This window comes from Mobula birostris, chromosome 30 (assembly GCF_030028105.1).
Source record: "Mobula birostris isolate sMobBir1 chromosome 30, sMobBir1.hap1, whole genome shotgun sequence".
NCBI lineage: Eukaryota > Metazoa > Chordata > Chondrichthyes > Myliobatiformes > Myliobatidae > Mobula > Mobula birostris.
This window is the reverse complement of record NC_092399.1, coordinates 9,728,952-9,873,130: the sequence shown is the minus strand read 5'-3', so window position 1 is coordinate 9,873,130 and position 144,179 is coordinate 9,728,952. Positions and strand designations below refer to the sequence as shown.

The 144,179-nt window shown below is 40.0% G+C and overlaps 1 protein-coding gene across 2 annotated transcripts; it reads left to right on the top strand.

Moving 5' to 3' along the window:
• The first annotated feature begins 44,122 nt into the window (after positions 1-44,122).
• maco1b (macoilin 1b) lies at positions 44,123-138,541 on the top strand. Of its 2 annotated transcripts, XM_072247054.1 has the most exons (12): positions 44,123-44,197; positions 44,339-44,459; positions 82,485-82,626; positions 94,391-94,517; positions 100,913-101,036; positions 103,407-103,585; positions 110,015-110,519; positions 127,985-128,143; positions 128,606-128,788; positions 129,602-129,722; positions 130,344-130,518; positions 133,841-138,541. In XM_072247054.1, the coding sequence occupies exons 2-12, from the start codon at positions 44,380-44,382 to the stop codon at positions 134,041-134,043; spliced, it is 1,998 nt and encodes a 665-aa protein (XP_072103155.1). In that variant the 5' UTR covers positions 44,123-44,197; positions 44,339-44,379; the 3' UTR covers positions 134,044-138,541. The 2 variants fall into 2 exon arrangements, with proteins under 2 accessions (XP_072103155.1, XP_072103154.1); XM_072247053.1 differs by having other exon boundaries at positions 44,145-44,459.
• The last annotated feature ends 5,638 nt before the right edge of the window (positions 138,542-144,179 follow it).

The following is a 144,179-nucleotide window of genomic DNA, read 5'->3' as shown; positions in this document are numbered from 1 at the left end:
AATTCCCCTTTGGTCGGTCATATTATTTCTGAATAATCGTCCAGTGTGGTAAGACAGGAGAAACACGACTGATGATTAGAATCCAGCTTTTGGCTGAAATCTGGTCACATGGGGCAAACTATTCTTTAGCCTCAAATTTAGAGCTTCGAGCATTCTCTGCTCACATTTGCACTCTACATGCCAAGTAAGTAGTATTACGTGTTTTATATTAATGTAAGCGAACCGCCTGGGAATCAGAAAAGTGATATGCGATACTAATCTATCAGTGATTAACCATTACAGTCCATGTTTCAGAGGACAAAATCCAACACGAACCATCCGGACTGTAGCTTGAATTCTCCTGGGAGATGGAATCAGAATAAGAGTCTGAATATCACTGGCATATGGACTCAGGGCCTCAAGCCGCAGTGTTGCCTGTTTACAGACACAAGGAGAGAGGCGTCAGAGCTGGTGCATCCCACCAGGGGCAGTGTGGCACAGAATCCAGGCTCAAGTCATTGCTGTCCCCAGTGTTCGCTCAGCAGAAGACAAGTTCTATTGTGGTTAACTGCAGACTTCTGTGGCATTGATGGCTTCAGCCTGGACTTTCTTCATTGTGTGGCGGTATCTTACTGATACCTTTATATGCTTGCTACCTTGTATGTGTTATGTGTGTTTTGTGCCGTGTATGACTGTTGGTACTGTGTTTTGTACCTTGGCCCCAGAGTAACACTGCCTCGTTTGGTTGTTTTCAGGGTATTCGTGTATGGTTGAATGACATTTAAACTTGAATTATATTGAAATTTGTTGTTATGTAGCAGCAGTGCTTTGCAATACATGATAATTAAATTACAGTAACTATATATATATTTAAAAAGTTAAATTAAATAAATAGTGCAAAAACAGAAAAGATATAGTGAGTATTGTTCATGAGTTCAATGTCCATTCAGAAATCTGATGGCAGAAGGAAAGAAGCTGCTCCTGAATTGCTGAGTACATGCCTTAAGGCTCCTGTACCCCCTCCCTGATGGCAGCAATGAGCAGAGGCCACTCCCTGGGTGATGGGGATCCTTAATGATGAACGCCTTTTTGAGGGATCGCACCTTGAGGATGACCTGGATGCCACAGAGGCTAGAGACCATGATGGAGCTGAGTGAGCTTACACCTTTCTGCAGCTTACTTCGATCTTGTCCAGTGACCCCACCCCATACCAGATGGTGATGCTGCCAGTTAGAAAGTTCTCCACAGTACATCTGTAGAAATTGCCAAGTGTCTGTGGTTGCATATGAAATCCCCTCAAACTCCTAATGAAATATAGCCACTGTCGTGCCTTCTTTGTCACTGCATTAATGTGTTGGGCTCACGATAGATCTTCAGGGTTATTGACACCCAGAACATGAAATTGCTCATCCTTTCCACTACTGATCCCTTGATGAGGACTGGTGTGTGTTTCCTCGTCTTCCCCTTCATGAAGTCTGCAATCAATTCCTTGATCTTATAGACGTTGAGTGTAAGGTTGTTGCTGCGGTACCATTCAACTAGCTGATCTATCTCGCTCATGAATGCCTGACAGTCGTAGAATATATATGATATTCAAATTTAGACTACTTGTTTATATAACTCAGTGCCATGTGAAGTCAGTGCACTGTGTCCTGTACCAAACACAGACTCTTAGGGACAATTATGTTCAGCACCAGGAATCGTTGAAGCTGAATTGATTAAGTGCTTGGATTATTTGTTGGTTTCAGATGTTTCAACAAAGCAGGTGTCCTGTGAATGATGGATCATATGGCTTCCCCATTTCTTGGCATGGGAAATTCTTTAGAAATGCAAAAGAATTGTTTTCAATCAAAATAGACTGCAAATCTTAGAAAATGCCAACACCCCCATTATTGCTAGGTCATTACATCTGGCAATAATTCGAGGTACTGCCATTGCTGAGTTTACCTGGTTATTGGAAATGATGTTAACTAAAGAGCTGCTCTTCTGGGAAAAGAAACCACAGTTCAAGGTTTTGCAAGCAATTCTTTAAACTCTTAGACTTGGAACTACATCTGAGGATTTGACCTCTTTCTATGGTCACTGTGGTTTTTCCTCACAGTCATAAAGTTATACCGTATTGTGCAAAAGTCTTAGGCACAGATATAGCATATAGCTAGTGCGTTCAAGACTTTTGCCCAGTACTGTTGTCGTTTTATGTATTACACAGTCCCGTTAGTAATTTTATGTATTGCACTATACTGCTGCCACACAAAAAAAAATCAAATTCCATGACATATGTGAGTGATGATACACCTGATTCTGATATGACTGTCTTCTGTGGACTGAGAGTGGGGTGGGGCAGGGAGAGGGGAACCATGTTTAGGAAAAGGGGGAGGAGCAGGAAGGGAGAGAGGAGAGGGGAGGGAGTTGGAAGCACCAGAGAGACATTCTGTTATGATTAATAAACCAATTGTTTGGAATCAAATGACCTTGCCTGGTGCCTCAGGGCTGGGTGTGTCTGTTTCTATACCACCCACCCACCCCCCCCCCCATCCCTGGCACTTCTTCCCTGCCACCTGTCCCACACCCCTCCCACGGCGCTCCACCCTTGTCACTCCCAACGTCCTTTACTCCCACCAGATTTACAAACTCGCTTTCCGCTCCACTTCGACAAACACAGTACTGTGCAGAAGTCACATACTGTACATAGGGTACGTGCCCAGGTACTTCTGCACAGTTCAGGCTAAAAGCTGAGATTAATTCTACCATTAGAAAAGCAATAAGATGGACGACGAAGGAACAAGAAGATAAAGCAGTCACGAAGCAACACAGCAAAGAGCTGTGCAAGATCTGAGGCGCTGCTGGGTAATCAGTGACAGACTTGCCAGAAGTAGATAGGGTGGAGGAGCTTCAAAGATGCTTGAATATTGTCTAAACTTTGTTAGTAGCTCATCAGCAAATGAAGCTGCCCATGGCAACATGCTGCACAATCTAAACAATGTTCAGGCATGGGTGAATCAGTGGTAAGTGATCTTCATGCTCTAAACTACTGGGCAGTGAAAATCTCTACCAGGAGAGAGTCTAATCATTGACATACAATGACATTACCATCGCCAGGTCCCCTGCCTTCAATGTCCTAGGCGGTCATCATTGCCAAGAACCACACCAGGTCCAGCAATATAAACACCATGGCCACAAGAGCAGGTCCTGCAAGTAACTCAACTCACCTCCAGTTACCCAAAGGCAAATTCACCGTCTACGTACGTATAATGCTGAAGTCAGGAATATGTTGGAACACTCCCTTGCTGCAAGAACAGAACATCTCCAGACCCTTAATGTCATCTAAGCCAAAGCAAGCTGCTTCCTCAGCAGCCCATCCACCATCCTAAGCATTCCCTCCATTCACTATGAATGAATTCGGGCTGCATTCTTTACCCTCTACAAGGAGCATTGTAGTTTCTTGTCCAGACTACTCTTCTCTGTGGATTGTCACCTTGTTGCGGTGGGGAAGCTTGTGTGGTCCTGTGATCCCGAGAGCAATGCCGCCTGGAGCTATGCTCCTGGTAGGGTCACCCATGGCAGTAAGGTCGAGGGTGAGGTCCCTGACAAAGAACAATCCAACCAAGACTCAACGGTGGAACAGACGGATGAAGTTACTTCGAACTCAACGGCTGTGAAAGCGAATGAAGGCTGCAACAAATCCATCAGCTCCAATCGTCGTGGCTTCCATGTCACTGGAGTCAGTTGGTTGATTTGTGAAGTATCGTGTACTTCTTGGAGTGCAACATCAAGTACACGTTAAACAAATACACGCACAGTCGTCTTCACTCTGTACGGAACGAAGACCATAATCCTCGACCTCGAGGGATAGCCACAACAACGATGACTTTCACAGCCCCTTCCAAGCCTGAAATCTTGACCACCAGGAAGGACAAAGGCACTAGCTGCAGGCAAATACCGCCACCTCCTACTTCCGCTCCAACTCGCACACCACATTGACATGGAAATATACTGCCGGCCTCCATCATTGGTAGGAATAAATCCTGGACCTCCTTAGCCAACAGTACAGTGGGAGTACTGCAGCTGTTTGTGAAGATGGTTCACCACCAACTTCGCAAACACAAGGAATTCTGCAGATACGGGAAATTCAAGCAACACACATCAAAGTTGCTGGTGAACGCAGCAGGCCAGGTAGCATCTCTAGGAAGAGGTACAGTCAACGTTTTGGGCCAAGACCCTTTGTCAGGAGGGTCCTGACGAAGTCCTGACTTGAGTCCTGACGAAGGGTCTTGGCCCAAAACGTCGACTGTACCTCTTCCTAGAGATGCTACCTGGCCTGCTGCGTTCACCAGCAACTTTGATGTGTGTCGCCACCAACTTCTCAAGGATAGGTAGGGATGGGCAGTAAATGCCGGCTTTGCCAATGATATCCATATTCTGAAAGTGAATTTTAAAAGGCACAAGAAGCACTAATGGGGAGAATGTAAAAATAAAAGTACTTTAGTGTTAATAATAAGCTTGTTCTTAGAGACTTTCCTGACTCCCCTAACCAAGTCAACAGGGAACTCCTCAAAACACTTAATAAGTATTTTGCTCTGCACCCGTGAATCCAGAGCATGACTCTTCCCAAAACCTGCACTCAGAGCTGTCTCATTATACTAAGCAGCCACACAAGTTTCAAAGGAATGCATTTCCTGCCCAGCAGTCGCTCTTTAAGATACTGTCTGGATTTAAAATATTTCTAGTCCCAAAGACCTAGCGAAAAGAGAATTAATTCCATAGGGAATTCTAGAAAAGTTTGGCATCTTCAATATTCTGCCTGATATTTTGCCCACTCAGGTAATCTTTTAACATTATTGCTTGTTCCAAGATATATCAGTATAGGCTTCAGTTAAATGAAAATTAAATGTAGGGGGTTTCTTCTTTTATGTTACTGTGTAGGCTAATTAAAATGGCTTCTTTGTTATGTTAAATGCTGAGAAAGTTCTCTCACTAGCAGCTTGTTTGGGTTATATTGTGGCGACCCACTTTCTAGCACACACGAGCCGGCTCACGAAACAACACGTGCAGGCAGAGAGGCCGGCCCCAAAAAGGGCGCCAGGCCACCTTCACCAGCAGGGGGAAAATCCCGCGCGCGGAAAGGGTCTGGGAATATGCATTCCCCACAGCAGTCCTGCCCAGGGAGGGCGGGAACAGGAAGGCTTTAAAGCAGGCCGAGAAGTTTGAATAAACCTCTTTTATCGCAACTCCAACTCAACGACTACGTGTGGTTATTTTAGCGCTGTGTGTAGCACACCGCTACAATATTATTGAAAATAGAGCGTATGAACCAATGGGTGTCCATGTTATTCTTTCTAGTGTGTCTGTAAGCTATTGTGATGCGCGGGTGTTTGGGCGGAAGGCGCAATGGACAGAGAGACAATGGACAAGGTGCTGTGAATCCACTGATGGGGTTGGACCCCGAGCAGGAGTCCGAGGTCCAGGGTTTTCAGCGAGGAGAGGAGACGGAGACAGACTCGTGTGGAGCGTCTGGTCGACCACCGTGGTTGGTCCCAGGCAGCAGGTCGAGGTGGTCAGAGGGGATCGAATGGTGAAGAGAGGATCGTTACTAGAGCTCCAACTGTTTGTGCACGAAGAGATTGAACTTCGATAAGTGTGGTGCCTTTTATTTTCCTTTTATATTTTATCTCTATTAGTTATATAGTTCCAGTAATATCTATAAACTCTAATTCATTTAATCGTATCTGGTGTATTGTCTGTTATTTGGGCGGGGTGGGGTACATCACACAGCATCCACACAAACTAATTACCCAGTTTGCCGGGGCCGAGGGCTGTTTCCCTAGACGACAGCGAGCCGAGCGACCCTGAGATTTGCCGGGGGGGTTACATAAAAAAAACATTATAACTCAGATAAAGAAAGTATTGACATTCCACATAACCTTCTGATAAAGAGCAGTTTTCCCTAACCATGATTAGTCATCCCTTTGATTACTTTCCTCGGGCTGCGGCTCATTGATGCAAATGCTGGAAGGAGCAGAATAAAAATAATCTCATACAGTTCTTGGGCACCCCAGCACACTACTGTTCTGCCAATGTGAACGAGCGTCCTCTTTAAATAGTCGTAGGCTGCAGCAAACACATGCCAGTCACAGTTAACATGACGGCATTAAACGGAAAGCAGAAGGGCTAACGGCTCTCGTTAAGATAACGATCAGGTGCTCAAGAACCCTAGAAGCTGAACGCACTATGGCAAGCCATAGCGGCCACAGGGCTCATGACAAGGAGCTGCAATCACACTGGAGAACTTACCCAGTCGAGGTACAGAAAGCCGTTCATCCATTCATCTACACAGAGTGAAATGGCTGACAGAGGAAAGGCGTGTACGTACTGACTTACTCTTTTATTGAATCCGATTCGGTTAATTGTTTTATGCCGAATTGTCCATTTTTTATAGGAATATGGAACAACATAAATGTTCATCGGAATGGATTTCTAACTGGATGGAAATCTTCACATGTATTTGGGTCTTCAGCTGGAGGAAATGCTGGAGGAACCCAGCAGGCCAGGCAGCATCTATGGAAATGAACAAACCGTCAATGTTTCGGGCCAAGACCCTTCTTCAGGACAGCGCGTTGCAGCAGAGGAACAGACAAAACACAACCTTCAAATGCACTCATTTACACCTTTCAAAAATGTGCTTTAATGCCGTCACTTACAAAAGGCAAACTCTGAAGGTGAACTCCCCTTTAAAGATTTTCACTCTGAAGCAATGTGGTAATGCACATCCATGAGTCAAACTTGCCAAACCGCTGATGTGATAGTGACTTGACTCATTAATGACACCTTGTCAGACAGAACGCTGTCTACAGTGCATTCCTTCAAATTAAAATGCTGCACAGTACAACTCAGTTGATGCATATTGTTTAGTTTCCTTTGCTGCATCCTTGGGGGGGGGGTTACAGTACGCCTAAATTACTTTATAAGTAAATAAATTCTCTGGGATTGTTGCTCATTCTTTTATTGGTGACATTTTCTCTGCTGTTTGTCCAGAGCGGCACAGTAGTGTGATCACTCGAGTCGAGTATGATGTTCTTCCGAGGGGTTGTCTGTTGGTGGGTCTTCAGGTGGCTGTCGAGGCTGGTCTGGTACCCACGTATCTTCCAGACCTCAGAATCCTGCCCCCTTCACCAACTGCTGATTACCACGGGACTTAATCCAGGATGATGAGGTGGATTCAAAGTTGAAAGGAAATTTATTATCAGAGTATGTCACCACATGCAACCCTGACATTCATTTTCTTGCAGGCGGGCGTACTCAATAAAGCCATAGAATAATAATCATAGCAGAATCAATGAGAGACCACCCAACTTGGGCGATCAATCAGAGTGCAGAAGACAACAAACTGTGCAACTACAAAAAGAAATAAATAATAATAATAAATAAATAAGCAATAAATATTGAGTGCATGAAATGAAGAGTACTTGAAAATGAGTCTATATGTTGTGGGAACATTTCAATAACGGGGCAAGTAAAGTTGAGTGAAGTTATCCCCTTTGGTTCAAGAGCCTGATGGTTGAGGGGTAGTAACTGTTCCTGACCTGGTGGTGTGAGTCCTGAGGCTCCTGTACCTTCTTCCTGATGGAAGAAGCAAGAAGAGAGCATGACCTCGGTGGTGGTTCCTGATGATGGATGCTGCTTTCTTGCAATAATGCTTTGTGTAGATGTGCTCAATGGTGGGGAGGGCTTACCCGTGATGGACCTGACCATCTCCACTACTTTTTGTAGATTTCCCGTTCAAGGGCATCGGTGTGTCCATACTAAGCCGTGCTACAGCCAGGCAGTACACCCTCCACCATACATGTTTGTCAGAGTTTTAGATGACATGCCAAATCTCCACTAACTCCTAAGGAAGTTTAGGCGCTGCCGTGCTTTCTTGGTAATTACACTTAAGGGAGAATGGCTTGTTTAATGTGGGGAGGTGGATGCTCATACAGTCACCACACAATCCTTGACAGATTGTGGTCAGGGTCAAGCGGCATAGATTGTGACATGACTGGGGCCTCTTCACTTCCTCCACTTTCACTGCCATTGGGGTGTGTCATCATCTTCTGTCAGCTCCGTCGCTGGGATCTTGGTTGAACCACACTTTGCCTGGAATCTCCTCCGTGGCCTTACTACTATGGGTCACCCTACCAGGATCTGAGGCCGGATGGCTAAACTCCAGGTGACGTCACTCTTGGGATCGCAGGAACTCACGTGCCTCTCCAGCACGACAAAGTGACGATCCTCAGCGGTTAGCAGAACAGTCCCAGTGCCAGTGATCTGGGTTCAAAACCCGCCACTGTCTGTCAGGAGCTCTCTCCCATATACATTCCAAAGACATTTGGCTAGTAAATTGTGGGCATGCTATGTTGGCACCAGAAGCCAACACTTGCAGGCTGCCATCGGCATGTCCTTCGGTCTGTGTTGGTCATTGATAGAAATGATGCATTTCACTGCGTGTTTCAATGTTTTGATGTGCACGTGGCAAATAAAACAAATTTTTAAATCCGAAATCCACTGAATAAAATCTGATTAAATAATCTATGGAATCAATATCTCAACAAACCTGTAAAATATAAGATTATAAACTATAACATTCGGAGTGCACCAGGTTTAAAATGCATGTTTTAATGTTTATTATGAACTGAGAATTTTTAAAATGGAATTTTTAAAGAATATACAGTACTGTGCAAAAGTCTTAGGCACAAAAATGTATATAGCTAGGGTGCCTAAGACTTTTGCACAGTACTGTAGTAATTTTACGTATTGCACTGTACTGCTGTCACAAAAAAAATCATGACATATGTGAGTGGTGATAAGCCTGATTCTGATATGGGTCTCTACTGTGGACTGAGAGTGGGAAGGGGGCAGGGAGAGGGGAATCATGGTTGGGAAAAGGGGAAGGGAGCAGGGAATACCAGAGGGACATTCTGTAATGATCTATAAGTAATTGTTGGAATCAAATAACCTTGTTTGGTGTCTCAGGGCTGGGCGTGTCTGCACCTGCGCCATCAGCCCACCCCTGGAAGCCCTTCTCTGCCACGTGTCCCACACTCCTCCCGCGGCGCTCCATCCTCATCACTCCCAGCACCCTTTGCTCCTGCCAGATGTACAAACTCTCTCACCGCTCCACGTTGACAAATACCGTACTATGCAAAACTTTTAGGCACCCTAGCCATATATCTGTTCCTACTGTATGTCACCTTCAACGTTAGAGAATTGTGAAAGTAGAATAACATAACGCTGCAGCAAGTATTTCACCAGTGGCTTGTGCCCTCTAATAAATGAAAACAAACTTCTTGCTTGTAACACAGCACATGACGAATCCGGGATTTGTCAGTACATGATGGGAAGGCTGATATCTGTTTCGACTCCTCAGTAAAGAGGGAGAGATTACAGGGTGAGCTATTCCCGTCCTTGTGGTGCACCCCCTGATCACATACATGACTCAGTGAGTGTGTGGGTAAACTAACAAGAGTGGGAAGATAATGAGTAATGAAAGTAAAGTGATAGGGGAAATAACACGATAAAGGAAACAACATTTTGCATAGGACTCATAAAAATACGCACCAAGCTAAATTCATGCTAATAATTTAGCCTCAGAAATATTACCTGATTCTCTCACTGTTCCTGCAGTTGTTGATGTAAACACCCTGGTCTTGCCTCCGAAAATTTAAAATTTGAGATTCAAGTCAAGTCGTCACTTTTTATTGTCATTTTGACCATAAGAGTACACAGTAAAAACGAGACAATGTTTTCAGGACCATGGTCCCTTTTCCCCTTTTATTTCCCTTTTATTTGATTTATAGTAATTATACTGACAGGTGCTGAAAACAATTTTGCATTTAATCTTTCATGATTGAGGCAATTTTAAAATACTCCTTTATTCATAAAATTTGCAACTGTGTGTAATTGAATATTCATATATCATCATTTTTAGTATAAGCCTTGTCATTCCATTGATGTCTGTGTTCTATCAATTTTTACTCTTCGAAAATTCATAAAGTCAAAGAACACTAAAGCACAGAAACAGACCCTTCAGCCCATCTAGTCCATGCTGAACGATTGCTCTGCCTAGTCCCATTGACTTGCAACCAGACCATAGAGAGGAGATTACTGCAGAGAAGTTGAACTGAAGTAAGCAATTCGCCGTGGTGTTATTGAATGGTAGAGTAGGTGAAAAAGCCTGAAAGACCTGCTTGTGTTTCTATTTCTCTGCTCGTATTTACAAGCTACATCCAGCAACTTCATATAACTCTACCTAAGTTGTGAGGGGAAAGTTTTAATAGGAAACAGAGGGGTAAATTTTAGTGGTCAGTACAAGGAATAAGCTGCAATAGAAAGTGGTTGAGGCAGGTATATTAACAATATTTAAAAGGGACTTGGACAGATACATAGAGAGAGGAATGTGGGTCAAATGTAGACAGATGAGACTAGCGTAGATGATAATCTGGGTCAGCATGAACCAGCTGGGCTGAAGGGCCTATTTCTGTGACTCTATGGCAGTGATGGAAACATAGATTCAATTGGGCCAGTTGCCCAAGGACACAGTCTTGCTTTCAATCTGACTCTTGAGACCAGTTTGGACTAGTCACAGATACTTAATCAATCTGCAAACCAACAGCAGGTCCAAGAAGAAGACATTGCCCACCTAAGGTGGGGCATTGGTTGGAGCACCTCTGCATCATCCCAGTTATGGTGAGGAAGGACACATTACCCCATGTACCCTTCCTAATGAACTTAGAACATTCTGTAACTGCAACACAAAGACAAACATGAAAGAGAAGTAACTTTGCATAACTCTACATTTAATAGGGAAGAGTTTTGTTTCCTAACCATTAATTTTGACTGTACTATTGACATATACATAGTAATATTTAATATATTGCACTGTACTGCTGCTGCAAAACAACAAATTTCACGACATACGTCAATGATAATAAAACATTTTTTATGAACACAAGGGATTTTGCAGATGCTGGAAATCCAAAGCAACACACACAAAATGCTGGTGGAACTCAGCAGGTCAGGCAGCATCTATGGAAATGAGTAGATAGTCAACTTTTTGGGCTGAGACCCTTCTTCAAACTTATTTTTAAATATGGTTCTTTTTTGTAACTAAGTCATGTTTTATATATTACATTGTACTGCTGTTGCAAAACAACAAATTTCACAATGTATGTCAGTTATGTTAAACCAGATTCTGATTTTGAGCTTTGGCCTCAACTCCATTTCCTGCCTGATACCCATTGCCTTTGGTTCCCCAATAAGCCAACAATCCACCTTCCTTGGACTTAATGACTCAATGTCTGAAGTTCTCTGAATGAAAGAATGCCTAAGATTCACCTTAAGAGTTAAGAGCAGAATTAGGCCATCAGGCAAATTAAGCTTGATTCTCCATTCCATTTTGGCTAATTTAATATTCCTCTCAACCCCATTTTCCTGTCTTTGACCGTAACCTTTGACATCCTGACTAATCAAGAACCGATCAACCTCCGCTTTAAACGTATCCAATGTCTTGACCTCCGCAGGCATCCATGGCAATGAATTCCACAGATTCACCATCCTCTGACTAAAGAAGTTCCTTCCCATCTCTGTTTAAAATGAAATTCCCTCTATTCTAAGGCTGTGCCTCTGGTCCTACACTCTACAACTATAGGAAACATCCTCTCCATATCCACTCTATCTAGGCCTTTTGATATTTGATAGGTTTCAATAAGATCTCCCCTCATTATTCTAAATTCCAGAGAGTGCAGGCCCAGAGCCACCAAACACTTCTCATAGGTTAAACCTTTCATATACACATACATGTGTGAATTCTGTTAAATATTTCCTGGTCCCAACTGTTGTTGAGTGGTAACCTTGCCGTTTCTTTAGCACTTGCCTATTTTTTACGAGGTCAGGTTGCTAGCTCGATGCTCAACCCAGCACGGATGGAAAGTGGGCAAGGAGCCGGCCGGATTCGAACCCAGGACCACTGGCCTCGACGTCCAGTGCGGATGCCACTGTACCACTGGCTGACTAAGCAAACATCAGGTACCCTGTGCAGGTCAGCACTGTAGGGGACTTCATGCTGGGTACAGTGCAGGTCTCATCTTGGTTAACCACCAGCCCCAGAGGCAACTGAGGTCAGTAAAATTACTTGCATGCACAGAATGCTTCCCAGTGGTTCAGCAATGCCAGAAGACTAAACAACTGGGGAGAAAGTAAATGAGCCAACATTCTTGTCACACACAGTGAGGCCTTCTCAGGCAGAGCCAGTCCTAGTTAGTACTTGGACAAAGGAATGTCTGCTTTAGGTTCACTACTTGGCAACTGAAAGACCAACCAACAGATCAATTTATCATCAAATCATTAAGTAACTTAAAAGAAATAAACGATCCAGAACGTTAACGTGCCAAACCCCAAAATAAACCTGGGTGGGAAAGCTCCCACATGTAGCGAAATCTCATTAGATCCGAATCATTTCCAATAAATTTGCATTAACATATTTCACACACATTTTGAAATAATAAACAAATCTGGAATATTTTTAAAAATAGCTTCAGTAACTGTAACCATGAAATTCAATGTTATTGCAAAAGCACATCTAGTTCACCAGAACCAGAATCAGAATTAGGTTTATTATCAGTGGATGCTATGAAATTTGCTGTTTTGCAGCAGCAGAACAGAGTAAAGCATAAAATAATTACTATGTTACAATAAAAATACAAAATAGAAGTGCAAGAGGAGAGCAAAGTATTGAGGTAGTGTTCATGGGTTCCTGGACCATTCAGAAATCTGATGGCAGAGAGGAAGAGGCAGCTCTTAAAAAGTTGAGTGTGCATCTTTAGGCTCTCGTTCCACCTCCCTGATGATGGCAACGAGAAGAGGACAAGTCCTGGATGGCAAGAGCCTTTGATAGATGCCAATTTCTTGAGGCACCGTGATTTGAAGATACCTTCGATGTTGGGGAAGTTAGTGCTCATGGTGGAGCTGTGTGAGACTACAACTTTTCTTGATCCTGTCCACTGGAGCCTTCATACTAGGTGGTTAGGCAACCAGTCAGAATGCTCGCCAATGGTACGTCTGTCGAAATTTGCTGGAGTCTTTGGGGACATACGGGATCTCCTTGATCTCCTGGTGAAGTAGAGCCACTGACATGCCTTCTTTGTAATTACATCAGAGAATAGATCCTCTGAAATGATGCCGCCCAGGAACTTGAAGCTGCTCACCCTTTCCACCACTGACCGCTCGATAAGGACTGATGTCTGTTCCCTCAACTTCCCCTTCCTGAAGTCCACAATCAATTCCCTGGTCTTACTGACGTTCAGTGCAAGGTTATGATTGTGACACCACTTTACCAACTATTTCACTCCTATATTCCTCCTTGTCACCCTTAGTGTCAGAAAATTTAGAGAGACTTGACCCAAAAGCAAGGCGGTGAAGATGATTCTGCGATGAATGCTAACTTCAATAATAGACTGCAAAATAACAAGCCTCAAGGGGTAGAAAACAAGAAAACAAATAGTACGCACAACAGGGAACAAGGTAACTGAAAGCTAGGGGCAACTAGTTGAGGCTGGTTGGTTTGTATGAGTGAGCAAGGACTGTGGTTGAGAGCTGGGTTTAAACAGGCTACAGGTGCTGAGTTGGAAATGAGTGGGTAATCACTATTAGCTGGGTGGAGACTGGGAGAAGCTTGTACCTGAAGGCCTGACAAGCTGAAGGAATTGAGGAATTGGTGCTTTTATTGTTCTAGATTAGGGACCTGTCAAAAAGTGTTCGGGCACCAGAATCTGGGGCTCAGAGGGAGGCGGTTGACTGTTTCTGGGTTGCTGTATCGAAACAGAGAGTTGGAAGAGAGTGGCCAGCAGATGGTCAATGGTTTCCTGCTGCTTCTGGATCGTGTGCTCATGTTGAGAGATGACCTCTTTTAGGTGAGCAAACTCTAATGGGTCAACTGTTGTTTCACTCATCTGGTCAGGAAATATGGAGGAGACTTGACCCAAACGCAAAGAAGTGGAGATGATCAGCAATGAACAAATGACTTTGTACTAATAGACTGCAAAGTAACAAGCCACAAGGGCTACAAAACAGAGACAGCAGATATTAAACTCACAGGTAACAAGGTAATTGAAGGCTAGGAGTGTCTAGTAGAGGCTGGCTAGTTCGTATGAATGAACAAGGATTGAGGACAAGAGCTGGGTTTAGATAGGCTGCAGGTGATGAGTTGGAAACTAGTAGCAATTGACTTCTTTTAGCTGGGTAGAGACTGGGAGGAGCCTGTGTATGCAGACCTGACAATCAGAGATTCTACCAACAACATTTGTGTTATTGGCAAATGTAGACGGTAGATGGTGCTTGACCTGTGCCTAGATACAGAGTGATGAGAGTAGAGAGAGTAGAACAGTGGGCTAAGCACATATCCTTGAGGGGCACTGGTGTTGATCATCTGTGAGGAGGGGATGGATGCTATTTCTGATCTGCACTGACTGTGGTCTCCCGATGAGGAAATCAATGGCTAATGTCCTTCAACGAAGGATGTCTGTCCTATATACAACCCAACCCCAACAACATACACTCAACATAAACAATAAATGCCAACATTACCAAAGCCAATCCACATCCAAGAATGAATAAGAAATTACCATTTTACTCATGTTTATCTAATGGTGGCCTCTCAAAGTCCAACCCTAGGGCCCCATCACGAGTGGGGGAAACGGGTAAGGCCGGCCAACAGGACTCTGGTGGAGCTGTACAGGCCAAACCCCTGTACAGCTGATACAATGGATTGCAGGAACATTGATGAACCCCAACCAGACCAACGTCTTTGGATGATGGAGATGGGAGGTTATCGAAGGCCTATGCTCCACTGGGAGCTAAGCGCCCCAGCAGTGAACTTTCGGTAATTGCGAATAATTATAACGTTATTCCTACAGCCAGTTGAATAATCAGAGCCAGTGCTTTCTGACGCTGGAACCTAAATCCTGAGACATTTGGATTTTCTTCCAGAGTCTAAGTGCGTCAGTAAAATGACTAAGTATAAAGTCCTCACGAATATTTGTCTGCCTACAGTTACCCAATTGCGAACAAAAGCAATCCACATTTGAAAATTCTGACACATCAATTATCATACCATGCACTGTTGCCAAGTTGCATAGGACACATCAGAAAACAAGCACAGCTGACCTCAGCTGCAGAATGTGCTTTCATTTTGTATGGCCCAAACATTCAAGCCTCAGATGCCTCATTTATAATTGCTCTCTATGCGGTGGTGTATAACTATTATGTTTCCAAGCTGGCTTGAGAAGTTGAAACAAATCGAGTCTACTAAATGCCAAAGGGCAACTGCTTTATTTTCCAAAGTGCCAGACACAGGTTCACAACTTGATTTACCCGTCAACCATCCTCAGGTTCTTTTTTGCAAATTTGTTTCCTGGCTCAGAACTACAAGATGAAATAATGGTGGCTACTATCAAAATAATTTATAGTATTCAAAGCACTTGATGAAGTCGCAGCACTAAAATCCACTGTACATAGATGGTTCTTCAGTCCGGCTAACAATGAAAACTGATACACCATTTACAACTGTTTTGGAAATAGCTGTAAATATTCTGAGGTTACTAAATTAACTGTTAGCTCTGAAGGTTATCTTCACCCAATAAAGTACACATGGGCATCAATCTATAAATCAACTATTACTCGGGGTAGTGGGGTGGAGATACGTCACTACTGTAGGAGGTGTGAGGTGCTTCTTCTCTCCGCTAGCCTGCAGGTCACCCTTGGACAAGGTGTAGCACCTGCTCAGCCCCCCACTCAAGGTCATGTGAAGCCATGGGAGCAGGTGGTGGATGGTTGTACGAGCAGCTGGTACACATCACAAGTCCTGGTTACGTGAACACTGACACCAGGCAGACAATCTCTGAGGAGCATTGATAATGGCTAGGGTCAATCGTCTTGTAAAGACACTGCCCAGAAGAAGGCAATGGCAAACCACTTCTGTAGAAAAAATTGCCAAGAACAATTATGGTCATGAGACCATGATCGCCCACGTCATACGACACAACACATAACAAACGAATGAATAATCTACAGGCAACATTTCTACCACTTTGCTCCATGCTATGACAAGTTGCCAAACTCCTAGCAACAGTCACAAAGATCAACAGCATATCAAGACTCGGGACGTATATCCAATGAGAAACCAATTTAAGTACAGTACCTTCAACGTTGTTAGACATCTCATGGAGTCATGGAGTCAAGTTGTGTAAATCTCTACTCAGGTAAGCCAGAGAGTTGTTGTTAGCCTTGGCCAATGTGTTGTGTCACCACAAATAGAGACTGGTCCTGAGACTGTTAAATTACGTGATGAAAATGGAAAAGGTAGAGGAATTTAAAATATTAAGGTTCAGGAATTGGGGGGAGGTGTGATGCTGGTTCTGAGAAAGCCATTTGGAAAGAAATCAGGAAGTACTTAAACCACACAAACGATAGTAGAAATCTCCTCACCTCAACCTGTCACGTCGCGAATTTGGGAACAAGATTTTTGTTAAGTGAGCTCAGCATGGTAAATGGAGTTGGTGAATCTGGAGCTTTGGAGAATGGCTGAAGGTATGAATGGCTTATTCCATTTACAAAAGGAATGGATTTCAGTTCCAAGGTAAGGAGGTAGAAAGAGGCTCTTTTGAAGTTGCATAACCTAGAATTAAGGTTTCCCAAACTTCTGTATTTGGGTCCCACTGGGGCTGAGTCACCTGCTTGGCCTAGAAGACTCACATCTTCTCTCTCTGACTTTCCTGCACAGCTGTGTAAGCACAAAGAACTTAACCCTTCTCAGCAAGGCCAAAAACACCCGAAATTAGAATCACCTCAAATGACTTAGTGCACTTGCCACAAAATACTCAATAACATGCCAGCTTTTGTAACTGGATTTGTTGCCCAACTCTTTCCTGTGCCAGCTACAACCGGACGTGGGAAATACAAAGAAGCGTTAGTGCCTGTTTCTGATGTTTTGTCTTTTAAACTCCCCACCAAACCAAACTCGGCTATTTCTTGGGAATTAAAACTCCTCCCTATTTTACATTCTAACAGAACAATATAAAATACATTCAATCTCTGATTCCCTCTTCTCACTCCTCCCATCAAACAAGGTAAAAAATCGTGAAAGCATGTACCACTAGACTTAAAGACTGCTTCCATCCCTCTGTTATACTGTAAGACTAATGAGCAGGTCTCCTGGACAATAAGGTGAACTCTTAACCTCACAGTCTACCTCATCATTGCCTTGCACCTTATTTTCTGCCTGTACTGCACTTTCCCTACAACTGTAACACTTTATTCTGCACTCTATTACGAGGGGTGATTGATAAGTTCATGGCCTAATGTAGGAAGAGCCAGTTTTAGAAAACCTAGCACATTTATTTTTCAACATAGTCCCCTCCTACATGTACACACTTCTCCAGCAGTCGTGGAGCATACGGATCCCTTCTTTGTAGAAGTGGTCCACAGCATGTAACAAGAGCATCTTGGACCTCCAGATGGGCCACAGCAGGGGTAATTGATAAGTTCGTGGCCTTAGGTAGAAGGAGATGAGTTATACAGCTCTCGTTACGCGCATGTGCAGTTCAACTCTTTGAGTGAAAATGCAGACAGTTTGAAGTTAATAACTCATCTCCTTCTACCTGGAGGTCCAAGACACTGACTTCTACAAAGAAGGGATCTGAATGTTCCACGACCGCTGGACTAAGTGTGTAAATGTAGGAAAAATAAATGCACTAGGTTTTCTAAAATTGACGCTTTCTACCCCAGGCCACGAACTTATCAATCACACCTCGTATTACCTTTCTCTTGTGCTACCTGATGTGGTGATTCCTTAAGATTGTTATAGCTGGGGGTGGTGATCGGGATAAGCTCCCACTATCTAGTAAATGCTCCCAATGGCGTGCATTTCAAACAGCCTCTAACAACCAAGTCCAGCTTCTCGTCTTCACGGGTGGCTTAGCTACTAAGCCTGGTGGGACCGTTTCTACTGAGAGGAGGAGGGGCAAAGGCAGGTTACTGGTGCCTTAAGACTAACCGCTTTGGGCAGATAGGGCTCGTCAGCCGTGGCTGGCAGCTTACTAAGAAGAACTCTGATCTCAAACCTCCGCTGCCTTGCAGCTATACCCACTCATGGGGAAGACTTTGGGAGTAAACCCCGAGGGAAAAATCTGGAGCTGGAGTCCCTAAGGCAGTCCTACATTGAGTTCAATGCTGACTGGCTACTAGTGCCAAACTGTATCGGTCTCTGATGTCCTTTGGATTCATCAGCTGCATGGACAGGGGGAACCTGCTGCTTGGGCAACAGCTTGCTCCCCATATCAAATTTCCCCGGCTTGATATATCACATAGACAGCTAGGATTCAACACCCATGGTCAATCCCAACAGAGGGTCCTAAACCTGATGTGGTGAAATGACCCTGTACAGAAGGCATGAAAACAAAGTTTTTCACTGTACCTTGGTACATTTGAAAATAATCAACCAATTTACCAATTTTTAAGAACAAGTGATGTTACTTCAAAGGCACTTTTCCATTCAGCTAAATGCAATTTTATTGCAAGACTATTTTGAAGGGTCAGAGACCGCAAAAGATTAATTAAGAGTGACATTACAATAGAAAAGACTCATGAGGAAAGGGAAAACTTGGGTGAGGTCAGTGGAGGAGCAAATAGTTTACACTGGTGTTGGTTCAATAGGAATAGGGATATGCCTGTGCTATGCCAGATTAGAGAGAAATGGGTTAATTTCACTATGAACAATAGTGATGACGGCCCCAGTCACTCAATGAATTTCCCTTCATCCCATCTTAAACTTCATCATCATCATCATCATCATCATCATCACCATCATCATTATGTGTCGTGTCGTATGGTGTGTCAATTGTGGTCTTATCCATAACCATGAATTTTCTTGGCAAATTTTTCTAGTGGTTTGCCATTACCTTCTACTAAGCAGCGTCTTTACAAGACAGGTAACCCCAGCTGTTATCAATACTCTTCGGAGATTGTTTGCCTGGTGTTAGTGGTCGCATAACCAGGACTTGTGATGTGCATCAGCTGCTCATAGGACCACCCACCACCTGCTCCCATGGTGACTCTAATCCGGGGGGCTAAGCAGGTGCTACGCCTTGCCCAAGGGTGACCTGCAGGCTAGCGGAGGGAAGGAGCACCTTACATCTCCTTTGGAAGAGACAATCTCCATCTCCCATCCCAACATCTCATATAAGTGAGTAAATTTAGAACAGTGACCATGGGATAAGCTGACCGACCTCAATATTAGGTCCATGCCATAAGTTTCCATTCTTTACTCATAACTTTATTGAGGTCCTTGATATTCAAGGGTACGCCAGTCCCCATTTAAAAGAGAGATGTGACCTGGAGCCCATCTCAAATAATTAATCAACCCCACACAATCACAGCAGCCAGATATCCCACTCTAATTCTCCAGTAATGCAACCATCCCACAGACAATTTCATTGAATCTCATTATTGCTGCCCAAAAGCCCTGGGAAAAGGTTGCAACCGCTGGCGCCATGACCAGGTGCTGATGACAGTGAAGGAAAGTATCTGCTCGGCATTTAACAACAGCAGGCATCTCTATCACCCAAGCAAGCCCATATCCTTTGTCCAAGCTGGAGACCAACCACAGCTTCATCCCAGATCACCAGCAGGCTTGCTCACCAAGGTGTCTGACTGGCAACTGAAAGTCGATCTCGGCAAGCAATTAAAGTCCCTAAATTCATTGCATCATCGTCCCTGAGGCCTGACATGGTCATTCTGTCAGAAACCTCGGAGCAGATGGTTATGGTAGAACAAACAGTGGCTTGGGAAGACCAAATTGAGGAGATGTTTGAATAGATGAAAGCCTAATACCAGGACCTTGGTAGGGCAGTGCTAGAAACAAGGGTGGAGGGCACGATGCGAGCCTATAGAGGTGGTTGTAGATGTTTTGCTGGCTGCCTGCTCTGCAGAACCTACTCTCTCCTTGGCATTACGGGGGTTGCAAAGAGTAAAAGCCATTAGGACGGTTACAGAGGCTGCTGAGCAAACCTCCAGAAGGCTATGGATCAAGAGTTGTGACCAGTGGACCAATGCTGCTGGGACACATGCTGAGGTCTGATCAACCCTGGCTGGGTCGCCTGGGCAAGGATGTCTGATGTTGAAAGTCCTGTCACACTCGATGACCCCAGGTTACGTCACTAATGATGTGTCCCAGCACATCCTAGGTTATACCTCGGCATCATGTTACCTGTTGTTGCCCTATGTTATACTTTAACAATGTTGTACAGGTAAATTGACACCAATTTTCGTACCAATGTCTCCTCCTCTAACTTTCAAAGCACAAAGTTCCATCCAATAAACATCATGAATGCAAAGTGCATTGTGGGTAAATGCCTCCATTCATGATGTCACAGGAACGGGAGCGGGGGGGGGTGGTTTCACATAAAATGTCTGTTTCCAACAATTCTAAAGCGTAAATCAGTTTGCTAGAAGAGATTGTGGAGTTCTGAAAAGTGTACAGGTATTTTGTGAGAATTATAGTTTGCACTATGATATATGTTAGGAAGATAGAGTTTAAATAAAGAAAATAAAAATAGCAAAGGGTTATAGAAGGAAATTTATTTAACACACCAGTGTGTGCGCGCTATAGTAATCCTATGCTATTCACTTAGCTGCAACAGCTGGAGGATTTAGCTCTGTATTAAAATACAAAAATAAACAATTTATTTGAACTCTTAAGCTAGGTAATCATTCTAAATGAAGATCTTTGTACACTTGAGGACTGTGAGCTTACGGTGAAATACAAAGATCCACTTTGAGAGTTGGTTTAAATTCATACTAGTCGCCAGAAGCTTAAGACAAATTTGCCTGGGATATATTATTGTATTTTCATATTCACAGGACAAACATTGTACAATGTAGTGCTTCATTATTGATTTGTCACTTTTAACTCACTACCCTACAGCCTGGGACTCTCCCTATGTTATTAGCAACACATACAAAATGCTGGAGGAACTCAGCTGGTCAGGAAGCATCTATACCCATCATAATTTTATTTACCTCTATCAAATCTCCCCTCATTCTTCTAGGACTTTATTCCCTGGAGCGTAAAAGAATGAGGGGAGATTTGATAGAGGTATATAAAATTATGATGGGTATAGATAGAGTGAATGCAAGCAGGCTTTTTCCACTAAGGCAAGGGGAGAGAAAAACCAGAGGACATGGGTTAAGGGTGAGGGGGGAAAAGTTTAAAGGGAACATTAGGGGGGGCTTCTTCACACAGAGAGTGGTGGGAGTATGGAATGAGCTGCCAGACGAGGTGGTAAATGCGGGTTCTTTTTTAACATTTAAGAATAAATTGGACAGATACATGGATGGGAGGTGTATGGAGGGATATGGTCCGTGTGCAGGTCAGTGGGACTAGGCAGAAAATGGTTCGGCACAGCCAAGAAGGGCCAAAAGACCTGTTTCTGTGCTGTAGTTTTTCTATGGTTTCTATGGAAAAGAGTAAACAGTCAATGTTTTGCCTGTGTGTTGCTTTGGATTTCCAACACCTGCAGATTTTCTCATGTTTGTGATTTGCTGCTCCTATGTTACTATATTGCTCTGAGTATCTAGAGCTTCCCTCTATTCTTATGAGCCAACCATTCCATAGACTCATAGAAGAAACCTGATCCAACTGTTGTTCTTGACATTAGACACTGAATTTCCCCCATGGCAGGCACACTAATGTTCTCTTTGGGGCAGGGGGACATGGGAGGGTACATTTTTAAAGGTGAAAAAATATATAATCTATCAGCCCCCAGCATCTTACTGCAGCTGTGTGGAAGGAAACATCATTCCAGTCTTGCCGAAGGGTCTTGGCCCAAAATGTCAACGGTACTTTTTTCCGTAGACGCTACCTGGCCTGCTGAGTTCCTCCAGCATTTTGTGTGTGCTGCTCGGATTTCCAGAGTCGGCAGATTTTCTCTTGTTTGTTATTGTGTCCGCCTTGGCTTTTGCAGGGTACGAAGGAATCTGGTTTCTGATTTTAGATTTGCCACTGGGGAAACGGAGTGGTGTAATAAGGAAGGGGCCAGTGTGGTGGTGGGGCTCTCAGAGAAGATCAGATGAAGGGCACTAGGATCTAGTGCCTCTGTGGGCCAGGAGGTGCAGGGGTGCCACCTGCATCTGCTCAGACAGGGTCTTGGGGTTTCCCCACTGCTTTCATCAAGAGTTTTGACTTACCTGTTGCAACCTCCAAGTCTCCATCCCCTCTCCTGTTGCAGGGACCACCCCCATAATCCACGAGTGCTCCATGCCCAAGTAATCTATTGAGATAATAGACTGATTCACAGTCTTGCATTCATTACTTTGGGCAAAATATTAAAAATAAATATCTAATAATTTGAAATAGGATCATAGTCATAAGGAAATGCAGCATGGCGACAGGCTTTTAGGCCTAGCACGTCCATGCTGAACATGGTGCTCCTCATCTAGTCCCAATTTTCGCGTTGTACCCGTACAAGCACTTCTAGAGTACGATATTATTGTACCTGCCTCAACTATGTCCTCCGGAAGCTCTAAGCAACTTAAATTCATCCAGAAAGCACCAATTTAATGCAAATAGTTCAAACTACCAAATAATTCCTGTCGATTGGTATTGAATATTTTTAAAGGTGTTCTTGGGGTGTGATTGTCATCAGGCAGCTTCTATTCTCTGTTACCTTTGGGAAAGTGGGGCTGAGCCATCGATTTGGTGCTCTCACATTGTTCTTTGGTCACGAGTTTGCAGTATTCGACCCAACGCCAGTGAAATCTCAGTGATCTCTCATGCTGTGTGACATGAACAGGAGCTTGTGTAAGTTGCTGCTGCTATGCACTTGCTGCTCTTGTTCTTTTTAAGTTGTGGAGGTCACAGGTTTGTGATTTACTATCAAGCAATCCTTGCCAAATTTCTGAGGATGGTAACACTGGAGAACAAATTTTTTTGGAAGTGTTGCCTCCAGAGATTTTTTTTTTTTGTTTATGATAGACCGCTTGAAGTTGAACACAAATATAATTTCAGACTACTTGTATCAGGTAGGAATTTGGCCAAGTAACTTTTATTGGATATAATGTGTTTACCAGCATAATGGTGCTGATTCTTTGCAATAGTTCAACTAAGCTAAAAACGTTTGTACTCAGAGTCTGACACTTCTCGCTTAAGTGTCAACGATAATCAGCCAGCATTGATGGATTCCAGTTGCCCTGATACTGTTTCTCCATGACCACAATGCCCAGGAGAAAACTTTCTCTGTGCTCGTCACTGACAGTGAGCAAGATTTGCAGGGAAGAAGTCTAAATGGGAAAATGCAGAAAATGAATCTTTAGTGACAAGTTGCATTTCATGGTTTTGTATGTTTGAAGCATGTTAACCAGTTGTACATAGTTTGGTGCTCTGTAGTTGCCAAGAAAATTTTCAACAACTTCCTTGAATACATTCCATGTGATTTTCTCCGGTCCCACTAGAAGTTCTTCAAATTGCTTGTCATTGTTGACCTGTTTGATTTGTGGACCAACAAAGATACCTTCCTTAATCTTGGTATCAGTTATTCTGACTTGAATTATGAATTGAAATAATATATGTAGGCAATTTCAAAACAATGGTGTGTGATAGGGAAATTTCATGGTGGTTTTTATAATCAATAGCCCAAAATCCAGAAGATACACCCTAAAGTATTCAGGAAGCAAAATCTTTGTTGTCCAGTGTTCTCATTGTGTTGCCATAGGAAGGTTTGAGTTGTTTTCTGTACCTTTCTTACTTAAGCCCATCACCCCTACTGGGGCATAGGCCACTTACAGCATGTTGCCAGAGTCCTCTGTTCTGTGCCAGTCTTTCCAGTTGTCCCCAGGTGTAGACCATCTTCGAAGATCCTTCCTCTCCCAGAGATAAGGTCTTTGGAGCTCCTACTGGTTTTTGTGTAGCTCTGGGTTTTTATGGGATGGAGTTGCTAGCCCTGTGCCCAATTCTCCTCTTTTTGCAACCAGGCATGGGACCATACAGTTTTCTGGTCCCTTTCCCCATAATTTAGGTGATAAAGACATTGGTTTCCAATGGATTCTTTCCAACTGATCCAGCTGCTCTGTGTTAGGGAACTATCCTCTCTCTGATAAAGTCTTGAGTTTTCCTTTATCATTTTACCAGTAGTTTGGTAAATTGATACAGAAGGGATTGTCATTCCAATTACTGATCAAAAATATTTTCAATGTTTAAAACCAATGCAAAAAAGAGGTACCAGGGGAGCATTAAAATTCTCCTTCAGTGCAGTAAATTAGATCACAAGCGGACCTCTCAATATTGGTGCCATATTGAAGGTTGTGCCGTGATGTGGGATCAGAAAAAGATAGTTGCATGAAATATGTTGGCGATGGGTAAAAATGAACTTAACACAGAGGCACAAAGCAGTAGTAAGTCATGAATCAGTTGAGGGCCTGTCCTTTGGATGAATTAGTATGTGACGTTTATTGAGATAATTACGTCGATGTGCATTGACTGCATACGCAGCACTTCTGTTGGGCTTTGTCATCTTCGTCCACAGGGGAAATGCGTAATCTACATCAGTGCTTTCATACAGCTGAGAGAATGTTAGAGAGTGGGTGTTGGTGGGAAACAACTAAGCAATTGATATTCATTCCCATTGACAAGAAAATAACACATAATCCATTCATTGTTCAAATTGTTTCCTGGCCACAGTTAAGTCAGAGCAGCAGGAAAATAAAAATAGAAAGAATAGTCTGAAATCTTCAGGTAGAGATTTTGTAATCGCGCTATGTATATATCTTTATACACTATCTATATATGAAGAGGCCATGCATCTGTTTTTTATCTGCTTTTTATTCTGTGTTGCCCATTTATTATGCTTATTATGGTAACTAGTCACGTGGGGTGAAAGCGAGGGGAATAAGTTACGTATTCGTGCTCTGTTCTGTGCTGTTTGCAGCTTGGGACCGACATGTCGTATCTTTTCTTGACCGCTCAATTACACTCAATTTTGCTTAGTTATGCCTATTTACGCTTAAGTTTCACTGCTTCAAGATCATATGTTTGCTAATTGCTAATAAGGAGGGAGGAGGGGAGGGGGAGGGAACATCGACTCAGGCCATGAGAGGCCTGAGTCAGGCATTTTCATGCCTTACAAGGCACAGGTTGGAAGTCTGTGTGGGATACCACTCCTCACACAGACTAGAGCAATGTGCGACTAAGTGCCTTGCTCAAGGGCACAAACACGCCGCCACAGCTGAGGCTCAAACTAGTGACCATGAGATCACTAGACAAATGCCTTAACCACTGGGCCACATGCCCAACATAAATAAGGGATCTAATACATACCTTCGACTTTCGGAACAGTCATTATTGGAGCTTAGGATGTGTCATTCAAGTATAACAAATCTGTGGGGGTCACCAGCAACAACAGTTGGTTTGGTTAGAATTGGCCACTGCAGTATATGTATACTATCTACCCTTGCAATACACACATAAGTTTGTCAGAAATTAGGTCTTCGTTTGCAAGAACTCTGGAAAATTAAATAGTACAATGAAGACCTCATTTTGAGATTAAAATTAAGTTCTAAACTTATTTCTATCAGACACAATAAATATGAATTAAGTTCAAAATGCTTATTGGAGAAATTCTAACCTTTTATTGTCCACATACATAAAAATGTTGAAATTCAGGACTTTTAACTTGAATGAGGCTACAGTTCTTTCAATTTCATATTTAAGACCATAAAACCATAAGAGATAGGAGCAAACATAGGCCACTTATTCCCTGCGTTTTGACCACGCCCCCACCTACATGACTGACTTAATAAACACGAAAATAACGCAGATAGAGAACAGATGCATGACTCCCACAACAGGTGCCCTGCATGTAGGTTGCCTATTTAGTGCCCGGTCTTACTAATGTACAGGAGACTATACCCTGCAGACCACAGGGTAACGGAGAGGGTGGTCCCTGCAGATGCCAGAAAGAGGAGGAAGGTGAAAATATAGTGAGTGGTAGGATCTCAATACAAATGGTGGAAATGAGGAATGATGATTTCCTGAATGGGAGGGTCATTGTGGTGAAAGGTACAAGAGGACCTAGATTTGTATTCTGTTTAAACAGAAACTGAGTGAGATCTGAAGTTGGGAAAGTAGAAAAAAAATCCAAAAGAGGGCTCCATCAACTACTGTAGAAGACAAGCACATATCAGGAAAAAGGAAGACATTTCAAATAATCATGAATGGAAGTCCTCAACTCAAAAGCTGATGTGGAGAAATGGAGAGAAAGGGATAGTATCCTCAGAAGAGATGGCATGGGAGGAGGTTTAGTCCAGAGAGCTGTGAGAGCCACTGCGTTTATAGTAAATATCAGTGGATGGTTGTCCCCTGAGGTGGAAGTGGAGAGAACTGTCAAAAATAGTTCAAATGAATTTGAGAGCAGGGTCGATGTTAGAAGTGAAGGTGATAAAATTGCTGAGTTCTGCATAAGTGCAGAGGGCAACATATTTGCAGCCATCAAATAAACCATTTGTACATTGATGTTGAGAATAATTTGTTTAATGTTACTGTATTGTAATAGTAATTGGGCATGTACCTGGAACACTTGATGGCCCCAGGTTACATCACTGATGATGTGTCCCAGTGCATCCTAGGATGTAACTCCACATCGTAGGAGTTTTCAATTGCTCATGACTTGATTTTATTTTAATATCTTAGCGTGTATTCAGTTTTAATCATATAGTGTCAAAGGTACTTGGGCTGTTTTCTCCAGAGTGTCAGATGCTGAGGGGGAGACCCAATGGAGGCTTATAAAATTATAAGAAGCAGAGATGGGGTAGGAAATCATAAACATGAGAAATTCTGCAGATGCTAACATTTTGTTTGCTTTTCCCAGGATAGGAAAGACAAAAATTAGAAGATATTCCTTTAAGTTCAGAGGGGGAAAGTGTGAAGGACACATGCGAACTACATTTTTTGTACAGAGTGGTAGGTATCTAGAACATCCTGCTTGGGGTTGGTTGAGGCAGAAGGAGACATGGAAGTTTAAGAGGAATTAACAAGCTAAGTTCAAGGCACAATTATTATCAAAGTACGTATGTAGTATACAACTCTGAGATTCCCCTTCTCCAGACAGCCACGAAACAAAAGAAAACCATGGCAGCTCTTCAAAGATAAATATCAACCCCCCCGCGCAAAAAAAAACAAATTACGCAAGCAGCAAGACCATCACCCCCCCCATGTCCAAAAAAAAAAACAAATCGTGTGAACAGCAACAAGACTATCAACACCGCCCCAACGCGGAAACAGCAACATGAACATGTAGGAACATGAAGGGATATGGATTGTGAAGGCAGGCGGGCCTAGCTTAATTTGGATTCATGATTGGCACAGACGTTATGAGTGGAAAGGTCTGTTCCTGGGCTGTACTGTTCTATGTTAGGAACAGGAGGGTTGGAGAAACAGTGGATGACAGAAGCTGAAAGAGCTGGTGAGTGAAAACCAGTAGCAGTAGAAGGGTGAGGCAGTATTTGATAACAGCAAAGAAGGCTGGAATATATTCTTGAAAGAGTTTGGTTTGCCATAACTAGGGGAAGCCTTCGTTTGAAGTAGATATGTCCCCATTCCCATGACAATTTGCACAACTGTAGTTTTACTGCGGCTGAGCCAAATAAATAGATTGACTGGAAACAGAGGTATTGGGGAGCCAGCTCCCTGGTTAAAACTGGGGTGCCACGACAGTGCAGTGGTTAGCGCGGCGCTATTACGACTTGAGGCGTTCCAGAGTTCAGAGGTCAATTCCAGCGTCGTCTGTAAGGAGTCTGTACGATCTCCGGGAGAACCACATAGGTTTCCTCAGTGTGCTCCAGTTTCCCTCCTACAGTACAAATACGTACCGGTTAGTGGGTTTGGTCATTGTAAATTGTCGTGTGGTTAGGCTAGAGTAAAATAGGTGAGCTGCTGGGTGGTGCAGCCCGCTGGGCCAAAAGGGCCTACTCTGGGCTGTATCTCTAAATAAAAATAATTTTTAAAAGTACTCCTTAACCTGACCACAATCCCACAACAGATATCATCCATAATTTTCCATTGCCCTTTACATAACTAAGCCCCAACTCGTTTGTCTGAGCCTGTACCCCAAAGGCATCCAGGCAGCTTTCTCAATATATTTCTAAAGCAATTTTACCGGCTGCTGGCAGGACACAGCCTGAGAATTTATTTGTGATGCTGTTATTTTCTGGCAGGACACCTAAGAATCTTGGCCCATGGGATTGCTAGTGGATGCTTGGTCACTTGAAGGTTGGAGTGGTGTCTGCCGCTTTGGGGAAAGGATCAGTTCACCCCAGAGTGGCAATATTAGCGGGAGGAAATAGCAAAGCTTGTCTTGTGGTGTGGGACACAGGAGCCATAAGGTGTGGCAGCCAGGAGAGGGCAGTCATCATTGGACCATAGGCCTGCTCCAGAGCCTTCTATATGTGGACTATTGGACCATAGCACGATCTGACTTGGAAACGTGGAGAAGAAGCATTGAGGTCAGAACTACATCACCAGCAGCCTTGGAGGACATGACAGATATCCATGGCAGGAATGTAAATGCCAGCAAAGTGTTTGTGACAAAAATTAACATACATGCACAACACTTCAAATAAACGATTCAGCACCCTTTGTGAATGTTACAAGATCACTAACCTCCCTCAAGCACTCACAAGGATTTACTAACGAAGCCACAAAGGGAAAACATTAAATATTGTAAGCAACACACACAAAATGCTGGAGGAACTGGGCAGGCTGAGCAGTATCCATGGAAATGAGTAGATAGTCGGCCTTTCGGGCTGAGACCCCTCTTCGAGACTAAGAAGGGTCTCAGCCCGCAACATCGACTTCCAGCACCTGCTTACTTCTAGAAAAATATGTTTAGAAAAAATATTTAATTTCTCTCACTTTGTCGCATGTGATTCCCAATACTTCATTCATGTGGTCAGAGCTCGCTGGAAGTGCCAGCACTTATGATTAATTCTCTCCGTCCGTCCCTTTGAACTAAGAGAGTTGCTCAGCCACTTCAAAGGGTAGAATCAGAAACAGGCTTATTATCGCTGACAATTATGTTGTGCAATTTGTTGTTTGGTGGCAGCTGTACTTCACAAGACTAATAAGTTCAAAGTAAATTTTATTATCAAAGTATATATATGTCACCATATACAACCCTGAGATTCATTTCCCTGCGGGCACATTCAGCAAATCTAACTATAACAAATAGTAACTATAGCAGCATCAGTGAAAGACAACAAAATGTGCAAATGCTATTATAAATAAATAGCAATAAATAATGAGAACATGAGATAAAGAGTCCTTAAAGTGAGATCATTGGTTGTGGGAACATTTCAATGATGGGGTAAATAAGTGTAGTTATCCCCTTTTATTCAAGAGCCTGATGGTTGAGGGTAGTAACTGTTCTTGAACCTAGTAGTGCGAGTCCTGAGGCTCTTGTACCTTCTACCTGATGGCAGCAGTGAGAAGAGAGCACCTGGGCAGTAAGGATCCCTCGTGATGGTTTTTTTTCAGACTATTTTCAAGATTTATTTATTCACCTGAATTTTAAGTTATGGAGTGGATTTGAACTTGTGTCCCTGGATGATTAGCTCTTATCTCTAGATAACAACTCCAGTAACAAAGCCACTATATTTCCCCAATTATAATATTGTATGTTCAGGACCATTATAGTTAGAACAAAATGTAAATATGCACTTCAAAACTAAGAATTTAATTAGTTATTGCTTGTAATGCTGCTGGTGTTTTGGGCAGCAATGAAGGTCCTCCATCTCTGGTGGTGGTGTTCAGGGCTTCCTTCATCATGTCAATAGCTTCCTCTTGGCTTTCACTACAAGTCCTTGTGTGGATGCTCAGGAAAACTGTTGCAGTCAGATATAGGAATAGGTTTCCCCGTGTTTGTGTTATAGGATTCTTCATTGCTGTTTCCACAACAATTTTGATTTGCCAGTCGAAGTTGTTAGTCCTGAGCTGAACCCCCAAACCTGGAGGACAGGTGGACTGCTCTTAGTCTGGCCTCTAACCTTTGACCTGTTTGGCATGGGTGACCCTACCAAGAGCCAATGCATAAAGCCCTGACTCCAGCCAATGTAACTCTTTGGGTCATCAATGCATGCAAACCTCCAAATCATGACAGGGGTTTGGTCCTCTTGGAGGAACACCAAGAATAGACTAAATAAAGAAATTGCTGTAAGCTACTATAATTATTAATACCATAACTATAAAATGTATTAAGTATAGCAATAAGCTTTGATAAATATGATCACAGCGGAAGACAGGTAGATCTGGTTAACCTCACGTGCACAACTACACTATTTGTCATAGCCGGAATGGGGGTGGTAATGGGGATAAGCACCCACTACCAATTCAATGCTCCCAAGTGTGTGCACCTCAAATAGGCTCTGACAACCAAGTCCAGTTCCTGGTCTTCATGTGTGGCTTAGCTACTAAGCACAGTGGAACCATTTCTACAGACAGGAGAAGGGGAAGGCGGGTGACTGGCACCTTAAAACCGGTCGCTTCGGGCAGATGGGGCTCGTCAGCCATGGTTGGCAGCTCTTCTAGGAGGAGGAAAACTATAATCTCAAGCATTTGCTGCTTTGTGGCTATACCCACTCATGGAGAAGGCTTCAGGAATAGATTTTGAGGAAAAATCCAAAGTTGGAGTCCCTAAGACAGTCCTACGTAGAGTTCAACGCTGACTGGCAATCTGACGACACTGCTGGTTCCAAACTGTATCGGCCCCTGCCGTTCCTTTGGACTTATCAGTGGAGAGCGGGAGACTGCTGCATGGACACCAGCTTGCTCTACATATCGTACAGCCCTGCCTTCACGTTGACACAGCTGGATGCAACATCCTTCATTGGCCCTGACTAATGGAGGGCCTCTTCATTGAAAGTCTTTAGGTTAGGTGGCTGCACAAGATTCTATAGTACATATTGCTCTTGTATCAACATGCTTGCTTTGTGAACGCCATCAAAACCAGGTTCAATTGACTATATGCAGACACTGCTAGTGCTTTGAATGCAATGACTACCATTACACCCAATCCACTATAAGTGTCTTTAAGATCACCAGGGGATCTGATGAAAATGCTCTTTAAATGTAAGTTTTCTCGTTATCTGTTTTCATCACCTTCTGGGTGAAATAGTCGTGTCTGATTTTGCCAATGATGTATGTATCCGTTATTACCCACATGATACAGACAACAAAATTCTTCTACCTTGTTACTGGACAGTTTCCTGGTCAAACCCTAATATTCTGTCTGGGTAAGTACAGTGTAGAGGCTCTGATATTCTCATTACATTATCTCTTGAACTTAATTGTATTCTGTTGTTATCTTTGTGGGGTCAGTTACGATTAATATGTGGATGATCAATATGTGGATGAGGTGGGAGGAGAAGATGGCAGCGCGATGCACCGTGCACAGCTGTCTGGTGAAATGATATCGTATCTGTTAAATAGGGGCCGTGGACAATTTTGATTTGATGGAGACAGATGTGAGAAGCACAGAGGAACATCTGGAGAAATTTCTGAAATGCCCAGTTCGCTGCCGTTGCTACTGTGCGATCGAGAATCTCTGGAGGGAAGGCCCCAAAATCCCCGGCATTGCCTGCTGCTGGCGACTGAGGCTGTGGTCGAAACGTTCGGATAGATATGGTGCTCGGTACTCGGTGTCGGAGGGCTGATTAGAGCTCGAAGTTTTCGAACAACTCAGAGTCGGACTGTGGTCGGGCATGGCAGGGAGAGTTTTCTTCCTTCTCCCGTCTGCATGAGATGTGGGACTTCCGAGAGACTTTGAACTTTTTTACTGTGCCCATGGCCTGTTCTTCATCAAGTTATGGTATTGTTGCACTGTTGTAACTATATGTTATAATTATGTGGTTTTTGTTAGTTTTTTAGTCTTGGTCTGTCCTGTGTTTCTGTGATATCACACCAGAGGAATATTGTATCATTTCTTAATGCATGCATTACTAAATGACAATAAAAGAGGACTGCGTGTCCTCATAATCTAATCTAATCTAATTTGGTTTTTGTTTGCTCCTGCTGAGACTGACTACTGATCCTTCTTTCTGGGTTATGCACGTGAGGGACCTTTTCTTCTTATTGGAAAATAGAACAATGAATGTATATTGCCTTTAGCCATAAGAATACAACTTAGTGTAATCAATCAGATCTGTAGAGCTTGTATAAACTCGGAAGAAATTACACATCGATGCATCCCATCATTATGTGGTTGTACCTGGGGAGATATCATTTCTACTTCCTCTGTCCTTACTGCACTTGACTGATGAGAACTTGAAGCAATATTGGTGGGACAGTATTTTCTTTCTCGTGGTTATTGTTATCAATTGTAAAATCACATTAGAATGTGGAGGTAGTTCATCATGAGGATTATGTCATGAAACTGAGCAAACGTGGTTGTCCATCGTGTGCGACAATGACAGGAGACCTGTGTGGGAGAGTTTTTAGAGAGGAAAAGGCATTGCACTGGGCAGTTCCACTCTCTCAACCTCAGAAATCTGGGTCCAGTGCTACGAACAAGTGTCACAAACTGGGTCTTCCTTGATGTAGTGGATGACCATGACATCTTCGGTGCCCTGTCAAGCCCTTCTCTCTCCACGGAGCATTGCAGGACCGCCTTTTTGGTTGTTGGATCTCACCGTAGATCTGATTCGCCCAGACTGCCAGAGCTGACTTCACGTGCTAGGACAGGCATGTCCCTGTCTCCCCGGGGTATGAGGCTGCTGGATACCTGCAACTAGTTTAGCCCGCCTGTCAAAGCGGTGTACCGGAGTGTGTGGCCGCTGTTGCGTGCAAACAGCTACTTGGAACCACAGGTGAGAGCTGAGAGTCTGATGGGGACCAAAGGTGAGTGGGCTGCCCCAGAATGGACAGGACAAGCCCTGTTCTCCATTTATTTATTGGGATGCAGAGCGGAATTGGCCCTTCCTGCCCTTCGAGCCACGCCACCCAGCAACCCCCAATTTAATCTCAGCCTAATCACAGGCCAATTTGCAATGACAAATTAACCCATCAACTAGTACGTCTTTGGACTGTGGGAGGGAACTGGAGCACCCGGAGGAAACCCACATGATCACAGGGAGAATGTACAAACTCCTTAGAGGCAGCGGCGGGAATTGAACCCGTGTCATCTGTACTGTAAAGTGTTGTGTTAACCACTATCCTACTGTGCCACCTAATAATAATTATGATAATAGAACTGAACAAGTAATAATATAAGTAAATAATACTTATTAAATCACTAAATGGTCTGCAGAGTTAAATGGTATTGTACCAATATGTGGCTCTGCAATTGAAACATAACATGATGTGTCGAGTTTAAAGGGACAGCAATCAAAATCACCCCAAACGCCAATAATCCAAAAGTCCCCAAAAAAAGCTCGAACTGCTAGTTCCAGGTTAAGTAGAATCAAACAGAATCTATTAAATGTGGCAAGTTCGTAAATTCCAAGGCTTCCGATTAGAGGTCAGCTAAAGTTTTCTAAATATAAACACGTGGTAGAAAAGGAGATGGCTTCTGAAACATGTCAGGAGAGCTCGAGCAATATGGATGGAGATACTTTCTTTAAAACTGTCTTACAGGATCTGGAATAAAATCAGAATCAGGTTTAATACCATTAGTGTATGTCGTGAAATTTGTTGTTATGCAGCAGCTTATGTTGCGATACATAATAATAAAATGGAAATACAGTATATTTATTTATTTAATTATTTTAAATTGAATATGTAGTGCAACAAAAGTATGAGGTAGTGTTCACGGGTTCAATGTCCATTCAGAAATTGGATGGCAGAGGGGAAGAAGCTGTTCCTGAATCATTGAGTGTGTGCCTTCAGGCTCCTGTACCTCCTCCCTGTTGTTAGCAATGAGAAGAGGGCATGTCCTGGGTGATGGGAGTCCTCAGTGATAGATGCTGCCTTTTTGAGGCCTTGCTCCTTGAAGACGCCCTGGATTCTGGGGAGGCTGGCGCCCATGACAGAGGTGGCTGAGTTCACAACTCTGCAGTTTTTTTCCCAATCCTGTGCAGTAGCATCACCAATCCCCTCCCCCGACCAGAAATTGATGCAGCCAGTTAGAATGCTCTCCACAGCACATCTGAAGAAATTTGCGAGTGCCCTTGGTGACATACCAAATCTCCTCAAACTCCTAATGAAATATAGCCACACTGATGTGTTGGGACCAGGGTAGATCCTCAGGGATGTTGACACCCAGGAAATTGAAGTTGCTCACTCTTTCCAATACTAATCCTTCTATGAGGACTGGTGTGTCCAGTTCACAATCAGTTCTTTCCAATAGCAAAATTTATATACTGTAGCTGGGGCGCTTAAGACTTTTGCACAGTACTGTATTTGTCAATGTGGAGTGGAGAGCGAGTTTGTAAATCTGGCCGCAGCAAAGGATATTGGGAATGATGATATTGGTCTGCCATTCAAGGGGTGTGGGACAGGTGTGTTCGGAGTAGCTGGGGGGGTGGGGGTTGGTGGTGGCTCTTGTGCAGAAACACCCAGCGGTGAGACACCAGACAAGACCACTTGATTCCAAACAATTGGTTTATTGACCATTACAGAATGTCTCTCTGGTGCTTCCCACTCCCTCCCCTCTCCCTTCCCCTTTTCCCAACCATGATTCCCCTCTCCCTGCCCCCTTCCCACTCTCAGTCCACAATAGAGACCCAGATCAGAATCAGGTTTATCATCGCTCACATATGTCAGGAAATTTGTTTTTTGTTTGTGGCTGCAGTACAGTGCAATAAAGTTACTACATATCCATGTAAAAGTTTTAGACATCCTAACTATATACATATATATGTGCCTAAGACTTTTGCACAGTTCTGTAATCTGTTATCTTTTGAAAGTACTTCCCAAGTTTTATGTAAATTCAGAATTATGTACAGTTATATGGGACAAGTGCAGTATTCTAAATGAAAATATATGGTAAGGAACTACTGGGCACCATGGAATCGTGTGATCATAAGACATAAGAGCAGAATAAGACCAATCAGCCCATCAAGTCTGCTCTACCATTCCATCATGGCAGAGTTAATTGCCCTCTCAATCCCGTTCTCCTGCCTTCTCCCTGCTACTTTAATGTTGTTACTCATCAAGAATCTATCAGCCTCCACTTTAAACTTACTCAATGACCTGGCTTCCAAGCCATTGGTGGTAATTAATTCCAGATTCACAACCCTCTGGCTAAAGGCATTCGTCTAAAACAGGGGTTCCCAGCCTGTTCCATGCCATGGACTAATAAGCAGTCCGTGGTCCCAGGTTGGGAACCCTTGTTCTAAAGAGGGACGTTCTTCTATTCTGAAGCTGTGTACTTTGGTCCTAGTCACTCCCAGGTTTTGGAAACATTCTGTCCATGTTTATGTATGTAGGCATCCGTTAGTCTCGTGAGACCATGGATTTGCGCCTTGGAAGGTTTCCAGGGCGCAGGCCTGGGCAAGATTGTATGGAAGACCAGCAGTTGCCCGTGCTGCAAGTCTCCCATAGAACCATAGAACCATAGAAACTACAGCACAGAAACAGGCCCTTTGGCCCTTCTTGGCTGTGCCGAACCATTTTCTGCCTAGTCCCACTGACCTGCACACGGACCATATCCCTCCATACACCTCCCATCCATGTATCTGTCCAATTTATTCTTAAATGTTAAAAAAGAACCCGCATTTACCACCTCGTCTGGCAGCTCATTCCATACTCCCACCACTCTCTGTGTGAAGAAGCCCCCCCTAATGTTCCCTTTAAACTTTTCCCCCCTCACCCTTAACCCATGTCCTCTGGTTTTTTTCTCCCCTTGCCTCAGTGGAAAAAGTCTGCTTGCATTCACTCTATCTGTACCCATCATAATTTTATATACCTCTATCAAATCTCCCCTCATTCTTCTACGCTCCAGGGAATAAAGTCCTAACCTATTCAACCTTTCTCTGTAACTGAGTTTCTCAAGTCCCGGCAACATCCTTGTAAACCTTCTCTGCACTCTTTCAACCTTATTTCTATCCTTCCTGTAATTTGGTGACCAAAACTGAACACAATACTCCAGAGTCGGCCTCACCAATGCCTTATACAACCTCATCATAACATTCCAGCTCTTATACTCAATACTTTGATTAATAAAGGCCAATGTACCAAAAGCTCTCTTTACGACCCTATCTACCTGTGACGACACTTTTAGGGAATTTTGTATCTGTATTCCCAGATCCCTCTGTTCCACTGCACTCCTCAGTGCCTTACCATTAACCCTGTATGTTCTACGTTAGTTTGTCCTTCCAACGTGCAATACCTCACACTTGTCAGTATTAAACTCCATCTGCCATTTTTCAGCCCATTTTTCCAGATCGTCCAAGTCCCTCTGCAGGCTCTGAAAACCTTCCTCACTGTCTACTACACCTCCAATCTTTGTATCATCAGCAAACCTGCTGATCCAATTTACCACATTATCATCCAGGTCATTGATATAGATGACAAATAACAATGGAGCCCAGCACTGATCCCTGTGGCACACCACTAGTCACAGGCCTGCACTCAGAGAAGCAATTCTCTACCACCACTCTCTGGCTTCTTGCATCAAGCCAATGTCTAATCCAATTTACCACCTCTCCATGTATACCGAGCGACTGAATTTTCCTAACTAACCTCCCATGCAGGACCTTGTCAAAGGCCTTACTGAAGTCCATGTAGACAATATCCGCTGCCTTCCCTTCATCCACTTTCCTGGTAACCTCCTCGAAAAACTCCAACAGATTGGTCAAACATGACCTACCACGCACAAAGCCATGTTGACTCTTCCTAATAAGCCCCTGTCTATCCAAACGCTTGTAGATTCTGTCTCTTAGTACTCCCTCCAATAACTTACCTACTACTGACGTTAAACTCACCGGCCTATAATTTCCCGGATTACTTTTTGATCCTTTTTTAAACAACGGAACAACATGAGCCACTCTCCAATCCTCCGGCACTTCACCCGTAGACAGCGACATTTTAAATATTTCTGCCAGGGCCCCTGCAATTTCAACACTAGTCTCCTTCAAGGTCCGAGGTAACACTCTGTCAGGTCCCAGGGATTTATCCACTTTAATTTTCCTCAAGACAGCAAGCACCTCCTCCTTTTCAATCTGTACAGTTTCCATGGTCTCACTACTTGATTCCCTCAATTCCATAGATTTCATGCCAGCTTCCTTAGTAAATACAGACACAAAAAACCTATTTAAGATCTCCCCCATTTCCTTTGGTTCCGCACAAAGCCGACCACTCTGATCTTCAAGAGGACCAATTTTATCCCTTACAATCCTTTTGCTCTTAATATACTTGTAAAAGCTCTTTGGATTATCCTTCACTTTCACTGCCAAGGCAACCTCATGTCTTCTTTTTGCCCTCCTGATTTCTTTCTTAAGTATTTTCTTGCACTTCTTATACTCCTCAAGCACCTGATTTACCCCCTGTTTCCTATACATTTCATACAACTCCCTCTTCTTCTTTATCAGAGTTACAATATCCCTTGAGAACCAAGGTTCCTTATTCCTATTCAATTTGCCTTTAATCCTGACAGGAACATACAAACTCTGCACTCTCAAAATTTCCCCTTTGAAGGCTTCCCACCTACCAATCACATCTTTGCCAGAGAACAACCTGTCCCAATCCACGCTTTTTAGATCCTTTCTCATTTCTTCAAATTTGGCCTTCTTCCAGTTCAGAACCTCTCCACGCCATCGATGTTGTCCAAGGGAAGGGCATTAGGACCCATACAGCTTGGCACCAGTGTCGCCGCAGAGCAATGTGTAATTAAGTGTCTTGCTCAAGGACACACTCGTTGCCTCAGCCAAGGCTCGAACTAGCGACCTTCAGATCACTAGATGAATGCCTTAACCACGTGGCCACGTGCCAACACAACACAACATGGTTATGTGGGCATTTCAATATTCAGTAGGTTCAATGAGATTCACCCTCATTCTTCAAAACTCTAACAAGTACAGGCCCAGAGCCATCAAAAGCAACTCAAACGTTAACCCTTTCATTCCCAGGAACAGTCTCGTTAACCTCCTTTGCACCCTCTCCAATGCCATCACATCCTTTCTTAAATATAGGGCCCAAAACTGCTCACAATACTCTAAATGTGGTCTGAACAATGCCTTATAAAGCCTCAGCATTGTATTTTTGCTTTTATATTCTAGTCCCCTTGATATGAATGTCGACATTGCATCTGTCCTCCTTACCACCTACGGATTTCCAAGTTCCTTTGCACCTCCAATTTCTGAATTTGCTCCCTCTTTGGAAAATAGTCTACACCTTCCTTCCTTCTACAATGTGTATGACCATACACTTCCCTGCACTATATTCCATCTGCCACTTCTTTGCCCATTCTCCTAATCTGTCTAAATCCTTCTGCAAATTCCCTGCTTCCTCAACACTACCTGCCGCCCCCTCTCTTTTCTCTGTATCACCTGCAAATTTGGCCACAAAGTCATCAATTCTGTCATCAAGATAATTAAGTGATATAAAGTGAAAAATGGTGGACCTAGCACAACAGCCAACCAGAGAAAGCCCCCTTTTTCTGATTATTATTTTCTAGCGGTCCAATGTCCACTCTTGCCTTTTTTTTTACTCTTCAATATATTTCTGGGAAAACAAAATTTTTTGGTATCCTCTTTTATATTATTGGCTGGTTTACCATCATATTTCATCTTTTCTCTCCTTATTGCTTTTTAATTGCCTTCTGTTTGTTTTTAAAAACTTCCCAATCCACGAGTTTCCCACTAATTTTTGTTATATTGCAACTCTTTTGCTTGTATGCTGTCTTTGACTTCCATGGTTTTCCCTTTTGAATGCTTCTTTTTCTTTGGGGTGAACAGGTCCTGCATCTTCCAAATTAATCACCAAAACTCCAGCCATTGCTGATCCCTGCTGGTGTCCAGTGCTCCCTCTAAGCTGTACGTGTGTGCACGTGCGCACATCTTTTGCGAGCAGCACGCAAAGGAATTCAAACTGTGCACAAAAGGTTGTCACCCTCTACTTCATTGGCATGCTAAGTATATTTCACGATTGCACACAGCCACATTTCCTTTTCCGGTTTCTGAAGCGGATGGTGTTGACAACGTGGAGTTTGCGATGATTTGTCTACAGATTTTAGAACTGGCTTATTGATACGGTTTTTCTTGAAGAAATTATTCAGTGCACACATGATGTCATCACTGGGCCAAAATTGCATAGTGCAATATTTTTGTGCACACACTGGTCATCATAAATTAGAGGGAACAGTGCTAGTGTCCCCTTCCCATCAACGTTGGTCAGCTCCTACCTCAAGTTTTTGTAGTTACCTTTATCCAACTTGATGATACATCCAATTTTAGCTTTTTGCTTTGAAACTGCAGGGTAAACTCTAACATATTATGATCACTGTTTCCTAATTGTTCCTTTACCTTAAGCTCCTGAATCAAATCTGGTTCATCGCACAACACCAAATCTGGAATTGCCCTAATGGGCTCGACCAAAAGCTGTTCTAAAAAGCCACCCTGAGGGCATTTTACAAAACCCTTCTCTTGGGATCCAGTACCACCCTGATTTTCCCATTCTACCTGCATATCAAAATTCCTCATGTCCTTTTTACAAGTCTTTTCTATCTTAGGTCATAATTTGTACCCCACATCGTGACTACTGTCTGGAGGCATATATAATATTCCCATCAAGGTCTTTTCACCTTTGTGGTTTCTAAATTCCACCAACAAGGATTTTATATCTTCTGATCCCACGTCATTTCTTTCTGAGGATATGATTTCATTTTTTACCAACAGAGCCATCCCATCCCCCCCCGCCCACCTGCCAATCTTTTTCATAGAATGTGTATCTTTGGATGTTAAGCTCCCAGCTCTCATCTTCTTTCAACTACGACTCTGTGATGCCACAGTGTTGTACCTGCCAGTTTCCAGCTGCACTATATATTATTCTACCTTACTAGGCAGAACTAGCCACAGGTTTAGAACTTTGGTAGTGTGAGTCAAACTGTAAATTGACAACCTCGAAATTATGCTGTGTAAATATTATTTTAAAAATTACATTACATTTCCCCATCTAATTACTTGGTAAAAATATACAATTGCTTAATTTAAAATCAAACACAAATACATATTGTGTTTGCCCAAAGACTGTATTGCATTGTTATATAGAATAATTTCGATTGTTAAGTACCAACAAAACATTCTGAACTAAAAATCAAACTGTAAAATTTCTATTTTATTTCACTCTTGAGTAAACCCCGGGTTGAATTTTTGTTGACTCTTAGCATATTTGAAAATGTGTCATGGTTGCTAAGTCAGATTCCTTGAAACTCCCTCCCTAAGGTATTGATGGGTGACTCAATGAGAAGGATTACAGTTATAGGAGCCATGTATCTGTTTTCGATTTGATTTGTATTCAGTGCTGTGTGTTTATCATGGTAATAAGTCACATGAGTGGGGGCGCGGTAAAAGTGAAGGGAATAAGTTCAGTATTCTTGCTTGCTTTGTGACAGTCTGTGGGTTGGAACCAGCGGAGATCATATCTTCACTGACCAGTTAATATCATTTCAAGATTGTATGTTTGTTAATTGCTAATAGAGGAGCGAAAAAAGGATTTGACTCTTTGGAACAATCATTTCATTGGAGCTAAGGGTTCGTCATGCAAGTATAACAATCCCGTGGTGGTCACAGGCTAGCAATAATTGTCTTGTTTTAATTTTGGATTAGTTGTGCCACTGCAACAGTAGTTCAGGAAAGTGGCTTGCCACCACCTTAAAGTGAATTAGGAACAGACATTTAACGCTGCCTAGTCAGTATGATTGGTTTCTGTGAGTGAATAACAAAGCTCTCAGGTACCCTTCATGTTTCCAAGCACTAACTTGTGCCTAATACCAATGTATAAACTTCGCACAGGACCTCTCTGTGGATTGCTGCCTGGGCATGGAGGTGAAATGTTGATCACTGCCACCGATCAGAAGGCCTTACATAGAAACCTCAGTGAAAGAAGGGCATTTGTGGCATTTAATAAGACAAGGTCTCTGATTGATGCTTGACTGAAATAAAACGTAGGGTAAGACGTCCATCATTCAGGATGGAGGTGTTCAGGAGCTTCTTTACTCAGAAGTTTAAGAGTCCTTGAGATTTTCCACTACTGAGATAATTGCTCAGTGTATTCAAGTATCAATAGCAAATCAAGTACTTTGAGAAATTAGGCAAGAAAAATTGACGAAGAAGATGATCAAAGAATGGATATATTAGTCCTAAAGTCATTCTTCCTCAGGCAGGGAAAACAATTGTTCTACACTATATATTTCATACAGTCATAGAACTCTAAGACATAGAAAGAGGCTATGAATCCCTTTCTATTGTCCAGATCAAACATGAATTGTTTCAAATTTATTTTATTGAGATATATTGAAGCCCTGCTCGATCTTTCAGGTGTGCCAGCCAGCAAACCCCAATTTAATCCTAGTCTAATCACAGGACAATTTACAATGACCAACTAACCTACCAACCAGTGCATCTTTGGACTGAGGTAAGAAACTGGAGCACCTGGGGGAAATCTATTGGATGAGGGGGAGAACAACTCCTTGCAGGCAAAAGCAGGAATTGAACCTGGGTCGCTGGTACTGTAAAGTGCTGTGCTAACCACTATGCTACCATGCTGCCCGGTTTTAAGTAATTTTAATTTAATTCTGCTTTCTAACTCTCTGGCTAGAAAGAAAGAAATTGGTTTAACAAAAAACTTGGATAATACGACATATTACCAATGTGTTTTCTGGGACAGAATGGAGTATGGTGGGTGAACAAGAGGAACATGGCTAACCGTGTTCATCAAACGTTGTCATGACAAGCATATAAGGTGCTTCTAAAGTGCCAAACAATGAAGAAATTGCTGAAAGAAAAGCTTCGTAACTTGTTCAGAGTATTTCCAGTTTCCATCCATTCACAAGAGAAGTAGTTAACCATTGTAAAACAAACGTGGAATTATCCTGATAAAGATTCTGTCCATGAAAATCTATGAAAAACAACTATGGATAATAGAAGTCTGAAATGAAAACACAAAAACTACTCAGTAGGTCAGGGAGAATCTGTGAAAAGTGAAGCAATTGAAGTTTTAGCTCTGAGACCCTTCATCAGACAATTAGACATTTATTTCATAACGGCTATAGATTCTGTTGTGTATTTAATAGTTCAGTCATATTGTAAATATATTGTTTGATTAATCATTCTGTGTTGTTTAAATAATTCATTTTGGGTTATACGTAAAAGTAGGTTCATCATGCCACCACATCATACGTGCGCGCCTCGCTTAAAGCAAAGAACAAAGTTAGACTCGCATTCCTGGCTCCTTTGTTTTTTTTCCATTAGTTTTTTGTTTTGGAGTTACAAAACGTAACAGTGGCGACAAGGTATTATTAAAATGAATCTGAGACAACTACAACTTGATTGGCGATCCATCCACCATTTGCATGCCATATCCCCTGCAATAGAAGCAACTGAGAGTGAGTTAGGAAAGGTACTGGATGATGTCACAGCAGTGTTCAAGGATGGCATTGGAAAACTCAAACATATTAAGGGTAAAATTGTGTTAAATTAAAAAAGTTCTGCAAACCCTGTCCGGTTCCTTATACCTTCCGTGGTAAAGTAGCCAGTGAGCTAGATCGTATGGAAGCTGAAGGAGTCCTTTCCAAAGTCGAGTTGAGCCCATGACCAATGCCATTGGTCCCAGTAGCCAAGAAGAAAATGTATGTCAGGATTGATGGTAATCTTAAGGTCACCATCAACCTAGTACTGTAAGTAGATCAATATGCTCTGCCTTGGATAAAGGGGGAGGGGAGCACCAGAGGAAGATGGAGAACAGGCAAGGAGTTATTGTGAGAGGGAAAGAGAGAATGAATGAATGAACAAATAAATAAATAAATAAATAAATAAATAAGGGATGGGGTAAGAAGGGGAGGAGGGGCACTAATGGAAGTTAGAGAAATCAATGTTCATGCCCTCTTTCCGGAAACGTCAACTGTACTTCTTCCTATAGATGCCGCCTGGCCTGCTGCATTCCACCAGCATTTTGTGTGTGTTGCTTGAATTTCCAGCATCTGCAGATGTTTTTCATGTTTGCATGAGTATTTACTGTGCTGTGCATGTCTCTATAGGAGTTGTATTATATACAATACTGTGTATGTATTTATTTATATGTGAGTGCCTCAAAACGGTTAGACTCAAAGTTCCCAGCATCCTTGTTTTTCTTCCCATTAGTTTTATGTTTTGTAGTTACCACTGCATTTCTCAAAACTACCTAATAGGGTTGCCATACCATAGAGCTAAGATGTCATTTTTGGGAAAATGAGCATTCTACAATGACATCGTGTTAAAAAAAACCCTAAACTACTTATAACCTAAATATTATAAGAACATCCAACAGTTTGCACCATGAAATAGTTTTCTAAATGATTTCTGTACAGAGTCTTGCATGCATATTTGTTCAACCGAGGAAGCCACTTTTGGTTCAGGTGGTGATGTAATATGTCAGGGTATTAAACTATTTCTGTGCAGCAAATTGTTCTTACTCAATGAGAGAAAGGACACTTGTTTAATGTCAGAACCCTGGCCTACGACTTAACGTACAACCTGCGTACGTGGAAGCCTATGCATGCTTACAAGTCAATGCACCGCCCTAATAAGCCTCAACCAAACCAAATTTATTCCTCCCGCCTCTGCTTGTTGTTTATTGGTTCCGCGGTGATGATTGGCACCGATAAGAACCGAACTCTGGGCAACGATTGCACAGAACGGGAGCCAATCATGCCTATTAAGCTGATACGGTCCCTTTGCAACCAGCACGCTTGCGTGATATCTCGGCCCTAGCTTGACGTCCCAAAGTGTCCGCCCTTTACCTCCCTCTATTGGGTCATCCCGCATGATGGACATCTACCTGCTGCGGGAGTCTCCGGCTTTTATAGGTGACTGGGCATGGCAATCATAGAAGCCGCAGCGTTATTGGGCTGCCGGCGGAGTTAATCGCGGTGTTTAAGGTAGACCAGCGCAGCGGGTCCCGCCCCTCGGCCAGCCTGGAGCCCAAAGACAGAGAAAATATTGGTTTGAACCGAGAGGGGTTGGTTTCATTTGATTTAATTCTTTGTTTGAAAGAAGAAGAGGAAAAACGGAGGGAGAGGAGAAAAATAATATTTCCACAATTTTAAATGGTCTCAAATTAATTCTCACCGTTTTTTGTGTAAAATTATATTTAAAAAAGGAGGAAACAGAATTTGAAGAAGGGAAAGGCAGCGAAGGACAATGAAGAGGCGCAATGCTGATTGCAGCAAGATCAGGAGGCCGTTAAAACGGAACAGGATCACCGAGGGGATATATGGCAGGTACAAACAAAATGCAACACGCCGAGCACTGTTTATATAATGTAAATAAATCATTTGATCCGGCTCGGGTGGAAAGTGCCTTAGGGGGGCTGGCTGGGTGTGTTTCTGGTTGGCCTAGGCCGCAGAGAAGCCTGGGGCTCGCGTAAGGGGAAAGTGTGCGGGGTGGTTAGTGGTATGGAAAGCAAGGTCTTGCGAAGTTTCTGGAAGCGTCTTTAATTAAATAAATAAAATGTTTTGGTTATATTAAAAAATAACACTCGGCAAAGTGAATTGAGTGTCACTGTTTCTAATGACATTATAATGAAAGCAGAGTGGGGCTGTGAGATACTTCAGGGAGAGCTGTCATGAGGTGCTTTTTAGCCTGCCAGGGCGTCAGGCAAAGTTACTGCCGGACACTACTGCGCTGATTTTTGAATATTCTCAAACAATGTTATTTATATTCAGATAATTTTGGTTTTGGAAATTACTTGGGGATATATTCAACGTTTCTCCATTTTTGGGAATAATTCTACCCAATAAGGGCATAACAAAGAATTTAAGAAAGGAAGCGAAGGAATGTGTTCTTCATTAGCATGAAATTATTTCCTTTCTGTTTGTTCTTTATCACCAGCTTTTTGTTATGTTCTCACTTTCCCCAGTACTAAGTTTAGTTATCATCCTCATAGCTTTACACATAATTGAAGATGCAGAATGTGCCATTGTTTACATTTGTCAGTGCTGTTAATTACGATATGGAGTTGTAATCTTTTGTTTGCAGAAGAATTTTGTTTTCGCTTTTTTGGAATTTGTTCTTTTATTTTCCTTTCGTGAGGATGAGAAGTAGAAAGTGTATCAATAAATTTGGTCTATGTCGACTCTTGGTTAAAATTAAATTATGATTAAAGCTAAATCTTGCTAATTGTCATAGTAAGTTGACCAAAACATAGTATCTTGTTGTTATACAGGTGTCTTGTGAAATCTAAGTTAGTGCCATTTTGCATGAATTGAGACTCTAGTTTCTTTACTTTTGTGTATTGTTTAAACGAAACACTTTCATAACTGGTTGACATATAATGCTCAATGAGAGCATGATTGGACTTTGAATAATTCAAATCCAATCAAGCACTCTTTAAACATTGCCAGTGTTATAATATACAGAATCTTGGAAACCAATTTGTCCGCAACTTGCATCCTTCCCTCTCCCCCACCAATGCCAAATGGCATTAAGTAAATAACTAGATAATATTTGTTTATTTTAAATTATTTGAAAGAGAAATGCTGGGCTGACGATCAGAACTGCTGTGCTTGTATTAGTACTGTTAGCTTTATTTTCTGTGTTCCGTTGATAGGGCTGAGGGCTACTTGGTAAATACCTCATTGGAAAGATTGTAGCTTTGGAAGTGTAACACTGTCAGCATGTTGTACTGGGTTGTTAACCTAAAGAAAACCTTGCGACTGAGACTTGAAAAGGCATCCTTTTCCCTCGCAAGCGATTTCTAGCTTGAAGCTAAGCAAAATTTCATTTCTTTGAAACTAATTTGCACTTGTTGAGTAAGGCTTGAGGAGCTGTTGCCAACAGAAGGATACACCTTCAGCTGATAACTTTTAATTGTGTTTCCTGTGCTTTGATATTTACCATACACAACTTACAGTCTTTGTTAATAACTTTCCCAAGTCTTTGGTAAGAGTTATGTAGTTGTTGAAGGTATGAGTTAGTAACTTGATAATCCAAGAAGAAAAAATTGCTCCCTAAGAAACAAATTTTACTTTGTGTCAGTAGAAACTGCAGCGAAGTATTGATACAGAAATTGGACCGCTATAGTTAGTCTTACAGTGGCCCACTTCAGTGCTGAAAATAACACGAAATTTTGACCTGTAGTTTAATAAAGTTCAAAGTGGTTTATGTTAGAAGTGGAAAATCTGCACAAACACGAGGAAATCTGCAGATGCTGGAATTTCAAGCAACACACATAAAAGTTGCTGGTGAACGCAGCAGGCCAGGCAGCATCTCTAGGAAGAGGTACAGTCGACGTTTTGGGCTGAGACCCTTCGTCAGGACTAACTGAAAGAAGAGCTAGTAAGAGATTTGAAAGGGGGAGGGGGAGATCCGAAATGATGAAAATTTACGTATCCTTTCTGTGAGTGCTGGTCCAGTCCACTGAATCACTAGCATTCTACAAATGGGATCAAAGGTGTCATCTCAAACTACTAGCAGAGAAACTATCTTGTTCTATCATACCTGCCTGAGTTCCCTCTGCTGACTGTAAAGAGTTTGTTTGTTCTCCCTGTGACTGCGTGGGTTTCCTCTGGGTGCTCCAGTTTCTTCCCATAGTCCAAAGTCATGCTGGTTAGTAGGGGTTAGTTGGTCATTGTGAATAGTCCTGTGATTTGGCTAGGGTTAAGTTGAGGTTTGCTGGGCAGTCCGCTTTGAAGGGTTTATTCTGCACTGTATCTCAGTAAAGAAATAAAAAAATTCTGCTCCAGTTGCATATCAAGTCATTGAGTCCTTGCGGCACTGAATTTCAGCTGTGGGCTGGATTGAACTTTGATGTGGATGGTAGTTCTTTTGGGAACCCCAGTGATTCTGACTTGACTATGATGAAGTGGTTCTTCTGGATCATACTGAATCGAGAGATTGGTTGCAAGTTAGACTCAAATACCTGCGTGATGCCTGTAGCATGTAATTGTCTAAACATTGTTTGCGTTCTTCCAAGTGTGTTTGCAATGAGCATCATTAATGAGATTAATCTACAAGTTCTTGAGTAAGTTGTTTAAAATGGGTATTTGTAATAAAGATGGAAGTCAAAGTACGTGTACGTCACCATATACAACCCTGGGATTCATTTCCCTGTGGGCATACTCAGCAAATCTATAGAATAGAGCTTGCAACACTGTGTGTCCGACAGAGTGATCAGCAGCACTGGGGCTCCACAGGGGACTGTCTTGTCTCCCTTTCTCTTCACCATTTACACCTCGGACTTCAACTACTGCACAGAGTCTTGTCATCTTCAGAAGTTTTCGGATGACTCTGCCATAGTTGGATGCATCGGCAAGGGAGATGAGGTTGAGTATAGGTCTACGGTAGGAAACTTTGTCACATGGTGTGAGCAGAATTATCTGCAGCTTAATGTAAAAAAGACTAAGGAGCTGGTGGTAGACCTGAGGAGAGCTTAAGGTACAGGTGACCCCTGTTTCCATCCAGGGGGTCAGTGTGGACATGGTGGAGGATTACAAATACCTGGGGATATGAATTGACAATAAACTGGACTGGTCAAAGAACACTGAGGCTGTCTACAAGAAGGGTCAGAGCCGTCTCTATTTCCTGAGGAGACTGAGGTCCTTTAACATCTGCCGGACAAAGCTGAGGATGTTCTATGAGTCTGTGGTGGCCAGTGCTATCATGTTCGCTGTTGTGTGCTGGGGCAGCAGGCTGAGGGTAGCAGACACCAACAGGATCAACAAACTCATTCGTAAGGCCAGTGATGTTGTAGGGATGGAACTGGACTCTCTGACGTGGTGTCTGAAAAGAGGATGCTGTCCAAGTTACATGCCATCTTGGTCAATGTTTCCCATCCACTACGTAATGTACTGGGTGGGCACAGGAGTACATTCAGCCAGAGACTCATTCCTCCGAGATGCAGCACAGTGCGTCATAGGAAGTCATTCCTGCCTGTGGCCATCAAACTTTACAACTCCTCCCTTGGAGGGTCAGACACCCTGAGCCGATAGGCTGGTCCTGGATTTATTTCATAATTTACTGGCATAATTTACAGTATTACTATTTAACTATTTATGGTTCTATTACTATTTATTATTTATGGTGCAACTGTAACAAAAACCAATTTCCCCTGGGATCAATAAAGTATGACTACTATGACTATAGTAACTGCAACGGGATCAATGAAAGATAAACCAGAGTGCAGAAGACAACAAACTGTGTAAATGCAAATCTAAATAAACAACAATAAATAACAAGAACATGAGATTCTTAAAGTGAGATCATTGGTTGTGGGAACATTTCAAAGATGGGGTAAGTGAGTGTTGTTAGCCCCTTTTATTAAAGAGCCTGATGGTTGAAGGGTAGTAACAGTTCTTGAACTTGGAGGTGCAAGTCCTGAGGCTCTTGTACCTTCTACCGGATGGTGGTAGCGAGAAGACAGCATAACCTGGGTGGTGGTGATCTCTGATGGATGTTGCTTTCTTTCGATTGTGTTTCATGTAGATAAAGCTGAAGTTAGCCAAAATAATACTTGAATCTAAGTTGATTTGACAATAAACAGATTCTGAAACCTTCCTAATTTTGTACCGATGACAAAGTGGTCAGCAATTTGAATCTACTTCATTGTTGTAATGTAGACTTAGTTACTTTTAAAATTGAAACTCAGTTGTATGCATTAATTTGTAAATTCACCTAATGGTGTTTGCACTTTTTTAATAGAAAAGTTCTGATTTAACTATTTTCATTGCAACGAATCTGAGTGGATATTGCTTGAGTTAGTTAACAGTTGTATCTCTGAAATTCCATGTTACTATGAAACATACCTGGTTCTGTTAGCGAAAGGGTTTAAGTAGAGAAAGAAACTGATGCAACAGTGCATTTAGCACTAGTACAGGTTATTTTCATTTTCCCTGTACCTGGCACAGATTTCATATTATTGCACTATTGGAATTTGGTTGATATTTAGCCTTTCTGCACTTCAATGTAAACATATGTTGAAACTTTTAACTTTATAATGTCGTGCTGAAGTGAATTTCAATCAGTGGAACTTCATGCTTGGAATGCTTTTGCATTCTGTCATAAATGTGAATGTTATGAAGGAATGAATGACAAAATTCTGGCCAACAGGCTGGATTTTGATTTATTCACTATGTAAATTCAAATAATTTATTTATGCTTAATGGTCAATCAAAGTATTTCAGGCCAGGTGCCCTAGTGTTGGGAAAATTAGATGTATGTCAGCAAAAAAAAAAAAAAATCCATGTTAATGGTACTTTCTTTTATTAACAAACAAATCAGTTGGCAGGTTCAGTGGATTACAAGATGTAGCAAATGAATCTCAGTTGTATATTGTGTCAAGTATGTAATTTGATAATAAACAAGATAATAAACTTACTTTGAACTTTGGTCTTCAACAGGACAACTACATTTTGGTTTCTTCCAAATCAACAAACTTAGAAGTATCAATAATCCAGCAAGACATTTAGTTAACAGTAACTTGGTAGTGCACAGTTTAGGTTTCACCTGGACCTTTTAGGTTTCACAGCCTTAAATAACACAACTATACTGGGCTCAGAATCAGCATCAGGTTTATTATCACAGATATGTCATGAAATTTGTTGCTTTGAAGCAACAGTACAGAGCATTACCTAAAAAATGCTATAGATTATAATAAAATATATGTTAAAAATAAATATGTAGCACAGAAAGAGCAAAAATAGTGAGGTAGTGCTCATGAGTTAGTTCATTGTCTGTTCAGCAATCTGTTGGCGGAGAGGAAGAAGCTGTTTTAAAAAGTTGAGTGTATGTCTCAGGCTTCTGTATCTCCTCTATGATGGTAATAAGGAGAGAACATGTTCTGAGTGATGAGGTTCCTTAATGATGGATGTCACCTTTTTGAGGATTATCTTTTGGAGGTGCCCTTGATGTTAGGGAGGTTAGTGTCCATGATGGAGTTGGCTGAGTTTGCAAACATCATTCAGCTTTTTCTGATCCTGCGCAATAGCCCCTCGAAGCTCGTAGCCTATCTACTTGGCACATTGATACATCATAGTCTATAACCTTAGCACATAGATGCAGCCATGAACAGAGCTCGACAATGTCTCTATTAGACGTGTCAGAGATTTGGCATTCCATCAAAAACTTTGACAGACTTCTACAGATGTATAGTGGAAAGCATTCTGACTGGTTATATCACAGATGAGTATGGAAACTCCAGTACAAAAGACTGCAGAGACTGATGGACTTGGCCAGTTCCATCATAGGTACAGCTCTTTCCCCCCCCGCACCATCCAGGAGGTGTTACCTTAGTAAGGTGACATCCATCTTCAGGGATCCTCATCGTCCATGCCATGCCCTCTTATTGGTCCATCGGGGAGGAGGTACAGGAACCTGTATACCTACACATCAAGGGTCAACAACAGCTCCTACTCCACTGCATCAGGTTCTCGAACCCACCGAAAAATATTTGACACTCTCTCTCAATCTTGTGTTATTGTCATCATTTATTTTTTGCACACATATGTTATGTATAATTTACATTAATTAAATTTATGTTTAGTTGTTTCTATCCTTGAACTGTGCTGCAGAAAGCTACTTCTCGTGGCGACAATAAAGGTGAGTGATGTGATGAGGTTAATTTGAAAGGAGAAGTAAGTGACTGCCCTTTAGTATCAGAATAGCAATTAATTATGGTACCAAGGAATTTGAGCAAATTAAAATCAAGGGGAATATTCTCCAGTTGTACCTGATACACAGAGTTTGCTGTGGTGTTTGATGTTACTGTTTGATCCCACTGGTGGCCAACAGTGGTGGTCAGTAACATCCTCAGTCTGGCCACCACCAAATCCTTTTAAGGCAGCAGGAATGAGCTATTTTTTTATTTTGTGATGTATTGGCTGCACTGACAACTTCTGAAGTCATGATGTTAACCATCCAAACTTGCATCATGTTTTGGCTAAAAATGTGGGAGCCACAGATAATTTTTGGGCTACTTAAATGCCTATCAATGTTTTATAACTATTATAAGCTGAATAACTTCTCCGTTGAATATTCTGAATTTTGGTATTGCTCAGAAACAGAACTTTTAGCAACTAAATCAACATTGTAAAGATATAAGCAGGAAAAGTAAGTTCTGTCACCTGACCCCCCCCCCCCCCCCCCCCCAAGATCTGTTCATTATTTACAAGGTCCAAATGTGACGTAGACTTGGGCATTCACCTGTTGGAGTCCAACTGCAGCAACAGTGTAAGTTTGAAACTGTTTGCTTCACTGTTTGCCTTGTTAGTTATCATTGATTAATTTTTCCCCCTATCTGTGCCCCTTTTCATAGCCCAGAGAATGTAAATATATACTCAGTGGCTATTTGATTAGGTACACCTGTATACCTTGTTAATGCAAATGGTTAATCAGCTAATCATGTGGTAGCAATTCAACGCATAAAGGTATGTAGACATAGCCAGGAGGTTTAGTTGTTCTTCAGACCAAACAGTAGAATGGGGAAGAAATGTGATCTGAGTGACTTTGACTGTGGAATGATTGTTGATGTCAGGGTGATTTGAGATCTCAAACTGCTGATCTGGGATTTTCACGAACAGCGGTCTGTAGAGTCTACAGAAAATAGTGTGAACAATGAAAAGTATCTAGTGAGTTGCAGTTTTGTGGGCAAGAATGCCTTGTTAATGAGAGAGGTCAGAGGAGAAAGGCCAGACTGGTTCAAGCCAAGAGGAAGGTGACAGTGACTTAAATAACCATGCATTACAGCAGTGGTGTGCAGTAAAACATCTCTGAATGCACAACATGTCGAACCTTGAAGTGGATGGGCGACAGCAGCGGGAGGCCACAAACATACACTCAATGGCCATTTTATTTGGCCCAGGAGGTACCTAAAAAGTGGCCACTGAGTAGATCATCTTTGCAGCCCTGAAATTCAACATCTTATGATTGTTGTCTTCTACCAATCTGCCACTGCTGTGCCACACTGTCTTAGGATAATATTGGATTAATGTGAGACCTCAGGACCTACCTCTCAGCAAAGGCAGATGCTGATAACTTTTACCACTGCCCTCAATATGCCAGTGCAGATTTCTGGTTTATTTGAGGTAGAGGATATCTGAAACTAAACAACTCAGACCTAACCCAAAAGTTGACCTACCAAGCAGCATTGATTCTACCCTTCAAAATGTGCTTTTGAGACCACCTGCAGCAAGTATCTCAAAACATACTATTAACAGAATCCTCAAGTTACTAGAAGGAGAAATTAACTAATATCCCTTCCAGGTCGATGTGCATTTGTTACACTTCATCAGCTACAAAGGATAGGCCAAGTTATTCTCATTCCAGGCATCCAATTTCTAAAATATATTCCCATGATAGCTCAAAAAAAGTAGCATCAGGTGGATGGAGGAAAAGATTCAGTGATGTGCTCATAAGAAATCTTCATAAAGAAATACAACAATGCCAGTGGAGATCTCTGGCTGGCCCATGCTTGATCAAAGTTAGGAATCAGCATTTGGGATAGTATTCAGAACTTTGAGGCCATACATTAGGAGTACCCAGAGAATTAAAAAGAATGTTAGAGCACTTTCCAAACACCCAGCCCTCTGTCTGCCGTGTTGAGCATAGCTTGTTTCGTCTGTGGAAGATCCTGTAGTTCCCACATTGACCTCGTAACCCACAAAATTGGAGCCCAGAGTAAGTTATCTTTGACCTTGAGGGATTGCCTAAAGAAGAAGATTTGCAATGTATTTAAAAACTACTTAAAAGGGATTACTGCAGAAGCTACAAATTTTTACAGCTGCAAGGTGGGCTTATTAATATTTCATTGTGGTTGTAATTTGAGAAGCTAATTGAAACGAAATATTATTAGCTGACTTTGCTGCTCTTGAAGCTTAAAGCTTTTCTTGACTTTGTTTCCATACAAATGAACCCTTGTCATGTTCCTTGATCTTTTTTTAATGCAAACAATCTGGATCTTCAAAGACATAACAGTTTTATATTTACAAACATCTATTACCTAATTAGCTTCTGTGAGCATCCAAATAAACTGAAATCTGTTTCAAAATGCGCTTCAAAATTTTCTTTAAAAGTGAGATAAATGTTCCCTTTGAAATTGGTTTTCAAGAAATTCTATTGTTGCATTCTACATTTGTTCTGTACTACAGCAGATGAAATGTGCCCCAGCTTTTCTGTGTTCATTACTGTTTCCTCTTTGATATTCTAAAATAACTCTGCAATGTAATCCTTTTAGATTGCGAAGATAAATTTGAGTTTATTTTTTAATGACTGACTCATGACTGTTAAATCCATCAAATATTGGCCAAACATTTGAGTTGAAAATCTGGAGTTGATCCTCTTTAAGTCAATTTTTTTTCATTCAATTGACTGTATATTGGCAGTATTTGAAACTGGTGAATATTAAAATGTGTTGCTCTGCTGTAAGTATATCTTTTGTGATTATATTGCATTGCACATTCTCAGTGCAAGATTTGTCTAATACGCAAATCTTGTAACTTATACAAAATTTGATCATAAATGTCATCTCTATTCATGAGGTGTAGGTTGTGCTCTTTTCTCTCTAGTTTTTGCTATTGGTCCACACTTTGTCATGTTGTATCTGATGCCACGGTAGCGTAGTGGTTAGCGCAAAGCTATTCCAGCTTGGGGCATCAGAGTTGGGAGTTCAATTCTAGTGTCCTCCATAAGGAGTTTGTGCGGTGCTTCAGTTTCCTCCCACAGTCCAAAGATGTATCGGTTAATTAATCATTGTAAACTATCCCTTGATTAGGCTCGGGTTAAATCGAGGGTTGCTGAGTGGCCTGTTCCATGTTGTATCTCTAAATAAATTAAAAATTGTTTTGTGTTGTCGCTTGATATGTGAAAAATCCCGCAGGTGAAAATTGTCAAGCTCTTTCAATTGGTGAAAGTTGTAGAATAAGCTTCACAACCATGAAAGCTTGATCTTGCATCCCAGCTGTCTGGCACATTTTTAATTGTACTTTTGCAGTCTGATTGATACTTGACTGATACCTAATTTAAGTATTCATTCTTTTAGTCTGCCAAGAATTAAGTCAAAACCAGTAATTATCCATTACTTTAGCAAATCCATCTATACTGATTTTTAAAAAAATTTCTTGGGTATAGCTTCAGTTGTGGCAATTTAACCTTGACCATTAATTGTAGGCTAATGGGATAGCTTCATTAATATGGCAGAATCTATTTAGGAGATCGGATGTAAAGGTTTTCTTTGACTTAATACTAAAATCTTTAATTTTTCTTTCCATATCTGATGGAACTATTGCTTTAAGTAGTCAATCTTGATCATGCCAACTATATACATAGCAACTCATCCTGGTTACTGAGCTGCGCTGCACACCACCACGTAACGTGACTCTGCATGCTTTTCCAGAATATCTACCTCGCCAAAAACTGACATGCATGTCATGAATAAGCGATAGTTGGCAATCAAAAAACACAGAGCCGAGGATACTCCGTGGTTCAGTTTGCATTTAAGGAGGGGTCATTGCCCTGAAATGTTAACTGTTTCTTGTTTCACACATTACTTAATTTTCTGAGTATCTCCATTATTTTCTGTTCTTATTATGTATAGTTGTGATTTGTTGGGTTGAAGTCTCTCAGCTAGAACTTGGAGCTCCTGTAAAGATTAAGTACATTGCATTGGTCAATGGTTAGTTTGAACCATTTTAGCATGTTGTGGTGACATGATTTAAACATTCACTTGTTAATGATGTTCATGAGTAATCCCTGGTTTTCCAATGGGATAAATTGCTGTTTCTGCATCATTATCAGCTAATCCTGCTGCTATATCAATAATTATAGCCCTCAGTCTTCTGCAGATTATAAAAATGTATTAAATGATCCACTTTGCTTCATCAGTTCCTTCTTATCTGGCTTCATTAGGTAGTTTATTGCAGTCATAAATGTTACAGGGCTCATTTTTGATGTTTGCATCTCGATACATGTCTAGCTTTTCAGAATCAGGTTTATTATCACTGTCTTATATGGCTTTTTTTTAAACAATGATCTTTGCAGGGCAAAGACACAAAATGATTGTAAATTGTTGAGTGTGGGTCTTCAGCCTCCTTTACCTCCACCCTTTTATATGCAGTATTTCTTGCTGCTGATCTATTGCACTGTTCTACTGTCAGAGTTGTTCAGGTGTACATTTACAAGCAAGTATCCATTTACAAGCTTGACTGTGGCTATACTCTCTAAAAAATATTAATTAGTAATATTGAAGTCAGAGAGTCATTCTATCCATTCATTGCCATTCGGATTCTATATCGCAAGTTTGTGTTCCTGCACCTCTTGATCTCCATTTCTATTTCTGTGTATATTATGTGCATCAATTCAGCATTTGCGGTTCTCTAGAGTAGAGAATTCAATTGTGGCTGTCCACCAGCTCTTCACATTTCATCTCCCCATCATGCTTTTGCATTCTTGGTAAACTTGGATACATGTTTCTTCATCTAACTTTCTAATGTTGATTGTGAGTACTCAAAGGCCCAGCATGGGACTCAGCTGGATAGTATTTTCCAAACTAATTATTCCCCCACTTTATTTTTTGGCCTTTGGATGTGAATATACACAACCATAATTTGTGTTCTACAATTCTTGACTGTTTAAACCTGGGTTGTGGAATGGAAGTGGTCATTTTGATGGTTTTCCAGTTTTGCGGATTGATTCTCCTGAAGAAGGTAGTTTTTTGAGGTGAAATGCAGTGTGGCAGTGAGAAAGGTAGAGGAAAAAATATTTGATATTGAGCGATATGCACTGAGCATCGATCTCTTGCGCACCAATTGACCCACGCGGTAGCTTCAAAGTTTAAAGTAAATTTATTTTCAAAGTATTTAAGTCACCATATATAATCCTGAGTTTTGTTTTTTTGCGGGCATATTCAGTAAATCCAATAACCATAATAGAATCAATGAAAGACTGCACCCAACAGGGCAGACAACCAGTGTGCAAAAGACGACAGACTGTGTAAATCCAAAAGAGAAAAAGAATAATGAATATGCAATAAATTTTGAGGAGAGGAAAAATCCATGAAAGTGAATCCATAAGTTGTGGGAACAGATCAGTGAAGTTGAGTGAAGTTATCCCTACTGGTTCAAGAGCCTGATGGTTGAGAGGTAGTGAACCTGGTGGTGTGAACCCTGAGGTTTCTGTGCTTCCTGATGGCAGCAGAGAGAAGAGAACATGACCTGGGTGGTTGGGGGTGGGGGGGGGGAGTGGTTACTGTTAAGGGATACTGCTTTCCTGCGACAATGTTTCATGTAAATGTGCTCAATGGTGGGGAGTGCTCCACCCATGATTAACTGGACTGTATCCACTACTTTTTGTAGGATTTTCCGTTCAAGGGCATTGGTGTTTCCATACCATACTGTGATACAGCCAGTCAGTATACACTCCACCACACATCGATAGATGTTTGTCAAAGTTTTGCATATCATGCTGAATCCTAGTAAACTTCTAAGGAAGTAGAGGCACTGTCGTGCTTTATTCATTAATTGCACTTGCATGCTGGGTCCAGGACAGGGCCACTGAAATGATAACACTGAAGAACTTGAAGGCGCGGACCTTCTCCACATTTGATCTCCAAATGAGGACTGGCTCATTGATTTCCTGTTTCCTCTTCCTGAAGTCAATAATCTGTTCCTTGGTCTTGCTGACATTAAGTAAGAGGTTGTTGTTGTGGCATCACTCATGAAGATTTTCAGTCTCCCTCTTTATGCTGATTCGTCACCACCTTTGATTTGGTCAACGATAGTGGGGTCATAAGCAAACTTAATTATGACATTGGAGCTGTGCTTAGTCACACAGTCATAGTAATGCTATCATGTAGCAGATGTTAGATGGATGTGGAAAGCCAATTTTGGGAAGGATACTCTACAGTCCATTTTGACTGACTAAGTCAGCGATTTCAGTGAAGTCAGAAAAAACTCTTGTATTGTAGCAGTTGACAGTTTCTTTGTTTCTCTTGGCCTTGATACATAGCACTGATTGTCCATTATGCCTCTGGAGACAACTAATGCCAGGAGCATTTTTGCAGGCACTGAAAGGACATGTTTGAGTTTTTGCCATGATCTTGGGGACTTACCAGCCTTTAATCTTTTATATTTCCAATATTTCAAGCAATTTTTGGCGTACTTTGTGTTTTCTACTGTGGAAATGGTTGCTAAATTCTTGGTTTGTATGTCAACCAAATGTCAGAATTTCTTTTGCCTCCTGCCTCTAAGGGCTCCTATAGTTACTTATAGTACTCTTTCTGTGTTACAGAAACTTTACTATCATAACACTCAGTCTGCCATCTTTGTTTTTATCAATTTAAGGTATCTTGGCAATGTTATAAGGTTTTCTTAACTTGGGTGTCTAGAGTCATTACATTTGACTATTTTAGTAGCTGGAAGCCAGTCCAGTTAGTTGTCAAGTCATTTCTGGATCTGGCTATGCAAAGTTGGGGTAATATATTTATTGGTGGAGTGGGGAGAGAGTGGGTGGTGAGTGGGGAGAGAGTGGATGGTATGCCAAGACAGTCTGGGCATAGATATCCCACAGGTTGGATTTGTGGATCTGTTTTGGAGAAATTTAGCACTCCAGCGATAAACTGTCTTTTTCCTCTATTGTACCGTGTCTCCTGTCTATATGCTGCAAAGGATCACAAGAGTCTTTGAGGAACGTGAAAGGATTTTCTATAACTTTGACAGTTGCTTCATATCCTCAATAGATTAACTCACAGCTTGATTTGTGCTGATCAAATACAGACACACTCAATATTTGTCCCATTTGTTTTCTTGGTAATTGAACATGCGCTGAAGAATCAGATGTGTCTCTAACAGCTGAATTCCAGTGTGTTTAGTGTGTTTTAAGTGCAAGATCACTATTAAGATTTCAATATAACAATGTGATTGTAAAATCCTTGTACTCACTATGAACTGGAACAAAAACACATTTGTACTTTCAGATGTACAGTGGATTCCGGTTCATTGGGCCATCAGTTAATAGGGGCAGCTGCTTATTTGGGACAACTCTTAGAGAACAAGAACTAATTGAGGAGATAGCTGGCATTCACTTTGTTTATTTGGGACAGTATGCTGCTTGATTGGGACGAGACTGTTGCCAAACAGTTTTTCAATAGCATCAGTTGCATGTTTCTGTTCAAAGAACAGTGATTTTTGTCACTGATAGTTGGCGAGAAATAAGCAATAAGAAAATTCATTACCGTTTTGCTCACTGTTGACTCGAGCATTGAGGCATGGAAATGCCAGAGACAGCTGGGTGTTGAAGTGAAATGATTTCACTACTTTAACACGTTAGGAACTACGAAGAACTTGAAGGTACTGACAATAATCTTGAATGTCATAATGAAATGAGATTTGGAGTTTTATAGTACTGTAACAGTATTGGTGGTCTGATTTGTTCTGTATTTCAATTAAGTTCTTAATTTGTTACTCAGTTAAACAGTAGTGTCTTTTTATTCCTTAACTATTTCCATGATACTTTGGCTAATTTGGGGCAGCAACTTAATTGGGCCAAGATGTACTGGTCCCAATGTGTCCCAATTACCTGACTCCACTGTATTGGCCGGTGCATTTTTAAAAAATTTTATCCCAGTTGTTTTGGCATAGTTTGGCATCATGTAGATGTGGAATAATTCTGTCCCCTCCCCTGCCCCGTCTCTTTCCATTCTAAAATTTACCAAATTCACATATACAGTACCTTTTAAAAACATTCAGCCTTTAGCCAGGGATCAATTTAACTGAGAATTTTTATTTGCGAATCACTTGCTCCTTTTTTCACAGTAGAGACCAAAACATAAGCAAAAATGTAAAGCAGGAAAAACTTAAAAAAAATCAAAAACTGTAATGTCAAAAGTATCCATCCTCCTTTGCTCAGTAGTTAGCTGAACCATCTCTTGCAGCTAGTCTTTTTGGATAAACCTCTATTAGCTTTGCATTATGTGATTGAGCAAAATTTGCCAATTGCTCCTTGCAAAATTGCTCAAGCTGTACCAAGTTAGTTGGGGAGTGTTGGTAGACAGCATTCTTGAGGTCTTGACAGAGGTATTCGATTGGATTAAGGTCAGGACTCTGACTGGGGCACTCAGGGGCATTAATTTTCTGCATTGGAAGTCACTCCGTGGTTGCACTGGCAGTGTGCTCATTGTCCTGCTGAAAGATGAACTTCTTCCCCAGCTTAAGCTTTCTGGCAAAGGCTAGTAGCTTTTTATCCAGGATCTCTCTGTGTTTAGCAGCATTCATCTTTCCGTCAGTCCTGACCAGATTTCCAGGCCGTGTAGCTGAAAAGCATCTCCAAAGCACGATGCTGCCACCACCAGACTTTACAGTAGGGATAGTGTTAGCTGGCTGATGCGCAGTATTAGATTTACACCATACGTATTGCTTTGGACTGAGGCCAACAAGTTCCATTTAGTCTTACATCTTTACAGTATCGTCTAAGTGATGCTTTGTATTGTCTTTACTGGCCAGGGTTTCTTTCTTGCCGCTCTTCCATAAGCAGATTCTGGAGCTACAAACTTCATCCCCATTTGTAGCCGCTGACTTCTGCATCTTGTTGGCATCACAGTGGCCTCTCTTACAAGTGCCATTCTTCATTGACTAAGTTTTTAGAAGGATGGTGGACTGCACTGAGCTCCAAGGTATGTTCAGTGCCTTTGAGATGGTCTTGTACTCTTCCCTGGATTTCTGTTTCTCTGTTATTATTTCATAGAGTCTTGAGTCTGGTTTTGGTTTGATCTGGTTTGAAAGTCTACTATACTGTTGGATCTTGCAGAGAGAGGGGTATTTATTCTTATGAATTCATTGAAAACAGGTGATCCTCTAATTTTCTACATCACCAGAATCAGAAACATGTTTATTATCACCGGCATATGTTATGAAATTTGTTAACTTAGCGGCAGCAGTACAATGCAATATATAACATAGAAAGAAAAAAAAGAAAATTGATAAGTAAATGTATTACACTAAATAAATAATAGATTAAAAATTGCAAATCATAAATATATATATTTTTAAAAAGTGAGGTAGTGTTTATGGGTTCAATATCCATTTAGGAATCAGATGGCAGAGGGAAAGCAGTTGTTCCTGAATCACTGAGTGTGTGCCTTCAGACTTCTGTACCTCCTTCCTGACAGTAACAATGAGAAGAAGGCATGTCCTGGGTGATGCGGTCCTTAATAATGGACATTGCCTTTCTGAGGCACCGCTTCTTGAAGGTGTCTTGGATACTACGGAGGCTAGTACCCCAGATAGAGTTCGATAATTCTACTACTTTGTGCAGCTTCTTAGTTCTGTGCAGTAGCCCCTCACCACCACCACCCCAATACCAGACAGTAATGCAACCTGTCAGAATGCTCTTCACAGAATGTCTGTAGAATTTTTTGAGTGTTTTAGTTGACAAACCAAATCTCTTCAAACTCTTAACGAAATGTAGCTGCTGTCTTGCCTTCTTTATAGCTGCGATGATATGTTGGGACCAGGTTAGATCCTCAGAGATCTTGACACCCAGGAACTTGAAATTACTCGCTCTCTCTCCACTTCTGATCCCTTTGAGGATTGGTTCGTGTTCCCTCATTTTGCCCTTCCTAAAGTCCACAATCAGCTCTTTCGTCTTATTGACACTGAGTGCAAGCTTGTTGCTGCGACACCACTCCACTAGCTGGTGTATATCGCTCCTATGTGCCCTCTCATCTCCATCTGAGATTCTACCAACAATGGTTGTATCATCACAAATTTATAGATGGCTTTTGAGATATACCTAGCCAAACAGTCATGGGTATAGAGGGAGTAGAGCAGCAGGCCAAGCAGTACGAACTGCTGTTGATCGTCAGCGAGGAAGAGATATCGCCAATCCGCACAGATTGTGATCTTCTGGTTGATACGGAAGGGGTTAACCAGGATTCCATGAAACAAAGGATGCACGCTGTCCTAATGTCCCTCTGATACAGCACCCTGGCTTTGAGGTCTTTGATTTTATTTACTCAAAACTCTACATTTGCCTGCAAGATAGTCAGTATTGGGAGTCTAAAACCCCATTTTCTTAAATGCACCTGTATCCCTGACCTGCAGTTACGTTTCCTATGAGGAGTCCAGCAAGAAGTACGGCCACATTCAGCATTGTTTCCGTCGGTTTTAAGCAGCGATCGTTTATTCAATTGCATTAAGACATCTTTATTGACTGTACTGACCTTGGAAGCACTTGATTCTCAGCTGTGTCAGGCTGAAACAGGAGTACTTAACTATATCCATTGAGCTGTACTGCATGAGATCACTGTTCCCAAGGCACCCCAGAAGTAGATCATAACAAATTGGGTGAGTTGATAAGGTAATAAAGTATGTCGCACCTGAGGAATGATAGTGTAGTAATTACAAGGGAATGAATTGATTTTCAGCCTCAAAATGTTTTTAGTAAATTGTTGACAGTTTTTTGGAATATTTCTTTTGATTTGACCTGATGGACAATGTTTTACAGATTAACTCAAAAATCCTAATTCAATATATTTTAAATTTACAAAATGAGACAGTAAAATGTGAAAGTAGTTTTGGGGGCTGAATAATTTTTCAAGGCACTGTATGTGCAAACTAACTTAGCTTTGTATCAGGATCTTTGCTCTGCTATGTCAAGGTCTCAGTTGGGTAGTAATTTTTCGCACTTTAGCCTGGAGAATCCATTTAGTCAATCTTATTGGGCTATAGTGCTTATGTGTTCATGAAAAAAAAAGTCTGTTCAATTCCAGATACGGTAATGGATCGAGGGATTTCTGGAAGGTTTCCCCCTTTCAGTGTCTGCCTTACAAAATTAATGTTTATCTGTTTTATAAGTTTGCAATAAGCCTATAATATGCTTTACTGTAAAATGGGAGCTGTAACTGTTCTATTGAAATATTTGTTTTATGAAAAATAGTTTTGTTTTTTTGATCAGAACTCTAGAGATTTAGTAGCAACCAATGTAAGCGTTTCAGTGTCTCCATTCACATCTGGTTCTTGGCAGTGAATTTCTTGGAAAAGAGTCATGTCTGAATTGATGTTTGTCTGGACTATCTTTCTATTCAGCATAGAAAAGCTAGTTATTAATAATTGAATGTACAAACCCGATTGGAGCTTTTGAGCATAAAGGCATTTGCCAAACATTTAGGTATTTGACCTTTTGAGAAGGTTCAAGCTGGAATCATGTAAATAGAATTTGTTCATCTTTCATTTTATTTAAATAAATTCAAAAAAGCATTTTTGTACCTTTGCTTTTTTTTTGACAATGTAATCCTTACATTATACAGGAGTTTTATGCATTAAAACTCCATTAATTTGGCACAAAGGATTTTGGTGCCAGACTGGCAGACTTTCTGGGCTCTTGGATGTAATTACTATTTGTACTTCATCCACTTAATTAGTTTTTTTTAGATATTACATAGTTGTATAATAATTCTCCAGTAAAGTCAGTGAGTGTGAAGGGACTGTGGGAGCTAGGGCTCAGTGTATCAGATATCAAACCATCAGGATTTGCAAACAATGGAATAATGTTTTATTTAAGTTTGACTGTAATTTTTGATGACTAGATTTGTTTCAACCATTGATTATTGTAGTATCTTTAAACACTTTCCCTCCTGATTTTTAGTAGTTTTACTGCCACAGCCACAAAAAGTGATTTTTGATATTTTTGTTACTTGAAATTCATGAAAGGGGATGGGGCATAGTTTTAGAATTATAGGTTAAAGAGTGGATAGTGTGGTGGGGTGGAGATGGAAGAATGACTTGGAGAAATAAGGCATTATCCTTTGGCTTCTTCAGAGAATTGCTTATCATAAGAATGAAAAATCCAGTGTCATTTAGAAAAGACCTGTAATTTTTTAGTGTTAATATAGATACACATGGACACATCAGTAGAGCTAATAGGACTTGATTTTTCAGTCCCTATGATAAGTCGGCACTCTCGATGTTGGCAGTGGGCTTGGAGTGGTGACAAGGAGGGTAGGTACCTCATCGGGGTCATCAGGTGGGCACCCTCCTTTAACATTTTGTTGAGAAGCCCACGACGTCTCCAGAGGGCTCAACGGTGCTACCTGGCGTCCCAGATACACCCCCCCCCTCTCAGTTCCATACCCTCCTGTCTTCATCTTGTAGCCCAGTTGTTGTCTTTCCTTTTAATCCAAATCCAATTACTGCTTTCTTCTGCTGCGTTTGACAAGGACTTGATTGCTTGTTGGAATGAATAACCCCTCACCCCCATATTCACCAATAGACTGGTCGTAGATGTAGCCACGAATCCGCTGTATCCCACTTCTACAGGGAAAATCTTGGTCTTCCAGCCGTTCTGGGCAGCTTCAGTTGCCAGTTCAGAGTACTTGGTCTTTTTCCTCTCATAAGCGTCTTCAAAACCATCTTCCCATGGTACTGTCAATTCCACAACATATGCCAACTTGGCTGTTGTGGACCACAGGACCATGTCTGGCCGGAGTGTTATAGCCGCAATGTCTGGGGGAAACGCAAGCTTTTTTTTTCCAAGTCCACGTCCATTTTCCAATCCCAAGCAACCTGCAGAATGCTTACATCTTTTGATGTTATATGGTGCTTTGGAGGTTGGCCTGCTGGTACAAATCCTGTGATGTGAATACTTCTTGCCGAAGTTTGTGGGAGAACATTTGTGGTGATTCACCTCTGTTCCAAGATTGATGCCAACTGTCTGAGAAGTTGGCTGAAGCTCGTAGTGCATCCTGTTAAAATGTGCCTTAGTGATCCAGGTGCTTGACAAAGAGAGCAAGCGGGGTCTTCTCCCCACTACTGGTTCAGGTTCTGGGGTGTGGGTAGAAGGTCATACGTGGCTCTGATGAGATTCCTCCATCTCCCAGATGTTCATGCCAGCTGAGTTTCCTCTTTTCCAGGCTCTCCCAATTAGCCTATTGGCCCTGCTTGGCCACTGAGACGGCCCTAGTGTAATAAGGTACATTTCCATGTATGTTAAGTTTCAGTATTCAACATTTGAGTGAAATATCTTTGATAGTGAGAACTCTTAATGTTTGTGAATAGTGTGTGCAGGTTTATACAAAGTGTAATAATTAGCTGGCAGAAATTTAGCCTTGTTATGTAAAGTCTTCAACTACTTATGCAGGTCAAAGATGACCTGGGATTTGGGTCAGCTGGTGTTAACAGAATTCCCTGTGAATGCAGAGCAGCATATATTAGCCAGACAGAATGCATGGTGGAAACCCTCATTAAGGAGCACAGGAGGTGTGTCTGTTTGGGTTATCTGAAAAAATCTGCAGTAATAGAACACTGCATTCGCAGTGGCCATAGGGTTGACTTTGATGGGACAAATGACTGTGCGGCACCAACGGCTTTTGGGACTACTTGGGAAAGGAAACCACTGGAATATAACAAGAGGAAAAGAATTTTAACAAAGACAAAAGGTCTCACTCTAAGTAACAACTGGAATTTGATTGTAAGCAAGGTGTGAGAGGGGAAATCTGGTTAGTCCTCCTCTAATTAGGAGGGATGGATGACGGGGTTATAAATACCACTGGACTAGACATGCCCAGGCATCATTCCTGATGAAGATGGCAGAGTTTGTCATCGAAACATCGCTTATAATCAGTACCTGTACCCGGAAGGAAGCCTGAGAAAGGTTTATTTATCAATATATCTGGAAAGTACGAGATCCTTTTTCACAATTTTTGGTCCTTACGAAGTAGATTTAGTTTTGTAGTTGTCTTGACTTGGGCCATTAGCTCCCAGTGGAGCATTAGCCATCAATGATACCCCATCTCCATCAACATCTTGAAGTTGATGGTCCGGTTGGAGTTCATCAATGTTTCTGCAATCCATTGCATCCACTGTAAGGGGATTGGCCTGTACAACTTCACCAGAACCCTGTTGGCTGGCCTTAACTGTTTAAACCTGTCGTAACAGGAACATAGGAGTTAGAATTTGAGAGGCCTAGTAATTGTGTATCTGTTAAAATAATGGTGGGAAAATAGGTCTGAATTTTAGAATTTTTTTTGTCATATTGAAATAACTACAGCATGTGAAATTACAGAAATTTGGTCTGGGCATATGGACAGGGCAGTGAAATGTGTGTGTGTAATATATATATATATATATATATATATATTATACACATACATACATCCACAGACACATGCAGTGGCATGCAAAAGTTTGGACACCCCTGGTCAAAATTTCTCTTACTGTGTATTAAGTGAGTAGAAGATGAACTGATCTCCAAAAGTCATTAAGTTAAAGATGAAACATTCTTTTCAACATTTTAAGCAAGATTAGTGTATTATTTTTGTTTTGTACAATTTTAGAGTGGGGAAAAAAGGAAAGGAGCACCATGCAAAAGTTTGGGCACCCCAAGAGATTTGAGCTCTCAGATAATTTTTACTGAGGTCTCAGACTTTAATTAGCTTGTTAGGGCTATGGCTTGTTCACAGTCATCGTTAGGAAAAGCCAGGTGATGCAAATTTCAAAGCTTTATAAATACTCTGACTCCTCAAACCTTGTCCCAACAATCAGCAGCCATGGGCTCCTCTAAGCAGCTACCTAGCACTCTGCAAATTAAAATAAATGATGCCCACAAAGCAGGAAAAGGCTATAAGAAGATAGCAAAGCGTTTTCAGGTAGCCGTTACCTCAGTTCATAATGTAATTAAGAAATGGCGGTTAACAGGAACAATGGAGGTCAAGTTGAGGTCTGGAAGACCAAGTAAACTTTCTGAGAGAACTGCTCGTAGGATTGCTAGAAAGGCAAATCAAAACCCCCTTTTGACTGCAAAAGACCTTCAGGAAGATTTAGCAGACTCTGGAGTGCTGGTGCACTGTTCTACTGTGCAGTGACACCTGCATAAATATGACCTTCATGGAAGAGTCATCAGAAAACCTCTCCTGCGTCCTCACTACAAAATTCAGCGTCAGAAGTTTGCAAAGGAACATCTAAGCAAGCCTGATGCATTTTGGAAACAAGTCCTGTGGGCTGATGAAGTTATAATAGAACTTTTTGGCCACAATGAGCAAAGGTATGTTTGGAGAAAAAAGGGTGCAGAATTTCATGGAAAGAACACCTCTCCAACCGTTAAGCACGGGGGTGGATCGATCCTGCTTTGGGCTTGTGTTGCAGCCAGTGGCATGGGGGACATTTCGCTGGTAGAGGGAAGAATGAATTCAGTTAAATACCAGCAAATTCTGGAAGCAAACAGCACACTGTCTGTAAAACAGCTGAAGATGAAAAGAAGATGGCTTCTACAACAGGATGATGATCCTAAACACAGCTCAAAGTCTATAATGGACTACTTCAAGAGGTGCAAGCTAAAGGTTTTGCTATGGTTTTCATAGTCCCCCGACCTAAGCATCATCGAAAATCTGTAGATAGACCTCAGAAGAGCAGTGCATGCAAGACGGCCCAAGAATCTCACAGAATTAGAAGCCTTTTGCAAGGAAGAATGGGCAAAAATCCCCCAAACAAGAATTGAAAGCTCTTAGCTGGCTACAGAAAGCATTTACAAGCTGTGATACTTGCTAAAGGGGGTGTTACTAAGTACTGACCATGCAGGGTGCCCAAACTTTTGCTTTGGGCCCTTTTCCTTTTTTGTTATTTTGAAACTGTAAAAGAAGGAAATAAAAAAAGTAATCTTGCTTAAAATATTAAAGAAATGTGTCATCTTTAACTTTATGCCTTTTGGAAATCAGGTCATCTTTTACTCGCCTAGCTACTCACAGTAACAGAAATTTTGACGGGGGTGTCCAAACTTTTGCATGCCACCGTATATACAAGATTCTTGTCAACAACATATTGGTAAAGGTTTAATTGTGTAAATTATTACAGGGAAAATCCCATCATGTTTATCTGAATTGGTTGTACCATGCTGTATGCCCTGTGATCTAATATGTTTTCATATTTTTCATTTTCTATTGTTTGTATATTTTCTCCGTGCATTGTAAAAATGACCAATTGTTCTGTCAGAAATAAGAGAAAGTCTGCAGATGCTGGAAACCCGAGCAACGTGCATAAAGTGCTGGGGGATCTCAGCAGGCCAGGCAACATCTGGGGGGGAAAGTACAGTCGAATTTTCGGGCCGAACCCTTTCAGTAGGACCAGAGAGAAAAAGCTGTTCTGTCATATTTCTTAACAAAATATTCAAAGAAAGAAGCTCTTCCAATAACTTAATAATCTGGTGATTAGGAAAGACATAAGATGAAAAAGTAGAAGATCTTTGATCAAATTATCAATTAAGCTTTGTGGGTGAAGTAATTATGCATCTAATTTGTTTGGTGCAATGTCCAGTAAAGAAATTAACCCTGAAATGGCTGGCTAGTTTGATGCACTAGCTGAAAATCATAATCTGAGAAGTTTGAGATTTATTAACCTGATCGAATGTAGTAGTTCCCAGGACCCAAATTCCAAACCTCGTTTGACCATTAATACATTATCAAAAAAAACTGGTCTAAATTTGACATTATCAAAAAAAAAGTCAAGCAAATAATACTTCATTGTATCAATGGAGTATCTCCATTTTCTGGCCTTGAAAAGTTAATTTAAATCAAATATCTTCTGAAACATTTGCGTGTATTGTTAAATATTGGAAAATAAACTAGTTTACAATACTGGTAAATCAATTCTCTAAAAGGAGCTGCTCAGGCCAAGTTTCCACATCTGAGAAAGGATTAGCATACATCAAAACCTACCTTTGGAGAACTAATGCAGCAAATATGTGTTTCATTATATTCCATTTTTTTCTGTGTAGGTCAATCTCTGAAAATATTAGAACTCTCAAATACTGTGGCAATATTAAGTGGAACACTTAGGATTCTGCACCAAAGATAAACACAAGATGCTGGCACAAGGAAATGTGCTAAACATCTAAAACATACAATGCCTTTTAAAGCTGATGTTTATAGAAGCTTCAGTATTATATAAACTAATCGTGGTGTCTATGTAACATGATTTTGTTTTTCATCTTTCCTGAGAAGGTATTTTGACATGTATATTAAAATGCAGTATATTCATATTTTTCAGATTTACTGATCTTTGTATAAAAAAGTATTTTAAACATAGACATTGTAATTCTCAAGTAACATAAGTATATAACACTAAACTCAGATGTTAAATATTAGTGATAGAGTCATAGAAAAGTACAGCGCTGAAATAGGCCCTTCGGCCCATCTAGTCCATGCCAAATCATTTAAACTGCCCTCTCCCACTGATTTATGTCAGTCAAAAGCTGCCTGTGTTGCATTTATGTCTCTATGCAAAACTTCTCAATTTTCAGTATTCAGTTACATGGCCTTTGTACTAGGCAATGTATATCATACATTGAAATACCAGCAAGATGGCATTGATTTTAGCTAACTGAAGTGCATGCAGGACTTAATTAGTTACAGAACTTCGAAGGTGCAGCAGCAGATGGGAAGTTAGAAAGCAAGATTTGGCTGTGCTGTTTTTGTAACTTGTAACACAATTTTGCCAACTTTTTAAAGTTGTAAATAACCTATTGTCGTAAGATGAATGCTCTTCATAGTCTGTGGTCTCTGTAAGTAATTTCTGACAGCATGGACAGAGAAAATGTCAAGGACTTTGGACTTTTGACTTTATGACTAAAATTGAAAATCTACTGTTACATACCCCGTAACTGGGTTGTCAAACCAGCAGAAATGGACCAGTTAGTTGGAGTCTGGATTACTGGAACTAAGAAAGTTTTATTAAAGAAATAAGTAACACAGTACTCTAATAGTAAGGATATAAATGCAACAGGTTAGCAATGAATAAACACACATTTACACAGAACTAGGATAATAGGATCAATAAGCTCTATCGCAGTCTAGGGGTAAAATGATCAGTCTCAAGTGACACAGAGTTCAGTTCAGTTTCAGTTCGCAGTAATCGCTGTCGTGCCGTTGGGGGGGGGAGAGAGAGAGAGAGCAAATGCTGATATTCAAATCGGATTCAACAGACCTTTGATATTCCTCTCAGTTAGCTTTCGGCGCGAGTCCTTTTTAATGTCTTCCGAGGTCACCAACTGTGACCCCTCCGTTCCGGATACAATCGTTCTTCTGCGGTGAACCCGGCACCCAGGCAAGGGTGGACACACACACCAGGTTCCCGCCGATCGTTCCTTCTCACCCTGTGCGTCTATGGTTGGTCCCGTGACCAGACCTCCAAAACTCCCACCAACTTGTGGGGGCACACCGCTTTTCCAGGATCTCGTTATCTCGTGGTGTCGTGGTATATCTCTTGCCTTAGCGAACCTGTTCCTTTTATCCCCCCTGCTGGGGTATCGCCTGTCCATCAAACTTCAAACAGGTCAGGTTCAAAGCAACCGGTCTCTGACAATACTCGGAACTGTGTCTCCTCTTCGTTAATCCCTCTCGTCTCTCTCTTATTAGCATTTTGAATGTTTCCCCCATTAGTCTCTCTCTTATCTCTCTTACCGGCATCAATCTTCTGATAACTTGGTCACACGACAAAAATAGTGGATACAGCCCAGTCTATCATAGGTAAAGCCCTCTGCACCATAGAACACATCAACATGGAGTGCTGTTGCAGGAAAGCAGCATCCATCATCGAGGGCCCCCACCATCCAGGCCATGCATTCTTCTCACTGTTGCCATCTGGAAGGAGGTAAAGGAGCCTCGGGATCCACACCACCAGGTTCAAGAACAGTTATCCTTCAATAATCAGGCATCCATAGAAATTTGTGAGTGGCTTTAGTGACATACTAAATCTCCTCAAACTTCTTATGAACTATAGTCACTGTCTTGCCTTCTTTAATTGCATTGATACGTTGGGCCCAGGATAGAGCCTCAGGCATGTCGACACCCAGGAATTTGAAGTTGCTCATCCTTTCCACTTCTGATCCATTGACGAGGACTAATGTGAGTTCCCTCATCTTATCAACACACATGTAAGAAAAGCATCTGTACTTTCTTAGAAGTTTGCAACAATTTGGCATGACATCTGAAATGACAAACTTCTGTAGATGTGTGGTAGAGAGTGTATTGACTCCTTGCATCATGGCCTGGTATGGAAACACCAATGCCCTGAAACAAAAAAGCCTACAAAAAGTACTGGATGTGGCCCAGTCCATCACAGGTAAAGCTTTTCCCACCACTGAGCACATCTATCTGATGCAGGAGAGTGCCATCAAGAATTTTCATCATTCAGGCCATGCACTCTTCTCGCTGCGACCATCAGGAAGAGGATAAAAGAACCTCAGCACCCACACCACTGAGCTCAGGGACCATTATTACCTCTCAATTATCAGGCTCTTGAACCAGAGGGGATAACTTCAGTCAACTTCACTTGTCCCATCACTGAACTGTTCCCACACTTTCAGGGACTCTTCATCTTATGTTCTCGATTATTTATTGCTTATTATTATCATTATTTTTTGTACTTTTGTATTTTCAATTTGTCTTTTGTACATTGGTTGTTTGTCCATCCTGTTGGGTATACTGTTTTATTGATTCATGTATTAACTGTGAATGCCTGCAAGAAGATTAATTTCAGGGTTGTATATGAGGACGTATATGTACTTTAATAATTTACTTTGAATGTTCTTTTACCGCAGTGTGGAGTTTAGAATGGTAAAAGATGGGAGCCTTTGATTTTTCAGAATGTATAAAATTTGACAATTATTCATGAAAGCAAAAGAAATTAAATCAATTGGAAAACTCAATTGATTAAGACAGGAGCTGGCATGTTAAAACTTAGGTTTGTTTACATTGCAAGCTAGAAAGTACAGATTGGTAAAGGTTACATAATTCTGATTGAATCACACTTTGAGTACTAGGCAAAACATGTTAGGAAGGGTGTTTTGACCTTTTGGTGTTTTGAAGGTTAAGGGTTGATGATTAAATTTAAGAAATTTTTAAAAAAACTGATAAGCTGCTTGCACTGTTTAATTGAAGGGGTATAGTCTAACAACTAGTCCGGAGATGTCAGGAGTCAAGATAAGGAGAACTTCTGAACACAAAGGGCAGTAGAAATTTTGAAATGATAGTCTATTGCTAGTTTTAATTCTGAGGTTGGTAGACTTTTGTTCACTAAGTACAAGAGGGCTGTGTGGAGAGGGCAAAAAAAAAGACTTTTTGTGATTTATTGGTGAAGTATTGTGTGTTTATGGAACAAGCCAGAGTTCAATTAAGAAGTGTGAGTGGAGAGAGATGTTGAAAAACTGTGCAGACTGGGAAGTTTTGTCAAGTAATTATGTAACAAAATGCGGGAAATCAGTGTTTTAAGATTCTTGGAAAGAGGCTAATTGCTATATCATCACCATCATCATGTGCTGCATTGTATGATGTGGGCAATCATAGTGACCATGATTGTTCTTGGCAAATCTTTCTGCAGAAGTGGTTTGCTATTGCCTTTTTCTGGGCAGTGTCTTTACAAGACAGGTGACTCCAGCCATTATCAATACTCTTCAGAGATTGTCTGCAAGGTGTCAGTAGTTGCATAACCAGGACTTGTGATATGCACCAGCTGCTCATATGACCATCCACCACCTGATCACATAACCCTGATCTGGGGGTGGGCGGGTGGTGATCTGTAGGCTCGCAGAGGGAAGGAACACCTCACAACTGGTACAGATGTATTTCCACCCCATCCAAATAGCTATAATTGGGCTTGAAATATATTTAATTTGGTACACTTTATATTGTGTTTGGTAAGGTGAATGTTGTAGGTGAAAGGAGTTAAGTTGTTTTTCCTCATACTTTATTCATTGTAAAGTTACGTAGAGGGTGCATTTATTTTAAAACAAAAATAAGATTCAGTTTTTATCAATAGAGTGGAAAAAGAGAAGACAGAAAAAGTTGATTTAGAACCGACCTGTCTCCTGGTAATTGGGTATTTGTCAGTAAAATTCCACTTAATCTGATAGCTGACTATTCAGAAATCGCCATTCAGCATCTGATTTGCCAGGCCCAATGCTCCCTTTGAATTTGGTCTATACATTTTTTAAAAATCTAAAATGTAAACATGGTAAAGTATTAATAAAATAACATCTGATGACATGGAAAATCTGCTTATCCACCAACACTATAGTCTTGACTGTCTTAGATGAAGAGTTTTGCTACATGTACAGTTGTTTCTTTGAGTAGAGTAAATCCGTTGGCATAGAGCTTCAGTAAAATTCAGAATTTTTTTTATGTTTGCGTTATTCCAGCACATCACAGGAACCAGCATCCCCTATATGGACTCTATACTTCTCGTTGCCTTAGTAAAGTAGCTGGAATAATGAAAGACCCCACCCACCCCAGACATTTTCTCTTCATCCCCTCCTATCAGGCAGAAGATTAGAAAAATCTGAAAGATCATTCTACCAGGCTCAAGGACAGCTTCAATGCCACTATTATCAGACTTGAACAGGCCTCTCGTATGATAAGATGGACTCTCGGCCTCACAATCTACCTTGTTATGATCTCGTACTTTATCATTTACCTGCACTGCACTTTTTCATCAGCTTTTACAATTTATTCTGTATTGTTACTGTTCTAATTTGTTCCAGCTCAGTACAATGTGTAATGATTTGATCAGTATAAATAGAATGCAAGACAAGCTATTCAGTACCTTGGTACATGTGACAATATACCAATCCTGATTACAATTTTGAACCATCTGTAAAAGACAAATAGAGGCATTTTAGTGGCTAAACGGAAGTTTAGTTAAGGTTTTTTCTGCTTCAGATGAAAAATGGCTTGTTACTTCACTGAACAACAATCAAGATGCTGGAGGGACTCAGCGAGTCAAGCAGCACCTTTGGGAGGAAAGAAATTTTCAATATTTTGGCTCAAAGCTTTGAAACATCACTACTGAGTTCTTCCAGCACCTTGTTTGTTACTCCAGCACCTGCAGTCTCTTGTGTCTCCATTGTTCTTTCCTAGGTTCCATTTGGAAACTGAATTGATGTTTGTTCTAATGATGTAATAAGCTACAGTTTCACCTTGGTTTTCCAGTGAAATGTTCTACTTTTGGGTCATGATGAACTTGTGCATATCATTTTCCTTGCTTAGTTATGTAATTTGTTAACTGAAGTGTGTTAGCTAACCATTGGTTATCTGTAGTCTGTGTGTACTGAAGCACTGGTTTAAGCAATTTGTTTACCTTGATGTGTTTGGTATAAGAGAACTCTAATTTCGAAGTTCAGAATAATTTTTATTATCAGAGTACATTTATGTCACCACGTACAATCCTGAAATTCATTTTTCCTGTAGGCATGCTCAGCAAATCTATAGAATTATAGCTATACAGGATCAATGAAAGATCAAGTAGAGTGCAGAAGACAACAAACTGTGCAGATATAAGTAAATAGCACTAAATAATGAGAGCACAAAATAACAAGATAAGAGTCCTTAAAGAGAGATCATTGGTTGTGGGAACATCTCAATGGACAGGCAAGTGAGTGTAATTATCCTATTTGAGCCTGATGGTTGAGGGGTAGTAACTGAGGGGTCCTAAACCTGGTGGTGAGAGCCCCGAGGCATACTTCTACCTGATGGCAGCAGAAAGAAAAGGGTATAGTCTGGGTGGTGGGGATCTCTGATGATAGATGCTGCTTTCCTGAGACAGTGTTTCATGTAGGTGTGCTGAATGGTTGGGAGGGCTCCACTGATGCAGCCAGTCATTAAATATACTCTTCACTACACATCTATAGAAGTTGAAGTTCTAATTGTCTCACTTGATTTACTTATACCACATTTAGGTTGGGTTTTTAAAATGGTTTAAGAATCTAGCATTGGTGTGAAAATTTAGTCATTGAATGGGAATTGGCTGAAAAATGTAATATACATGTGAAAACTTGTAATCACATTGATAATCTTGCTTAAAGCAGCTGCTTAATATCTTGGCAACTGATAATCTCATTAACTCCCAATGGTTGACTATTTTAGTAATTATATGACGTATTTGGGGATTGGCACAAAAAGTAGCATTTTTGCTGGTGAAACAATCTGATAGAAATCTAGTCAGCTTGTATGATACATTCTTCAGTCTGCCTTGCTTCTATGATATTACTTAATCCTGTTAACTATAACATTAAATTCACGGCATTAAAGTCATGGTTCCAAATGTAAGAACCTCTACACCTTGGCACTCATCTTTCTCATCACTAGTTGCTCTTGTGAATTTGACTAATGCAAGTTAGAGGTTTTTTTCTTTGAGGTATATAAATGCAAATTATTTTTCTTTTCATATCTAAATGGCATTCTAATACTGTATTGTTTGTAACCTAATGGATTATGGATATGAGCCAGATTTTTGCAGAAAAAAAGTTCCACAAATGGAAATTTTCAAAATGCCTTATCAGTACAGCATAACAGTTTTGGTTCATTGATTTTAGCCAATTTTAAAATTCTACATTTGCATTTTTGTAACCCTTTTAATACAATTAAATTCTCAAGGCATTTCATAGGGATATTATCAAACAGTCTGACATCAAATGTTAGGAGATAGAGATGACTGTCAGAGATTTGCTCAATTGCACATCTTAAAAAAGTGAGGCAGAGAATTTGAGGGAAGTTTCAGATCTTAGGACCTTTACATTTTAAGGCTAGGTTATTTGCAGTGGAGCAATAAAATCGAAGATTAAGAGCCCAGTTATGGAGTAAGATTTGTAGTCTAAAATAAAAGATTGTAATTGCAAAGGTGAAGAAATACAAGGCCATAGGGAGAATTTCAAATCAATGTTGAATTTTTAAAATTTCAACATTTGCTTACTGGTAGCTTTGAAATAGTCAAGAATGGTGGTATAAAAAAATGAGGCATTTTAGCGGCATAAGAACTGAAGTAGGTGCATAATACAGTGGATTCTGCTTAATTGGTCCAATGATTAATCAGGGCAGCTACTTATTTGGGGCAATTCTTAAAGAATTAAATCTGATCAAGAAAATAGCCAGGATTCCCTTTTGTTTATTTGGGACACCAGGCCCTTTAATTGGGGCAGGAGACTGTTGCCAGATAGACTCTAACGAGCATTAGTTGCGTGCATTTGAGTGGCCATTAGACACTACACTGTGCTTAGAACAAACAGTTTATAAAGAGTGTCAGTTGCATGTGTTTCTGTTCAAAAAGCAGTGATTTTTGTCACTGATAGTTGACAAGAAATAAACAGTAGGACAATTTAGAATTATTTTGCTTGCTGTGGTTTCAAGCACTCAGGCTTGAAGATGCCAGAAACAGCTGGAAATGAAATAATTTCGCTACTTCAAGTCAAGAACTATGAAGAATTTGAAGGTATCGACAGTCGTCTTGCATGTTAGATTGAAAATGAACTTTGGAGGATGCAGTTGTCAAAAGCATTGTATGAAGTCAGTCTATTATCCGCACTAAATATCTATGCTAATTTTGTTCATTTACAGTCAATCAAAAGAGCACGGCAGTGTGTTCATTGTCCATCATATCCAACGATGACAGTGAAACCTGTGTGGGAGAGTTTTTAAAGTGAGAAAAGTCATTACACTGAGACAGTTCCACTCTTGACCTTGTAAGTCTGGGTTCTGTGGTAGGCGTAGTCATCACAGACTGGGGTCTTCCATGGTTGCAGTAGTTAACCATAGCTGCTGCTGATCCTTATCATGCCCTTCGTTCTCCTTGAAGCATTGCAGAACCACCTTTTTGACCATTGGATCTCACTGTTGATCTTATCTGCCCAGTTCACTGGAGCTGACTTCACAGGCTTGTTCCTATTTCACTGGGTTATGAGGTCTGCCAGCTACCCTTACCTAGTTTAGCTTGCCTGTCGAAGTGGTGTACTGGGGTGTGCCTGCTGTCACATGCAAAAAGCTACTTGGAACCATAGGTGAGAGCTGAGTGAGTGTCCAGTGGGGACAAAAGGTAAACCTCCCTGGACACCTATACCTGGCAGCGTACTCTTGCGTTGCTAACTACTAGGAACTAATGCATAGTATTATAGTAACTTTGGTAGTATTCTAATTTGTTCTGTATGTCATTTAAATGCATAATTTGTTACTCAGCTAAACGGTAGTTTGTCACTTTTTTAAAATTCCTTTTTTTAACTATTTCCATGAAACTTTGATAATTGGGGGCAGTTGTTTAATTGGGATATGTCCAAATTAATGGGAATCCACTGTATATCTGACATGACATATACCATGGATTTGGTTTGGTTCAAACTTTTGAAGTTTTAGCCCCAGGGAGAGATGGTGGGGCAAATTTTTATTTGTACATTAACAGACTGTAATCAATAATTTGCTGATCATCTATGGATTGAGAGAGATGGCCAGGAGGTGGAATTGGATGTTGTCTTCACATAAGTTTGGGCATTACTGAAGGGCAATATGTAAATGAGAAAGGGGCAAAGATGATTTTTAACAATATAGTTCAGGGTTAACATTAAGATATGTAGATATTGTAGGTGTTTCTCAAGCTATGACTGAATACGTATGAATAGATCACGACTACATGCTTTTGGAGGATGGCAGACAGGTATTCAGGGAGCCTAGAGCAGCTAACTTCTTAAAAGCAGCAAATGGACCAAGGATACTGGAGAAGAGGGATTTTTTTATTTGTAATTTTGTAAAATATTGAGGTGGATTTGGGGAGTGACCGTGTTAAGTTATAAAAACCTATGCAGTGGAAATGGATGTTTGGAAATCACCGCTTGAAGCATTGAGAATAGTAGCTTAGGGGACATAACTGATGACTAATAATGTGGACTGACAAATATGTAATATGGCTAGCAATTTGGTTGAAATGGAAGGAGGATTGTGTGGCTGAGATATGCTCAGATGACTTGAGGAGAGATGAGAAGGTAATAGTCAGACAAAACAAAATATTGGAAACCTGAAATAGAAAATGCTGGAAATACCTAATTCATCAACATATCTGGAGAGGGAATAAAGGATTTGAGTCAATATTTCTACCTTGATTGCAGTCTAGGATTGAAACCTTAAAGAGTTTGAGCTTGTGCACCAGGGGAATGATTGCATCCATTTGGAGGCAGCTGGTCTTAGTCATAACAGAGGGAAAAAATCATGAACTGTATACACCTGTTGGGAAGTGAGGCGACAGGAAAATAGTTTAAAATAGTTGGCAATGGAGTAAAGGAGCTAAAGGCAAGCTCTTCATTCCAGGGTTATCTTAGGATCATCCTGAAAAATGAGTATTCAGCGTGGTTTCTTCTTTGCCCAAAGTTTGAAGGTAAATGCCAGGTGAAATCACTGGAATATAACCCATTTAAGTACCTTTTTTGGGTTGTGTAAATGCTCGGTCAAACACACAAAAGAAACTGCTAGAATTGGCAAACATGGAGTTTGTTGGTAGGGTTCCACCCTGCTATAATTTATCATGACATCAATTTCATGATTTGTGGGATTTGACGACTATGTGGGGGGAGAAGGAGAGAAGTAAGAGTTTCTCTAAAGTGAAACATTATTATTTGTAATAATTGAAGCATATAAATGCTTTGAACAACAGGAATTCTGCAGATGCTGGAAATTCAAGCAATACACATCAAAGTTGCTGGTGAACGCAGCAGGCCAGGCAGCATCTCTAGGAAGAGGTGCTGCCTGGCCTGCTGCGTTCACCAGCAACTTTGATGTGTGTTATATAAATGCTTTGAGCTGTTTTATTAGTTTTTTAAATGTACTTTTAGTAGCTATCAAAACTATCAAAGGAAATTTGGGTGGTGTAAGCTATTGAAAGCTTTCAGGGAATTTGAGAGTGGAGTAGAGTGCAGGAGTTTCCAGTGATCTGTTGGAGGCTTTGCTACTACTCTGGTTTGGATGCTGGAATTCAAAACCCATCAGGCCAGTGTATGATAGACACTGCAAGTACATGCCAGGTGAATTAGAGTATGGGTGATTGCAGGCAGATTGGCTCACCAGATCTGGCTTTTGTTTGGTGGGGGGGGGGCGGTGTGGAGCGAAGTGCTTATGGTGTTATGTGTTCCGTCTTTCTCTTCCCTTTTTCCTATCTTTCCTCCCTCCCCCCAGCACCAACAGCCAGCTATCTTCTCCTCCATCTCTCCATTCTCTGATGTAGGGTTTCAGCCCAAAACGGGCTTTTTTTCTCTCTTTCCTCCCCTCTTTTCTCCCTCCCCATAGATGTTGCTCGTCCTGCTGAATTTCTCAAGCAGTCTTCTAATGTGCTAAGTCTTTCCTCTATTGTAATGTAGTCTGTCTTAGTGCAAATTGAATTGTCATTTTGGTCCTTCATGTAAATCAAGCTAACTTAATAATGTAATTTCTCTATATAAATTTAATTTATTGTGTTGGAGGTGAAAATTATGAAGACAAATTGGATATTATTAAGTTTGCATGCAGTATTTAGATCAACTGTGATCATCCATTATTGACACCGTTGGTCGGGGTCGACAATAGATGTTGCATCCCACCCGTCTACGTGATATGCAAGCCAGGGCTGTACGATACGGAGAGCAAGCTGTTACCCCTGTAGCAGGTTCCCCCTTTCCACGCATCTGATGGATCTAAAGGAATGGCAGTGACCAATACAGTTTAGCACCAGCAGGGTCACAGGAGTTGCCAGTCAGCAATGAACTCAACGTTGAACTGTCTTAGGGACTCCAGCTCCAAATTTTTCCTTGTGGTTTACTCCTGAAGCTGAGTTGGTGTAGCCGCAAGGCAACAGAGGTTTGAGATTAGAGTTTTCCTTCTTGATGTGCTGGCAACCACGACTGACGAGCCCTGTCTGCCTAAAGCAACATGTTTTAAGGTGCCAGTAATCAATCTTTGCCCCTTACCCTGTCAGTTGAAATGGTTCCGCCGGGCTTAGTAGTTAGAGCACACACGAAGCCAGGAGCTGGACTTGGTTTTTAGAGGCTATTTGAGATGCACGCCATTGGGAGCATTTAGTAGGTAGTGGGAGCTTATCCCACCACTCCCTCCCCTGACACTGAGGAACCAAGCCCCTTTAATTACACTTTGGTGTTTTGGATTTTCAAATACTGGAATTCGGCCTTAGGGTTTAAACTTCTAACAAATTTTATTAAGTAAAATTATCCATTTGAAATATTTAAATCTGATTTAGAGTTTTCAACATGGATGAATGACCCAACCCTACTTGTATTTTTCATGGATTCAATTTGCTGAGCATGTGAATCATCATATTGAAGAAGGAAAATGTAGGGCAAAGGAACAGATCTCTCTGTTTTGACGGAAGATGAATCTCCTTTCCTCATTGAAACAATGTATAAATCTTCCTGTCTTAGGTTTCTGGATCTGGCTGGGAGGAACATTTCCATAATCTTATTACTCCAATGTTGTCAACATGTCAGCTGAGTAAAAAGCCACGTATGATTACAGTAGAATAGACTGGAAGGTGTGCAAAATGTTGAAGTAACAAGGGCCCATGGCCATTGTGTCCACAACCTCCTGCAGCAATTCTGTGTGCCCATGGCCCATGGCACCATTCATAATAGATCAGGCTTTGTAAACTCTAAGCACAAGGCCTTTCCTCTTCGACCTGTCTGACTAAGACTGGGGCTACCTAAACCTCTGGTTGAAAGCTCAATCCTAATGCAATCATTGGAAGTTGTTTGAAAAGTAAAGGAAAAATATAGATACTGAAAATATGAAGTAAAAACAAGGTGCTGGAAATAACAGAACAGGTAGCAATGGTAGAAAGAGGAGCATAGTTAACAAGAGGTTGGCGATCTTCATTCAGATCTAACAAAATCTGAACTTGGCTTGTACCACCTTTCGCTGTTCAGCCTCTACCCAGTCATTGAGATTCCTTCCCTGCAATTTAGAAAGTACCTGACTTTGAACTTTCACTGATTATGATGAAGGGTAATTAACCTGAAATGTAAACGTTTTCCTTATTCTACAGTCATTGATCTACATTAAATATTAATTATTTTGTCCAAAAGTTTTTGATTACACTTAGTTAAAACTAGCTGAGGTAAATGGCAGTTACTGAAAAAGACATTGTGAATGGAGAGTTGATGGTTGTGATATGCTGGAAAAAGATTTAACTTTTTTAAAAAATATCTGTTACTTTGGTTTGTTATAAGTACATATGATTAGAATATGTTCTTGCCCCCTCAAGCCTGTCTTACCATTCGATGTTGTCATAGTTGTATGCCCTAGATCTTTTCTTCGCTTCTATGCCAGTTCTCCAATGTCCTCAATTTCCTGATGCTTCAGAAATATATCTTGCTTCCTCTGTAATTATTTCCAACATGTATCTTTCACAGTCTTCTACAGGAATGAATTCTAGATAATCACCACTTTCTATGACTAGGTATTCCTCTGTGCCCTGGTTTTTAATGCATGTTCTCTTATATCTAGGACCAATAAATCCTCAGTTTGTTCATTGGCATCAAAAAATGGACTGCTAATTACCTTGTAGTTTAATATGAGTTCTTGGAATACTAAGATCTTAAGTTTGTTCCTAATCTTTGAATTAATTTACTTGGCCAAAGCACAGCTGAACTGAGGAACAGATTTGTTGTCTTACTGATTATTTTGTGAACTCTGAGATTCTGAGGAAGGGTTGAAGATCAGTTACACAACCATATAATCAGGAGGAGGCTACATGGCCCCTCAAAGCTACTCTTCTCTTCCATTCATTAAGGTTACAACCAATCATTAATCTGATTGCAACCACAGCTCTGCATTCCTGTCTGCCCCCAGGAACATTTCAATCCCTCGTCTCCCTCTGTCTTAAGAAATATTCAATGACTCCAAAAGTCATTGGAGAACTGCAAAAGATCATAACCATAAAAAATGGAAACCCATTATGTTTCATAACTTTATTTTTAAATGAAGTGAAATCTAGTTCTAGATTCTACAACAAAGAGAAGCACCCTTTCAAAATCACTTAAGACGCCTCAGAATCTTGATTTGTTTTAATCAATTTATCTCTTCCCTTCTCAATTCCACCAAATGCAAGTTAAGTCTCCTGTTTCCTGGCCCCGACCCATCCCTATGAAACCATTCAGCCTATTGAGTCCACACCAGTTTAGGCAGAACAGTCTCATTCTCATGTTTTCACTCACATACCCAACAAATCCCATTTGGTTCTTTTGATAAGGCATTGTTTTACAACGGTCTATTAACCTACCAGCATCTTTTGGACTGAGAGGATACAAGAACACCTGCTCAGTCACAAGAAGAAAGTGGAAATTCCACACAGCAGCTGAAGTCAGGATTGAATTTGGGTCACTGGGCCTTGAGGCAGGAACACTATTTGTGAGCACTGCTGAACACAAGGCCACGTGCCCATGTCATGCCTCTTGTTACAACTTGCCAACCAGGAGCAGACCCATTAATACCAACTGTTTCCTGTTGCTAGCCTCTATCTTGGCTAAACTGTTGCCTCCATTGAGTATTTGTTTTCCACAATAACACTGCTGCATCACCTATCAAATGCATTCTACAATTACCATGCATTTTTGTTGAGATTTGAAGTCTACTTGAAAAGTGATTGAGTGACCCATGTTGGTTGAATTCTATTTACTGAAGAACATCTAACTTTTAAGAAACAAAAGGCAGAAAATAACAAGAGGAAGTATTGAAGTAAATGAATTTTAAATTTTATTGTGACTCTTCAAAGTTACTTAGCTAACAAATTATTTTCTGATTCACATTTTAACTGAAGACCACCCCGAACCAGATTTTGAACTTAACCGTGCACTGCAGACAGCTCATTAGCTTATAAAATTTTGCTGACTAAAATACGATCTATCCCAAGAGGAATGTCAATGGTAATTTAAAAAATATATAAATAACTGGCAAATCAGTTTTATAGCAAGAGATATAAAACAAAATTTATTGTATTGCAATAAGACCTTGAATGCAGTATAATGTAGTGCAAGGCGGTGAAGTCAAAGGAAGCTTCACAGTGCAGATTCTGCCTTGTGTAATGAGGAAGAACTAACTGAATTTTATTATTTTCTTTGAAGTGTATGAAAACTAAATAATTGGTTCTTAGTGTCAAAAGGTTGATAAGTTTTCCATTGAGATGTGGCAAAATGGGGAGAGGTAGGTTTCAGTAATTGGTTGAGAACAAAAAGGCAAAATTATGCAAAAGAACAAGGTTATTTGCAGTAATCATAATAAGTGGAGCAGAAAAAGCTTCACCATAATTTAAAGGAAAAGTTAGTTGGGTATTTGAAGGCAAAGGCTACAGGAATAGTTTGGGAACCTGGTGTAAGATGATGAGTGCCAAAGTAGGCTGAGTGGCTTAAATTTCATAATTTTTATGTAATTCCATCAATTGGTCTGATTAAATGGATGACTTTTTTGAGCTTTGAGTACTTGATGACAAAATCAAATTATGTAATCTGTAGTTCAATGCCTAAATTGTTTTCTTTTTCCCATTTTGCAGCACTTTCTTGTACCTTAAGTTCCTTGTTGTGTGGGCACTGGTGTTGCTGGCAGATTTTGTCCTCGAATTCCGCTTTGAATATCTTTGGCCTTTCTGGCTCTTCATCAGGAGTGTTTATGATTCCTTCAGATACCAGGGTCTGGTAAGTTGGTTGGAGAATTCTGATGGTTTATACATATAGTAGTCCGGTCTGTTATGTTTGAACCCACTACTGAACTAACCTTCTAATTAAGAAGCTGTGATCAACACCCATTTTATTTTTTTAAATGATGCAATTTTAATCAGTGTGAGAGAAGCAGTGGAGGCGATAATTCACATAGAGGGCTTTATTTTCTCCAAAATGCAGCATGCTTTGCTCTATAATTATAAATGTATATAGCATTGCCCTCACTGGAATTTGAGTGATCTTTGAGGTGTATACGGGTCTGAAAAGGGTCAGTGGAATATTTGTTGAGAGGCTGATTCAGCCATTTCGGACTGAGGTAAGTAATTTTTTTTGGTAGAGAGGATTGTAAATATTTGGAACTACCTGCCACGTTGTTGTGGACATTACAGTTGCTGAATATGTGAATGCTGGAAGATGAAATTCTTGGATATTAAGAACTGGTGGGGGTTGGCGGTGGTGTAGATCAGGTCATAAAGTGGACTGATGGTACGTGATCAGTCAGTATCTCATTGAATGGCAGAGCAGAGTTGAGAGGCTGTATAGCCTGCTCACTTTGTTCAGCTAATACAAAAGTACAGGACTAATGGCCCAGTTGGAGCGGTCATCTCTGGGTGTCATATTTTCGGAAACATTCAAAATTTTGTAGAGGTCAGAAAAGAGGGTTATTAAAACAGTTCCACTTTAGCTAGTACTATTTTCAAATTTCCATGTGAGTTAGAGATCTGGTGGTGTGTGGTGTTTACTTTATAGCCACAAGACTGCATAGAAAAATATCAAAATCTTAAATGGCTTTAATAAATAGTAATTTTCAGTGCAGTTTTGAAAGAATCTTTATCATGAGGACTGAGTGTTTGGTAGAGAGATCATGTGAAGAAATAAATTTTGCATTCAGTTGTTAATGCATCCAAAGAATAGTGGAATCAGATTGATAATTTTCAAAAAGACGTTGAAAAAGTAAGATTTATGGAACTCATTGGCTGGTTCTTTTAAGGAGCCAATGTAGGCATCTTCCTCTAAGCTATATAACTATTCCGATTGGAATAGATTTTTCTTTAAGTTTAAGGCAGGTTTCCTTGGAGTTTTTTTTTTGAAGAATTCACATTAAAAATTGTCTCATGTTTAGATCTTATAGTTCAATCTTATGTGACATTAAAGTATGTAAAATGGTAAAGTCGGCTTCAGTACTGTTTCTTCTGTTGCATTCTATGTCAATAACATGTTAGAATAAATGTAAGCTTAGTAAATTAGGACAATAATTATTGTAGAATGACAGAGAGGACCCCTGGTCTGTTGTGCCCCTTTGTAATTCTTATCTCATTTGCAAGCATGCACTTTGATTCTATTTCAGTTCTGCGTGCGTTTGCATTATTTTCAAATCATGGTGAAGTATTTTAACCATCAGTGCCATAATCATCATTTGTTGCAAAGGAAATTCAAATCCCCCAAAAAATAATGGTAACAAGTTCTTGATTGTCTTGTTATGTGTATTTATTTTGTGTCTTTCCTCATTGGTACCTATTTGGAAGCTTCCTTTCACTAATCATCCTTTCAGAACTTTGAAAAGTTTCCCTTGCTTCTCTTGGGGGCGGGGACTTCAGCTTTTCAAATTTGCTTGAGAACCATTGTATCATCATCATCATTATTATATGCCATGTCCTATGATATGGCACATAATGATGTCATATGACATGGGTGATTAAGACCATAATTGTTCTTGGCATATTTTCTAGAAAAGTGGTTCACCATTGCCTCCTTCTGGGCAGTATCTTTACAAGACGGGTGACCCCAGCCGTTATTAATGCTGTTCAGAGATGGCCTGCCTGGCAACAGTGATCACATAACCAGGACTTGTGATATGCACCAGCAGCTCATACAATTATCTGCCACCGGCTCCCATGGCTTCATGTGACCGTGATTTGGGGGTGGGGGGGTGGTGCTAAGCAGGTGCTGCACCTTGCCGAAAGGTGCCCTGCAGGCTAGTGGAGGGAAGGAGCATCTTACACTTCCTTTGGTAGAGACGTATCACCACCCCCGCTTCCCTAACATACCATTCCTGATGCAATTCAAGCAAGCCTTTCTGCACCACCTACCTCATTCTTATCTCTTTTTATATTGGTATGCCAAGAATGTTTGTGACTACTATTAAGTTTTTATTCAATCCACATAATTCCACTTTCCATGTAACTTTTTTGACCTTTGTTTTTGTTTTGTTTTTTTTAACACATTTAATGATGTCTTTCTCAGATTCTGGTCACTTCCCTTCCACCATACCCAGGTGTGCTGAAATTGAACTCATCTGAACGTATTCACTTTCGTTGGTCTTTAATATGAAGATCAGGATCTTTGATGATTTGTGGCTGGGGAAAATTGGTATGAATTTTTCTGTGTGCCCTTCAAATTCCCAAGTATGCACTTCAGTGGCAAATCAAAATAAAAACAACCATGGAAACTTTTGCCAATTACACTTGGGTAACAAACAAATATTATTACTTCAAATAACAATAAAAGAATATGATTTTAATGTAGAATAAATTAAAATTCCATTTGAAAGAATAAAATTGTAGCATAATTTTTCACAAATGTGCATGTAATCTTCAAAATGGGGATATTAGGATATTAGAGGAATGAAATTAAGCTTTGTAGGCTTGTAGTTTATAGCTGAGGATTTGTAGTGGGGAAATGCAGTGACAGTCATTGCGATAATGGAGGAAATTAAGTGGCAACTTCTGTAGTTTACAAATAAATTATAACCACAAAATATGTCCACAATTTTCCATCTTTAATCTACAGAATCTACTGCTTTGCAAATCCTTCTAACGTAACTTTCTGGAATAACACAGGATTCAGGAAATTGCAGACAATTCTTTCTGGAAAGAACCCCCAAACTTCAGTTTCATAAATGTAATGGCAGGATAATGGATTCAGGTTAATTGGGACATATTGGAGCCAGTACATTTTGGCCCAATTAAAAGGTTGCCCCAATTAGCTAAAGTGTTATGGAAATGGTTTAAAAAAAAGTATTATGAAAACAGAGAAACTACTGTTTGAGTAACAAATTATGTATTTAATTGAAAACAGAACAAATTAGAACACTACCAATACTGCTACAGTATTATAAAACTATTAGTTCCTAGTAGTTGTCGACAGAGGAATTCATCCAGTGTATGCTGCTCTGTTCTCTTAATTGACTGTAAATTAACAAAATCAGTTGAGACATCAAGTGCAAATAATGGACAGCCTTCATACAATGCTTTTGACAATTGCATCCTCCAGATTTTCATTTTCATTGTAACATTCAAAATTGTGGTTGAAACCTTCAAATTCCTCATAGTTCCTAACTCATTGAAGTAATGAAATTGTTTTATTTTCGCTCCTGGCCATTTTTGGCATCTCTAAGCCTGAGTGCTTAAAACAGTGAGCAAAACAGTTCTGAATTGTCTTACTGTTTACTTCTCCCAACTATCAGTGACAAAAGTCACTTTTTTGAACACAAGTGCACACAACTGATGGTATTTAAAATTGTCTTCATTCAGTAATGTCTAATGGCTACATAAGTACATGGGACTGATGCTAGTTAGAAACTGTTCGGTAACAGTCTCCTTTCTTAATTAAGCAGTGTAATGTCCCCAGGAAGTGAAGGGAATCTAGCAACGTTCTTGATTAGTTTTTGTTCTTTAAGAGTTGTCCCAATTAAGCAGCTGCACTGATTATCTGATGGCCCAATTAATCTGAATCCACTGTATTTACAATTCAAGTTACCCAATAATTGTTCTCACGGACTTAAACTAGCTTTTATCATACACATTTTCATTCTCTTGGAAATATTTATAAATTCCATGGGCAAGTGTATGATATTTCAGCTATTTTAATCATAGGTCTTTAGAACTTATTTTGTGATTTGTGGAGTTAGTTTAGAATTGTTTTTAATACTGCTTGGTTTATTGCCAGAGAATGTGTCATTTCATTTTGATTGGCTGCTTTACATGCTGGATGCCAGAGATTCCTAGAACTAATGACTAGTTTCAGCTATTGTAGAAAGAACTGAAATGTGTGCCACACTGATTGTTATACCTTTGTGGACGGCATTCTTTAAGAACAGTGGCAATGCTATCTATTGCGTGGATTTGCTGCTGCCAAGCTCTGGGTGATTGTATTTGAAGTTATGTGAATAACATCTGAGTCCAATTGCATTGGAGTCCGGAGGGTTCAGTTAGATAGTGTCAAGGAATTTGTTGATTTGGAGGAAGCAATGATGGAAGCTCAGACAGGATTTTCTGCCAGAAATTTGATCAGCCCTGATGGAAATAGACATTAGATTTTGCAAGTGCCAAATGGTAACAATACTGACATGAGGATGATCTATCTAGTGTTGTCTTTATCACCTTGGTATACAGACCTTTTCCCATCAAAACATTTGTGGGAATGACAGCCACATAGCCATTTAGAAAGCATAATATTTTTTTTTACCATAAAACTACCTGCCATTGGACAGATTACTGTTAAATGGAGCAGATTAGACAGGACATTAGCTTCCTTGTGGGCCTTGAAGCTGTGAAATGCTGTTAAAGCTGTTAAAATCTGTTAGCCTGACACAAAACTTGTTGATTTTAACACTGATTGAATGTTTGGACCGTTCATTTGGACTCTGCTGGCAGCAGGACCTTGTGTGCACATGAGATCCTAGCGCAGTGCTGTTTGCATTGGAGCATGAGCTAGACACTAGAGCTGAAGAAAGTCAACCAAAGGTCTATAATATCATTCATTTGAAGGAAAGAAATTAGGCAAAGTAACTCACCGATAAACATTATAATCCAAAATGTCAGATGGATGAAACCACAACTTCATATTCTGATTTACATCATTATCATTGTCAGTATCCTGTTACTTAATCTCATTCTGTCTATGCAGTATTAAAGCATGAAGAATTACCTGTGACAAATGAAATGGGTTATAAAATAGACTAGGCGGCTCAGTAGCATAGTGGCTAGCGCAACACTTTATTGTACCAGTGACCCAGGTTCAGTTCTGGACGCTACTTGTAAGGAGTTTGTATGTTTTCCCCGTGACCATGTGGGTTTCCTCCGGGTGCTCTGATTTCCTCCCATAGTCCAAAGACGTACTGGTTTGCAGGTTAATTGGTCATTGTAAATTGTCCCTTGATTAGGCATGGATTATATTGAGGGATTGCTGGGTGGCGCGGCTCTCTGCACTGTATCTCAATAAATAAATATCACTATTGTTATGTTCAAGCACCAGATCTTGGGGCTTTCTAATAATGCTATTTCAGTGACATTTATATCTCCCCAGCACTGTGGAAAATTCAGTTTTACATAAATCTAGATAAATTTTGTTCATCCAGCCAATTTTGCCTTATAAAGCTCTTCTTGGTTATTTACTGAAAGGTTGAAGGGATCACCTTACTAAATTTGCTCATCGGGTCTCTAGTTGGGTTCTATCAGAATCATTCACCTCATAAACTTATCCTGACCCAAAAGTGCTCAAAAGTTTGAATGCCAAACAGTGTGGGAATAACTATGTTGATCAAGGCAGCATTGCCCCAAGTGACACAATGAAGGGTGTTGAGATAACTTGATTCAATTGATAGTCCTACAACAAAATGATAACATGTTATTGTAGCATACATATTACAAAGACTTCTCAAGGCCATATGTTTTGGCTGTTTGTAGGATTTGCTGTACCAAATCATCTGCATTCTCTGTCAACAGAGCAAGGAAGAACTAGAACTTAAAAATGGATGAAAATTTTTAAAAAAAAAAGCAGGTGTTGGAAATCTGAAATAAAAACAGAAAATGTTAAACTCAACAGGTCAGGTGTTTGAGAAATAGTTAATATTTCAGGTTAAAACCAGGAAGATGAGTTGGTCAAAGTGGTAGAGGGTGGGGGAAGGTAATGGGTGGAACAAAGGGTTTGTCTCTAAATATGGTGAAATAATATTTCCATTAAAACACAGGTAAGCTTTGTGTTGGCTTATTTGTACAGTCTGGGTGATGATGTGTAGTCTGGCATAATGGATGTGCCAAGCAGACTAAAATATATATTTCATTCACCTCTGCTGTCACCCCTTCTAGCCAAAGCAAAAACAGGGTTCTTCTGTCCTCAGTTTCCGCTCCACCAGCCATTGCATTTCAATGGATCATCTCGCACAATTTCCATCAGCTTGAACAAGATTTCACCATGAGAAATGCATTTCTCTTCTTTGCTTTCAGATTTTGAAGAAATCAATCCCTCTGCATCTCCCATCACTGAACTGTTCCCACAACCTATGGACTCACTTTCAAGGACTCTTAATCTCATGTTCTCTATTTTTTTTTGCTTATTTTTTTTTGTGTACTGACACAGTTTGTCGTTTGCACGTTAGTTGTTTGTGCGTCCTGTTGGGTGCAGTCTTTCACTGATTCTATTTTGGTTTCTTGGATTTACTGAGTATGCTCATAAGGAAACAAATCTCAGTATTGTATATGGTTACCTGTATGTGTTATAAATTTACTTTGAACTCTGATCCCATGTATTATCCTCTGTCATAGGCACAGGAGGTCCAATACCTATCCTTTCACCTCTTCCCTTCCCACCATCCAAAGATCCAAATTATTTTTTCCAGGTGGGGCACTTTTTCCAATCTGACTTCTACACAGGAAAAATTAAACATATTTCAAGTGACCACTTTGTGGAGCAACTGCACTCAGTCTCAGTTACCTTGACTGCTGTTTTAATTCATCATCTCACTGAGATCTCTCTGTCTGTGGCCTCCTGTTGCAGTAATGGCCAACCTAAGCTCAAGGAACTTAACATTGAATTCTCCGACTTCAGATAATTTGCCCATTTCTATTTGTATCAGGATTGGCCATTTGTGTTTCTATTCCTCCTTTCCTTCCGTTTGTATACTCTGGTCTGCTGGGCCCATCACAATCGGCCAGACTATACAATATCACTCAAACTTCACAACATTACTAATACATTACACAAGAATTTATTGGTAATATTCTTCTATCCAGTTGCATTCATTCCTTTTATTAAGCTTCTTGCCCCCCCGCCCATCTCTTATACCAACCTTTTTTATGCCATTAACCGAGGGGTGTGTGGGCATCAGGTTGGAACCCCTGATTTAGATTAACTTGTTTTTTCTGTTAAACACAATATTTTGCAGATGCTGGGAATCTTGAGAAACACGCACAAAATGCTGGAGGAACTCAGCATTTTTCTTTTTTCAGTTTTCTCTTTTTCTCAGTTCTGATGAAGGGCTCTTCAACCTGAAACATTAATTGTTTCTCTTTACCTAGATGGTATCTGACTTGCTAATTTTTTTTTTTCCAGCGTCTTGTTTTTTATTATAGAAACAGCAGAAGTGGGCCATATGGCTGCTCCATCCTCTTCAATACCCCGTTCTTCCCTTTTCTCTGTAAGCCTTGACATTTTTATTCTGTAAAAATAAATGTGCTGTACTGCCTTCTGTGTTAATAAATGCCAAAACTCATGGCTTGCTACATGAAGAAATGTCTCCTAATCTTGTTTTTGAATGGCATACCCCACATCCTGAAGTTATGATCCTTGATGTTAGACTTTTAACATCTAGAATATTCTCCCTTTATCATGTTCATTTAGAATTTGATAGGTTTCTGAAATAAAGATTTTTTCTGTTTTCCCCTCCAAGTCATGCACTGTATTGACTAAGATATGATTTTAGCTGTTTATCATCAGTAGTTCAAAATGTAGAATTACCGTTGTCATTACAGGAATTGTAACAGCTCTAAGAGAACATCTTTAACCACCCATGAGTAGAAATGAACAAGAATTTAGTCATGTGAGGATTGTACATATTTCAATCAACTGTAATATGTTTATGTATTTTTCAAATTGTACATCAGAGAAGTTACCAAAAGGGATTTTCACCCAAACTATGTCCTTAAGATTTACTTGCCTGTCCATTTGTATCGATAAATAGGCTGAGAGAAGACAGTGACATACATTAAGAGAAGCCAGTCTTTAAAATAGAGGAAATACGATTTTCCTGAATATACTTTTTCAAACAAAAAAAAATCTGTAGAAAAATATTTCCTACCAAAGTTTTGTGCTGCTCATGTGCTAATGCAACGCTATTTGATTTTGTTTTCGTTGCTCCTTCACACTTGGATGATATAGAATTTGACACTAACCATTTCAGTTCCCTAGATAAAATAACTCTCTGCAGACTTGGAAATTGAGTAGATGAATTACACCTTGGTTCTCTATATACTAGTCTTCTGTAAAATATAGAACAGCAAAAGAAATAGGAGTATTGTTGCTATGAAGGATCTCCACTTGAGACATCAATTGTTTATTCATTTCCATAGATGCTACCTGACCTGTTAAGTTCTTCCAGCATTTTATGTGTGTTTGCTCTAGATTTCCAGAATTTGTAGAATCTCACGTGTTTATCATTGGGCCTCAGGACTTTTCACACCTTCTCTGTCATTCATTAAGATTGTGGACAGTCCCCTTGCTCTGTATTCCCATGTCCCTTATTTCGGGTGGTATAGAAAAATCTGTTGATTCTTATCTTGAATAAACTGGAAGCTATAACTTCTGGGATTTACAAGCTTCCACACAGAAGAAATTTCTCCACTTCTTAAACAGTCAACTACTTACCCTGAAACTTTATTTAGATTGTAGTTCCCTGACTAGAGGAAACTCCATATATGTTTCTAGTCAGCCAGAATCTTGTACATTTAGTAATCTACATTTCATTACCTCATGGAGACCAACATTACATAATAAAGCAAAAATATTCAACTTGACACTCACCATTCTACTTGCTGTATTTGCTTAACCAAAATACTACTGTATGCCAACATTTTTTAAATTTCTTAATGCTTTTACATTCTTACTACAAAAGTGAAAATCAGTACCATGGCTGCTAATACTACAAGATCTAATGTACATGATTACATGTACAAATACATTTGAGATCTGCATAATGTTTACTATGAAATGAGCTATATGGTAATTGTACTGAAGTTACATTGTATTTCTGTTGATTTTCCTCCCCCCCCCACCCCCCCCACCCAATCTAGATTTAGTTTGCCTCAACTATCTGCCAGAATAATTGGTTGTTGCAGAAATTTGTTGCTTGGAAAGTAAGATAGAGTAGTAGAATGCATCTTAAATTCTGTAATCTTTTAATTAAGTTTAGGAATTGGCTGTTCTGTTTTAAAATTCCACAGTAGACATGTGTAAAATGTTGACATGGGATGTTTGTCCAGTTTGAGATCTTGAGTATGCATTTTGCAGTTGCATACTAAGTAACACAAGTATCAAGAATAATTTGAAAAATCTTAGTCAGTGGTAGATTGATTGCATTGCCTGCCTTGAAAGCTGCTCACAACAATAGAGCAAATTCTTTTGCATTTGCCAATTTAACATAACCTTCAGTTATCAGTTATAAAACATCTGTGATGCCCAGCAACCATCATCTCATCAATTAAGCTATGCAGAAAGTTATATTTAAAAACTCTCTCATGGCAAACATGGAAGTAAAATGCTGTAGTTTTTAATGAGTATTTCCATATTTTACAGAGAGCAGGAATGAAGATTTTTTTGTTTATTCGTTTACAGGATCTGAGCAAGGCTAACAAGATGGGCATTTGCTAAACTTGGGTTATGTTGAACTTATTGGAGCATACACATAGTTGAGATATTAAGGTTAAAAAATTAATAAAACTGGCATTTTAAAATTAAAAAAATTAAATTCTGCTCATAAAATTTTACTTCAAGGCCACAATAATTAGATCTTTGCAAACCACTGAAAATCTCAATTGTATTTCTTTTAATTTGATGGCAGAGGCCATTGAATCAAATGTTGAAGTAGTTGTCAGTTCAGTTATTTTTAAAAGATTTCCAATCTGCAGATACTTAAGCTGGGCACGCTTTAGAGGAGCTGGATCTCAGCAATATGGGGAATTTTGTATTTCACTGAAAGTGTGACCGGTTTCATCGTCATCACAACTGTAAAATAGTTCAAGGAATGCATAAATCGGCTCAGTCAGGCCCATTGTAATGTTTTGTAAGTAATATCCGCTTAGCAGTTTAGAGTTGTATGTCAACTGAACTAGGGAATCTTCTCTGCAGAACATTTGCACTGGAATGTTTCCAGGTACAGTACTGCTGTATATATGATTGCCTTGTTGTAAAGTTCACTTGAAGATCTGAACTGTGGTAAACTTGGCAGAGGGGATACCTGTTTTAAAATTAGTGTAGTGTTGCTCTTTGGAAGAGAATGCTTGAGATGGGCATTTGACTTGATTTATTGACTTGAACACAAAAACTTGTCACATAAAAAATCTGGCCATCTCTACTTACCATCTTGTATGACGTGTAAATTTCTCACTTGCCTTGTGGGTCTACTACTGTTTCTTTCACAATTGTGCCTGACTTCAATCTGCAGTCAAATAAATTGTACCTTAGTGAGGTTAATTTCAGCAGGGTATTCATCTGCTGTAAGGATCTGTAATAATAATTTAGTTAATCACAGTTGGAGTAAAGAGAGCCTGACAATGTGCCTCTTCCCTCAGCGCACTCTGCCAAGGAATGAGTTAAAAGTTAACTTCTGAAACCTTTCTTTTAATTCTGGGACTGTGGTCAGGGCAATGTAGTTGATTTAGTGGAATATAATTTTTCCCAAGTTAGATTTGATGAAATTTCTCACCAACTGAAGCTACCTTAGAACTTTCTATTCTAGCTTCATTTGATAAGAAATTTAATATAACTTGGGAAACGTATAGTAATTAAATTCAGTTTGTAAAAGTACAAAGAAGAGATAGTAACACTAAATGGGGAAATTTTCTGATGTTTGACTGAACAAATATAATTTGTGTCACAAGGTAGTCAAAGTGGGTACTTTTGAATATATTCCATGAAGGAAATGTCATCTTTTGTGACAAATACCTATTTCCTTTTATGTTAAATTTCATATGAATCCTTTTGGGGAACAGATTTGTTGACCTTTCACCAGAAGTCTCTTATGACTTTTCCACTCACCACCTTGTTTTCAGTTTGCTCAGGGGGGACTGTATGTGTGTGTGTGGGGGGGGGGCAGGTGGAGAACTAGTAATCATGTAATTTCCATTGGAAAACTTGTCTGTGAAATGACTAATTCTTTTCTGGTTTCTTTCACTCTAACCATTTCAAACACAAGTATTTCTTTAAATTTATGACAGGCTCTTATCAAGTCAACATACTTTGCTGTTTAACAAGGTCATGTTGATTACTGTACAGATGTCACATGTTAATATTTGGCTGTGGTATGAATTTCTTCCAAATTGTGCACCTGTTTTTGACAAAATGTCCAATTTTCTCTTGAATGCATAAACTTGAAGCAGCAATTTACCTAGTGAAAATGCTTATTAAAGTTCTTTCAGCTTATATCGACATAGTAAATATGATTCTATGGATTGCCATTTTGCCGTAGAGAATATGCTTTGGAAGAGATTTAATGTTTGTATCTATTGATGAATAGAAAAATTGAGTGGGAAATGAATGCCACACTCTTCAACCTACATCATTTTATTTTATGTTTTCCTTCTTGCCATTCCCCTTTGTAATGATCTCCTTTGATAGAAAATCCAGTTTAACAATTTATTTTGTCCCTAGGAATTTAGAATTGATCTTCAGGAAGCTCAATGTATTAATTTGAAAGACTTCATGGATTAAGCTTGTAATGCATTGCTTTGCTCTGTTTTTCTTGCAGGCCTTTTCAGTATTTTTTGTTTGTGTAGCCTTCACGTCAGATATAATATGCCTACTCTTCATACCAGTGCAGTGGCTTTTCTTTGCTGCCAGTACTTATGTATGGGTTCAGTATGTTTGGCACACAGGTATGTTCATGTTTTTTTTCCCCAATGGATGTTGTCTTATATTTGAAAATAAACTGTGGATGATCAAACTTAAGACTTGATACAAATCAATATTGGATGATTGAAAGGTCTAAGTTTCTCTTTAGCCTTACTTACCAGACACATTTCTGCATTACCATGAGAAGAAAGGTTCCTTCCGACTAGAAAATAGAGTAACTTCAGTTAGCATTTATAATACACTTTCTCAAAAAAAACTAACAGTTGGATTGATTGTGCAGCAGATGATTTGGCATTCTTGTGATTCTGATCCTGCTTAAGATCAGTTGCATCTTGGTGGCTTTTGACTTAAATATTAACTAACTTTATCAATTTACGTTTTTTTCTCTGTTCTGACTGCATTTCTTTGCACAGCTGAATGAACACACAAGTGTATTATCATTAGCCATTTAAAATGTGCTTATAACCCCTAATGTTTCATGCAAACCCATATCATGTGTGTTGGGCCATTAACTACAGCACCTCATGCAAAATAGCAATGAAACGATTACTGCTGAGAACTGAATGAAACACTGTAAGATTTATCCTTGATCAAACAGTAATAACCTAGAAACCTGTTGCACGGGGCATTGAAATTACATTCTTATTACATATCAGAGCTTGAAAAATAAGCTTTTCTTGAAATAGATTATGTATTTTGCTTTATCAGTATAAGGCCATAGCTTTGGCTGAAAGACCATGAGACATAGGAGCAAAGTTAGACCATTCAGCCCATCGAGTCTGTTCTGCCACTCCATCATAGATAATTTATTATCCCCCTCAACCCCACTCTCCTGCCTTCCCCCCGTAACTTTTGACACCCAGAGTAACCAAGAACCTATCAACCTCCACTTTAAATATACCCAATCACTTGGCTTCCGCAGCTGTCTGTGGCAGAGAATTCCACAGATTTACCACCATCTAAGCTAAAGACACTTTTCATCCCTGTTCTAAGTGGACGTTCTGAGGCTACGCCCTCTCGTCCTAGACTCCCCTAGACTATAAGAAATATCCTTTCCACATCCACTGGGCCTTTCAATATTTGGTAGGTTTGAACGAGATCTCCCTCATTCTTCTAAACTCTGGCAAGTAGAGGCCCAGACACAAATAGTTTATTCCTGGAATCATTCTCATAAAACTCCTCTGGACCTTGTCCAATGCCAGCACATTTTTTTCTTAGATAAGGGGCCCAAAACTTCTCACGATACTCTTAAGTGCGGTCTGACCAATACCATATAAAGCTGACAGTTGGAGTATTGATATTCAATGATAATTTTAGTAAAAAATGTCAACTATGAAAACTGCTTCATTATTCATACTGAAGCACAACATTATGCTCTGTTTTTTCCTGCTCTGTCTCTCTCTCCACCCCCGCCCCCCCCGGGTACTCCTAATCCCTTTGTAGATTTCCTCAAGCAAGACATTTTCTTCAGGTTGAAGTGGCTTAAGTTGCTTAGGGCAGTGGTTCCCAACCATCGGGCCGTGAGGAAACGATATGAAATGATATGAGTCAGCTGCACCTTTCCTCATTCCCTGTCACGCACTGTTGAACTTGAACCCCCCCCCACCGGTCAGTCGGTCCACAAGAATATCGTAAATATTAAACCGGTCCACTGTGCCAAAAAGGTTGAGGACTCCTGGTTTAAGGAGTGTCCTGGCTGAAGCAGAAACTCAAATTGCCAGAAGTACTAAATAGATCAGGCAGCGTCTGGGAAGAGAGAAGTGATGATGAAGGGCATTGAGTGAAATGTTAGCTCTAAGCCCCTGGTTAACGTGTCCTTTCCATGTGGAAGAATTTAATTCCACTTTTAACCTTTTTCCATTACCTTTTGTACATTACCCTATTAGTCTTAAATTTTCTGTTAGTTTTAAAATGGTGATCTGTAAAAGAGCGGCCACTTTTTCCAGCTGATGGACTAAGTGGTTGCTCATTCATAAATATCAGTAGTGTAGATGTTTACTACACTACATTTTGAACTGCACTTCTTCTGAATCACAGCAGAGGATCAGCTTCAACAACCTTCAGGCATAATGCCCGGTCACAACTGGGCTCAATGGGTTAATGTTGTTGAGTGAATTTTGCTTCACTGTCCTGGTTCAGCTAGATTGGTTCAGTTTATTCATGTGTTTTCTGTATTCCATGGTTTTGCTCAATCTATTTTACTGTAGCGTATCAAAGGTATGTTTCTGTAACATTCTGGGACATATTTTAGCCTATATCACTGTAACAGTAATATAGGTGTAGTGAATAAGTGTATATAGATTTTAGTAAAGTGTCTGATAACATTCCTCATTCAGAAAGTCAAGACATAGGATCAGAATCCAATTTAATATCACTGGCATATGTTGTGAAATTTGTTGTTTTGTGGCAGTAATACATTGCAATACATAATTATACTATGTTGGAGTAAGAAGTATATATTTTAATGTATAAATATATTTGTAATATTTATATTTTAATATATATTAACATTAAATAAGTTGTGCAAAAAGAGGGAAAAATAGTGAGGTAGTGTTCATGGGTTCGATGTCCATTCAGAAATCGGATGGCAGAGGGGAAGAAGCTGTCCCTGAATTGTTGTGTGTTTGCCTTCACGCTTCTGTATCTCCCTCCTGATGGTAGCAATGACGAGGGATCCAGGAAACTTGGCTGTGTGGGATCAGAATTGACTTCCCCACAGAAGGCAGAGTGGTCGTAAATATAGCATATTCTGCTGGAACATCATTGAAACCTCTGCTCTTTTTGTGATTTTTTTTTGTGACTTTGAAGAAGTGGGATATTGGGTTAGTAAATTTGCAGATGACGTGTAGATTGGTGGTGAAGTGGATAGTGTATAGGGTTGACGTAGATTGCATAAGGGCATTGATAGGACACAGAGATGGGCTGAGAAGTGGCAGATGGATTTCAATCTGGAAAATTGAAGTGGTTCACTTTGAAAGGTTGAACTTGAAGGCAGGATATAGGGTTAATGGCAGGATTCTTAGCAGTGGGGGGGGGGGTGACAGAGGGATTCAAGGCCTATGTCCATAGATCCCTCAAAAGTTGTCATGCAAATTGTTATGGTGGTTAAGATTGCATATGCTGTGTTGGCCTTCACTAGTCAAGAGTTGCAAAGTAATGTTGAAGCTCTATATAACACTGGTTAAACCACGTTTGTTCAGCTCTGGTCATCTCATTATAGGAAAGATGTGGAAACTTTAGAGAGGGTGCAGAGGAGATTTACCAGGATATTGCCTGGATTAGAGAATGTATCTTACAAGGATAGGCTCCTTGGAAAGGAGGATGAGGGGTGATTGATAGAGGCCTATAAAATGATGAGGAATAGACCGAGTGCATGTCCAGAGACAGTTGCCCAAGGAGGATATAGTCAATATGAGGGGGCTTAATTTTAAGGTCATTGGGAGAAAGTGTAGTGGGGATGTCAGAAGTAGGTTTTTTATAGAGTAGTGGATGTGTGAACACACAGCTAGGGGTGGTGGTAGAGGCAGATATGTTAGGGACATTTAAGTGACTTTTAGGTAGGCATGTGGATGAAAGAAAAATGAAGTGCAGTGGGACGGAAGAGTTAGGTTGATATTTGAGTAGGTTAAAAAGATTAGCACAACATTGTGGGCTGAAGGGCCTGTACTGTGCTGTACAGTTCTATTTTTGAAAAAGAAATGTAGACTCAATTTAGTTCTTTATGAATGTGAAGGTGAAAACAAAGGCAATTAGCTTGAGTTGATTGTATAACCAAGAAGGATTTAGTTTTCCTTTGTGTCAACCTTTCCTCTACAGCAATTATTTAATAATTTATAAAACTCCATTGTTATTTTGCAGTCACATGCTTTGATAAGATCATGAAGCATAGAGTGAATGTACACAACCCTTCTCCCAGGAAAAGGGAATCATTAAGACTAGAGGGCATAGGTTTAAGGCAAGAGTTTCCAACTGGGGGTCCATGGACCCCTTGGTTAATGGTAGGGTTCCATGGCATAAAAAAGGTTGGGAACCCCTGGTTTAAGGTGAGAAAGATTTAAAAGGGTACTAAGGTGCAACTTCACGATGAGGCTGGTGGATATATGGAGTAAGCTACCAGAGAAGGATAAATTTATTAAAACTTTTAAAATACACGGAGACAGATACATAGATAGGAAAGGTTTTAGATGGCTAGACCATACATAGGCAAATTATACCAGCCTAGATAGGTATTTATTTGGAAACAGGCCCCACAGAGTTGGTCCATGAGACCTCTTTACATGCTACATTAGTCTGTGACTCTCTGATAAAATACTAACCTTTAATGGAACCAAAATCTATTAATGTGCTGAATTTCATTGACGCAGGCTTTCTGGCTGACCTAGTAGGTTTTTCTTTCAGCTTGTAAAATGATCTGCTAACTCTAGCAAGGATATGGAATGCTAAAAATACTAAAAACACTTACGTTACCATCAGTGCAAATTTATTGTAGGACAAAGTTTTATTAATTGAATGCATAATTTGAAGTTCAAACAGATTTGAACAGACATGCAGGAAATCAGATGGAATATTATGATGTCTGCCTTTTACTTTACTTCATGTCACAATATTGGATCCCTTAATCTTTATTGTCGAATGACAGATTTCCATTCAAGCAAAGAGTATGAGGAGAATTTACAAAGATGTTGCCAGGACTTGAGGGTCTTGGTTACAGGGGAAGATTGGATAGGTTAGGAGATTATTCCCTGGCATGTAGGAGAATGTGGGGAGATTTGTTAGAGATATACAAAATTGAGGGATATACCGTAGTTAGGGTAAGTGTAATCAGGCTTTTTCCACTGATGTTGTATGAGACTAAAATAGAGGTCATGGGTTAAGGGTGTAAGGTGAAATATTTAGGGGGAGCTTCACTCAGGGTTGTGCAAGTGTGGAATAAGCTGCCAGTGGATGTGGTGGATGAGGGTTCAGTTGGAACATTTAATAGAGGTTTGGATAAGTATATAGGTGAAAGGGGTATGGAAGGTGATAGTTCAGGTGCAGGTTGACTAGACAGAATAACAGTTTGGCATTGACTGGATGGGCCAAATGGTCTATTTCTGTGTTGTTGTGCTGTAGCTGAAAGAGTCGTCAATTTAAAAAGTCTTTCCTTTTTAAGTTGGTTTTAATTTGAATGAAATGTCTCAACAAAAAAATGGAAGATAGATTTCAAGTTTGATTGGCACATCCCCTTTCCTGAGCATCTGATTGCTCTGTTTTAAATGTTTCTTAACCCCCATCATTTTAACAATTGTTTGCACAGTGTTAAAGTGCATAAAGTCCTTTGGCTTTTACACAATGCAAAAAGGAATTTGAGTCACAGGTTGGCCCAAAGTTCTATGATGATGCCGTTAATGTCAACTTATTCATCTGGGACAACAGTGCATTGAGGCAAGCTGTTACTCCTGAAAGGGTCAAGAAGGATAAATCCGGCTGAATCAGTTTTAATTTTTCATTTTTTCACTCCTAGAAATTGAAGTTTTGTGACTATGTTGCATGGTGTGTATAAAAGCAGGTAATAGAAGGGAGGAGTACAAATCTCCAAAGTTGTGATGTGAACTAAATCGTAATTTTCAGATTTGGTTAAAGTGTAAGTTGCAGATGTGTCTGCAGTATAAGATAAGAATATGAACTAACACTTCAAACATGTCTGACCTCATTTGAACCCCTTTGAGTGAACAGGCAAATTTGTACTCAAAGGCTTTCAGATTAATTCAGAAGTGCTGGAATTAAAATGATTTCTTTGAAAAAAATTAAGATAGAAGCTACAGAGACCTCGATTTCACCTCAGCAATCACATTTGTATTGATATATGGGGCTTCCTTTATATCATCTCTTACCTTTTCATTTAATTTTCAGTTAACTTTCGCAAGTTTCTTTTAAAAAAACTTTTTAATTTCTTCAACGTATTTGCTGCACACTAGAGTAGCAGTACCTTGTGCAATTTTTCTTACTGTAATTGCTGAATTTGGAGATAGATGTCATCTTAGGAATCACACCATAAGAGGAAATTGAAACAAATAAGTTTATTAAATATTAATGTCGTAATGTTTAAAGAATTGAAACAATTCACATTTTTATTTGATGTCTCTGGTTTCTGAAATTTAAATACAAACTTTTATTTGTTGCTGTTCAACTTATGCAAATTTATTTTAGCACAGAGCACAGCAAGAAATGTCTTTTTAAGACCTTTTTTTCTGTTTGATATGCAGCAAATTTGCATTTTCCTACATTGGAATCTGATTTTCCATTTTGCATCAAGTCGTGGTTGATAAACGAATAAATGGAAGTTACCTTAATCACTTATTGCTTTTTATATCTGTTACAAGTCATTGTTTTATATTTATTTTTTGGTGATGAGGTAATACTTATTTTTCTTTTTCAGAAAGGGGAGTTTGTTTACCAACTGTATCACTATGGATATTATTTGTTTATATAGAAGCAGCAATCAGATTTAAAGATTTAAAAAATTTTCATGTGGATCTTTGTCGTCCTTTTGCTGCACACTGGTAAGTTATCACTTTTCTTAACATCCATTGATGAAAGTATATTTAATTATGATTACCTTTTCAAGATCTGTGTATAATCTGGTAATATGAGTGCAATATCCCTGAATGATCAGCTTGAGTAAGCTTGTCTTTTACTGCTGTTCATTCCAGTACAATCTCCCCTGCCACTCTGTATCACAAATGTAAGCCCTACAATACCCAGACCGATGAAGGCTAGCAAGCCAAAAACCTTCATCCTGTCTACCTGTGATGCCACTTTCAGCGAAACATGTACTTGTATTCCCAACTCCCCTCTTTTCTACAACCATCACCAGGGCTCTTCCGTGACAGAATATCCTATCCTGATTCACCTTCCCAAAATGCAACACCTTTCTCTTATTGGAATTAAATTCCCATTTGACATTTCCTCAGCTAATTTTCCCAGATAATCAAGATTCCTCTGTAAATTCTGATAACAGTCTTCACTGTCAATGAGACTGCCCACTTCAGGATCATCTGCAACTTTAGTAATCTTCGCTTGTACATTCTCGTCAAAATCATTGATATGACTGGCAAATAATAATAGGCCTAGCACTGACTCCTGATGAACGCCAGTAATTAAGGGCCTCAGTGTAGAGCAGGGGTCCACGAACCCCTTGCTTATTGGTATTAGTCCATGACATAAAAAAGGTTGGGAACTTCTGGTCTAAAGTGCTTTTAAAAATCAGATCAGTATATGCTTGATGGTTGGCATACACTTGGTGGACAGATTAATTTTGTAATTATGTAGCTTGTGTGCATTCTGAATGGTGATAAAGATAGTTTAAGTCTTAACCAAACTCTGTCCTGGAGCTATTTAAGTTTTTGATACAATCATTTGATTTTTTTTCCCCCAAAAGTTCAAGTCTATGATATTGGGCTTAATTTGAGAGATCACCAGATATATTCTGTAACATGGTGAACCATACAGTCTTAAAAGTTGTCAGGCTAAGCTTTGGGTATATTTTTCATAATTAGTATACTACTGGTTAACTCTGAATCTTCAGACAAGGCAAAAACTGAAGGAGTCTCCTTGCCGTAACCTGTTAACTTCTGAAAAGTGCATACAAGAATGACTGCCTCTTATTTCTTGTGGATGTGCAAGAATAGACCAGCAACAGTTGGTATCTTTATGATGGAGAAATTGAAAGGTCGTGGAAAATTACTTCATAGATCTTAGATTTATTTATTATCCAGCTCTGTTTCTGTGCTCTCTGGGTTTCATTATTATTTCTCCAGGTAGCTTGGCTATATTACTCTGATGTGTGCTTTATATAAGGCTCAAAGTGCATTTATGTATACAATATACAACCTTGAGGTTTGTCTCCTTACAGGCAACCACAAAACAAAGGAACCCTATAACCCATTTTAAAAAAAGAAGACAGTCAAGCACCCAATATGCAAAAAAAAAACAAATTGCGCAAACAATGAAAGTAAGCAAATAACATTTGGAACTAAAGTTCACAAAAGTGAGTTCACAGTCATGAAATCAGTCATCACTGCAGCTGGTCCAGGAGCCCGTTAGCTGCAGGCCACAGCCTCGGTTCAGTGCAGAGACTAGTAAACCTCACCAAGCAGCGAGCTGAACGCCAGCCTGTCCCTCGTCTATGGCCCCGCCTCCCTGACCTTTTCAATCTAACCTGGTGTTTAAATTGGCCACCCCTCAGCTCATTCCTCACGCTTGGATTTGGGCTCTGCCGCTTCGATTCGGCCTGTACCCGACCTTTCCGATCTGGTCTGGCGCTTCAATTGGTTAAGCATCGGCTTGTTCCTCGCTCTCAGGCTCGGGCCCTTTTGACTCGTCGCTGCCTCATCTCAGATCTGCCACTTCGAATCAGCTGCAAGCCTATTCCTGCAATTGCCAAATATTGGTTCGTTCCTCGTCCTTGGGCCTGGGCCTTGCCACCTCAATTCGGTCCATACACACCACGCCACAATTGTCCTGCGCCTTTGAGACTTCAGTTCACACCATCAAAATGTCGGTTGATACAGGCAGTTCAGAAGCTCAACTCCAAAAGGAAAGTTACAGGCTATTGATTGCAGTGATCATTTTCCAGAAAAAGCGTGATTAATAGAGTAGCTAGTAGTCTTGTTTGCTGCCAGCAAGGTGTCACTGTGCTTTACCAGTGCCATCTTAAACTGGAAGGATTTAATAAAAAAAGAGTTTGAGATATATTCTTCACAAATTTCAATAGAAATTTAACCCATTCCATCTATTTTATGGAAAAGTGATTAAAACTAAGTGAAAATTATTCTTACTAGTCTGACTTTTAAAAGGTGATAACTGCTTGGCAAATGTGAATGAACTTGTTTAGAGGATTGACTTATTCTGTTCTCAACCCATAAATAAAGCATTGGCTATCCTGTGGTGACACTGGGATTTGGCTTCAAAAGTTACGTAAGCTACAAAATGCGATTAAGAAAACAGAAGGAAGTGCAGAAGGAGAATGAGTTCTACATGCAGCTACTGCAACAGGCTCTGCCCCCAGAGCAGCAGATGCTACAGAGGCAAGAAAGAGAAGCTGAAGAAGGTAAGCATTTATTGAGCTACTGCTTGTGGACAATGTGCTAATGCTCGGAATTGTCAGCACTGGGCCGGTTGGTGGCGCAATGACATCGGTGCTGGACCTGGGAGCGCAGGTTCTCGGGTTCGAAACCAGTCGGGTCCACTCCAGAGTACGCTTTCCATCCGTGCCAGGTTGAGTGTTGAGATCACAGCTCAACCTCGTAAAATAAAGGGAAAAATGCTGCGCAGGTGTCTGTGTGGGGAGTGGCGTGCCACACAGTCTCTCTCTCTCGCTCTGCGCCTTGTAAAAAACCATGAAAAAGACATCATCATGAACGCACAAGCAGATATGCACGCACGCAGACGCACACACATGCAGGCACATGCCAAAAAAGACCATAAGACAAAGGAGCAGAAGTAGGCCATTCGGCCCATCGAGTCTGCTCCACCATTTTATCATCAGCTGATCCATTTTCTCCTATTTTGTCCCACTCCCCTGCCTTCTCACCATAACCTTTGATGCCCTGGCTACTCAGATACCTATCAATCTCTGCCTTAAATACATCCAATGACTTGGCCTCCACTGCTGCCCGTGGCAACAAATTCCATAGATTCACCACCCTCTGACTAAAAAAAATTTCTTCGCATTTCTGTTCTGAAAGGGCACCCTTCAATCCTTAAGTCATGCCCCCTTGTACTAGACTCCCCCATCATGGGAAACAACTTTGCCACATCCACTCTGTCCATGCCTTTTAACATTCGAAATGTTTCTATGAGGTCTCCCCTCATTCTTCTAAACTCCAAGGAATACAGTCCAAGAGCGGACAAATGTTCCTCATATGTTAACCCTCTCATTCCCGGAATCATTCTAGTGAATTTTCTCTGTACCCTCTCCAACGTCAGCACATCCTTTCTTAAGTAAGGAGACCAAAACTGCCCACAGTACTCCAAGTGAGGTCTCACCAGCACCTTATAGAGCCTCAACATCACATCCCTGCTCCTATACTCTATTCCTCTAGAAATGAATGCCAACATTGCATTCGCCTTCTTCACTACTGACTCAACCTGGAGGTTAACTTTAAGGGTATCCTGTACGAGGACTCCCAAGTCCTGTTGCATCTCAGAACTTTGAATTCTTTCCCCACTTAAATAATAGTCTGCCCATTTATTTTTTCTGCCAAAGTGCATAACCATACACTTTCCAACATTGTACTTCATTTGCCACTTCTCTGCCCATTCTTCCAATCTATCCAAGTCTCTCTGCAGACTCTCCATTTCCTCAGCACTACCGGCCCCTCCACCTATCTTTGTATTGTCAGCAAACTTAGCCACAAAGCCATCTATTCCATAATCTTAATCGTTGATGTACAATGTAAAAAGAAGTGGCCCCAATACTGATCCCTGTGGAACACCACTGGTAACTGGCAGCCAACCAGAATAGAATCCCTTTATTCCTACTCTCTGTTTCCTGCCAATCAGCCAACACTCTATCTACGTATGTAACTTTCCTGTAATTCCGTGGGCTCTTATCTTGTTAAGTAGCCTCATGTGTGGCACCTTGTCAAAGGCCTTCTGAAAATCCAAATATACAACATCCACTGCATCTTCCTTGTCTAGCCTACTGGTAATTTCCTCAAAAAATTGTAATAGGTTTGTCAGGCAGGATTTTCCTTTAAGGAATCCATGCTGAGTTCTGCCTATCTTGCCATATGCCTCCAGGTACTCTGTAACCTCATCCTTGACAATCGACTCCAACAACTTCCCAACCACGGATGGCAAGCTAACAGTTCTATAATTTCCCTTTTGCTTCCTTGCCCCCTTCTTAAATAGCGGAGTGACATTTGCAATCTTCCAGTCCTCCGGAACCATGCCAGAATCTATCGACTTTTGAAAGATCATCGCTAATGCCTCCACAATCTCCACAGCTACTTCCTTCAGAACACGCAGGTGCATTCCACCTGGTCCAGGAGATTTATCTACCTTTAGCCTATTCAGCTTCCTGAGTACTTTCTCTGTCATAATTGTGACTGCACACACTTCTCTTCCCTGCCACCCTTGAGTGTCCAGTATACTGCTGTCTTCCTCAGTGAAGACTGATGCAAAATACTTGTTCAGTTCCTCTGCCATCTCCTCATCTCCCATTACAATTTCTCCAGCATCATTTTCTATCGGTCTTATATAGTCCCTAAGTAGTTCCTAGTAAAAGTTACTAATTAACATAAAGTGAAGATGGCAGTTTTTTTTGTAATTTGTTAGTGAAATCAGTTATTTATTAGCAAAAGTCATTCAATCAGAAATGGTCCCAGAAATTCATCTTGTGTTGCACCTGCATTAACTGAGCAATTTTAGTCAGGGGAGTCCTGATTTTTGAGTAATCCGCAGTAGGCTCCTGACGTGTTGTTCTGTGCATTTAAAATAAATGTATTCTTAAAGCTATCATTTTACCAGATATCATGGCACAGAAATGAGTGAACTACGGTGGTGCTAGAAGGTCTGTGAACCCTGTAGAATTTTCTCTATTTCTGCATAATATGACTTAAATTGTGATCAGATCTTCATACAAGTAGATAAGGAGAATCCAATTAAATAAATAACACAAAAAAACATTATACTTATTCATTTACTTATTGAGAAAAACGACAATAAATTACATTTATTTGTTGGAAAAACTAGGTGAACCTTTACCTTTAGTAACTGGTGTGACCCCCTTGTACAGCAATAACTTCAGTCAAATGTTTCCGGTAACTGTTGATCAACCCTGCACATCGGCTTGGAGGAATTTTAGGCTATTCCTCCTTACAAAATTGCTTCAACTCTGGAATGTTGATGGCCTTCCTTGCGTGAACTGCTTGCCTCAGGTCCTTCCACAACATTTCTATAGGATTAAGGTCAGGGCTTTGACTCGGCAATTCCAAAACACAAATGTTCTTCTTTTTAAACCATTCTGTTGTTGATTTACTCTTTGGGATCATTGTCTTGTTGCATTATCCAACTTCTATTAAGCTTCAGGTAACGGACTGCCACCCTGACATTCTCCTGTAAAATGTCTTGATCCAATTTTGAATTCATTGTACCCTTAATGATTGCAAGCTGTCCATGCCCTGAGGCGGCAAAGCAGTCCTAAACTACGATGCTCCCTCCACCATGCATCACAGTTGGGATGAGGATGTGGTGTTGGTCTGCAGTGCCCTCTTTCCCCAAACATAGCAGTGTGCATTTCTGCCAAAAAGTTCAACTTTTGTTTCATCTGAGCACCAAGCATTGTCCGAGAAGCATTGTAGAACATTGAGGTGGACTTTTTCAAACTTGAGTCGCGCAGCATTATTTTTTGGAGAGCGGTGGTATCCTCCGTGGTGTCCTTCCATGAACACCATTTTTGTTTAGTGTTTTTCTTATAGTGGACACATGAACAGAGGCTTTAGCAAGTGCTAGAGATTTCTGCAAGTGTTTGCTGTTACCCTTGGGTTCTTTTTCACCTCCATCAGCTTTGCATGTTGTACTCTTGGCCTGATCTTTACAGGATGCCCACTGCTAGGGAGAGTAGCAACAGTACTGAATTTCCTCCATTTGCAGACAATTTCTCTTACTGTGGACAGATGAACACTCAGGTCTTTAGAAATGGTTTTGTCGCCTTTTCCAGGTTCATGTATCTCTACAGTTCTTCTTCTAAGGTCCTCTGAAAGTTGTTTGGATTGAGGCATGGTGCACTTAAACAGATCTTCTTGAAGAGCAGGCTCTGTCAGTAACCTGATTCTGTGTCTTTTTTATAGGACAAGGTACCTCTACAACCCACACCTCCAATCTTATTTCATTATTTATGATTATGAGGACACTCAGTCTCCTTTTATTGTCATTTAGTAATGCATGCATTAAGAAATGATACAATTTTTTTCCAGAATGATATCACGAAAACACATGACAAACCGATTTATAAACTAACAAAATCCACATAATTATAACATATAGTTACAACAGTGCAAAGCAATACCATAATTTGATAAGAACAGACCATGGCACAGTAAAAGGAGTCGGGCATTCTAGTCAGCTTTTGTAGAAGGCATTACCCTAGAAGTTCACATGCTTTTTCCAACAAATACATGTAATGGATCATTTTTGCAATAAATAAGTGAACAAGTATAATGTTTTTTTTGTTATTTATTTAATTGGGTTCTCTTTATCTAGTTTTAGGACGTGTGAAGATCTGATCATGTTTTAGGTCATATCTATGCAGAAATAGAGATAATTCTACAGGGTTTATATTATATTCAGATTTTGCTATTGGCGTGACTGTAGGCTAGTTACCAGGTATATTTTCAATTATTTTACCAGAATTTCTTCTTTTTGGTTTTGCCACTTGCAAAACTTCAACATTTTTTTCCATTTCTCTGGTACACGTGGCCCAATTATTGGTGCACTTGTGACTGGCCTTGTAATTAAAGCACACTGTTTAATATAGTCATACTCATTCACAGAACCTCATCTTACATCCAGTGTTCAAGACTCCTCTTGAGATTTCCAAGTGTATCTTACCAGCTAAGTGAACCCTACGGAGCAAGTTTCAGCTATATTTGATAGAATAGGAGTGTCTCTGCGTGCGCTCAGTGTTGCCTCTGGAGCACGTGATGTCAGGCATAGACGTGGGAATCACCTGTTGATTATCAGTGAAAAATTAGCACAAAAAACTGTTTCATATTGAACACTGCTTGGGTTGAGTGTAGCAATGGCATAAAGTATATTCTGTGAGGAAGTATGCCAAGTGACTTAGTAGTTTGTCTTGAAGGCTGTAACTGTTGAGCAGAGTCCCGATCTGCCACAGGTGGTAGGAGAACCAAGGGCGATTAATCAACCCACACAATTGCATCTGCCCATCATATTGCTAGAAGTGATCCTCTCATGTCCTTGTGGAGATAATGTCTTGCCTGCACACTCAGGGCACTCTCAGTTATGTTGTATGACACTGTCTCTGTGCTATTTGAGATGATTTCAGGACAGATCTCGCAGCTTAAAACTGGACAACCATGAAGGGCTTTGAGTCATCAGAATTGTATTGGACCACTGGTTGTAACCTTGTAATATGGCATATTTGTCAATCTGTGATTAATATCTTGCCGGAGGCCCCATTCTGGTTCAGTGAAAGCATACTAGCTGTGGCATCAGACATACACACAAAAAAAGGGTTGGCGATGATAAAATAACTAAAATAACCAGGCCCAGAACACACACACACTTACAACTCAACCATTTTTATTTGTGTGCCGTGACTGCTGTCTCCCACACAATATAAAGCTGCTGATTTTCTCCATCTCGGATTCCTCCAATGAGGGTTGGTTCAGGGACCTGTGGTTTCCTCCTCCTGACGTCAAAAATGATCTCCTTGGTCTTGCTGACATTGTGAAAGAGAGTAGTTGTTGTGGCACCACTCAGCCAGATTTTCAATCTCCCTCATTAATGCTGATTAGTCATCACCTTTGATTCAGCTAATGACAGTAATGTTGGTTTGCATTGAAGCTGTGCTTAGCCGCAGTCATAAGTGTAAAGCGAGTAGAGCATGGTACTCATTTTGGGTTCGACCAGAAGCACTTGTAAGCTTGATCCATTCCACTATGGACAAAGGATCTCCATTCAAGAGGTAACTGTGCCCTAACATAAAAGAAGATTTTGATCAAACAAGGAATAAAACTACTGGGAATCATTGTTGATGGGAGAGGGAAAGGAAGGGAAAATGGGGAATGTGGGGGTGGTTCATCTCCAGCTTACATCATGCAAAGGCCAAGTGAAGGCTGGAAGTCGATCATCCCTGCACTTATGACGATGCCTTAGACCATAATGTTTTTATTTGATTCCTTATTAACCTTTCCGTCGTCTCAAGATCAAACATGAGGGATTTTTTTGATTATTTGGGTATTGTCAATGGAACATCGCATTGTGTAATAAAGTTGCAAAGCCTATACAGTGCCCAGACTTGGCACACTTAACACATTTATAAATGGATGGTAGAGAATTCTATTATTTGTATACTGTGGAATATTATTGGTGCTTCTGTTTAAACTACGAGCACAGATTGTATGAACTTGTATGTAGAAGACTGAGAAATGATCTAATTTTAGTTTTTTTAAATGTTCAAATGGTGTTCATGAATTGTTTATAGGGAAGCTACCTTTTGAGGGAATTGAGAATGTGAAGAATATAAAGTTGGAATTGGGCTTCATTCAAATGTCTAAATATTCTTTATTAAATATGCAGTAGTTTGTAATTTTTTTTAACGTAAGTGGAATGGCAATAAAATCTTTCATTAATCGTAATAGCTGTTGTGCTTCTCCCTGTGGGTTCCTTTATGAACTATTTTAAATATTTCAGTTTTCTAAGTTGGGATTGAAAGGGCATAATATTTCACTTATGGGTCTCGCGCAAGCTTTCTTTTCTTTGGTGTACTCATTTTGTTCTCTCCTCTCAGCTGCTGCAGCCAAAGGAATCACAGATATGGATTCTGCGCAACTCCCTCAACACAATGGAGGAATTCCAGCAGGTAGAAAATTAACAACAGCTTTACCAGAACTAGAATACAAAGAAAAAGGGAAAGATAAGGACAAAGAAGCCAAAAAACCCAACCTTGGGATTAACAATAATATTTTGCAACCTGTAGACTCAAAAATACAAGAAATTGAGTACATGGAAAACCATATCAATAAAAGATTGAATAATGAGCTTGTAGGAAGCACAGAGAATCTCTTGAAAGAGGACTCATTTACGGCTTCTTCAAAAAATTACAAGAACGCTACTGGGGGAGTGAATTCTTCACCCAGAGGTCACTGCACGTCCAATGGCAGCATTCCTTCCTCCTCTTCTGCTAAGAATGAAAAGAAGCAAAAATGCACTAGCAAGAGCATGAGTACACATAAGGAAATAATGGAAAACTGTATACCTAATAATCAGCTCAGCAAGCCAGACACATTATTAAGGTAATAACTTTATTTTAGTATTTGAAGCTTACTTGTGTTCCCTTTGGCAATATTGCTTGTTTAGGGAATAGTTGGTATCATGGTTTTTCAGATGTGCTATTTTGCAACAATATTCTGACAAGAAAATCAAAATGAGGCAAGTGTGTGCAAAATTTTTGGTATCAGCCACAAAGTGATTTTCTTTTCCAGACTATCTTGACTAAAGTGGTTATTACTAGCCAATATTTAACATGTACTGTTTTATGACTTGGTATAATTGCAGCTAACCAGAACTAAGTTTGTAATTTGGATATTTTATGAGAAATCTTCCCTATCAAGTCAAGTTTATTGTCGTTTAACTATATACATGTATGCTATGAACAAGATGCTGTTTCTCTGAACCGGGGTGTAAAGCACAGTAATACGCATAACACAAAATAATTTGCGAAAGTAAGGATAAAATCTTCAGATGAATCACGCATAAATAACAGACTTAAGTGCATAAGTTAAATATTGTAAGGTACAGAACAGAATAATCAGTATATCATAATTAACGGATTGATTTGAAAGAGCCTTGATCAGAGAAGCCAGTAAATAAACTGTTTAAGGCTATCTGTATTTCTTTCATGTCTGTCTTCCTGTTTTAAAAGAAAGAAAGTTTGAAGCTAATTCCTGATCTTTTTTTTGTTAGGAAATCGTTGTTCTCAATCAGTGCATGATTTTAAAAACCATGTTTCTTGTTGTAAAATTATAGTGTAAAATTATCAGCCATTTGTTTTGTTCCCCCGTTAAAGTAGACTAATTCATAGCTGTACCTTTGAATGTGAAATGTCCATGTTGTCTAGTATATTTACAAAAAAATCAAAGTGGATGCTGCTGAGTGACAGTTCCAAAGTCTCTTTGTTCCAAGGGTACAGGAACCTGCTGAGAGCAACCTCCATATTTTAAATATTAATCTCTTCTTTGAATTCAGAATTTATCTGTTAAGGAGAAATTTTCTGCTTTAGAAGACACTTAGCTTGCCAAAGATTTTGAAGAAATAGGTTTGTCAGGTTCGAGAGCAATTGGCTCTGGTTTATTTTTCTGTTGAACTGATGTCAGTGCTGCAGATGGTCTTGAAATAAATGATTCTGTTTTTTGTTCATTTCGGAGCAATGTAATAAGTATAAATGTTAACACACTGAAACATACATTTTTATTTTGTTTTACTTTTTTTTAAAAGGTCTGTTTTCATACTGCCTTTGTGAACATTGATACTGGAAATATCCTCATACCACTTTGGAGTGGATGTTACAGTGCTTGTATACTATTACATTTTTGCAACTGAGATGAGAGGGTCAACTGCCAGCCATTTAAATCTTTAAATCTTGGACCATTTCTTTTTAATCTCAGTAACTTCAAAACTTTTTAGCTCCTTTTATGCATTCTTGGATCATGTAACCTTAAAATCTTTAAAGGCTGCACTCTATGCTGTTAAGTGGCAAAATGAAGTGAGGTTATGTACAAAAGGATGCAAGAGACAGTGGGCATGCTTAGGGATTTAAAGAGTCTAAAATCCTTACCATTTCAGAGGAAGGTAAGTTCTCAGTGGAGAAGAAATAGACAGTTCATGACTTGGGATTTATACATGCTTCTCTTGAGGTGGACCCTAGTACTGTGATGAACAAAATTTTGTTGTGGAAGAGCTGCATGATGATGCTCTACATTGTTGGAAAACTGATTGACTTGAAAGATTTTTTGTTAATTCAATTACTTCCTATAAAGTTGCATTAAGAATGCTAAGTATTGTAAACCTCTTACAACAAGGTCAATTCATTTACTTTCTTTCAAGAGGCCCACATTGCTAAACCACTGAATGTGGAGCATCATTATGTCTCTTCTGCGCCACTATAAACTACTTATTGCTGCTTAATCAGATGTGTTATCTTGTAAGCAAGAAATTTGAAGGTTTCCTCTTGCTGATTATTTGCTGTAAAGGATATGCAAAATCCACACAGCACATGGAGTGAGGATCTTACTTGGGTTTCTTTCCCTGTGAAAGCTCCACGACTGCAAACTACACCAAAGGATTCAAAGTATATTTTTTATCAAAGAGTGTATGAATCATACAACTTGTGATTCATCTGCTTGCAGGCAGCCATAAAGCAAGAAACTCAAAAGACCCAATTTAAAAAAAAGACCAACACACAATGTGTAAAGGGGGGGGGGGGGACAAAAAGACACGATTCATGCAAACAATAAAAGCAAGCAACAGCATTCTGAACCAAATTGAGCCCATAGACCCGGGTCCTGGTGCAGCCAGAGTAGGCCCATAGCCTCAGTCTCAATTCATCACACAGCAGGCCACATTGTCACCCTAATGGATGAAATTGCATTCTTTGGTTTAAGAACTTGAATGGATGTTATATTCACAGAGCTGCTTAATAGGATGTTCTCCGTATTGGTTGATCACCAATGGGTCAGTGGCTCCTGTCCAATGTTAACTGGTTTTGCAATTCTTGTCAGTAATTTTAAAAAACCCAAACAGCATCCTTCACAATATTGAAAACATTCTAACTTTTGATTTTGATTACATGTAGGAAAATGATAGCAGTATGTTTAACATAAAGCATGTGTGGTGAACTGATAACAATAGTTTGCATATAGAACATAGAATAGTACAGCACAGTACAGGCCCTTTGGCCCACAATGTTGTGCTGACCCTCAAACCCTGCCTCCCATATAACCCCCCCCACCTTAAATTCCTCCATATACCTGCCTAGTAGTCTCTTAAACTTCACTAGTGTATCTGCCTCCACCACTGACTCAGGCAGTGCATTCCACGCACCAACCACTCTCTGAGTAAAATATCTTCCTCTAGTATCCCCCTTGAACTTCCCACCCCTTACCTTAAAGCCATGTCCTCTTGTATTGAGCAGTGGTGCCCTGGGGAAGAGGTGCTGGCTATCAACTCTATCTATTCATCTTAATATCTCGTACACCTCTATCGTGCCTCCTCTCATCCTCCTCCTCTCCAAAGAGTAAAGCCCTAGCTTCCTTAATCTCTGATCATAATTCATACTCTAAACCAGGCAGCGTCCTGGTAAATCTCCTCTGTAACCTTTCCAATGCTTCCACATCCTTCCTACAGTGAGGCAACCAGAACTGGACACAGTATTCCAAGTGTGGCCTAACCCGAGTTTTATAGAGCTGCATCATTACTTCGCGACTCTTAAACTCTATCCCTCAACTTATGAAAGCTAACACCCCATAAACTTTCTTAACTACCCAATCTACCTGTGAGGCAACTTTCAGGGATCTGTGGACATGTACCCCCAGATCCCTCTGCTCCTCCACACTACCAAGTATCCTACCATTTACTTTGTACTCTGCCTTGGAGTTTGTCCTTCCAAAGTGTACCACCTCACACTTGTCCGGGTTGAACTCCGTCTGCCACTTCTCAGCCCACTTCTGCATCCTATCAATGTCTCTCTGCAATCTTTGACAATCCTCTACACTATCTACAACACCACCAACCTTTGTGTCGTCTGCAAACTTGCCAACCCACCCTTCTACCCCAACATCCAGGTCGTTAATAAAAATCACGAAAAGTAGAGGTCCCAGAACAGATCCTTGTGGGACACCACTAGTCACAACCATCCAATTCGAATGTACTCCCTCCACCACCACTCTCTGCCTTCTGCAGACAAGCCAATTCTGAATCCACCTGGCCAAACTTCCCTGGATCCCATGCTTTCTGACTTTCTGAATAAGCCTACCGTGTGAAACTGATATTTATAAAATGCCTCAGGTAATTAACATTATGAAGGTAAAACAATACAGCCAATGGAAAATGAGGTGAAAGGTGGTTAAAAGGCTTATTATAAGAAGGGACCCAAAGAAGAACGAAACTGGAGAGGCTTAATTATTTAAAGACAGAATTGGGGAGGTTTCAGAAAAGATGGTAAGAATTTGAACAGAAGGCTGTAACCTTAAATTTCAACTGGAATTGAATGAAAACATTTAGAAGAACTAAAAGGGTAGTTATTGATCAGGAAAACATTTCAGTAATTGAGCCTGGGCATGAAGGCTTCAGCAGTTGGTAGGCTGAAGTGGAATAGCTTTCGGTCTTTGCTTTTTTTAAGAATAGAATAATTACTCTTTTTTTTAGAATTATTCTATATTAATGCATGTTTTTTGTATTGTGTTGGTTTATTATTGTCACCTGTACCAAGGTACAGTGAAAAGTTAGTCTTACTATTTATACAGATCAGATTGTAACAGTTATTTTAAAGCAGTCCAAAGCCACTCAAAGTGACCAAGCATGGTGGGGGGGGGGGGTGGCTTTGTTGACGCTGTACGATACACTTTCCACAATAATGAAGTTCTAAAGTCGAAGAAAGTGCATTTGTTCCTTTATTGAGAAACTAGTAAAGATGAACTATCTTCTAATGATAAAACAATTGAAACTAAACTAGCAATATAGCGAAGTGGGTAGTCTTAGTGTATTCAAACGTACTTAAACCAGGCATGTTTAAACATACTTAAACAATAAATGAAGCGAAGCATAACTAAGCAAAGCAATCAACCAAAAAAAAATTATTTCCAGCTGCCTCTGACCTTAACCAGATTAAAACTGGACTATAGACAAAGTATGAATATGTAACTATACTCTCCTGCCACGCCCTCAACCCACATGACAAATTACCCATAATAAATGTGTAACACAAAATGCAATACAGACACAGAAAATATATACATGGCTCCTACACAGTGTATTGAGCTAGAAGCTAAGGTAAAACAATAATGCAGAATAGAGTGTAAAAACTACCAAAAAAAGAGTGCAAGATCATAACATAGTAGATTCTGAGGCCAAGATTCCATCTTATTGAACAAGAGGCCTGTTCGAGAGTTCAGTAATAGTGGCATCAATGCTGTACTTGACCTGATGGTACATGCTTTCAGATGATTGTACTTTCTGCCTGGAGGGATAGGGGAGAAGTGAGGTTGGTGGAGTCTGTGAATACGCTGCTTTACTGAGGCAGTGAGAAGTATAGAGATAGTCCATAGAGAGCAGGGTTGTTCCTGTGATATGCTGAGCTGTGTCCACAACTCTCTGCAGTTTCTTGCAGTCACATACTTCACATCCAGATGTAACGTTTACTATGGTGCATTGATAAACTTGTTTGGAGTCAATGGGAATGTGCTGAATTTCTTTAGTTGCTTGAAGGATTAAGTGTCGTTGGTGAGCTTTCTTGATCGTGACATCAACATGTTTAGACCAGGAAAGCTATTGGATATATTCACACCTAGGAACTTAACGCTCTCAACCTCATCACCGTTGATGTAGACAGGAGCATGTGCACTGCTCCCCTTTCTGAAGTCATGACCAACTTTTTTTTTGTTGAGGGAAGGATTGTTGTTGCTTAAGATCTCTCTCCTTCCTGTACTCTTTTGAGATACGGCCCACTGCAGTGATATCATCTAAGTTAGAACAGAATCTGACCACGCAGTCATGAGCATACAGGAAGTATAGTAGGGGGCTGAGGATGCAACCTTGTGGAGCACCAGTATGTAGAATAATCATGGCAGAGTTCTTGCTGCCTTTCCTTATTGTCTCTGGTCTCTTGGTCAGAAAGTTGCAGGTTGATGCATTAACTACCATGGCCCAGAGTTTGCTGATGAGTTTGTTTGAGATAATAGTGTTGAAGGCAGAACTGTAGTCAATAAACAATAGTCTGGTGTAGGTTTCCTGACTGCACAGATACTCCAGAGAGGAGTGTTGGGCCAAGGAGATGGTGTCCAGCATAAACCTGTTCTGGCAGTTGGCAAATTGTAGTGAGTCGAGGCTATCTGGAAAGCTAGAATTGATTCACACCGAGACCAGCCTCTTGAAGCGCTTGATAATGATAGATGTTAGAGCTACTGGGCACTAGTCATTAGTATCTTGGTTACTGGGATGATAGTGATCTTAAAACAGGATGGGGGCCACGGCCTGAGAAAAGGAGAGGTGAGAAATGTCTACAAGCACCCTGCTAGCTGATCTGCACAGGATCTAATGACACGGGTAGGACACCATCCAGCCCCATTGGTTTCTGTAGGTTCACCCTCCAGAAGACTGATCTTTTGTCCACGACAGTGACTGTAGATTCAGATGCACTGGAGACTGTCAGGTGTTGATCTGGCCACATACTGTTGAATTAGTAACATCAATGGCTGCTTTAAATCTGCATTCTGACCTTTATATGACTGCACGTGATGTGAAACTGCTTGTCCCGCTATATAATTGGTTATACAATTGGTTTTATTCCCAAAATATATTTTACATTCATATCTCATGGCCAGTATTTCCCCACTTGTTTTCTCTAGGTCTTTGATGTCAAGTTTAGCCTGTGTGATTGAGCCAATCTCGGTTGCCCACATTTACGTAAACCAGACTTTTTTCTTTTCTCTTTCGTTAGTCCTTGACGATAAGGACTATTGTTGCTTGCAGCTACGTTTTTTTAAAGAATGGTGGTGATAAGTTATAAGAAAATCACAGATAAATGCAAATAAACTATCCAATTTAGTTCTCTAACCAGCTTGTTCCCAACTTTGTGAGTTCCTGCACAATTCTGTGTTTATTGAAGTACAATGTAAATTTATTATAAAAGTACATACATGTCACTATATACAACCCTGAGATTCATTTTCTTATGAGTATACCCAATAAATCCATAGAATAATAATTGTAATAGAATCATAATCGTAACAGAATCAATGAAACGTCGCATCAACAGGGTGCTCAACCAGTGTGCAAAAGACAACAAACTGTGCAAATACCAAAAGAAAGAAAATAATAAGTAAATAAGCAATAAATATCGAGAAAATGAGATGAAGAGTCCTTGAAGGTGAGTCCATAGGTTGTGGAAACATCTCGATGAGGTGATTGAAGAGCCTTCGGTTCAAGCGCCTGATTGTTGATGGGTAATAACTGTTCATGAACCTGGTGGTGTAAGTCCTGAGCGAGAAGGGAGCATGTCCTGGGTGGTGGTGGTGGGGGGTCCCTGATGATGGATGCTGCTTTTCTGCGACCGCGTTTCATGTAGATGTGCTCAGTGGTGAGGGGGGCTTCACCTGTGATGGTCTGAGCCGTGTCCACTACCTTTTGTAGGATTTTCCGTACAAGGGCACTAGTGTTTCCGTACCAGGCTGTGATGTAGCTGGTATAGGTTTTGTTGAATCGGATTCAATTTTAGTCGCTTCTTGAAATGGGTTTCATAGGCTACAATAGTCTCTGTAGCAACATATTGATCTCTTAATGTATGCATTCCTTTTTGTGATTCTGTATGTCATCTGTGGTTCTGCTGGTAGCACTCTGTTTGAGATTCTGTGGTGATCCATAGCTATTCCAGAGATTGGAGTGCACAAATCAAGATGTACTGAGGAAGTGCTGGATTCTCTGATGGGTCCAAAGATTCCATCTTCCTATTTTAAGAAAGAATAGGGAATTATTCCTCATTCAGATTCCTAAATATTGTGTAAATTGGCAGATGTTTCTTGCTTGACAGAAGTTTCTAATTTTCAAAAGTGCTTATATAAATTTCTTGTATAAATTGGTAAATTGTATGAAGGGTATAGACAAGTGCCATATTTTTTTTGAAATATGAAATGAAAAATTCAACATCAGTTTGAAAATGAGTTTCTTATGATATGACTGATTTTTCTGAAGCAACATTTCTCCATTGTACTTTACTGTGTTCTGTGTCTGGAGTAGAGACCAAGCTTTCAAAAGTTCATAAATGTTGGAAAAGCCACGCTGATTGTTCCTTGAATGGTACTGTACCTTGTCTTATGGATAATTTCACCTGAATTTGCCGGCATGTTTAATACTGCCTGTACATTATGACAAGTGATGTGCAAGTATGAACCTAGCAACAGTTTGTTTAACCTTCTCTCCCCATCTCTTTGTCTTGCTTTCACTAGCAAGTACAAGAAGCTCATCCATCATTTTCCTCAGTGAAATACAGAGTCTATATAAAGAAAATTCACCACCCCCCGGAAGTTTTCATGCTTTATGGTTTTACGGCATTGACTCACAGTAGATTTAATTTGGCTTTTTTTGACGCTGATAAATAGAAAAATACTCTTTTGTGTCAAAGTGAAAACCGATCTCTACAAAGTGATCTAAATTAATTACATATATAAAGCACAAAACAATTAATTGCATAAGTATTCACCCCCCTTTAATATGATTGCGCCTTGTAAGGCATGAAAATGCCCGACGCAGGCCTCTTATGGTCTGAGTCAACGTTCCCTCCCTCCCCTTTAATATGACACAAAAAATTATCACTGCTGCAGCCAATTGGTTTTAGAAGTCACATATTTAGTTAAATGGAGATCGACTGGTGTGCAGTCAAGGTGTTTCAATTTTTTTGTAGTAAAAATACACCTGCATCTGGAAGGTCCAACTGCTGGTGAGTCAGTACCCTGGCAAAAACTACACCATGAGAACAAAAGAACATTCCGAGCATGTCCGCAAAAAGGTTATTGAAAAGCACAAGAAAACTTCCGAGTCACTGTATATCCTTTGGAGTACAGTTAAGTCAATCATCAGGAAATGGAAAGAATATGGCACAGCTGTAAATCTGCGATGAGCAGGCCGTCCTCAAAAACTGAGTGACTGTACAAGAAGGGGACTAGTGAGGGAGGCCACCAAGAGACCTATGACAACTCTGGAGGAGTTACAAGCTTCAGTGGCTGAGACAGGAGAGACTGCGTGTACAACTGTTGCCCAGGTGCTTCACCAGTCGCAACGTTATTATGGGAGGGTGGCAAAGAGAAAGCCACTGTTGGAAAAAAAACCTCACATGAAATCTTGGCTAGAGTTTGCCAGAAGGCATGTGTGAGACTCTGAAGTCAGCTGGAAGAAGGTTCTATGGTCTTATGAAACGAAAACTGAGCTTTTTGGCTATCAGACTAAACACTATGTTTGACGTGAGCCAAACATCGCACATCCTCAAAAATTCACCATCCTGACTATGAAGCATGGTGGTGGCTGCATTATGCTGTGGGGATGCTCCACTGCAGCAGGCCCTGGAAGGCTTGTGAAGGTAGAGGGTAAAATGAATGCAGCAAAATTCAGGGAAACCCTGGAGGAAAACCTGGTACAGTCTGCAAGAAAACTGTGACTTGGGAGAAGGTTTTTTCCCCGGCAAGACAATGACCCCAAGCATAAAGCCAAAGCTACACAGGAATGGATTAAAAACAAACCAAGTTAACGTCCTAGAGTGGCCAAGTCAGAGTCCAGTCCTCAATCGAATTGAGAATTTGTGACTGCATTTGAAAAGGGCTGTTCACTCATGATCCCCATGCAATCTGACAGGGCTTGATCCGTTTTGTAAGGAAGAATGGGGAAAAATTGCAATGTCCACATGTGCAAGCAGATAGAGACCTATCCACACAGACTCAAGGCTGTAATTGTTGCCAAAGGTGTGTCTACTAAATACTGACTTGAAGGCAGTGTGTAATTATGTAATCAATTATTTTGTATTTAATAATTCTAATAAATTTAGACCATTTTGTAGAAATTTGTTTTCACCTTGACATGAAAGAGTCTTCTGTCGATCAGTTCAAAAAGCCACTGTGATTCAATGTTGTAAAATAATAAAACATGAAAACTTTCAAGGGAGGTGAATACTTTTTATAAGCACTGTACATTTGGATCTAGATTTTTAAAACTTTTATATTAATAACATTTTAATGTTTAGCTTTCAAATCCTTCCATTGCTTTGGCTCTTTGCTACTGGTGTCCCAGCCCAGCTGCCTTCTAGAACTCCATGATCCTTCAACTGTGGCATTCCTTATTTCTTTTTCGATCTATCTTTGGTAGCTAATTCTCTCACTAAACTTCTCTGTGCCTTTGCTTTTTCCTCCTACAGGATATACTTCAAAACCTATCTTCTTGCACGTAATTTCTCAAAAACCTTCCTCTCCAGCATCCTGTGCATTTTTTCGTTACTGATCTTCATAAAAGCAAGTTGTTGCTAACAGTTTATTAAGATTCCGGTGTGAAAGACAAAATGCATTGGGCCAAATTGTATTTGAGAAATTTCTTAAGGGCATATTTTACAAGCACATGATTCTACCAGTAAGCAGAAAATATTTTCAGTAATTCTCATGGACTGTTAATACCAGAAACTTCCAACAAATAGTGTTTATTACTCTTTAATAAAAGCCTATTGAATACCTCAGTCTGCTGCACATGTACTCATTGTGGTAGGTACAATGTACAAAATGCTGCTATGCAATTTTTATGCTTCCGTTGACGAACTGCTGTACTTGCATGGATGCTGTTAGCCTCAAATTTTGACTCTGCACGTTCCAACCAGTTTGTTGGAATGACAAAAAAAAGAAAATGTCTTGTGTAAACATGAAGTCTATAGAAATCCAGAGCAACGCACTTAAAATGCTGGAAAAGCTCAGCAGGTCAAGCAGCAACTATTGAAATGAATAAATAGTCAATTTTTCAGGCCGAGACCCTTCAGGGCTTCATTGCATGCCATTTCCATAACTTATTGTTACAGAACTTCTTAGAAAGAATGTTACAAGCTGACTTTTGTTTATTTTTGAAGTGCTTTGATGGCTGTTGATATATTTGCAAGAATAATCTGTTTTCAATCTTGATATTGATGCCAAAGAACAATAACAGTAACTTTTTAATATAGAAGATTTTTTTTAAATCTTGCGTGAAGTTGATATAAAGTTTCAGTTCAGTCACAAAAATTAGGTGGAATTTATTATAGGTGAGTATGTCACCTGTGGGGTCTAGTGGCATTAAGCAGTAAGTACAAAATGTTGGAGGAACTCATCGGGTCAGGTAGCATCTATGGAGAAGAATAAACAGTCAGCATTTTGGGTCATGATCCAGCATCTGCACAATCTCTTGTGTTTACATTTAAAGCTGTGGATCTTGCCTTTTATGCTTTAAATAAGAACTTAGTTATGCGTATCAAAAAAAAATTGTGGTATGTTTTGGAAAAACATGGATTCTGGCACCCCAACTGTTAGTAATCTGGAGCTTTAAAGTTGCATTAATGTGGACCAAATGCACAAACACAAGGAAATGGGTTGGCAAAGTGAGTTGCCAAGCTACCATGTATGAATACAAGTGGTCCTGACAAGGTGAAAACTTGTCCATCCAGATTTCATATGATTTTCATGTGGATGTGAGCATTTCAGTGTCTGTGTCTGATTATTGCTTTTACCTTGGTGCCATCCTGCTGCTAAAGGAGGATTACCACTTTCTTAAAGGCAGTGTTTTGCTTGCACATTCCAATGAAGGTATTTTGAGTATCAAATAGCTGTACTTAGAATCTAGATAAATAGAATTATATTTATGTGAAGTTTGCTAATCCTTAACAATGATTCCTGTTTTAGTAGTTGCCATATACAATGCATTTAATGTTCTTGCGGAATTTAAAGGGACTAATTTTCAAAAACTGGCTCTGAAATTTTGCAAATAACATATTATTCACTGAGTGCCATAGTTTAATACACAGATCTGGGGAAAATATTAATAATTGGAATTCATTACAGAGCATGGCTGATAACTAGAGAAAAGGGAAATACCCACTTTGTCTTTCCTGACAACGTTCTGTTCAGTCTTGGTTTTCTGGGATGCAGTTGTCAAACTTATTGTGGTTGTAAATCACCATTATAAAATGCTGTAGTCCTTATGGTTGAGGGTACACCCACAGTACTATTTGGTAGGGAGTTCCACCATTTAGACTCAGAATTGGGGAAAAAAAAGAACAATAATTTATTTTCAAGTCAAAATAGTGTATGACTTGAAAAAGACATGGAGTATAACATTCTGCTTGTGGTCAGTGGTTTGTCAAGATAATCCTGCTGCAGTAGACCTGGCCTCTGACTTGCTTTTCGACCATAAGATATAGGAGCAGAATTAGGCTATTTGTCCCATCACGTCTACTCGATGGCCGATTCATTTTCCCTCTCAGCCCTAATCTTTTGCTTTCTCCCCTTATCCCTTCATGCCTTGATCGATCAAGAATCAATCATCCTCTGCCTTAAAATATACGTAGACTTGGCCTCCACAGCTGCCTGTGGCAAAGAATTCCACAGATTCATCATTCTCTGGCTAAAGAACTTTCTCCTCATCTCCATTCTGAAAGGACGCCCCTCTATTCTGAGGCTGTGTCCTCTGATCTTAGACTCTCCTACCATAGGAAACATCCTCTCCACATCCACTCCATCGAGCATTCTACCATTCATAGATTTCAGTGAGGTTGCTCCTCATTCTTCTGAGTTCTAATGAATACAGACCCAGAGCCATCAAACACTCTTCATATGACAAGCCATTTAATTGTGGAATCATTTTCATAAACCTCCTTTGAACCCTCTCTAGTTTCAGCACATCTCTTCTAAGATGAGGGGCCTTTGCCCTGAGGAATCCCTGTAGCTATGTACTGAGGCTGAGATGACTGACTTGCATTAGCCATAGTCATCTTCCCTTTTTAATTTCCAAGGTATGGTTCCAACCTTTCATAATGTCCATTGTCTTTAGTTTCTTTATGGCTCTGTCAAATACTACGCGATGTTGAAGAAGATCTCTTAGTTGTTCTCACTTCTTTACAGTTCCATCCTTGTCATGTTTGGACCAAATCTCTGATGAGAGCTGGAATGAAGTGACCCTGCAAAAGCCAAATTGGACAAATTGTTAGATTAATGATGCCACTGGATAAGAATGTCAATAGCACCTTTCCTCATTTTGCTGATGATTGCGAACATGTAGTAGATAGTTGTAAAATTTGCACTAACTGAATTTGTCATACTTGTTATGAACAAGTTATACCTAAACATCTTCCATATTGATGGTTAGATGATGGTGGTATTGTACTGATCCAGACTAGTCAGAGATGTGATGAATTCTGGTGTGCAAATGTTTGGTATTTCAGTTTTCTAGGCTCTCATTTTTTTCCCCACTGTTTCCAATGTACTTGGACATTTGTTGTGCCAAGCATCAAGAAATTGGATTGAATAGGCTGAAGGCTAACTTCTATGCTGTGGATTTGCGAAGAAGGTTGATCCACTTGACACTTAGTTGCAAATAATCCATACGTTTTTTCCTGCCATTATTTAAAAATGGGAAGGCTCTTGGAACTTCTCTCCCAGCCCTCCCCTGTTAACTAATTGCCAGCTGCCATTCAAAATTAGATCTGTTTAGATTTTGGAGCATTTGATCTGATCTGGTTGTGGGATCACCTAGCTTTTTTTGTTTACTGTGTAATCCAGTGTGGAAGCTTTGAAAGATTGGCAATCCATGTTCTCCTGGCACTCTCATCTGTGCTTATTGAACCAAGTTTCTTTGCTTGGTATGATTACAGTGCCAGGGTATAAGGTTATTCACAGTGCCCCACAGTCCTGTTTTGCAGTTCCAGATTTTTGTTGGTATATCAGATTTGGCACATTGACACTGCCAGATATTATGGTGGAGGGTGTGCTTGGTGTATTTGCATGTTGCCTTTAAATTAGTAAAGCTGTTTTATTAATTGTGCAATTAGTGTTGAAGCAGCTTTGTTTTACTTTTGAGTTTGTTTGCTGAACATGGTCATAGCCTTTAAAAATTATGCGCAACTTTTATTTGGAAAGCAAGTGATGCCTTATTTATTTCTATTCTTTGCTAATCATATGGCATTGGTCACTCTATAACATAGTACCCTTGAATTTATGATTATAATAAGAGGAAAATCTCAGAAAACTATAAATGCCAGAGGAAAAATTCCTATCGCCCTTCAAGTCTGATCCTGGCTGATACAAATTTTGGTCTTTAACATGGTCCTATTTAATCTCCTTAAAGCTTGATTTTGCAAAACATTTGTCTGTCTTAACCTTGAATATATGTAATGTCTGAGTATTAGAGAATTTGAAACCACCTGAGTGAGGCAGAAGTCCTTCCATCTAAAATTTAAGCAACCATCTCCTTACCCTGAGTGCTATCTGTACTATGTAAACTGACAAGAACTTTTGGCATCCATATGTGCAATTCTACATAGAAATCAGGGAAATGCTACCATGGTACACTGTCACAGAGTTCTAGAATTGTACAGTACAGAAACAGAGCACTTTGGCCCACAGTGAATGTACTGACCTTTCTGCCAGCAACGCTAATCCCAATTGCCTGTATTTGGTCCATGCTTTTCTGTGCCTTGCTTATTCAGGATGTCTAACTAAATAGCTTGGAAATATTATGTGATTCCACCAGTTCCTCTCACGGTGAGTTCTAGATATCATTTGCTCTCTTTGTTTTTTTTTAGAAAAACTTCCCCTCGGGTCCCTTTTTAAAATTCCTTCAATGCATATCAAACCTAATACCTTATTTGCTTCAGGGAAAACAAGTCCAACTTGTCCAGTTTACCTCCTTAACTAAAGGGTTCCAATCTAAGCGGCGTCCTCTGCAATTGCACCTTTCCTATGATGTGGCAACCAGAACCGTACACAGTATTCCTTGTGCAGTCTAACCAGTACTTTTAAAGTTGCAACATGACATGCTAACATTTATATTCTATACTCTCCCCTTGTATGTTTACTACTTTACCACCCTATCTATCTGACATCTCTATGGGGTACCATTGCAACCTTCACAGATGGTATCAAGTGTTACTGATAATTTCTGATTTGATTTATCCACTCTTCACAATGTTAAAGAAAAAATTTGCTGATAAAGTAAAATCTTTGTTGTACCTAAGTTTTTAATGGTTTGCATAATCTTTATTTTATGACTGAATAAACCCTGAACTAATAAAAAATGAGAAGGTAGGGGTCTCCCAAAAGAACATTTCACACCCCTCAGAGACATTCTGAAGATTATATACAATACCTTGAAAAAGTGTTCAGCCCCAACAATAATTTTCACATTTTACTGTCTCATTTTCTAAAACTTAAAATATATTGAACTAGGATTTTTTTGCTAATCTACAAAATGTGCATCATATCAAATCAAGAGAAAAATCCAAAACCTGTCAACAATTTACTTAGAATTAAAAACCAAAGTTGTGAGGCTAAAAAAGTATTCATTGCCTCTGTAATTATGCTGACTTTCCTCAGGTGCAGTATAATGTATGACCATACCAACTCACCCAGTTTGTATAGAAAGTGGGAGGATCATCTGTTTTCAATGAACTCATAAAAGTAAATAACTCCTTTCTGTAAGGTCCAACAGAGTGGTAGATTTTCAACAGACCAAATCAAATTGAAGACAAAAGAGCATTCAAGGTTGTAAGAGTGGGTTCTCTCACCTCCAACTCTCTGACTCTCAATACAGGAGCCCCTCAGGGCTGTGTACTGAGACCCCTCCTTTACTCCCTGTATACCCATGGCTGTATTGCCACCCACAGCTCCAATCTGCTAATTAAATTTGCTGACGACACTACATTGATTGGTCTTATCTCAAAAAATAACGAGGTGGTTTACAGGGAGGAAATCATCTCTGACACAGTGATGTCAAGAAAACAACCTCTCCCTCAATGTTGCAAAAACAAAGGAACTGGTTGTGGATTACAGGAGGAATGGAGACAGGCTAACTAACCCCTATTGACATCAATGGACCTGGGGTTGAGAGGGTGAACAAGTTCAAATTCCTCGGCATCCACATCACCAAGGACCTCACGTGGTCTGTACATACCAGCTATGTGATGAAAAGGACATAACAGCACCTCCTTCACTTCAGACGGTTGAGGAAGTTTGGTATGGGCCCCCCAAATCCTAAGGACTTTCTACAGGGACCCAATTTAGAGCATCCTGACTGGCTGCATCACTGCCTGGTATGGGAACTGTACCTGCCTTAATCGCAAGACTCTGCAGAGAGTGGTGCGGACAGCCCAGCGCATCTGTATTTGTGAACTTTCCATGATTCAGGACATCTACAAGGACAGATGTGTACAAAGGGCCCATAGGATCATTGCTGCTACCATATGGGAAGCAGTACGGCAGTATAAAAGCCAGGACCAACAGACTCCGGGACAGCTTCTTCCACCAGGCCACCAGACTGATGAACTCACGCTGACTTGAGTATACTCTATATTACACTGACCGTCTATTTATTATAAATTACTACGATTGCACAGGGCACATTTAGATGGAGTCGTAACGTAAAGATTTTTACTCATGCATGTGAAGGATGTAAGAAATAAAATCAATTCAATTCAAAGCAAGTCAGGGAAATGATAAGAGAGAAGTACAGATCTGGGAAAGGGCACATGACCATCTCAAAGGCACTGGACATACCTTGGAGCTCAGTGCACTCCGTTGTGGAAAAAGTAGAAAAAAATATAAAACCACGGCCACACTGCCTAGCTCAGTCTGCCCATCTAAACTTAGTCGCCAGGAAAGAAAGGCACTTGTAAGAGAGGCCACTGTAGCTGCAACTGGAAATGAAGTTCATGCCTCCACAATCTCTAAGGCCTTGCATAAAAAGGGGTATTTAGTGGCAAGGAAGAAGCCGTGGTTTAAAAAAAATGCGTATCTTTGCCTGTAAGGACTTTGCAAAGCGTCACTTAGAAGATGTGGAAGAAGGTTCTTGTGGTTGGATGAGACTAAAGTGGCACTTTTTGACCTCAACACTATGTGGAACATAAAGCATCATTCTAATACTGTGCATCAGCCAGGTAACACCACCCCTACTGTAAAGTATGGTGGAAGTAGCATCATGCTGTGGGGATGCTTTTCAGCAGCAGGAATTGGAAATCTGGTCAGGATTGATAAGATGATGAATACTGCTAAATACAGAGAAATCCTGGATAAAAACCTGCTTGTTGCTGCCAGAAAGCTTAAACTAGGGGGGAAGTTTATCTCTCAGCAGGACAACGAGCCAAAGCACACTGCCAGAGCAACCATGGAGTTGGTTCAGATGAAGAAAATTGATATTGAGTGGTCTAGTTAGAGTCCTGACCTTAACTGGATCGAACATCTCTGGCAAGACCTCAATATTGCTGTCCACCACCGCTCCCCAAATAACCTGGCACAGCTTGAGCAATTTTGCAAGGAGGAATGAGCAAATCTTGCTCCAACACATTATGCAAATCTAATAGAGACTTCTCCAGAAAGACTGCTGGCTGTAATAGCTGCGGGAGGTGGTTCACCGAAGTACTGAGCAAAGGGGTTGAATACTTTTGAATTATGGTTTTTAACTTTTAGTTTTCATGCTTTACAATTTTCACTCCTTTTGGCTCTACTGTGAAAAAAATGAGCATGTGGTTTACAAATAAAAATTCTCAGTTAAATTGATCCAAATCCCTGAACAAAGGGTTACAGGCCGAATACTTCTACAAGGCACTGGTATTTATGTCTTTCCACTCCCTTAATCTTTTATAGATCTCACTTTTTATTTCATTTTCTTCAGAGTGATTTGAATATTGTTCCTATTCCCAGCTTTTTAACTTGCTGCTTTATCTCTGCAGCGGTTGAGTGAAGCAACACTACTAACGTACTGCTGATTTTGCTCTCTTTAGGTTGGAACAGGATATTAAGAAGCTGAAAGCTGACTTGCAGGCAAGCAGACAGTGTGAACAGGAGTTGCGTAGTCAGATCAACTCCCTGACCAGCACTGAGCGTAGTATCCGTTCAGAAGTAGGGCAGCTCCGACAAGAGAATGAGCTACTACAGAACAAGTAAGGAATGGAGGATATTTCTATGAAATCGTGAACATTTTTAACCTAATTTCTCAAACATTCTGATCTGAACTACCATGGTCTTGCTCATATCCACACCTTCATAGTCTTGCCTATGCTTTGTAAACCATGAAGTAGGTTAAGTCCTTTAAGGTAGATTATGTTAGCTTTATACCTTTGGCACATTTTCCTGGATAACTGGCCGGTTTGTCATATGTCTGCAAGTTGATGTGTAATAAAGAACTGATTGCCTCAATTGTGAAAGCATTTTGCACATAATTTATGAGACAATACATATTTGTGTACTGAAATAAAAGTGAAAACAGAAGTTTGGCAATGTAGCCCTTTAAGCAGTATGGAATTACATCTGTGGTGCTCCTATTTTTAGTGGAAAGATTGAATGGGGTAGCTTGGATTCCTTTGCTACTTGGTTCAATTTGAGCTCTTTTTTTTTAAAACCAGATTACATACTGCAGTGCAAGCCAAACAGAAGGATAAACAAACCATCAGTCAGTTAGAGAAGAAGCTCAAAGCTGAACAAGAGGCAAAAACTTGTCTTGAAAAGCAATTGATGGAAGAAAAGAAGAGGAAGAAGCTGGAAGAGGCATCTGCAGCTCGAGCTGTGGCACTTGCTGCTGCCACTAGGTAATGATACCACACCTCCCATTAGCCATGTAAATTATTGGCCAATAAATACACAGATCTTTTGATGTATTTAATAAGCAGTCCTATGAAGCATTTCTAGCCTCCCTATTTCTTTGTCTATTAATTTTTTTTGGCTATTTTAAATCTGAAATTACGTCATTGTGCAATTGAAATGCATTATTACTTTTTTAAATAGAATATTGTGATCCTTTCCTGTGATACAAGGGTCAAATGATAAATATGGAAGTGGGCATTAAAGTGGTTTTTACACAGCAGGTCACAGAATGCGATGGGCATTCAAATGGATGATTCAAGATTCACAGATAATAACAGAGACCTGGATGCACATTTGCCATCCTCATTGTGCTATGTGGAGTTACCTGAGCTGTGGAACTATTTCTACTATCTAAGAATACATTAACTTGGAACCTCACTATAGAGGAGATTGGTCAAAAATGTCAATGCATTAGAGAATGATTGTCTTCATAGGTAATTGAGGCCACAATGTGAAGAAAATCCATTTTCTTTAACCTGAAACCTGAATAATATTGTATTGTCTATTCATAAAGGATGATAAAACTGTTTACCCATTACCATCAACAATGCAGACAGCCTTTAAAAACATTGTTTAAATTTTATATTGTATGAAGAAAAAGGAATGAGATTTTTTTCCTAAATAAACAAGGGTTGACAGTTATATTAGCTGAAAAGACCTAGACTGTCATCTGACAGACGTAAGATATAAACTTCTACCTTAGAACATTAAAGATTTGTACTTGTGTAGCAAGTGACGAATTTAACTTTATTTTTAAGAGGGGAATGTACAGAAACTCTAAGAACTCGTATTCGAGACCTGGAGGCAGAGTGTAAGAAGTTAACAATGGACATGAAAGTCAAAGAAGACCAAATCCGTGAGCTAGAGATGAAAGTACAGGTAAATCTGCTGTTCGACGTGCATCTTAGACAGTCAGAAATAGTCATAGTCATACTTTATTGATCCCGGGGGAAATTGGTTTTCGTTACAGTTGCACCATAAATAATTAAATAGTAATAAAACCATAAATAATTAAATAATATGTAAATTATGCCAGATGGAAATAAGTCCAGGACCAGCCTATTGGCTCAGGGTGTTTGACCCTCCAAGGGAGGAGTTGTAAAGTTTGATGGCCACAGGCAGGAATGACTTCCTGTGACGCTCTGTGCTGCATCTCGGTGGAATGAGTCTCTGGCTGAATGTACTCCTGTGGCCAACCAGTACATTATGTAGTGGATGGGAGACATTGTCCAAGATGGCATGCAACTTGGACAGCATCCTCTTTTCAGACACCACCGTCAGAGAGTCCAGTTCCATCAAAGAACAAATAGTATTGCAGATACCCAAACCAGACTTTCCTATCATTGAAAATGTTTGCTGGTTTGAAGGAAAGAATTAAATTCTAATTGAGATTTCACTTTTAGTCAAAAATATGAAATTGCATGATACAATGTGCTGATTGGGTTTAAAATGTAATTTGTACATTCTTCATGTCACTCTGTTCATTTATTTTTAATAAAGGAACTGCGTAAATATAAAGAAAATGAAAAAGACACAGAAGTATTGATGTCGGCACTTTCAGCCATGCAAGATAAAACACAACACTTAGAGAATAGTCTAAGTGCTGAAACCCGAATTAAGTTGGATCTCTTCTCTGCACTAGGAGATGCCAAACGGCAGCTGGAAATTGCACAGGGTAAGAAACTGGGTACTTGGTTTAATTCTAAATACCATACAATAGTTCTGAAACGTGCACAACTTAACTTTTACCAAAATCCTTGTACGCGTGTTTAATAAATAGATTGACTGGTAACAAAGGCATTGGAGAGCTTGATTCATGGTAAAGTTAGTAGTGTAGCGATTAGTGCAACACTATTACAGCTTGGGGCTTCTTGAGTTCAGTTCCAGTGCTGCCTGTGAGGAGTTTGTATGTTCTCCCCATGTTACCTCAGGGTGCTCCAGTTTCCTCCCACAGTCCGGATTTGTACTGGTTAGTAGATTAATTGGTCATTGTAAATTGACATGGAATTAGGCTATGGTTAAATGAGTGGGTTGCTGGCCTGTGCAGCTCACTGGGCCCAAAGGGCCTACTCTGTGCTGTATCTCTAAATAACAAAATATAGTAAAACTACTGCTTGCAGCTAAAATGTAGGCTTCTCCACCAGCACTTTATGTTCGGAATAAAATGGTGATTTCATATATAGACGGTCTCCTGTGATCCAAAATAACTATGCTACTCGTGTCTAGTTCCGTGGTGAGATTGTGGATCAGTGCTTAAACCCAAAGTTGATTCAGCCATAAAGACTTGAGGAATCCATTTTAGAAAGGATTTCTTAAAATTCAGTGGGCTGTAGGAGTGTTGTATAAAGTGTTTTCACCCAGCTTTCATGACACTTCATTGTATTGCAAGTGTGGTAAATTTTCATTCCTGTAAGATTATATATCCCCCTGTAGAATTGAAACTGCCTGGGCTCAAACTGCTTGGGAAAGGCTTCTGTGATAGGTGAAGAAATAAATGTGTGGATGTAGGGATTTCTGACAATGAAATGTTGGAAATTTGGGTAACTTCTGTGGAAAAAAAGTTTAAAGTTTTATCCGGATTAGAAAAAAATAACTGTAGTAGATCATGGACTATGGTACTTTGAGTATCAGGTTTTTTTATCACTGCCATGTGTCATGGAATTTGTGATTTTGCGGCAGACATACAGTGCAAGTTGTAAAAATGACTAGTAAAAGTTACAAAAGTAAATAGTGCAAAAGATAAATAACAAGGTTGTGTTTGTGGTTTCATGGACTGTTCAGAAATCTACTGGCAAAGGAAGAGAAGTTGTTAAGACTTTAAGTGTTGGTCTTCCTGCTCCTGTACCTCCTCCCCGTTGGTAGTAATGTGAAGAGGGCATGCCTGGGTTGGTGAGAGTACTTAATTCTAATCAAATTAAGAAGTGAAGTCTGAGTACCATTCCTTCCCTTTTATAAAAAAGACTTAAAATGGATTTTTGTTTTGAAGATGAAAGATTCGCTTTATTTATCACACATTCATCGACATATGCTATGAAATTCATCATTTGCGTTAATAATGAGCACAGTCCGAGGATGTGCTGGGGGCAGCTTGCAAGTGTCACCAATATGGCAGGCCCTCAACTTACAAACTAACCCATATGTCTTTGGAATGTGAGAGGAAACCGGAGCAGCCAGCACACGGGCACAAAGAGAGCATGCAGACTCCTCACAGACAGTGAAGGGAATTGAACTCCAATGGCTGCCACTGTAAAGTGTTGCTGTAGCCATTATGTTACTGTGCCACCTGTGATAATCGGCACTAGGAATATTGCCATTGTTAGTGCTCTGTCAATTTTATGTTGACATTTTAAGACACTTGATCTGACATTAAAGCACTTGTGCTACTTTTATGTATGGCGTGGGTATTCCTGAGCCGATTGATAAATTGGAACAGTTAGTTTTTAGACTGTACCAGTCAACAAAGTTCATTACAGATTTCAACAACTTAAAGTCCTAAACAATCAACATTTAATTTTATAACCTTTATTGTCAGGTGAAAAAGTAATATTATTTCTAATTTAAAGCTCTAATTTGCTCATTTATTTGATAGCTCAAGGGGCAGATGAAGAAGTTAAGTAGATTCTTGATGCGTAAAACGAATTTAGTTCATTCTAGTTTTAAGTATTTCTCAAGTATCAGTAATTTTATTAACTCCTCAGCTCTTAAACTTTCGGTAGTTTGAGTGGTATTACTGGAGTGATGCTGATTTGTTTTTCTCTCATGCACGTGCCTCATTTACCACCAGCTTTTTCACCCTTTCTGGCCCCTCCAACACTTCGGCCAATTTTTGGATATTCATTGGCATTGTATAGATGTTTTCTCACTAAGACCAGAAATGTCTATAAATGTTTCATGAAGTATCTTTGTGCCAGTCTTGAGAATGTGCAGGGTCTGTTTACTGTCTTGTCTCCTGTTCAGTAAAATTGAACATTTCAGAATATGGATATAATGAATGTAATAAGGTGCAGCACTGTATTCATCAACTTGAAGCTGAGAGTGAGTTTGTAAACCTGGCGGAAGCAAAGGCTATTGGGGATGACGAGGATGGAATGCCGCAGGAGGGGTGTGGGACAGGTGTTAGAGGAGGAGTTCCAGGGACTGGGAAGGGAGGATGCCACAGGTGCTAACATACCCAGCCCTGAGACACCAGACAAGATCATTTGATTCCAAACAATTGTTTGATCAATACAGAATGTCTCTTTGGTGCTTCCTGTTCCCTCCCCTCTCCCTGCCCTCTTCCCACTTCCGACTCTCAGTCCATAATAGAGACCCATATCAGAATCAGGTTTATCATCACTCACATATGTCATGAAATATGTTTTTTGCAGCAGCAGCACAGTGTAATACATAAAATTACTACAGCAAGAGTCTTGGGCACCCTAGCAATATATATGTGCTTAAGAATTTTGCACAGTATTGTATGATTATAATTTATGAATTTAACTTTTCAGCATTTGAATTATTATTTCTGCAACAGGCAATCTTTACACCTGTGTAGTCTTCTGTCAGCTAATTTAATGTTAACATGTCTTATCACATCCAGGAACAGTTTCGTCCTGTCTGTTTTCCAACTCCTAAATGAACATTGAACCTATAAACAATACTTCACTTTTATTATTTCTGTGCTTGCACTATTTTTTAATTTAACTATTTAATACATTATATAGTGTGTGTATATATATGTATATACATACATACACACACATATATATATATATATATATACTTATTGTAATTGATATACTTATTTTTTCTATATTATCAAGTGGTACTGCTGCCGCTAAGTTAAGAACTTTGCATATGCCTTAGATATTAAACCTGACTCTGATTCAATGGATCTTGACTTAAAAGTTTTGATTCTCTTCAGAAACTGTTCTTATCTTGTATGCCAGGAGACATTTTTGATGTGCAGATTAGGGTATTTTCTGAGGTTAATTTTTTTGTATTTTCTTTCCTAGGGCAAATCATTCAGAAGGATCAGGAGATCAAGGAGTTGAAACAGAAAATTGCAGAAGTCATGGCTGTTATGCCCAGTATTGCCTACACAGCAGCAACAAGCACTCTGAGCCCTGTGACGCCACATTATTCCTCAAAATTTGTGGAGACTAGCCCTTCAGGACTTGATCCCAATGCCTCAGTTTATCAGCCCATGAAAAAATGACTGCGCATCTCTTTCTCCTGTCCTTCGTCCTCTCCTCCCCTCCAACCCCCACTCTTTCCTGAACTTTATCGATGTGGTGACATCATGCAAGAGTGTTCTGCAGTCAAGATGACAATGTAACGTGTGACTGTACGTACTAGCTGTAGTCAAAAAAAAAAACAAAAATACAAAAAATGACATCATTGTGTCGACTAGAACTGCCTAATGGCTGCTTCTTTTTCCTGTAACTTTTTAGGAAATTCCCAGAACTTTGCAGTTTGTTTTTGAAAAGTCTGGTCAGTGCATTATAACTTCTTGGTTTTTTTCCCCCCTTTTTATTTCATTTGGTTTCCTCTTGGAAAATTATTTTTTTTTAAAAAACAGATCTGTGAACCCACACTCATGCAAAATGATAGGGTTGGAAACTCAGCAATAAATTTCAGATTGATTTTGACTCTTTGTTGCTGACTAGCTCTTTCACTGAGGGCCCATTAAATGTGTTGAATACCATATTACTTGTCCTACCATAAGTGTAGAAGTTCAGAGTTTGGAGTAAGTTTTCTCTGTGTTCATGTGTGTCAGTCACCTGAATTGAACTGTTTAACCTCCGCCTCCCCAAGATCAGTGCTAACTTACATTTCTAGCTCTAAACCTTTTTGGTGCTGTTGAGTATTGTAAAAATATATACATTTTAACGGTGAATGTTTCACTACATGCTGGAAATTAAATGTATTTTGATTCCACATTGAAGAAGACTGCAGAATTCAAATGAGGAGAAGGTGCCCTTCATTCGTGTGTTAGGAATACATACAGTGCCAATTAGACATGGGAATAGAAAATTAAATCTGCTAATTAAATTGTGAGGTGTGATTTGTTTATATCCAACTTCTTGGTCATGCTTTCAATGAGAGTTTATCCAGAATAGGACTAAAGATGCCCCATGAGACATGAAAAACCTTTTCTAGTAAAATACTGAGTAAAATATTAATGCTCTGTCCCCTTATGGCTTAATTTTATATTTTACATAACAGTAACATTAAGTACTCAACAAGCTATTGAAAAATGATTTTTTGAGAGGAAACTTATCAGCGCTCAGACCTACATACTATGGTTCCTCTCCTCCCCCAGCTCTTATCCATAATATGTGCATACTGTTCTAAGATGAAGTTCGTAATTAAGCGCGCCCTTAATATCATTGCAGTAGGAAAAACTCAGGGTGCTATTTATGAATAATTTCATGTCAAGACGTTGTAGAAGTGTCCAAGCAGTTGAAAATGACTAGGGTGGAAAATGAGTGAGCTGGTTTGGATGCCCAGATTACAATTGATAGCACATTTGACTTCTCGGTATGATCTTTCATTGAACAGCTGATGTTCAGTGCTTTCATACTTCAACTAATTGAATTAACACCACTTTAAAGAAATCTATCATTTCACTTATGTAAGTGGATAATTTAAAAGTTGAATTGGTTATTTATACAATTGATTAATCTAAAATTACCCTTGTATTCTAGATAATTACTGCTATAATTCTAAATACGAAAAAAGCATAAATTTATTTTGTCAACATATGGTATAATGCTGTAGATTGCCAAGTTTATTTTGATCCCATAAAGTTTGCACTTATACTTTGGCAATTGGTTAACAGCATAACCAAAGGGGAGGAGGGGAATCACATGATTTGTTTTATAGGAAAATCAAACGCTTAGAGGTGCCATTCCTTCATTAATGGGAAAATCATTAAAGTATACATTTGTGAGTAACTGATTAAAGTATCACCAAATTACTTTGTAATGTTACTGTTCTTGAAAGTATAACTAGTTCGTTTATCCTATGCAAATATGTTAACATCAAAATTCAGTTTTAGTGATTTCTTGGGGAATTTTCCAAAATATTTTGCATGTTACCATTTAATGCCTAACAATCCTATACTCCAGTATAAATTGAAATTTAAAGTATAATTGCAGGCTTTAATGGATAACAACATTCAAAAATAAGCTTCACAATTAAGATGTTGCATTTTATTCCATTTTTAAAAGGAAAGGTAGTGATCATAGTGCCTTTAAATTTATAGCCAGAGGAAACCATGTTTTCAATAATGCACACGTCCTTTTCCTCTGTCCTTTTCAAGCGTTTTAAGTCAAATTCCATTCAGGACTACTTGACACATTTGAAACTGAAGTGCTGTGATTTATGTAACCTTGAGTTATTGACCCAGCAATCTTCAAGTATACTTGACATCACTGCCTCAATTTTAAGTATTACAGATTCTTTTGGTATGTTTTGCACAGGTCAGCAACAGAGTTTTTGCATTTGTCTTTCTCATTTACTATTTGGCGTTTCTGTTAAGGAATTTTTTTTTGAACCCTTATTTTCTTTCAATTTAAATATTTATCACTTTACAAAAACGGGATTGTGTTGGATCTGTGGAATTAGTATGGACGATCATGACTCATCAGTTAAGGGCAGGTGTTAATAAAACCACTGATTTAAGGCCGACTTCTATTTTCTATTCTTTATTTACTGTACTACACAACTTGGTGCAGAAGACAAATATACAGACCAAATAAAATGTAAAATTTATCCTGAAAGCAGGAGAATTTCCAGTGTATAATCTGAACTGATCCAGAGATCCAGTTCTTCAATGCTTAAATGCCTACTTTTCTTCCTGTGAGACATTTACATTGTTATTACCTGAACAGTATGCCAGAATGTGATTGTTATGAGTGAAATAGGGGAAGGAGAAATACATTCTACAGAAAGAAAAGTGGTTTATAAAACAAAGTATGGATTTACCAGTGAATGCTTTGTTTTCAAATTGTGTTAGGCTTGAATATCATTTGAGATTATTCTAATCAACAAAAGCATCCTTTGTTTTATGTATTTCCATAAGATCCTTTTGCTTAAATTTTGAGGAAATTTTGTACTAAAGTACACAACATGTTAATACTTTGAAATGGTTACTATTATTTAATAGTGCATCATGGGTGCTTAGAATGAATATAATTTGTGTTTGGATGGAAGTAAGAAAGTACTGCAGTAATGGAAAAAAATCTTGCATCCATCCAGTCATCCCAGCCCAAAAGTAAAGGCTTTGACCATGGGATCTTGTGCATCAATGTTGACTCGTAATTCTTTTCCGCTGTCCAGTAAGATGCATGTGTCAAGAAGACACAATGGACTTTGCAGTTCACTCCCCAATTAAACTTATTCGAGTTAATGAAATATACTTTTGAGAGCAAGTGAATATGTGCTTTATCTTTACCATGTGGTATTGTAATGCTAGAATTCTGTTCAAATCCCCTAGAATTTTTTTTTGTTCTGCAGTTATGATTCCTTGATTTATTGACTACTCTTCCATGTAGTCTAGTGGCCCATGTCTCAGATTTTTCTTCCATAATTCTGAAGTACCACTATATCGTACCAGTGCAGACTATTCCATTGTGGCAGGCATATTGTACATCAAGCTGTCTTGGAATTCCGAACTTGTATAGGTAGGAAATAGCTATTCAGTTGTTCCCTTGAAATAGCTATTCAACTGTTCCCATTGACCTTAACAAGTTACAAACGTTACATTTGCTTTTTCAAAAAACTTAGCATTTGATATTTTAAACAGTGTTCAACAATATTAAGTATTGATTATACTGTGATACTGTCCCAGTCTAATCCAAAGGAACCTTAAACATTATCAGTAATGTCTGCATAAGGCATATTTAAGTGGTTTAAATAAAATTGTTTCAATTGCATCCAAATAAAAGTTTCTGGTCAGGAGCTAACTTTTTAACATTGTTCTCGTCCATCTATACCAAGGGTTCCCAGCCTGGGGTCCACAGACACCTTGGTGAATGGTAGGGGTCCATGGCAGAAAAAAGGGTTGGGAACCCCTGATCTATACAGATGTGTTGCATTTTATAACCTTGGAGAACTGAGTATATACTTTTGTACGTTACACTGATAGCACCGCTGCTGTGTTTTAAAATATTGAAGTCTACAAAAGTATGCAGTGAATTGTAATGTCTAAATTTTACCTTCCCCAGCCGCACTCCTCTTGGTTTGGATGTTTTTTTTCTGCATCTTGAGCACCACATACTTGTAGTGGACCTCAAATGGGCTAGCAGTTCCCAGATTTGTTTTTCAAAAATCTTCCAACTGATATTCATCCCGTGGTTTCAAAATGAAGACCCTATTTAAAAGACATCTTGTTTAATTTTAACGACAGGATTCTTTTACAATCAACACATATTGCCAAGTTATTTTTTTCTTTGAGTAGTAGCTTAAGCCAGATCAGAGTGGCTTTGGCTGTCATTTTTGATTTTTGAATCACCTTGTATAATTGTCACTATAAAAAATGTCATGGATTCTTTGAGCATTGTGCAGAACATGGAGTATTGTCACTGACTTTTTTTGTGTTCAAGTTAACAGCCCCTTCTCCCCTTGTTGCCACTTTGGCACCTTTCTTTATATGACTGGTCTTGGCTGCATTCTCTTTCTGTGGGGTTTACAAGGAATAAACGTTTTTCTTGCAGATGGATTCTGCTGTGTTTCATTAATTGCAAAATTCATGCCTGAGTTCATTCACACCAATTGGTGCAAGGGAAATGACGTACACAGTTAGATGACTAAGTGCTGCTTATACCAAGGGCAACACTATTTAACTAAAAACAAGTGATTTAATTTCTAGTTTTGACAAAAACTTTTCTGTTATACTGATCTTAGATCAGTGTTTTCTCAAAATACCTATGGCTTTGTCTTGAGTAAGGGTTGCAAACTCTGAGGCCTGAATTTAATTCTAGATGGAAGTTAATGTAGTTTTTATATAACAAAACAGGCATCGTGTGCCATATTCACCAAAAAAGCATCTTGAACTCCAAGCTGTTAATATATTACAATTGCAATCTGTTTTAATTAGAATGTATCACTTTAATTTAAGCAGGTTATAAATATCATGAATATTCTGCTAAATAACCAATTTTATAAACAAAATAGAAAACGCTGGAAATAGTCAGCAGGTGAGGCCACATTTGTGAGAAATGGAGCAGTTAACATTTCAGAAGACTCTTCATTAGAGCTGGGAAGGAGATGGAAAAAGCCTTGTTAAGCTGCAGGAAGCGTGCGGTATGACTGGAGTAATTTGAAGGCAAGATGAACTGTCCAATAAGTAAATGTGAGTAGATGGCAAGTGAGAGCATTTTGGAATGTGGTCAAAGGAACGTAGGAGTCATAAAATGTGGAGTTGGAAGATATACCCGGCAGGTCAGTTTGGGCATGTTTGTCTTCCAGGACTGAATGACGGTGGGGGCGGCGAAGAGAATAAAATGAAGCTGAGTCAGTATCACAGATGAATAGTTGTTACACAGAAATCAAATTACGTACCTGAAATTATAGAATTTAAAATCCAATCTGGAAGGCTGCAGTGTATCCAGGCAGTAGGTGAAGTGCTTTTCATTGAACTTGCGTTAGGCCTCATCATAAAAGTGAGAGTGGAATAGGAAATTAAAGTGGCAGACTTGGTCACCCCTGCAGACTGGAATCAAGTGTTCTGCAAAGTGGCCACTCAACCTGCATTTTGGTTTCTCCAGTGTGGAGATGGCTATGCTGTGAGCAGTGACCAGAGTACACTAGGCTGTAAAAATTGCTGCTTCACTTGGAAAGGTTGGTTCCTTAGATGGTGGGGGGTGGGGGGAATTAAAGGACGTGTCTCTTTGCCTGCAGTTGCAAGAGAACGTGTCCTTTTAGAAGGGGGTGGTTGGTGAGAATGGAAGATTGGCTCAGAGAGTCATGAATGGGATAGTCCCTGTGAAAAGCTGAAGGTTGGGTTTGGGGGGAGGAGGCGGGAGAGGAAGATGTGGCTGCTGGTGGAATCTGTTCATAGGGCAGGTCTAAGCATGGATAGAGTCCTGATCCTTGCCTTGCACCCCACCAGTCTCCACGTTCAATCAGATTTAATATCACTGGCGTATGTTGTGCAATTTGTAAACTTCATGGCAGCTGTACCATGAAATGCATGATAGATAAATATAGAGGAAAAAGCTGTTACATTAAATGTATATATGTCTTAAATAGTTAAAATATGTAGCACAAAAGAACAGAAATAGGGGGAAAAAAGTAGTGAGATAGTGTTCATGGGTTCAATGTCCATTTTGAAAATGGATGGCTGAGGGGAAGATGCTGTTCATGAATCATTGAGTGTGTGTCTTCAGTCTATACCTCCTTCCTGATGATAACAGTGTGAAGAAGGCATGGCCTGGTTGGTGGGGATCCTTAATGATGGATGCCACCTTCCTAAGGCACCTCTGCTTGAAGATGTCTTGGATACCATGGAGAGTGGTACCCATGATGGAGCTGACTAACTTTACAAGTTTCTGCAACTTATTTCAATCTAGTGCAATAGCCCCCCACCACCCCCACCATACCAAATGGTGATGCAACCACTCAGAATGCTCTCCATGGTACATTTGTGGAAGTTTTAGGTGGCAAGCCAAATCTCAAACTCCTAATGAAGTACGAGCGGTGATTGATAAGTTTGTGGCCTAAGGTAGAAGGAGATGAGTTACACAGCTCCTGTTGCTTGCACATGCAGGTCAACTCTTTGAGTGATTATGCAGAAGGTTTGACGTTAATAACTCATCTTCTACCTTAGGTCACGAACTTATCAATCACCCCTGAAGACTTATTAACTGATTAGTTTGCTAACTCGAAGATGAGCTTCAACACAACTGCTATTCCCTCACGCCAGCGCTGTACAGGGTCCTCACGTTTCAGTTTCCATTTGTAAGCAGGGCAAAGAAGAACAGCCTGATGGTCTGGAGTAGGAAATGCAAGCAGTACCTAGCCATATGCTATTCAACCTGCCTCTTCATTCAATACAATTATGGCCAATTTTACGTTGTCCTAGTTTTCTTATAGATCCCCCATATTCTGTTGTTCCTTTTTTTAACCTATAAACATACATAGTCTTATTTGGGGAGCAGCTGATCAGGCACAGGCCAATGGATCAAAGATTTCTAAAATTCAAAGTTCAAAATAAATTTATTTTCAACGTGCATGTATGTCACCATATACAACCCTGAGATTCGTTTTCTTGCAGGCATACTCAATAAATCTATAATAGCATAACTATAATAGAATAAATGAAAGACTGCACCAGCTTGGTTGTTCAACCAGTTTGCAAAAGACAACCATCTGCAAATACAAAAAGAAAAAAATTATAATAATAAATATCCAGGGAACGAGGTGAAGCGTTCTTGAAAGTGGAAGATGAAGTCCTTGAACCCCTTTTAAATAAAGAAATTTCCTCTATAATAATCCGCCCTGAGAACTGCCAGTCTGTAGGTGCGTGTTTGGGGGAGTGCAGCATGGAAGTGAAAAATGTCTCAGTATCTCTTCCGTCAATCCTTCAGAATCTTCCTCTTCCAGAGAGTTTACCTTTATATCTAAACTTCAAATTTAGAACATTAACAAGAGAAAATCTGCTGATGCTGGAAATCCAAGCAATGCCCATAAAATGCTGGAGGGACTCATCAGGCCAGACAGCTTCTATGGAAAAAAGTACAGTCGATGTTTCGGGCTGAGACCCTTTGGCAGGACTTGAATTTAGAACATTCTTATTTTGCCCAAATTCACTTGATAAGGGCTTTATTTCTGTTCATTACACACCTTCATCTGAGCAAGAATGTCTACTGAGGGCATGATGAAGTAGCAGCCTGTGAAAGATTGCAACACACTCTCCCAGTTTGCTAATTTGTGTACAAGTGGACATCAATTTCAGGATTTCCAGGAATTATGCTCAGTTGACTGTTGTACTTAAGAGAGTGAAGGTTGCCATCTAGTGAAACACTTCATGTAATGCAGGAAGCATCTGAAAGTTTTAATCAAAAACTCTGCGGGTATTCCAGTTATTGTGTGGGTTAGAAATCATTTTTTCCTAGTATAATTTTTATTTGAAGCATGATTCGGTTGTGTTGTATGTTTCTTTATCCTCTGAAAACCAATTATAACACATATCTACCAACAACAAAACTTCACATTTGTCCATAGTTTGGGTTTTTCAGCAAATTTATGCTGAGTTTCAATGAGCAAGAACAAAATATTTACAATTCAGCGAAAAGAAAAGTAAGAAATGACTGCATCAGGCGTAAGTATGTTCTTGTAGGAATTTCTGGTTTTGAATGGTTTGAATCGTTAGCTCTTCTTGAGGCCCTCCATTGGTCAAGAGTGACCATGGATATTGCGTTCCACTGTCTACGTGATACACAGGCCAGGATGGTACGATATGGAGAGCAAGCTGTTGCTCATGCTGCAAGCTCGCTCTCCCTCCCTGCACACAACCGATGAATTTGAAGGAATGGCAGAGACCAATACAGTTTGGTACCAGCAACATCGTAGGAGTTGCCAGTCAGCATTAAACTCAACGTGGGACTGTCTTATGCTCTCCAGCTCTGGATTCTCCTTGAAGTTTACTCCAAGAGCCTTCCCCCTGGGTAGGTATACCTGCAAGACAGCAGAAGTTTGAGATCAGAGCTTTCGTCCTAGATGAGCTGCCAACCACGCTCATGAGCTCCACCTGCCAGAAGCGACTGGTTTTAGGGTGCGTGTAACCCATCTTTGCCCCTTCTCCTGTCAGTAGAAAAGTTTCCGCCAGGCTTGGTAGCGAAGCCACGTGAAGAAGGTCAGGAGCTGGACTTAGTTGTCAGAGGCTATTTCGGATGCATGCGATTGGGAGCATTTAATAGGTAGTGGGAGCTTATCCCCACTACCATCCCTGGCTACTGCAACTTTAAAAGAACTATTATCTCTTATTTAGAAGGAAATTTGAGCAGAACAATTTAAAGTAAAATAACTTTTGAGCAAATTGGTTCCATATTGAGCAAAGTAAATATTTATAGTCATATCATACAAATCCCAGCCCGTCTGGTCCATGCTAACCACGATTCCCATACAAGTTAACCTAATTTGCCCATGTTTGGCCCATATCCTTCAAAACATTTCCTATCAGAATGAGGAGGGAGGAGAAGATAGCGGCGCGATGTGACGCAGTGCGCGAGGCCGCTCCGAAATGATATCGTATTTGTAAGTAGGGTGCTGTGCACAATCCTGATTTGGTGGAGACGGACGTGAGAAGTACGGAGGAACGTCTGGTGAAACTTCTGAAATGCCGGCTTTGCTGCTGCTGCTGCTGCGCGATCGAGAATCTCCAGAGGGGAAGGCCCCAAATCCTTGGATTTGCCTATTGCCTGTTGCCAGGGCTGGGGTCGAAGCGCTCGGCAGAGTTGGTGCTTGGTGCTCGGTGTCAGAGGGCTGGTCGGAGGTTCGAAGTTTTCGGACGGACTTGAGTCGGCAGTGGTGGGGTGCTGCCAGAGTGCTGCATCGGCAAGTTTGCGGCGCTGGAAGCTCATGGCAGGAAGAGTTTTTCTTCCTTCTACCGTGTGCGTGAGATGATGGGACTTTCGAGAGACCTTGAGACTTTTTTTTACCGTGCCCATGGTCTGTTCTTATCAAATTACGGTATTGCTTTGCACTGTTGTAACTATATGTTATAATTATGTGGTTTTAGTCAGTTTTTCAGTCTTGTTTGTCTTGTGTTTCTGTGATATCATTCTGGAGGAACATTGTATCATTTCTTAATACATGCATTACTAAATGACAATAAAAGAGGTCCTCATAATTTAATTAATCTAATAAATCTGTGTTACCTGCCCAAACGTGGAAAATGGAATTCTTTGCTTTCACTAGGATGTCAAATTGTGAATAACAATGTTGAGCAATTGATGACAGCTGTCAACAGGAAATATGGTTAATATGGCACATTCCTGGCATAATAGGCTTGGTGAATGGTTATTGGAAAAAATAACCTTGAAGTCATTATGTAGATCTATTTGTTTTGCTAAGCAAATATGCTTGGAGAAAAGAATTATGGTTTATCTGATTGTCATACAAATATGTAGCTTAAAGTGTCATTTTATGCTATTCTTAAGTTTAGAGTCAGTTAAGGCACAATTTCATGAATGTATGATCTGAATTAACGATCTACAATGTGCTTAGAAACTGGAGAATCAAAGATTGTTTCTTCTGAATAATTAAAATAATGGTAAGTGCTCCCCTAATAAATATTGTTGCATTATAGAAAGGATAGAAAAGGCACAAATGAAAAGTCTGAAA

Bases quoted from the DNA above. Each gene is read 5' to 3' on its own strand.
- maco1b (XM_072247054.1), top strand. From the start codon at position 44,380: ATGAAGAGGCGCAATGCTGATTGCAGCAAGATCAGGAGGCCGTTAAAA. The intron at 94,518-100,912 runs GTATGTTCATGT...TTTCTTTTTCAG, and splicing joins TCAGTATGTTTGGCACACAG to AAAGGGGAGTTTGTTTACCA. The intron at 129,723-130,343 runs GTAAATCTGCTG...TTTTTAATAAAG, and splicing joins AGCTAGAGATGAAAGTACAG to GAACTGCGTAAATATAAAGA.